We start from the raw sequence: 144,179 nt of genomic DNA, 5'->3' as shown, positions 1-144,179 counted from the left end.
AAGATTTATTAGGGTCAAAGACATCTAGCCAGAATGGCATGGAGGGGGCTCTAAGAGAGAGAGAGAGAGAGAGAGAAACCTGGAGTGGCTGGTGGCACTTTTTTTTTTTTTAAATTGATTTGACAGAGTTAGCCAGTGAGAGAGAGAAGACAGAGAGAGAAAGGTCTTCCTTCCATCGGTTCAACTCCCAAATGGCCACTACAGCTGGAGCTATGCTGATCTGAAGCCAGGAGCCAGGTGCTTCCTCCTGGTCTCCTATGTATATGCAGTGGCCCAAGCATTTGGGCCATCCTCCACTGTCTTTCCAGGCCACAGCGGAGAGCTGGACTTGAAGAGGAGCAACCGGGACTAGAACTCGGCACCCATATGGGATGCTGACGCCGTAGGTGGAGGATTAACCTAGTGAGCCATGGTGCCGGCCAGCACAAGGGTTTTTAAGCACAATTTTGGGAAAGAGAAAAAGTTGACATTCAGCTACAACAGGAGGACAAAACCCATCAAAAGGCCTGATTTGTAATTTTTATCGTGTCTGACTTGCTCAGGATAAAACAAAAAGAGCCATCAAAAGGATGGGATACCTAATTTGCTTTACAGTAAACTGGGAGCTCAAAAGGAATCACCACTCCCTTGCTATTCTCAAGATAAGATTAGAAGCTTCCAAGGAGTGGGCGGACAGGCATTTTTGAACTTACTAAAGATTTTGCATATTTAATTTCCACTGGGACCATTCTGACTGCCTATTAACCCATCTGACTCCTCACATATCTTCCCCCTCTTCTGAGAAGAATGGACCCTAACTTCTGTTAGGGGAACTGGGAGATGACCACTTTGGCTGCTTCAAGCTGAAAGGGGCATCACTGGGAATGGTAGTTATGCCAGGGTTCCAGCAGGAGGTGGCTTCTCGAGGGGGGGGGCATGGTGTTAGCTTTCAGAATCTGCTTCCATTCAAGGTTTCATGTGTGAGGCCATTTACAATTTCACTGTTTCAAGTCTGGAGAAAATGAATCTAACAAGCAGTTTAAACTCATAGGTCTAAAACAAAGGACAGAGTCATTATTAGAGGACCTAAGAAAGGTGCTATCTAAATCACGAGCATGTTTTCCCATTGAGAGGCAAATAGAGACTGACAGAAGGGGCCTAATGATAGTCAGGTGGGCTTTAGGGCCTGGCTAGGTATGAAATCCAAACCTATCTCTTCACATGGGGTACAGAAGAGACATGATAGGGGAGGTGTGAAGAGCTGGCCTGAATATAAATAGGTGGCATCTCTAAAAGGAAATTTACAGTTCTGCTTGCAATGTTACTAACCCTGCTTGGCTGTTACCTCAACAATGATGGTTACTTTGGAAGCTAAGCTGGGTGAAGGGCTTTTCAGCTTAGAGCCAGCAAAGTCAATAGCTCTGACCTGGGAATTCTTCGACTCCAGGGCAGTTCTGTTTCCAGTGACCCAACTCTTGGCTGGCAGAGCTGCCAGGGCTTTCCAAAAGCTGACTTCTGTGTCCATCTGAAGCCTTGGCTTTCCACATTGAAAGCCAAAGTTATTTACAGTGGACTGGCCTGTGGGGACTCCTTTATGGCAGATCACTATGTAAAGCAGCCATTTATTGCCGGCCAACCTATCTTTAGATTGCTACCACTGCCTAGCTTGCTCCTCGTTCCTCCTAGATTCTGGTAAAGGAGACCATGCAGGCAGGCTTTGAGAGGATGCAAGTTAAGATGGTGCTCAGCTCCATCTCTAATTTTTGGTGACCTAAGACAGAAATCTACAGTCACGGGCATATTCTGATAGTGGTTTTTCTGTGAGGTAGGCAATGCCCATGAGTTTGCGTTAACATCAAACATAATGAGCACTTTATCTATAAAATTAGAAGTCATTAGTAAAACTTTCTCTCCCTTCATTTGGTCTGAAAGGGAGGCTTTGCCTGCTTACTGTGCCCATGGCAAAGTAAATCTAGCGGTGTAACCATAATAAAAGCTCTCATTTTGGCTATGCTATTTTTACAGAAAAATGTTAGCCATCTATTTTATAAGGTCTAAAGATCAAACTGTACATCCTGGAAGTCCTTTAGTATAGAGTCAGTTTCCTATGTTGAAGATAATAGAGAAATGAGAAAACAAGTCAGCCCTCCCAGATCACTTACTGTCAATAACTTAATATCAAATGAAAGCTTAGCAAGCAATTTTAACTGTTAAATAACAACTTATGGAACCATTTACCAAAAGGTCCAATGCCTTCTATAAATTTCAAGATAAGAGTACATGTATTTGGAAATATCACTTAAATATCTAATGCAAGTGTAATGACCAGCAAACTCAAGTACAAACATATCAATGACTTAAACATTTTTTCTATCAACAAATTTAAAACATCTGATATGGAGATTTATTTAGGTCACTTTAACCAAAAAAGTATTTTTGATTAATTCAGCAGTTTACATTTATGTGCGATCTTTTATCTATAAGCCAATTAATACAGAGTTCTTAAATAAATTTTCCCATGTAGACATATAATATGTAAACATGTATAACATACAATATAGAACAATAACGCAGTTTCAGTAAATTTCTTAAAATCTAACTTTTTTATTATAATCAATTGATTAGAAATACTTCCTGCTTTTAGTAACCTGAATTAACCATACTCTTTCTCAGTTGGAACCTGTGGCCCAATATTGGATTTATCTGATTACAAAATTGTCCCAAAATATTGAATACAGTAGAGATCAAGAAAAAAGAGGTCCTTTGGAACCTAAAAGAGGACACATTTAAACATAGAACCAACAATGTTTTAACTTCATGAATAGTAAATCTATTTGTAGTGTTTGGAGAATACAAAACTGTGATGACAAAAGGCTTCAAATAGCCATGTTTAAAATTATAAACTCATTAACCAACAAGAAGAGGCACTTGTTTATTCCACACAGTATTTTTGAAAGCACCTATGAAATTTTATAACATTTAACACTGTTAGGCCTCTGGGCCTATCTCATTAAGATAACCATTATGTTTCATAACAACAAAACAAGATCATTAGATTTTTGTAAATTTTGGACATTTGAATGAATAACATTTTACATTATCATAACTTAAAATTTAGCACTTTACATCTTGACAATACCTTTAATATAATCCAAATAGCCTGATATAATATAACCCAAACACCTTTCAAGTTGGTGTCTCTGTAAGATGAGACATATATCATTTGACATTTCCAGGGGTTCAACTGGAAATATCAAAATCCAAAGAATTTAGAACTTTGATTTTTTTTTGGATGCCTGTCAAAGATGCCAAGAAGGCTTAATATCTGATAGAAATTGGATCCATTAACATTATGACATAATATAGACAAGATTTGATCATTGTTACAAAGCAATCACTCAAATGCTGCAGAATAAGTATATATTTATACAAACCATAACTCTTTTAAAACGCAGATGTTTTAAACAATCAGAGACATTAGGAGAACACAACAGATTACTTCAACAGAACACAAAATTTGGGTCTCTTTGGTTGTCCCCAAATTCAGAAATAGAATCTTAAATATAAGAGTTAGTACATGGGATCATCCTATAACTTGGAACAATTTTAACAGAGGCAGAACTAGGGAAGAGAAAATAGCATACTGGAGCTGACTAGAAAAATGACAGAGTCATCAATTAAACAAAAACTATTAAAAGGAAATGCTGCTGTTTTTAAACAGATCTTTTAAGACTATTTCAAAATATTTACTAACATAATTCTATGTAATAACTTCTGTAACCAAAAATTTATTTCTTTTATAACCTTCTGTGACTTCATCATACCTGCAACTTACTTAAACCTTTCTGAGTTTTCCATTCCAGTCTAGAGTAAACTAGCCTTTAGGATACAAACCATGTCCTCTCTTTATTCAAAAAGATCTCTTTCCTTTTTAACCTTCCTTATCAAGAACACATTTAACTTCAGTCTTTTTCCATTTTCTGATTTCCTTGATTTACATTTTGAAATAACCCTTTAGAAATCTCCAAATTAAGACAACATTTTTTAAATAACACATAGAATTTCAACCTTAGTTGTTTTCAAGTGTTGTAGAACTATTTTTGTAGACAGTTTATGAAAAATATTTGTTAACAAAACCAAATAGTTTTTCCACAGAATATAAAGTGCAAAGAGTACCAAAGTTTACATTTAGACACATTTATCTCATATACCTTTACCCAATTTATATTTATCAATTATACCTAGATGACTAAAGATGCTGATATTATATCATAATTCTATCCAAATCAAGGTCAAAATTACATTTATATTGAATTCTACTGGTTTATAAAACTGTAGCTATAAATCAGTGACATTAAACCAGAGATTGCAAAATCCACCATAGGGGGGTCTATAAAAAGTAGATTACCAATTATTATTTCAGAAGCCCATTAAACCAAGTGTCAAAACAGGTTTGGCAAGTTACAAAGCAATATTTTGAAAGGCAGTGATCTTCCAAGATTTAAGAGAGAAATTCTTTTTTTTTTAAACATTTCATTTACTTTTTTTTAACTTTAATAAATATAATTTTCCAAAGTACAACTTTTGAATTATAGCGGCTTTTCCCCCAATAACCTCCCTCCCACCTGCAACCATCCCATTTCCCATACCCTCTCCCATCCCATTCTTCATCACGATTCATATTCAACTATATATATATATATATATACACAGAATATCAACATAGTATATACTACATAAAGATTTCAATAGACTGCACCCACACAGACAAACAAAGTATGGAGTACTATTTGAGTAGTAGTTTTACCATTAATTCACATAGTACAACATATTAAGGACAGAGGTCCCACAAGGGGAGCAGGTGCACAGTGACTCCCTTTGGAGTCATTTAGGTCTTTTTTTTTTTTTTTCCAGAGTGTCTTGGCTTTCCATGCCTAGAAACTCTCATGGGCTTTTTAGCCAGATCCGAATGCCTTAAGGGCTGATTCTGAGCCCAGAGTGCTGTTTAGGACATCTGACATTCTATGGGTCTGCTGTGTATCCTGCTTCCCATGTAGGGTCATTCTCTCCTTTTTAATTCAATCAATTATTATTTGCAGACACTGGTCTTATTTATGTAATCCCTTTGACACTTAACCCTATCATTATGATCAGTTATGAACTGAAACTGATAACTTTGACTAGTGAGATGGCATTGGTACTTGCCACCTTGATATGATTGAATTGGAATCCCCTGGCATGATTCTAGTTCTACCATTAGGAGTAAGTCAGAGTGAGCATGTGCCAAACTACATCTCCTCCCTCTCTTATTCCCACTCTTATATTTAACAGGGATCACTTTTCAGTTAAATTTAAACACCTAGGAACAATTGTGTGTTAATTACAGAGTTCAACCAATGGTATTAAGTAGAACAAGAAAGTACTAAAAGAAATAAAATAGTAAGTTTTTCCTCAACATTCAGGACAAGGGCTGATGGAGTCATTGCTTCTCACTGTGTCAGTTTCATTTCTCCAGGTTTCCTTTTAGGTGCTCAGTTAGTTGTCATCGATCAGGGAAAACATATGATATTTGTCCCTTTGGGATTGGCTTATTTTACTCTGCATGATGTTTTCTAGATTCCTCCATTGTGTTGTAAATGACTGGATTTCATTTTTTTACTGCTGTATAGTATTCTTTTTTAATTATTTTTTAATTTTTTTTTATTTTTTGACAGGCAGAGTGGATAGTGAGAGAGAGAGAGAGAGAGAGACAGAGAGAAAGGTCTTCCTTTTGCCGTTGGTTCACCCTCCAATGGCCGCCGCGGCCGGCGTGCCGCGGCCAGCGCACCGTGGCTGGCACACTGCACTGATCTGATGGCAAGAGCCAGGTACTTATCCTGATCTCCCATGGGGTGCAGGGCCCAAGCACTTGGGCCATCCTCCACTGCACTCCCTGGCCACAGCAGAGAGCTGGCCTGGAAAAGGGGCAACTGGGACAGAATCCGGTGCCCAACTGGGACTAGAACCCAGTGTGCCAGCACCGCAAGGCGGAGGATTAGCCTAGTGAGCCGCGGCGCTGGCCAACTGCTGTATAGTATTCTATAGAAATTCCTTTAAACCAAATGTCCAGTCACAGTTGGACCAAATTCTCATGTATGAGATTGTTACTTACCAAAATGTTACTTACTTTTTTTATATCTTAATTGAATTTGAGTCTAGTTTTCTTTTGACCCCCCACCCCCCCCCCAAAAAAAAAAAAGAAACCTTAGGCCCGTGATATCTATTCAACAATCAGCTACTTGGGACTGCCTCTGAAAAAAAAAAAATCAGGTTATTGGCAGACGGATCCCATGGGTGACTGTGGGCTAACGGCTGATGTGCCATGGACAAGAAGTGTACTGGAAATTGTTCACCATTATGTTAGGCTTAATGGCAGAGGGCATCCATTAGAGCAGATGGATACCGTTCCAGAGAGATTGCTAAGGAGGAGAATCATATAGGTGACAGAATAAGGGGTAACAGCCTACAAGGCGGCTCCTATAAGAACCTGTGAAGAGGCAGGGTAGAGAGAAAAACAGGAGGCTCTACAAAGAGGCAGTAATCTTATATCCCCAAACCAAACACTGAGAGTGTCTAATCATGGGGCTGTCAGACCAGGCTCAGTGAAGAGGAGTCAGGTCAAGAGCTATCTCTAGAAGTTCAAGACTTCATATGAATTAATCCATATATATTCAATAGTATCTGAGATTACTGAGTCTGTATTCTTGCCTAGAAACCTCTGGGCACAATTACAACAATGCAGCCAATAGTCACCTGATAAAAACTCTCTTCCACAGCGTTTTAGAGGCCTCAATAATAGTCAAACATGATAGCAGAAGGACCCTGGTGACTCACTAAATAGACCCAAGGACCTGGTGATACTCTGGATAAGAATTTAATCCATATTGGAGCCCATACAGGGAAAGAGAGGCAAGAGGCCAATTAGAGTTCCAAGACAGAGAGTCAGAGTACAGGGGCTGGAATTTTTCACAACTCACTTTTGCTAACTTCTCCATCCTCTAGCTTGTAACCAGGCCAGGTGGTGGTGTAGAAAAAGATGAGACATTTTTCTTTAAGCTCAGGAGTCAAAGGAGTCCCAAAGTCAAGGACGCATCCTTAGGGAATGCCTACTGTAATGAGAGTATAAAACTGAAGCATCCCCCAGGTCTTATGTCTCCAGAGTTTGAGATGTCTCTCAAAACTCTCTCGCTGCCTGTGGCATCCAGATATGCACTGAAGCCCACAGGGAAGTGAGGAAGGTGAAAGTGGGGTTAGCACATATTACCCACAGTCACTCAGCCTTTCATGCCTGCAACCTCCAGTATATATTTGTCAGAATAGCCTATGCAGGGAGTGATCCATTCCTTTTATTAGTGATGTCCTAGACTTGGCCTCTGCCTGGTCAAATATATGCTGTTGGTTTGTTCCCCTACATAAAGAAAAATAATTGTTTTATGCCTCTTAAACTTGAGTCTTGTTTAAAAAGTCTGATTTTGACAATGAGCCTTCATGGTGTTTTTAAGGTAGGTAGTGCTCTGGTTACTGCATAGGTTGGTGACTAGGCAAATGAAGTCACAAAGAAGCAGAGTGAGGGAATAAAGTTCTCCCCAGTAAACCTCCTCTGAAATATCAGAGAGAAGTGACCCAAAAAAGGAGACTTGAGAAGGAAGATAGGGGATATCGGAGACATGCTGAGATTTATCTACACAAGTTCAGGCTATGTGGTGACTTAATGGGTATCAAGATCAAAACGATGCCTGGCTGTGAGATGAATTAACCCAGAGCTAATGAATGAAATGTTATCAGTTACAGAGACTCGGAGTGCGGTTGCTGCAGCAAGTCTCATGGGTTCTTTTCCTCAGCTTATTATAAAAATAAAAAGCCTAGAAAAAACTTGCAAAGAGGCAGAAACTTTTATTCGATTGTCAAGTGATAGAGAAAGTGTCTGGTCAGAGAGGAGACCAGGCAGAGTGCCCGAATGGGACACTGGTTTTGAGGACGTGTCCTGGGTTTTCAAGGCATTACTATTTTTTTAACTGGGTCATTCTGTGGGAGTGCCCATTGGATGGAGTTTTCACATATGTATGTTGATTGGCTTGGGGCTCAGAGAGATTGTGGAGGTCTCCTGGAGACTGTCTCCTTAGGGGCTCAGCCCCTTCCTCTGCTAGCTCTGGTGAGAAGATTGCAACTAACTTGAAGGCATGGTTTAAAACCACAAGGACACACAAGGTAGCCTGGGTCTCTAGGAGCCAGTCCAACTCTCCCTGGGTGCTCATCCCCTTCCCCTGCCAGCTCTGCTTGAAAGATTGCACCCACCCTGAAGGTGTGAGTTAAAGTGGCAAGGTCACGCCTGCAGCACAAAAGCTATTAGTGGGGGAGATAGAGTTGGTCTGGAGACAGGCTTTGCAGCCACAGCTGGCAGCCTGCTTGTGAAGGACATTCTACCTATGTCTGTAGGGGCCCACAGACTCTCAGCCTCACTGGCAAGCCTCATGAAATATCTAGAAATGCCCACTAATGGGACCAGGAAATCAAGTTTGTAGGAATTGAGGCGATCTGTGAGATATGGAAAGCATTTAGAGGAGCTGAGATGGAAGTCTTGTTGGGATCTAGGGTAAAGGGAAAACTCATTGAGGTATGGAGCCTGGAGCCCACGGTCTCGCTTCTAGCTGCACCCAATCTCTCCAACAAATTAATCCTTGAGGAAGGAAGAACAGAATGCAGCTTTCAGCCAACACCCTAATGGGCAGTTGGGCCGATCCTCACAAAAGGAAGCTGAATTGGACCAGACTAATCTTCCCAGAGCTGAGATGAGAAATATGAAGAGTGCAGCCTCTGGCTTTACATCTTGTGAGGACTCCAAAGGGCAAGAGACTTGCTCCCTGCCGGAAAGTGTATCCCCCACCTCAAAACCAATCCAGCTGTCAGGGTCTGGTGTCCAGTCAAGAGACCTTCTGGAAGCACTTAAGTATTGCCCCAGCCAGGATCTGTCAATTGTCTCAAGACCTTTTCCCAGCCCCACGTGAAAGGCCTATCCACAACAGAGAAGAGAAGGGTTAGAATAGGGTGTTAGTTCTAGGGGATTGCTCTGGCCTAATCAGCATGTCTGACCCCTGAGTCTTGAGACTTGCAGCCATGCTAATTGATTTTAACTGGCTGACAGGGACCTGGTGTTTTTGAGGAAATGAGAGAGTCACTACGAAGGAGAGTAAAACTCTCTGAAAGAAGTTGAGTGTCTGCATGCTGATAGGATGATCCGAAGCTGGCTGGGTTTGAACTCCAGTGGGACCTGCATCACGTTGAGTTACTATCTGAGTCATGGCACCAAAATGTTATGAATAAAATGGAGGCAGAGAAAATATTATTACCTCAGTTCTTTGTCTCATGTGAAGGAATTTCCAAGCTGACAAGCAGAGATTTAAAAGCAAGATTTATTAGAGCCAAAGTCCTCCAACCAGAGTGGCATGGAGATGGGGCCCCAAGAGAGGCAAAACTTGAAGGGCTGGTGGTACTAGGCTTTTTAAGCACAATTTTGGGGAAGGAAAAAAAATGACATTCAGTTACAAGGCAGGGACAAAAACCCATCAAAAGACCTGATCTGCAATCTTTTTGTCTGGCTTGCTCATAAAACAGCCATGAGCAGGGTGGGATACCTAACTTGCTTTATAGTAAACTAGGAACTCAGAAGGAATCATCATTCGCTTGCTATTCTCAGGATAAGATTGGAAGCTTTCAAGGAGTAAGTAGACAGGCACTCTGCACCCTCAATTTCCACTGGGACCACCTTGACTGCCTATTAACCCATCTGACTCCTCACAATATCTTAAACTCAAATTAGGACTTTTTTGAAAAATTATCTAGAGAGACTCTTTGGTTAAATGAACTAGTACATTATTGGTAGCTATAAAGTAATCTGAATGTGGTTATTCTAGCCTACAAATTATGAGAGCTATTTGATGAGAAAAAAAATTTATGTTCGAATCAGACATTTTAAAGGTACAGTTCCATTACTTTTGAGCGACAGAAATATGGCAGGATCTGATATGAATGTAGCCTGCCCTGTGCTTGAACTATTGCCTTTTCTTGTTCAGATGCCCACATCTATGCTTTCTTAACAGTTAGCTGTCAGATGCTAAACTAAGAAATAGGGATATAGTTTGGGCTTGCTGATGCCCTCCACACAAGTAACTGTTAGAATTATACTGAATCATTTATTATTGTTTCACCTATTAACTATGTCACAGAAGGACTAAGTGACCCCCACTGAAAGGAATACACCAAAAACTAAGGTGAAGGCTAGAAGGCAAATTTAGTTCTCCTTGATTACAAATCCCACACTCTCTCTTCTTGATCACATTGTTTTAAATCAGTTCAGCTATGTAATTTATGTTCCTCTATACTGCGTAAAGGAGATTCCTTCTTTTTTGCCTTGGATCTTTAAACACTTTAGAAAGTCATTAGTCTCCATTCTCCCTTTTGTTTGTGATAATGGAAATGCTGTCTTTCTCTCTCTCAAGGTGCTCAATAGAATAGCTGCTCAAAAAATAGCCTTTCCAGTTAGGTGTGGTTAATTCCTGATGGTGTGGAGAGAAGGACCCACAACACACCATCCTGCATTAACCTATCAAAAGGTGTTTGCCTCTTATGAGAAACAAGGAGCCCTGTCTTTATCTGGACCCATCATCTTTGCCCCTATCCGTACGTACACATCCAGCTGATCCAGTGTTTTACTTCATTTGCCTCATTCTACTCTGATTTACATCATCATTTCTGAATTGGTTGCTATCACAGTCTTTGAGTAAATGTGATGTGAATACCCTGAGGATCCCCACTCACAAGGAAAAACTCTTCTATTCTACTGGGAAGAAATATGATTGCTGTGTATTAATAGCCCCCAAGAGATTAGAATTGAAGATTAGAGAAGATGTAGCTAATGTGATTATTATCCAAAGGTGAATGATAGAAAAGGCAGGGACAGAATAAGGGAACAACTGAGAGAGGAAATGATTCTATTTGAATGCATATTGATTATCAAGTAGAGAGCTTTTAGTATATGTGCTGTGGAAGTGAGCATGGTATGAGAGCTTTTGAACTTAAAATTTTTCAATTCATGGGATCTTACTATGCTAACAAAATTGTACTGCAATTAAAAGTGCCCACCATCAATAGGTGGGCATAGTAATAATGTGATGTCATTTTGTTCATTGTGCTTCTTAGTCATCAATAGGACATCTGTTACCCTTGTGTTAGTTTTGAGGTAATTTATGATCATAATTTACCCTCTCATGCCTAAATAAGTATAACATAAATGCCAAAAAGAAAAGTCATTTTGGGATAGAAAGTACAGAACAACTTTTGTAAATTAAAAGTGGTGTGGAAATGGGTGACTATTGCTGAAGTATATGGGATGATTCATTTTTCAAGAAGAATGAATCCAAATGACATATCACAAATCATAAGTACCTGAAGACCCTGTCCTATGTGTGTGCTATTGAAAGTAATGTGTGAAAGAGGAATGAAAATGACTGAAAAAATCAGTTTTTAAGTGCATGATTCTAATAGTCCTTTCTCAAACAACTCCATCTTATTCCATAACAATAAAATCATAGTTTCTTAGAATGAGACACAGAAAGTAATTTAATTTTTTAAAATAATCTTTACTTTCCAGGTGATTCTGAACTGCAAACAATGTGAAAATCTCTGGCTAGGACTTCTGAAGTGAGACTATGCATTTGTAACTAAAAGAGGTTTTAAGCATTAAAAGTGTGCTTGTTTCTGAAATTTGGGATGATTCCCCCAAGCTAGTTGATTTCACATTCTGAAAACACCTTCAAACTTATACATTAAAGCCACTAATGTGGCAGTAAATGCACATACAATGTAATAAGAAATGTCCTTTTACTATAGGAGAGATCACTTAGAAACAGCTGATCATATTCACACATTTTAAAACATTTATTTATTTATTTTACTTTATTTGAGAAAATGCAAGAGAGAGAGAGAAAAACAGAGACATGAGAAAGAGAGAGAGACCGGCCGGCGCTGCCTAGGCTTACTTGGCTAATCCTCCTCCTGCAGCACCGGCACCCCGGGTTCTTGTCCCGGTTGGGGCACCGGATTCTATCCCGCTTGCTCCTCTTCCAGTCCAGCTCTCTGCTGTGGCCCAGGAAGGCAGTGGAGGATGGGCCAAGTGCTTGGGCCCTGAACCCTCTTGGGAGACCGGGAGAAAGCACCTGGCTCCTGGCTTCAGATCGCAACGTGCTGGCGGCAGTGCGGTGGCCGTAGCGGCCATTTAGGGGGTGAACCAACGGAAAAGGAAGACCTTTCTCTCTGTCTCTCTCTCACTGTCTAACTCTGTCAAAATAAATAAATAAATAAAAATTAAAAAAAAAGAAGGAGAGAAAGAGAGAGAGAGATGGAGAAAGACAGAGAGAGAGATCATCTATCCCTTAGTTCAGTCCCCAAATGCCCGCAATAGCCAAGGCTGGGCCAGTCTGAAGGCAGGAACTTCATCTGGGTCTCCCATGTGGATGGCAGGGACCCAAGTACTTAAGCCATTATCTGCAGCCTATCAAGTTGTACATTAGCAGGAAGTTGGATCTGAAGCAGAAACACGACTCAAACACAGGTGCTTAGATACGGGAAGTGAGCGTTCCAAATGGAAACTTAACTTGGTATATACCACAACGCCTGCTGCTCACATATTTTATATATATGAAAAAGTTATGTTTTGAAAAAGATTTCTTATAAAACAGGTATCAGTTAGTGGAGATCATATTTGGTTATGGGAAATTTTAGGGGAACTCCATCTAGGTAACAAATGCTAAAGCTTTCAAATCCCTTTGAAATTTGAAACACATTCATTTAAGATCAACCTTTTGCAAATGGATTTTTTGCAAGTAAAGAAGCTTCTGTGTGGTTCTATTACGTTCTCACACATGATCTTATTTGCCCTAAAAGCATCTCTGTAAGTTTATTATTTTAATTTCTATTGTGATATTTGGGTTAACCAAGCCTGTAAGAAGATGACCAAGTTGACCAATATCACATGGTTAGTAAGGAATTTCAATATGACTTTGTTTTGAATCCAAAGCTGATAATCATTCTATTATACAGTGATGTCTGTCATACACCACAAGTATGAAAGTCCCTTGGAATTTTTATGTTTTATGAAAGAAATTATTTTTAAAAACCCTTGCAGTAGAGCCCATGAGTTTCTAAAATAAAAACCTTTGCAAAAAACATTTACAAACACATTTAGTCTATTCAGATATGTTACTCTGAATCACACTGCAGTTCTGAGTGACAGTGTGCAATCTCATTCACTTTCATGGCTTTTTAACATTGACTATATGAGTCTGTTTATGGTATCTAAATCTACACTCAAGCAAAGGTGAGTTTCTCGTTAGAAATCTTCCTCTCTATAACCCACCAGAAATTCAAACTTAATAGGTTCCAAACTGAGCTCATCTTTGCCTTAAATTTCTTCCATAAACTAATGTTTCCATTTAATTATTCCTACAAGACACCTGAAACTTACCCTAGGCAACCCCTATTCCTCTCCTCCCACTTGCAATTTGAAATTTTCTAAGTAACAACTCATTAATATCTCTTGCATATAATTCTAAGAACCCTTTCTCAAAGGCAAGTTTACCTCATCTTTTGCCTTGACTACTACAATAGATTACTGACTCATCTTCCAGCCATAAATATCACCCTCATAAAGCTATCCTTTACCCTGCTAACCTATTTATATACCAAAACAAGCTATTTTGACCATATCCTGGGCTTGTTATAAGAATTATTGGTAGAGCAAAAACAATTAACTCATATTTCTCTTCATTTTTAGAGTAAAGTCTGTACTTTTTCATATGTCCCTTGTCAGTCAAGGTCCAAAATGATCTGCTTCCTAATAGCTTTTCAAATATGCTATGTACTACATTTTCTTAGTTAACAATTTCTGTCTGTGATATATGGCCTATAAGTACCTATTCTTTAAGACCCAACTGAAATATCATTTCCTTTCTGTTATCTTCCCCCTTAATTCCACCAGGACAGATTTACCAGTCACTTCTTTCTGCCCTAAACTCTCTGCATGTCTGAAGCAACACTTATCAAGGCTCCTTATAATGATTTCTTTGCAAGTTTGCTTCCCTGCGTTCACTGGGTTGAATTTTAAAGATTAGGATCAGGTTTGATTAATCTAAGTATCCCTAGAATTTAGCACATTGCCTGGAATAGTTTCTATTTCAACATTTTTTGTAGTAAAAGTGGGTGAATAGAACTGACTTTTCTCAAAATATAATACTGCTAGAAGTGAGCTAATAGAATGAGAAAAATACTTATTTCTTAATTTCAAGTGCTCTTGTGAAATAAAGCAGTAATTAAAATGTTTTACTAGCTCTAAAGTAGCACATTTGCATTCCCTATTGTTAATTGTTTAAATATATGAAATCGGAATCTCAATGTGCAAAGACAACATTGTTCTTACCCATATACATAACTCCCCTCCTCAATTACTTTATTTTCCTGTTAACATTTTCTCTGTTACAGTCTTTTGCTACCCTTTTTGCTTCTCTCCAATCCACATCTAGGTAATGAATTGGCAACACAACTTCTTTGGGACACCCTTGAACCAGAGCAGAGATTAAGTAGGATACAATTTGATTTTTGTCAGGGCCCTTTCTCTCTTTATTTCCAGACCCAAATGGATGCATTTTCTTGCTCTCTTAGATGTTTCCCTCTGTGCTTGGTGATCTAGACCAAATATCTTCTCCACAATGTCATAATCTGCATATCAAGATCCACCATAACATATTATTCTATGTCAGAAAATAAAAGAGTTGAAAAGATGTTGAAATTTCTATTACAAATTTTTTTAAAAAAAAGAAAGAAGAAACCAAAGTCCCTGTTTAATTATAATCAGAGGTTAGAAGGCTTTGAGAAAACTGTTAAAAGCCTGGACCTGGGCCCAATATTCTGAATGACTGGCAGTTGGGGAGTCATCGAAAGAGCCTCTTTTCCATTTCACAGATCTGTTGAATTTTTAATTTTTCTCAATTATCTCTGCAATGTATAATTAGAAATGAGATCTGCATTACTTGATAAACTTCTGCAGAATAATGGAGTTCCACTTCAGTGTTTTTATAATGCACAACTCATCATTGAAAAACTCCATGATCCTTCCCTACATCTTCACACCTGCTTCATATTCCCTTTCCTGACTTTTTCCACCTTGATAATCACTGGGTTGGCAAAGGATTTGGAAAGATTATCCATATTATGGACTAAGGTCAACCTTTTACAAGAGAACCAGGTGAACACTTAGATAGAGAGATAGGGTAGAGGTAGGGAAATGTTCAACAAACTTAGTGTCAAGGGCTCTGCCATGGGCTCTATAACCTTATGTGATTAATTGAACCTCAGTTGTTCATCAATAACCACTAATGTAGGGATAATTGCTATAATCTTTTTCTTTACTGACTGTTGCAGGATTGTTTGAGATTATATACAGAGAGGAATACATGTACGCTGTATAGAAGATAGACATATAATATATATATATATATATGTGGAACATATATTATAACATGTAAAACCCTCCTGTATTCCTCAGAAGCTCAACATAAAGAAAAGTGCATCCTATAGACAGAAAGTTTCTTAATGTCTTATCATGAACCTTTATTCTAGAATTTTTATTGACAGAAAAAAGCAGCTAAAATAATTAACTGATTGCTCAATAAATGGGTTATTGTGAGCATAGATAAAACAATCACTAAGAAACCAACAAAATAACAGATGTTAGTTCTTATATATCAGTATTGCTCATGATCGTAAAGGGATGAAATCTCCCAATCAAAAGATACAGTTTGAGGCCAGCGCCGTGACTCAATAGGCTAATCCTCCACCTTGCGGCGCCGGCACACCGGGTTCTAGTCCCGGTTGGGGCGCCGGATTCTGTCCCGGTTGCCCCTCTTCCAGGCCAGCTCTCTGCTGTGGCCAGGGAGTGCAGTGGAGGATGGCCCAGGTGCTTGGGCCCTGCACCCCATGGGAGACCAGGAAAAGCACCTGGATCCTGGCTCCTGGCTTTGGATCAGCGCGGTGCGCTGGCTGCAGCGGCAGCCATTGGAGGGTGAACCAACGGCAAAGGAAGACCTTTCTCTCTCTGTCTCTCTCTCTCACTGTCCACTCTGCCTGTCAAAAAAAAAAAAAAAAAGATACAGTTTGGTCAAAATTGATTAAAAAAAAACACCAAGATCTAAATGTATGTCACCTGCAAGAAGTTAACTTCATAGGTAAGTATATGTAGGCTGAAAGTGAAGGGTTGGGAAAGACATACAAATCAAATGGAAATCAAAAATGAGAGGGAGTAGTAATACATGTATCAGATAAAATTGACTTTATATCAGAATGTACAGAGATAAAAGGAAGGATATTATATGTTAATAAGAGGATGAATTCAGCAAGAAGAAATATAAAAAATATAAATAATAAATAAACATGTACTCAAGATAGGGCCAGATAAATGTGTAGAGCAAATATTATTATACCTAAAGAGAGAGATAGACTTCAATACAATCATAGTGAGGGGCAGAATACACATTCTCCTCATTAGCATTTCCAATATTTTCCAGGATAGATTAGGATACAAATCAAGTTTCAGAAAAATTTTTTAAAAGATTTACTAACTTGAAAGGCAGAGTTAGAGAGAGAGAGAGGGTGAGAGAGAGGGAGAGAGAGAGAGAGAAAGAGATTCTTCCATCAGCTGGTTCACTCCCCAAATAGCTGCAATGGCTGGGGCTAAGCCAGGCCAAAGCCAGCAGTAGGACCTTCTTCTAAGTCTTGCAAATGGGTGCAAGTTCTCAAATACTTGGGTCGTGCTATGCTGCCTTCCCAGGCGTGTATGTAGGGAACTGGAAGTGGATCAGCTGGGACTTGAACTGGTGCCCCATATGGGTTGCTGGCACTGCAGGCAACACTTAACCTGTTACACCATAGTGCTGATCCCGTAAAAATTCGAAAAATACAAATCATACTGAAATTTTCTCATACCACAATGGAAAAAAATAAAACTAGAGAAAAACGAGTAGGAACAATAGAAAATTTACAAATTAATCAAAATTAAAAGATATGATCTTGAATGATCAATGGGTCATTGAATAAATTAAAAAAGAAATAATTTTTTAAAAAATCAAATGAAAACAAAAGCACATTTACCAAAATTTGTGGGATACAGCCAAAGCAATAGTAAGAGGATTTTTATAGGAATAAGTACATACATTACAAGTAAAAAGAATTCAAATAAACAATCTAATGGAGCAACTAAAGAAATAGAAAAGCAAAAACAATCCAAACCCAAAATTGGCAGAAGGCAAGAAAAGTAAGAATCAGAGAAGAATTAAATGAAATTGAAATGGAAAAAACAATACAAAAGATCAGCAAAATGAATGGCTTTATTTCCCTAAAAGATAAGCAAAATAGACAAACATTTAGCAAGACTAACAAAGAAGAAATGACAAAAACAGAAGTAAATAAAATTAGAGATGCCAAAGGAAACTACAACTAATAGCACAGCAATACAGAGTGTCATAAGAAACTACTGTGAGCAGCTGTATTCTAAAAAACAAAAACAACTCAAATAAATGAATAAATTCATGGATACATAAAACCTATCAAGGTTAAATCATGAAGATATAGAAAAATCTAAATAGTTCAGCAACAAATAATTAGATTGAAGGAGTGATTAAAAGTCTCCCATCAAATAAAATCTGAGTACTTCATACTTTTACAATTGAATTTTTTCTTTTGTTTTGTTTTCAGATCTTCCTTCTTCTGGTTCACTCCCCAGATAGCTGCAATGGCCAGGGCTGGACCAAGTCAAAGCCAGGAGGTAGAGCTATTTCTGGGTCTTTTATGTGAGTGTAGCACTTGGACTCTGCTGCTTTCTCAGGCTCATTAGCAGGTAACCAGATCAGAAGTGGAAATGCCAGGACTCAGATGGCACCCATATGAGATGCTGACATTGCAGGAGGCCTCGTAACCTGTTATGCCACAATGCCAGCACCTATGCCTAAATTCTACAATACATTTAAAGAGGAGTTAACTCCAATACTTCTCAAATGATTCCAAAATATTGAAAAATATGAAACTCTGCCAAATTCTTATGAGGTTAACATTATTCTGACACAAGCCAAAGACAACAAAAAATATAGACCCATATCCTTGAATAACATAGATGCAAAAATTCTCAACAAAATAATAGCAATCTGAATCCTACATTGTATAAAGAAAATCTTACATCACAATCAAATGGGGTTTATCCCAGAACTGCAAAGATAGTTCAATATTTGCAAATGAATGAATGTAATAAATTAGATCAACAGAATGAAGAACAAAAATCATATGATCAGCTGAATAGATGCAGAAAAAGCACCTAATGAGATGAATCCTGGGGTACTTTAGCAAGAGCTTCAAGATGGCAGAATAGGGAGGGAGCTCACTGATAGTCCAGGAAAAGATACTTAATAAAAATGGAGATACTGTAGTCCCAGGAAAGAGTTAGGGAAAGACAAATCTGAGAGCCTTAAAAACAGAATCAGTGAGGTAGAAGAGAGAATATCAGACTTAGAATACGATACTAATCAAAATGCCAGATATCATTCTCAGATCTTGAAAAAATGATGCTGAAATTCATATGAAGGCACAGGAGACCTCTAACAGCTAAAACAATCTTGTAGAACAAAAACAAAGCCGGAGGCATCACAATATAAGATTTCAGGATATACTACAGGGCAGTTATAATCAAAACAACATCGTACTGGTACAGAAACAGATGGTTAGACCGATGGAACAGAATAGAAACACCAGAAATCAATCCTAACTACTATAGCCAACTTATGTTTGATCAAGGATCTAAAACCAATTCCTGGAGCCAGGACAGTCTATTCAACAAATAATGCTGGGAAAATTGGATTTCCACATGCAGAAGCATGAAGCAAGATGCCTACCATACACCTTACATAAAAATCCACTCAACATGGATTAAAGACTTAAATCTACGACCTGACACCATCAAATTATTAGAGATCCTCGGAGAAAACCTGAAGATATAGGCACAGGCAAAGACTTCTTGGAAAAAACATCGGAGGCACAGGCAGTCAAAGCCAAAATTAACAATTGGGATTACATCAAATTGAGAAGTTTCTGTACTGCAAAACAAACAGTAAGGAAAGTGAAGAGGCAACTGATGGAATGGGAAAAAATATTTGCAAACTATGCAACTGATAAAGGTTTAATTACAAGAATCTACAAAGAGATCAAGAAACTCCACTACAAAAAAAAAACAAACAACCAACCCACTTAAGAGATGGGCCAAAACCTTGATAGACATTTTTCAAAAGAGGAAATCCAAATGGCCAACAGACACATGAAAAAAAGTTCAGGATCATTAGCAATCAGGGAAATGCAAATCAAAACCACAATGAGGTTTTACCTCACCCTGGTTAGATTGGCTCACATTCAGAAATCTACCAACAATAGATGCTGGCGAAGATGTGGGGGAAAAGGGACACTAACCCACTGTTGGTGGGAATGCAAACTGGTCAAGCCACTATGGAAGTCAGTCTGGAGATTCCTCAGAAACCTGAATATAACCCTACCGTTCGACCCAGCCATCCCACTCCTTGGAATTTACCCAAAGGAATTTAAATTGGCAAACAAAAAAGCGGTCAGCACCCTAATGTTTATTGCAGCACAATTCACAATAGCCAAGACCTGGAACCAACCTAAATGCCCATCAACGGTAGACTGGATAAAGAAATTATGGGATATGTACTCTTTAGAATACTATACCACAGTAAGAAACAACGAAATCCAGTCATTTGCAACAAAATGGAGGAATCTGGAACACATCATGCTGAGTGAAATGAGGGACAAATATCATATGTTCTCCCTGATCAGTGACAATTAACTGAGCACCTAAAAGGAAACCTGTTGAAGTGAAATGGACACTATGAGGAACAATGACTTGATCAGCCATGTCCTGCCTGTTGAGGAACAACTTACTACTTTATCCCTTTTAATATTTTTTTTCTACTTAATACTACTGGTTGAACTCTTTAATCAACAGACAATTATTCTTAGGTGTTGAAATTTAACTGAAAAGTGATCCCTGTTAAATACGAGATTGGGTATAAGAGAGGGAGGAGATGTACAATTTAGGACATGCTCAATCGAACTTGCCCCAAATGGTAGAATTAGAAACGAGCCAGGGGATTACAATTCAATCATATCAAGGTGCATGTACTAATGCCATCTCACTAGTCAAAGTTATCAGTTTCAGTTCATAACTGATCATAATGATAGGGTTAAGTGTCAAAGGGATTGCATAAACAAGACTAGTGTCTGCAAATAATAATTGATTGAATTAAAAAGGAGAGAATGATCCTACACGGGAAGCAGGATACACAGCAGACTCATAGAATGGCAGATGTTCTCAACAGCACTCTGGCTTCAGAATCAGCCCTTAAGACATTCGGATCTGGCTGAAGAGCCCATGAGAGTTTCTCAGGCATGGAAAGCCAAGACACTCTGGAAAACAAACAAAAACAAAAACAAAAACAAAAACAAAAAACAAAAACAAAAAACCCTAAATGAAAGATCTCTGTGAGTGAGATCCCAGTGGAAAGAATGGGCCATCAAAGAAAGAGGTACCTTTCTCTGAAGGGAGGAGAAAACTTCCACTTTGACTATGGCCTTGACAAAATAAGATCAGGATTGGTGAACTCAAGAGGCTTCCATAGCCTTGGCAGCTCATGACAAGAGCTTCGGGTGTTTCCTGATGACTTAAATAAGTTTCAATTGTTAAATCAACAGCAGAAGTCACTGTGCACTTACTCCCCATGTAGGATCTTTGTCCTTAATATATTGTACTATTGAATTAGTGGTATAACTGGTACTCAGACAGTACTTTACTCTTTGTGTTTCTGTGTGGGTGCAAACTGTTTAAATCTGTACTTAGTATATACTAAATTTATCTTCTGTATATAAAGATAATTGAAAATGAATCTTGATATGAATGGGATGGGAGGGAGATATAATGGGAAGGTTGTGGGTTGGAGGGAGGTTATGGGTGGAAACAGCCGCTACAATCCAAAAGTTGTACTTCGGAAATTTATATTTATTAAATAAAAGTTAAAAAAAAGAATCCCAGGATTTTCCCTCCTGTGTGTTTTCGTTTTGCTTCTTCATGGTCGATGATGCCAGCTGAGGTTGTCAGTACAATGAAACAAAACTGGTGGGATGGAAGCTGATTATTCTGCCATTTTTCTAGATCTTTCAACTGCACGTCAAATCTGGGGCTGATCACTCCACACTTGTTTAACCTGCCGGTGAGGTTCACAATGATCTTTTCAGCACTGTGAACATCAATGATTTCATATTCGCCAGTGTAACCATGCTTCATCATCATAGTCAGAAACCTGATGATGACTTTGGAGCACGGCCTAATATAAAGAACCTGGTGTTTGCCTCTCTTCTCGACATTGTTGATGCTCTTGAGGGCATCGGCCAGGATGTTCATGTACACCATCGTGGTGGCATGAAAGATGGCGAATAGAGGATGGGAGGAGCGAGAGCATGGAGTTATGGGCGAAAGGGAAACTCTTATATATTGTTGTGGGAAGGTAAATTAGTATTGCCCCTATAGAAAACATTGTGAACATACCTTTAACAACCAGAAACAAAATTAGCATATAATTCATGAGTTATATAGACAGAGACATGAACACATTGTATCAAAGAGATACCTACCCCACTATGTTTGTTTCAGCTATTTGCAATAACCAAGACCTGCAATCAACCAATGCATCAATTATCAAATGAATGGATATTGAAAATACATACATCCATAAAAAAGAATGAAATCTTGTCATTTGCAGAAAAATGGATAGAATGAGAGATTAAGTGAAATAAGACAACATAGAAAGAAAAACACCACACATTCTTGCTCCTATGTAGGCGCTGTAGAAAACCTCAACCAGAACAGAAAATGTTGAATCCTAGAGAGGTAGAGAAGATAAAGTTTGGATAATGAGTACCAAATTTGAGTTAGACAAAAGGATAAATTCCTAGTGTTACAAATCATAGTGAATAGACTATAGTTCACAATAATCTAGTAGTATTGTATGAACAAATAGAATATAGAAGCCCCAAGTTTCCAATTATAACATATTGTCAAAGAAGGTGGAAATATTGATTACCCTGATTTAATCAGCACATATGGTATACAGGTGTTAAAATCCCACAGTGTAGCCCATAAAATGATAGCTATTAATAATATTTTTCAAAATAAAAGTACTACTAAACTAAAATAAAAAAACCAAAAAAGTATAAATATGCACAATGAAATACTCCTAATTTTGAAAAGGCAATAAATCTCATCACTAGCAACAACACAGATTAAACTGGAGACGATTTTGTTAAATGATATAAGCCAGGCTAAGAAAAATATGTGCTGTGTAAACTTATTTATATGTAGAATCTAAACAAGTCTAATTCATAGAAACAGACTGGTAGTTACCTCAGATTGAGGTTGGGGGATTGGGGAGATGTTGCTCAAAGCATGAAAAATTTCAGTTAGGCAAGGTGAATAATCTACTGAGATCCATTGTACATAATGGTAAATATAATCTATAACAAGATGTTGCATAATTGATAATTGCTAAGAGAGTAGCTTTTTAAAGAAAATTTTTATTTAATAAATATAAATTCTGAAAATACAACTTTTGGATTATAGCGATTTCTCCCCCATAACCTCCTTCCCAGCCACAAACCATCCCATCTCCTACTCCCTCTCCCATTCCATTCTTCATCAAGATTCATTTTCAATTATCTTTATATATAGAAGATCAACTTAGTATATACTAAGTAATGATTTCAACAGTTTGTACCCTCACAGATACACAAAGTATAAAGTACTGTTTGAGCAGTAGTTTTACTGTTAATTTTTACCATTAATTTGCATAGTACAACATATTAAGGTCAGAGATCCTACATGAGGAGTAAGTGCACAATGACTCCCGCTGTTGATTTAACAATTGACACTCTTATTTATGACATCAGTAATCACCTGAGGCTCTTGTCATGAGCTGCCAAGGCTATGGAAGTAGATTTTAAGGGTAGTTAGCACAAACAATAAGTATGTTTGGTAATGCACATGTTAGATAGCTTGATATACATATTTCAAAACATCCTGTGGTACACTGTAGATATAAATAATTTTATTTGTCAATTAAAATTAGAGATTAATGAAGGATACTCTGTATTGGAGGAGGATGGTAATAAGTCATTACTTCTGAGAGATTTTGCTAGGGTTGAGGGTGAAAATGGAAGGAGCAGACTCTAGTAAACAAATATTCATGTAGCTGGTGTTGCTGCCAGCTTGTCAAACAATGGTAAAGTTGCTAAGAATATGGGCAGGATGACAGAGTGTCTGGCAAAATCCTACATAGACTGAAGAAAATGGATGAGAGATAGCAGTTGAAGATGTATGGGAACTACAAACTAGGCAAAGGAATGAGATAAATGCTGACAGAATAATAGTCATAGCTGAAAGTATTATCTGGATATAGGGTGAAAACTTATATTCTGGGTCTGGAAGGAAAAGAGGAAAATGTTGCAAATGTATGTTGGTTTATGGGCTTGATGACAGAAACGTGTGGGATTAACATTTGCTCTTGGTTTCCTTGGTAAGCTCTGAGAGAAAGTCATCTGCAGGTGGGAGTAAGTTTGAAAAGCAAGTAGATTTTGAACAAAACCCATCTATTTGCTGCTTACAAGAAACACATCTTTCCAACAAAGATCCATACAGACTGAAAGTGAAAGGCTGGAAAAAGATATACCATGCCAACAGAAATGAAAAAAGAGCAGGCGTAGCCATCTTAATATCGGACAACATAAACTTTACCACAAAAACTGTTAAGAGAGACAAAGAGGGACACTATATAATGATTAAGGGATCAATTCAACAGGAAGATATAACAATTATCAATGTATATGCACCTAACTACAGGGCACCAGTTTATCTAAAAGATTTATTAACGGACTTAGAGGGAGACTTAGACCCCAATACAGTAGTACTGGGGGAATTCAATACTCCACAATCAGAAATAGACAGATCATCCGGTCAGAAGATCAACAAGGATACAGTAGATTTAAACGACACTATAGCCCAAATGGATCTAACAGATATATACAGAACTTTCAATCCTACAGCTAAAGATTTTACATTCTTCTCAGCAGTACATGGAAGCTTCTCTAGGATTGACCACATACTAGGCCATAAAGCAAGTCTCAGCAAATTCAAAAGAATTAGAATCATACCATGCAGCTTCTCAGACCATAAAGGAATGAAGTTGGAAATTAGCAACTCAGGAATCCCTAGAGCATACGCAAACACATGGAGATTGAACAACATGCTCCTGAATGAACAATGGGTCATAGAAGAAATCAAAAGAGAAATCAAAAACTTTCTGGAAGTAAATGAGGATAACAGCACAACATACCAAAACTTATGGGACACAGCAAAAGCAGTGTTAAGAGGAAAGTTTATATCAATAGGTGCCTACATCAAGAAATTGGAGAGACACCAAATAGATGAGCTTTCAATTCACCTCAAGGATCTAGAAAATCTGCAGCAAACCAGACACAAATCTAGTAGGAGAAGAGAAATAACTAAAATCAGAGAAGAAATCAACAGGATTGAATCCAAAAAAAAAAAAATTACAAAAAATCAGCCAAATGAGGAGCTGGTTTTTTGAAAAAATAAACAAAATTGACACCCCATTGGCCCAACTAACTAAAAAAAGAAGAGAAAAGACCCAAATCAATAAAATCAGAGATGAAAAAGGAAATGTAACAACAGACACCACAGAAATAAAAAGAATCATCAGAAATTACTACAAGGACTTGTATGCCAGCAAGCAGGGAAACCTATCAGAAATGGATAGATTCCTGGACACATGCAACCTGCCTAAATTGAACCAGGAAGACATAGAAAACCTAAACAGACACATAACTGAAACAGAAATTGAAACAGTAATAAAGGCCCTCCCAACAAAGAAAAGCCCAGGACCAGATGGATTCACTGCTGAATTCTACCAGACGTTTAAAGAAGAACTAACTCCAATTCTTCTCAAACTATTCAGAACAATCGAAGAAGAGGGAGTCCTCCCAAATTCTTTCTATGAAGCCAGCATCACCTTAATTCCTAAGCCGGAAAAAGATGCAGCACTGAAAGAGAATTACAGACCAATATCCCTGATGAACATAGATGCAAAAATCCTCAATAAAATTCTCGCCAATAGAATGCAACAACACATCAGAAAGATCATCCACCCAGACCAAGTGGGATTTATCCCTGGTATGCAGGGATGGTTTAATGTGCGCAAGACAATCAATGTGATACACCACATTAACAGACTGCAGAAGAAAAACCATATGATTATCTCAATAGATGCCGAGAAAGCATTTGATAAAATACAACACCCGTTCATGATGAAAACTCTAAGCAAACTGGGTTTGGAAGGAACATTCCTCAATACAATCAAAGCAATCTATGAAAAACCCACAGCCAACATCCTATTGAATGGGGAAAAGTTGGAAGCATTTCCACTGAGATCTGGAACCAGACAGGGATGCCCACTCTCACCACTGCTATTCAATATAGTTCTGGAGGTTCTAGCCAGAGCTATTAGGCAAGAAAAAGAAATTAAAGTGATACAAATTGGGAAGGATGGATTTTTAACAGTTGCTAAGAGAAATGGGAAGCAGATTAAAGAAATAGGAGTACAATGTGAAAGCATGGACAAGACAAAAACCTCAAAATTTCTGGTAGCACCAATTCTATGGGCTAGTAGAACATCTCCTACAGTACAGAGTAGATTAGATACAAGGTAAGAGAATACAAATTGCAGGACTCACTCACTTATTGAGTAAATATTTCTTAAGCCTACTACATGTCATGTACTATTCTAGGTCCCAGAGGGGGGAAAAAAAAACAATGAACAGAGAAGTTAAAGTTCTATGATCCTATAGAACTTACATTCTGAGGGGGAAAATGCAATACATAAATAAGGCCTATGAGTAAAATTATAGTATGCTAGTGATAAGTTCAGAGATCAGGGATAGGGAACAGAGATAGGAAGGACTGGTGGAAGAGGGATTGTCATTTTAAATTAAAAATTTATTTGCTCAATTTATTAAAGAGAGAGAGAGAGAGAGAGAAAGAGAGATTGAGTTCCCATCCATTGGTTCACTCTCCAAATGCTTACAATGGCTAGGGCTAAATATCCAGGAGCTCAATCTAGTCCTCCCAAATGGATGATGGGACCCAATTATTTAACAATCCCTTACTGCCTCTCAGGGTGCACATTAGTTAGCAGAAAGCTAGAATCAGGAGTAGAACCAGGACTCAAATCTATGCAATGCAATATTGAATGTGGGAGTCCCAAGCTGTGACTTGATTGCTACACCTATGCTGGCCTTGGAGTTTTCATTTCAGATAGGCATTGTGGAAAGGCCTCTTTGAGGAGGCACCATTGGAAAGATACTCGAAAGAGCTAAGAAAAGGAATTACGTGGATATCTGTTAGAGTATATTCCAGGCATTGGGAAGAACCAATGCTAAGGTCCTAAAACAGGAATATGCCTGGTAAGAAACCCAATGACTGAAACAACACAAACAAGTGGTAAGGCAATATGAACTGGGGTCAGAGAGATAGTAAATCATGTAGCCCATGGCATTTCAATTGATTCTGTGCAGGAAGTTTCAGAGATGAGATATGAGACAAGGAGGTAGGGATAGAGGATGTTGGTGAAAGCTTGCTTCAAATAATCATTGACAAGTGAGAGAAGTGAGTCCAATATTAAGAAGATAAATTAGGAAACATATTAAGAATTGGAAGAGATCCAAAAGTAAGAAACACAGAGAAGGCAAGGAATAAAAGAATTTCAGTTAGAAGGTAGACTTTTCAATGGTAAGTACCATTCATTTAGCACTTGTGCTGAGTAATTTACACTATCATTTAAATTTCTCATCCATCTAATGTTATGATAAATATTAAAATCCAAATTTTGCAGATGAAGAAATTGTAAGCCTAGATTAAACTACTTTTTTAAAGACAGGATATGTATCAGTGGGAGAGCTAGGGTTTGAATTCCAGCAGTCTAACTCTTGTGCTTCTACTCACCTTTCTTTCCCAGTTTTATTGACATGTAATTGACAAAAAAAATTGCATGTATTTAAAATGTACACCTCAATGCTTTCATATACAATAAGTTGTGATTTATTCATCATAATCAAGCTAATGAATGTGTCCATCACCTTACATACTAAACATTTTCTTCTTTCTACTCTTTCTTCTTTTTCTGTGCCTCAGTGATTGTACTTGAAATCTACCCTCTTAGAATGCTACAGAAGATTCATGTATGATAGAGATGGATACAGGTCCATGAAGTTGGTTGTCACAAGGTCACTAAAGAAAGTAGGTGATGATATAGACAGTTCTTTTTAATAGTTTTGAGTGACTCAGTAGGTGGCAAGTAAGTGAGGACAGTAGTAATTAGATTGATGAGAAAAAGGAGATTATTGATAATGTGTTAATTCATTTTGCATTACTATAATGGAATATCTGTATTAATCTTGTTAGCTTAACAAAGAAAAAATGCTTATTTAGTTTTAGAGGTTCAATGGCCTGAATGTGGTGGTGGTTTGTTGCTTGCACAGTCCCTGAAACAGTTTGGGATGTTACATGACAAGAGACAGGGGCTGTGAGTATGTATGTTCTGATCTCTCTTCCTCTCATAAAGTCATCAGTATTCAATGGTGGACTCTCCATCCTGATGAGTTTATATAATCCTAATCATCTCCTAAAAGCCCTACTTCTAAATACTATACTCAGATTAAGTTCCACCTTTAATAAATCACAACAGTGAATAAATTTCAATACATAAACCCTCACAGAACACGTTAACCTATATCCAACCCATAGCAGATAGTAGCCCCAAGATGATGTCAAAGAACTGGAAGAGGCTTACACTAGTTTAAAGCCTGAGAGGAAGATGCCAAAAGAAAACAGTACAAGGAGAATAAAATCTGTTGAATGAAAATTGGAGCAGGTCAGAGGACAAGTTTAAAAGTTTGGAATTGGGAAATAGCCTTGGAAAGGAAGAATTTCATTTTACAGAAAAATAATTAAGGCATGAAAAGTAAATGGGCATCCAAGGTCATAAGAGCCAATTAAACAGTAGCCTGGGGGACCAGAGTCCAGGTTTTCTGATTGCCAAGACAGGGCTTTTCCTCCAGTCCACCCACTCACTCTTGCTGAATCATCGTCTGCTGGTTACTTATCCCCGATCCAAATGCTGTTATTGGAGTTAATGAATAAATACAGAACATCAAAACCCACTGTGAGTGCATAGCTCTACAGAAACACTGAAGACATGCTGACCTTTGAGTTTCCTTTACAATATCCCCCTCTGCCACACACACACACACACACACACACACACACAGAGCAATTAGACAATGGGGTACTGACTTTTCCTGATTAATAACTACCTTACAGATACTACAGGTGCCCACACTGATGCTGAGAATAGGCACAAATGGAGAGACTAAGGTCATCCTCAGGATATTTCTAGCCAAATTGGTCTCCATGGAAGCCTTGGAATCAAAATGGGATACAGATAGGTGATACGTCAGTGTGTAACTGGGTGTGATTTAGAGCAACTGTTACTGACATGACAGATTTTAGCAGGCAAACTCCTGAGAGCCTGCATTTTAGTTGCACTGTAAGTAGGTGAAATGAATAATTGCTCAATTCTCTTGTGAATTTTCTATACCTTTCCAGTGATTATTGCAACCATAATTTGGATTATGCATATTTCAAGAGAGGCCTTGGATTTAAGAATCTATATTCTTGGAGGAATAATAATAGTAAACATATCACCTATGAATGCATAAGATTTGATGTAAATTATTTTTGATGATAATTTATAACTTAAATATTATATAAAAAGCATAGATTTTTAACTCTAGAGGAATGACATTGTTCTAACACTTAATATTATCTTGAGCAAACATTGAAATTCTTGATTAATATTTAACTAGAGAAGTTTACTCAGTTCAAGTAGAGAATTAGTTCAGGGTTCATACTGAAGTGTCATGTTACTAGATTTCAGGCTCCAAGAAGAATCTCCCAAGGCCAAGGATATCAATTATAACAGAAAGTGGGAGCTAGCTGTACCTGAACTTCAGAGAATGTGGACCGGATATAAGTTTTTCATCTTCTTTTATCTTGCCAAAGAAATCTGGACAGAGAAGCAGTTTCAAAAACAAGTGGACCTAGCATCTTATTCCTCTAGGAATCATAGCATTTTAGAAGGTACTCGATTCAAAAGGTCCATTTTCCAAGGGCAATACTGTAGAAGCCTTGGTTGTTGTGAAGGCAGAAATGATAACTGTGTCACTCAATTCTATGAGGCAAATGCATTATGTTACTGTGATAAATTCTGTGAAAGGGAAAATTCTGATTGCTGTCCTGATTACAAGTCCTTTTGCCAAGAAGAGAAAGAATGGCTTCCTCACACACAGTCTTGGTATCCAGAAGGTAGGTTTGGGATGTGTTGGAACATTGTCCTACTTCATAAATACATGCCTGACAAACTCTCTCCTTCCCTTTCTTCTTCTCTCCTTCCCTTCCTCCCATCCTCTTCTCTTCTTCCTTCCTGCATCTTCCTCCTGCTCCTTCCCATCTTCCTCTTCTTCCTCCTTCTCTGTTCGCCTCTTGCTTTCAATGAAATGAAAATTATTATTGTGATTGCTAAGATAAATGTACTTGGATTATTAAAGTGTTTTGCTCAAATGTGAAGGTATCTGCTTGCATGTTAGGAAAGCTCTTATCTAATGACAGGAATGCTTGTCAGAGTCCAGTTTTGAATAATCAGCTTCTATAAGGATTATGTAAAATCCTTAAAATCCTCCCTTCTTCCCCTGTCCCTCCCTCCCACCCTTCTCCCTTCTTCCTAACTTCCTTCCTTCCTTCCTTCCACTCTCCCTCCCTCCCGCCCCCCTCCCTCCCTCCCTCCTTTCCTCCCTTCCTCCCTTCCTCCCTTCCTCCCTTCCTCCCTTCCATTTCTGGAGTGTAACCTCTTGAAATAAAGTCTTGAAAGTCACAAGCCTAATGATCTGCAAATTCATGTAATATTTTACTTGTGTCATGAGGCTAAATGATCAGGGCCTGTGGGGCAGCAATGTCATTCAAACCAGGAAAAAAAGAACACAAAACCAGTCTCCTTCATTGACTAAGTATTACAAAATAGATTCTTTCATATGCATTGTTTTGTTGTGTTTTGTTAGTCTGCGATTTTAAAATTTATTTTTAAGAAAGGATTAATTCACAGAGTAGTTATAAAAATCTTAGGTTGAGTTCATAGATGCAAATGGCTCATAAGTAGAATGATAGCATTTATTCTATTGATCTAATTATAGAATTGGTATTGATTTTTAGCATTTGGTAAACCAAGTTTTGGAACAACAGAATAAAACCCCATGTATGCACTTCAGTGTGCCTCTATCTTTATCCCATTTCATCAAATCACCTCAGCATACATTCAGGGTTAATTACAGCTCTGTCACACAACTGTGAGTTGGTGATGGTGACTAGAAATTATAGTTAGAAAACAGCCTAGGTACATTAGGGACTTAGAATCTTTGTTTCAAAGCCCACATTTTATTTATTAATATTATTTGCTTTTTTATTTTTTAAAACATTGTATTGAAATACATACCAAGAAATAGACATATGTGTACAGAAAAATCAGGATATTTTTGTTCTCTAATCACATAACCAACACCCAAATTAAGAACAAACATTACTAGTTTCAGATCACATTTAAAAATCCAGATAGATGGCTTTGCTGTCACTCCTCAAAATGTCATCTTGTTTGTAAAATTAAGGAAATGTTCTTTTTTTTTTAACCTAGAAACCTTTTATTTAAGGTATACAAATTTCATCCTTTTTATATATAGAAATCTAGGAACATAGTGACTCTTACCACCCTACCCTCCCTCCTGCCCACACGCCCACCCTTCTCCTCCTCTATCTCCTATTCCCATTCTTGTTTTAAAAAAGATCTATTTTCAATTAACTTTTCACTATAAGATTAAATCACATATTTATTATTTAAAATTTGCCACCTAGCTGGTATTTATTGCCTCCGTTTTCATTTCACCAATAAAAAAGCTCAGCAAACTTTTATCACATCCTATAAAGTGACGGATAACTGACTAGGCAAGGGAGATCGAGTCATTCATCAGTAATTATCATTGAGTAATCTCTGCCATGACAAGCATTATCTTCAGTGCCAAGGGAAACCATGGGGAGCAAATGACAAGGTTTTATTCTCGTGGAAATCACAATTGAGTTTGAAAAGCGCTGTCAAATATTTAAGAAGTCGTCTGTACATTGCAATTTGTGATGAGTTCTCTGAAGGAAACATTTAGTGTGTGGTGAGAATAGAACATGAATATGTAACATGTTAGATACCATTAGCTTGGTTGACAGGTTGAGGAGGGAAGACTTGAGGAATGAGGAGAAGAAAGATGAACTGGGGAAGAGTTAACAGAAGAGGCCTGCAGGCCTGCAAAGGAGGAAGCTGACAGGATCCGGGAACTGGAAACAGGTCATATCTAGAGAAAAATGAACAGCATGGGATGACATGTGATGAGATTTTCAAAAAGTAGGGGTTATATTATACTGAACATTACACACCAGGTTGGGGATTCAATAATTTATTTCAGTGTAACTTATTGTAAGAGGTTAAGTAGGAGCAGGGTTGGCTCTTTGGATGCATAACAGATATGTTCACAGTGGACGCCCCTCAGAAAAATTGATGCTTTGTTTAATGCTCTGCTGCTGGTATTCTGAAATTCTTAGTGATTTTCAAACAAAGGTCTCCACATTTTAATTTTCCATTTGCCCTGACAAATTATGCAGCTGGTGCTGAGTAAGGGGTTTAGATTTGCATTTTTTGAAGACCATGCTAAAAGCCAAGCTTAGCAGCAGGAAAAAATGAAAGTAGGGAAATAAAGCAGTCAAAAATTGCAGTAGTCTGGAATGTGTGCCTCAGGTTATTGTGGTGAATAACTAGCTTTTTCTCTTTCCAATCTCTCAGGGGTGAATACTTATTATAAAATGAATATCATGTGCTCAGATGGGAATAGCAAATTGCTATGAAAGTTTCGATATGCTTATTGTCACTTTTCATATTTATTTTTTCATAGACCAGTAGCAAACACTTCTCAAGCCTGCACTGGTATGTAGACCACAATTTGTGTGGAACTAGAGGGTCAGAAAAGCTTGGAGTAGTTTTTCAACAGTGTAAACCTTGATGAGGTGAAAGCACAAACTTCCTAAGACATGCTCCTGCTTTAGAGGAACTTATAAAGGAGAAGGACCCGTAGGAGGTAATATTTGTAAAATGAGATAATAGCCAGGGGAGAAACGTACCCAGTGTAGTGGACCCTAGGACATTAGAACTTACTCCTACCAGAAAAATGAGTGTTAGAGGTCACAATGAGTGAACAGAGGTATGACTATTCCCAGATGGAAAGGCAGCATGCACAGGGTAAGTTTGTAAGAAACTACATGTGGTGCAGAATCAGTAATTAGGTAGGTAGGAAAAAGAAATGAAGAAGGATTAAATCGGGGAAAGTCTTGAATGTCAGCGGAAGAGGCTTATGTGTTAGTGGCCTCATATTGTTATCTGGTCAATCTGAAGATATCATTTGTCTTACCCACATAGAAAGTAGGTTTCAAGAATTAAATCTTTTGGGTATTTTCCCCTTACTATCTCTGTGCAGAGAGGATTGAGTTAATTAAACTCTGTTTAGGGTACACTGTCATCATTGGACTACAAAGTTTTCCGTCTTGTTTCTAGATGAATTTCTTTGTCTCCTCTCCTCCCCCTTTCTCTCCCTTCTTTTCCCAAAACAAAATAAAATTACCTTTTAAATTCTTTTCCCACTAACCTTTCTGAAGAACATGCTATTTGTTGAACTTGATTGAATTGATATCTCAAATACTTTTATTTTTTGAAATTCTATAATTATTAAATTCTATAATAATTTAATCATCTATTATTTTTCACTTTATGTTTCTGTGTGGGAGCAGACTGTTGAAATCTTTACTTAATGTATGCTAAACTGATCTTCTGTATATAAAGAGAATCGAAAATGAATCCTCATGTGAATGGAAGGGGAGAGGGAGTGGGAAAGGGGAGGGTTGCTGGTGGGAGGGACGTTATAGGGGGGAAGCCATTGTAATCCATAAGCCGTACTTTGGAAATTTATATTCATTAAATAAAAGTTAAAAAAAATTCAATAATAATTTTATTTCTGTGTGATGTTAAAAACATTTTCAGAAGCGTGGCTTCTCATAATAGAGTAGTTTTACAAAAGTACTTGTAAAGCATTCAACTATTAATGTTTGCTCATAATTTCAACAGCTACTCTTACATTCTTTTGGAAGTTGACACTTTTATAAGAAGTGATAAGGTTTAAAACTTGTTAACTTATCTGTTACCACCATTTTATTGAGCATTGAGGATGATAGGAAAATAGCATCTTACATTCCTAAGGCCTTGGGAAACTTTTGATCTTTGTGATAAGGAGACTTAGGTATGGAAGTAACTTATAATTCACTATAGATAATATATAATGAAATGGAACATGCACATTCAGTGTAGACAACACTATAACCCTAGAGAGTTGAGTGTATTACAATGGTTAATATTAATTTAATAAATATCATATACAAGATAAGTCTTATGAGATTGAAGTGTTAACATACCTATTTTTATTTATTTATTTATTTATTTATTTATTTGACAGGCAGAGTGGACAGTGAGAGAGAGAGACAGAGAGAAAGGTCTTCCTTTGCCGTTGGTTTACCCTCCAATGGCCGCCACGGCCAGTGCGCTGCAGCCGGCGCACCGCGCTGATCCAAAGGCAGGAGCCAGGTGCTTCTCCTGGTCTCCCATGGGGTGCAGGGCCCAAGCACTTGGGCCATCCTCCACTGCACTCCCTGGCCACAGCAGAGAGCTGGCCTGGAAGAGGGGCAACCGGGACAGAATCCGGCGCCCTGATCGGGACTAGAACCCAGTGTGCCGGCGCCGCAAGGTGGAGGTTTAGCCTATTGAGCCACAGTGCTGGCCAACACACATATTTTTAAACACATAGGGCTATTTTGCCTGGATTCAATTTGTCTTTAGAGAACAAGCTTCATTTCCCTTCCTGCTTCACCATTAATAGAATATAGCCCTTGTATTGATCCAGTTTGGTGCCTCATGTTAAAAAAATCATATTTAATCATATTTAGTGTCAATCAATTAAATTGAGAAATGGAAGTATGGTTCCTACATTTTATGGAGACTATTTAGACTGCAATGAACACCTCTATTCCTATCTGTTTGTCCAGAACATGATCATCTGGCCATGCCAACCAACAAGAGATGATGAGCACCAAAGTTTGTTTTCTTTTGCTTAGCTGTTTGACAATGTGCCTAGCTAAAATGAGTTTATTTTATAAAGAAAAAAAGTAAGGAATGATATTTGGAAAACCCCGAAGACTCAGCCAAATAATAAGAATGCAGAATCATTTAAAAAAACAATGGCTATCCAGCTATCTATATTCTGACTAAAGTTATTATTTTTGTTTGATGTTATCTTGAGTGTCAGTATTATAATATGAGATGAAGTACTTTTTCTGTGCTAAAATTTGTTTGAATATTTCCTATTTCAGACATATATTCTGTTCAGAAAAGTTGCTGCTTTTTCAATATCCATTCTTACTTGAGAGTTATAATTTTGCTAAGACTTTAATTTAGGGTCATATTTTAGTTAGAACTGTTTCCAGGTATAATTTTTAGTCCATTCATTATGTAAGGAAGCAATTAATAATCTCATTTAGCAGCAAAAAGTTCACATTAGACTATAATTGCTTGCATAAGTGTAATTTTTTTCTTTCGTTTTATCAAACATTTTAAAGTAGATGGTTGAAATGATAAGAATACTATGCAATATTGAGAAAGAGTAAAAAATTATCTAAAATAGAAAGAGAATGGTATATTTTTACTACTTTTTTACATGTATAAATCAACTTCTTTCTACTTCTCAATGATTAAGTTGCATGGTATAGTCTAATTATTTTTATTCTGCCAGTTCTAAGTACCCTTTAAATCAATAACAACTCTATGTACATCATCTTTAGAATTTGAATATAAATATGTATCTTTGTATAAACTGGACATAGAATATATCAATAAATACCTTCCTTCTGTGATTCTTCCCTAGGTCTGATGATAACTTCCATTAACTGGAGAATTTCAAATGTTAGATACAGAAAGCTATTGAACAAGTTTGTAATGGATCCAGAGTAGATTTTTCTAGACATACTAATTGATACAGTAGATCTCAAGGGAAGATTCTAGGATACTAACTTTTGTGATTAGAACTAAGGTAATTTGATTATACAAAACTTGTATATTTGCACTGTTCAAAATATATCACAATCATTCACTCTTTCACAGCCTTCTTAACAATTTTATACTGAAGATAAATCTTAGTCCAAGAACTGTCACATATAGTGATGGTTATAAAAATATTTATTGGCAAGGAGACACAAACCAATTCATACAACCTCTGTTTGCATCATAAAGTCTCAGGTCCCTGTGCTTTTAGGTATTTCCTATGTTGACATTGCATGGAAAATTTACTGGAGGCAAATATTATAATATTACAAAGGTAGGATGATATTATCCTTACAGAACATATCTGTAAATGATAAATCCTCCTACCAGTGTCTAGACATGGGACAATGATCAATCCCAGGGCTACAGGTCTAGGACTACAGGTGTATGACTTTAAGATATATATATATATATATATGTCTTTTATATATATATATATATAAGCAGTAGTGTAAAATGGTGGGGCATGATATTGAAATATTTTAGCTAATCTATATAAACCAAATCCTGCTAATTTCCAATGAATACTGTATGTATTCATTATGCTGATTACCAAGCCACTAATTTTTCCAGTAAAAACTCATTTCTGACATTCATTACACTAACTGTAGTGCTGAAAATATGGATAATGGAAACACTTGTAGCAGCTTCCCTGATGCCTGGAATGTAAGAACCAATACTATTGACCACCCCTGGGGTGTGGACTCCTGATTAGATTCAGTAAAAGCTTTTTCCTACAGTGAAATGTAGATCAGCATAGATGTTGAAAACACACTGTGATGAAAGTATTTTCAAATAAATTACAGACATAATATTATCATTTTTTCTCAAATCAATAACAGCAACTATTTTTCCCTCCAAATATTCTATTTGCCTCATTTCCTTTAAAGGATGTTAAAGTTACAAAATTCCCTTTATGTCAACAATGATTAGATTTTTGTTGTTGTTGTTGATCAAGATGCCATATATGAAATAAATTTTGCTAACTTATTCTGGGGTTTTCAAACATATTTTACTGAGAAAATAAAACTGTCCAGCTAGAATTTTCTCATCTGATCAGCATCACTGTTTTTAACTTACTGCTATCTGCATTACTACAGCTACTTCTTTGATTCTCAATCTTTTAACTTCAACTTCTCTTGTCTTCTTAAGATCTTCACCCTTATACCTCTGTCCCTCTTAGTTTTTTTTCTCTTTCCTAGATTAATTTACAGGCATGTTTTGATGTCAAAAAAAAAAAAAAAAACACAACCTTTTAAAACTCTTCCCTTTGACTCCATCTTTAATCAGATCATCCCACTTCTTGTTTCCTTTAATGTTGAAACTTTGAAAAAGAAACTTCTTTTCTTTGCTTCCAAGCTTCTATCAGCCTATTCCAACAGGGTGTTAGGTCTCAGAAACTTTGCTGCAATATCTCTTGGCAGTGTTATTTAGAACTTCCATTTTTACCAAGCACAACATTCTAATGTCTGTTCACTTGTTCTTGACCTCTCATTATTGCTCTAACGTCGGATGACAATTTCACATGCATAAAACAATTTCTTCTGCTTTTTATGACACCAGGCTCTATTCACAGCTTCTTTCCAGGCCATTCTTCCTATTTTCCTCTTCTATTTAAATACAATTTTATTTATTTATTTTCATTGTATTTCAAAGGGGAGAGAGAGAGAGAGAGAGAATCTTCCATATGGTGGTTCACTCTCCAAATGCCCATAACAGACAGGGCTGGGCCAGGCTACAAACAGGATCTTGGCGCTCAATCCAGATCTCCCATCTGGGTGACAAGAACCTAAGTATTTGAGCCATCACCAGCTGTCTCCAGGGTGTACTTTATGAATCAGGAGTAGATCTGGGACTAGAACTAAGCACTGTCTTCATTGCTGTGCCAAATGTGCATGCCCTCAAGGTTTCTCTTCTGAATGTCTGTCATGTGGAATGTTTTAAAATCTGTCCTGAACCACTGTCTTTCCCACATACACCCTCTCCAAAAGGCATTTTATTTAGTCTCAGGTTTTAAAAAATATGTATGTAAATTTTTATCTTCCAAATCTATTCTTCATCCTTGACTTAACTCTGGACTTCCATAAACTACTGTCAACTTGACATCTCCATTAGGATATCTAATTTAGATTTAGTCTAAATATAAAATATACAGAATGGAACTCTTGATTTCTTTTTCCATAAGATTACGCTTCATGATGCCTCTGTTTTTCATGTCAAAATCTTAATGAAACATTCTTAATCCTCTGCTAACTTATTTTCCAAACTCAATTAGTGAACTAATTCCATTCACTTTACCTGCAAATTATATCCACCTCTCTGTCCCCTCCTCATTACAGTCATGTTAATACTTTCTTTTTCTGGGAACTCTTGCTCTTATCAGCACAATAGGAATGAGAAGGGATATATTTTGCGTAAGGTCATTTAGGTCATATTAGAAAGTTTAATATTCTAAATTTGATGGTAAACAGCTTAAAGATTTTAAATAGAAAGCACATGATGTGTACTTTCAAATATTTTTCTCATTACTACTTGTGGAATAAGGATACATGGAGTTGGAAAGCAGAGGAGTAAATGAACGAGTGGGCTCTATTTCTAGACTGTAAGAAACCAATGTTTCATTGTGTTAGTCACCTTGACCAATGTCAAAAGCAACTGAGTAAGGTTTTTGTTCAAAAATCAATTCTAAAGTGGTAGTTCTAAACTGAAAGTAGTTTCTGATAGTTAACTCTGACTTGACACTGAAGAAAGATGACCAAGAAACAGAACTTTTGTTAACATTAGATTTAGTGTTAATGATTAGTGAAAGCGTAGTTATGGTATTCTCTTAACTTTGACATTCTTACTGGGAGTACAAGTTCTTTTGGACTTTTGTGATTTCCTATATGAGTAACATATAAAATATTAGCAATTAAACTAGCTTCCTTAGAATATTTTATCAACATATATTGTAAATGTTGACTATGAGATAGGTTTAAAAATGAGTTTTTTTTTTTCTCTCCAACTCTCTATGAAAATGATCAATGAGGTATTTCCCTTGCCTTTGAGTGGAAAACTGGATTATTCTATGAATATTATATTGCTCCCAAGTAATAACAAATTTGACAAACATGGTGTTATTTAAGTTGTTAAGTGTAAAATCCTGTGTAATAATTAAAACTCTGTAATTCTCTTTCAATGCTGCATCTTTTTCCGGCTTAGGAATTAAGGTGATGCTGGCTTCATAGAAAGAGGATTCCCTCTTTTTCGATTGTTCTGAATAGTTTGAGAATAATTGGAGTTAGTTCTTCTTTAAATGTCTGGTAGAATTCAGCAGTGAATCCATCTGGTCCTGCACTTTTCTTTGTTGGGAAGGCCTTTATTACTGTTTAATTTCTGTCTCAGTTATGTGTCTGTTTAGGTTTTCTATGTCTTCCTGGTTCAATTTAGGTAGGTTGCATGTGTCCAGGAATGTATCCATTTCTGATAGGTTTCCCTGTTTGCTGGCATACAATTCCTTGTAGTAATTTCTGATGATTCTTTTTATTTCTGTGGTGTCAGTTGTAACGTTTCCTTTTTCATCTCTGATTTTATTGGGTATTTTCTCTCTCTTTTTTTTTTTTTTTAGTTAGTTGGGCCAATGGGGTGTCAATTTTGTTTATTTTTTCAAAAAACCAGCTCCTCATTTGGCTGATTTTTTGTAATGTTTTTTTGGATTCAATCCTGTTGATTTCTTCTCTGATTTTAGTTATTTCTCTTCTCCTACTAGATTTGTGTCTGGTTTGCTGCAGATTTTCTAGATCCTTGAGATGCATTGAAAGCTCATCTATTTGGTGCCTTTCCAATTTCTTGATGTAGGCACCTATTGATATAAACTTTCCTCTTAACACTGCTTTTGCTGTATCCCATAAGTTTTGGTATGTTGTGCTGTTATCCTCATTTACTTCCAGAAAATTTTTGATTTCTCTTTTAATTTCCTCTATGACCCATTGTTCATTCAGGAGCATGTTGTTCAATCTCCATGTGTTTGCATATGCTCTAGGGATTCCTAAATTGCTAATTTCCAACTTCATTCCTTTATGGTCTGAGAAGCTGCATGGTATGATTCTAATTCTTTTGAATTTGCTGAGACTTGCTTTATGGCCTAGTATATGGTCAATCCTAGAGAAGGTTCCATGTACTGCTGAGAAGAATGTAAATGCTTTCTGTGTAGGATGAAAAGTTCTGTAAATATCTGTTAGATCCATTTGGGCTATAGTGTTGTTTAAATCTACTGTCTCCTTGTTGATCTTCTGTCCTGTTGATCTGTCTATTTCTGAGAGTGGAGTATTGAAGTCCCCCAGTACTATTGTATTGGGGTCTAAGTCTCCCTTTAAGTCCGTTAATAAATCTTTTAGATAAACCGGTGCCCTGTAATTAGGTGCATATACATTGATAATCGTTATATCTTCCTGTTGAATTGATCCCTTAATCATTATATAGTGCCCCTCTTTGTCTCTCTTAACAGTTTTTGTGTTAAAGTTTATGTTGTCTGATGTTAATATGGCTACGCCTGCTCTTTTTTCATTTCTGTTGGCATGGTATATCTTTTCCAGCCTTTCACTTTCAACCTGTATGCATCTTTGTTGGAAAGATGTGTTTCTTATAAGCAGCAAATAGATGGGTTTTGCTCCTTAACCCAATCAGCCAATTGGTGTCTTTTAACTGGACAGTTCAGGCCATTAACGTTCAATGTGACTATTGATACGTAGTAACTTTGCCCTGCCATTTACCAAAGATATTTTCTAATATATGTTTTGAATTCCCTGTGATCTTTTGGTGTGAGGTTTCCTTCCTTTACCTTCTTTCATATTGATGACCGTGTTTCTGTGTTTCTGTGTGTAACACATCTTTAAGCATCTTTTACAGGGCTAGACAAGTGGTGACAAATTCTTTCAATTTCTGTTTGCTGTGAAAGGTTTTATTTCACCTTCATTCACAAATGAGACCTTTGCAGGATATAATATTCTGGGCTGGCAGTTTTTCTCTCTTAGTACCTGGGCTATGTCTCGCCATTCCCTCCTAGATTGTAGGGTTTCTGATGAGAAGTCAGCTGTGAGTCTAACTGGAGATCCTCAGAGAGTAATCTGACGTTTCTCTCTTGCACATTTTAGGATTTTTTCTTTGTGTTTCACTGCGGTGAGTTTAATTACAACATGTCGTGGTGAGGATCTCTTTTGGTCATGTTTATTAGGGGTTCTATGAGCTTCCTGTACTAGGATTTCTCCGTCCTTCTCCAAACCTGGGAAATTTAGATGCAAAAAATCCACAATAAAATTCTGGCCAATAGAATGCAGCAACACATCAGAAAGGTCATCCACTCAGACCAAGTGGAATTTATCCCTGGTATGCAGGGATGGTTCAATGTGTGCAAGACAACCAATGTGATACACCACATTAACAGACTGCAGAAGAAAAACCATATGATTATCTCAATAGATGCCGAGAAAGCATTTGATAAAATACAACACCCGTTCATGATGAAAACTCTAAGCAAACTAGGTATGGAAGGGACATTCCTCAATACAATCAAAGCAATCTATGAAAAACCCACAGCCAACATCCTATTGAATGGGGAAAAGTTGGAAGCATTTCCACTGAGATCTGGAACCAGACAGGGATGCCCACTCTCACCACTGCTATTCAACATAGTTCTGGAAGTTTTAACCAGAGCTATTAGGCAAGAAAAAGAAATTAAAGGGATACAAATTGGGAAGGAAGATGTCAAACTATCCCTCTTTGCAGATGATATGATTCTTTATTTAGGGGACCCAAAGAACTCTACTAAGAGACTATTGGAACTCATAGAAGAGTTTGGCAAAGTAGCAGGATATAAAATCAATGCACAAAAATCAGCAACCTTTATATACACAAGCAATGCCACGGCTGAGAAAGAACTGCTAAGATCAATCCCATTCACAATAGCTACAAAAACAATCAAATACCTTGGAATAAACTTAACCAAAGAGTTAAAGATCTCTACGATGAAAATTACAAAACCTTAAAGAAAGAAATAGAAGAGGATACCAAAAAATGGAAAAATCTTCTATGCTCATGGATTGGAAGAATCAATATCATCAAAATGTCCATTCTCCCAAAAGCAATTTATAGATTCAATGCAGTACCAATCAAGATACTGCAGACCTTCTTCTCAGATCTAGAAAAAATGGTGCTGAAATTCATATGGAGACACAGGAGACCTCGAATAGCTAAAGCAATCTTGTAGAACAAAAACAAAGCCGGAGGCATCACAATACCAGATTTCAGGACATACTACAGGGCAGTTGTTATCAAAACAGCATGGTACTGGTACAGAAACAGATGAATAGACCAACGGAACAGAATAGAAACACCAGAAATTTATCCAAACATCTACAGCCAACGTTTATTTGATCAAGGATCCAAAACCAATCCCTGGAGTAAGGACAGTCTATTCAATAAATGGTGCTGGGAAAATTGGATTTCCATGTGCAGAATCATGAAGCAAGACCCCTTCCTTTCACCTTACACAAAAATTCATTCAACATGGATTAAAGACTTAAATCTACGACCTGACACCATCAAATTATTAGAGAGCATTGGAAAAACTCTGCAAGATATAGTTACTGGCAAAGACTTCTTGGAAAATAACCCAGAAGCACAGGCAGTCAAAGCCAAAATTAACATTTGTGATTGCATCAAATTGAGAAGTTTCTGTACTGCAAAAGAAACAGTCAGGAAAGTGAAGAGGCAACCAACAGAATGGGAAAAAATAATTGCCAACTATGCAACAGATAAAGGGTTGATAATCAGAATCTACAAAGAAATCAAGAAACAAACAACACACTTAAGAGATGGGCCAAGGACCTCAATAGACATTTTTCAAAAGAGGAAATCCAAATGGCCAACAGACACATGAAAAATGTTCAAGATCACTAGCAATCAGGGAAATGTAAATCAAAACCACAATGAGGTTTCACCTCACCCCAGGTAGAATGGCTCACATTCAGAAATCTACCAACAATAGATGCTGGAGAGCATGTGGGGAAAAAGGGACACTAACCCACTGTTGGTGGGAATGCAAATTGGTTAAGCCACTATGGAAGTCAGTCTGGAGATTCCTCAGAAACCTAAATATAACCCTACCATACAACCCAGCCATCCCACTCCTTGGAATTTACCCAAAGGAAATTAAATTGGCAATCAAAAAAGCTGTCTGCACATTAATGTTTATTGCAGCTCAATTCACAATAGCTAAGACCTGGAACCAACCCAAATGCCTATCAACAGTAGACTGGATAAAGAAATTATGGGACATGTACTCTATAGAATACTATACAGCAGTCAAAAACAATGAAAACTGGTCATTTGCAAGAAGATGGAGGAATCTGGAAAACATCATGCTGAGTGAATTAAGCCAGTCCCAAATGGACAAATATCATATGTTCTCCCTGATCGGTGACAACTAACTGAGCACCAAAGGGGAAACCTGTTGAAGTGAAATGGACACTATGAGAAACAGTGACTTGATCAGCTCTTGTCCTGACTGTTGATGTACAATGTAATAACTTTATCCATTTTAGTATTTTTTTTCTAGTACTATTGGTTGAACTCTGTAATTAACACACAATTATTCTTAGGAGTTTAAATTTTAACTGAAAAGTGATCCCTGTTAGGAATTTGGAAAACATTATGCTGAGTGAAATAAGCCAGTCCCAAAGGGACAAATATATGTTCTCCCTGATCCGTGACAACTAACCGAGCACCAAAAAGGAAACCTCTTAAAGTGAAATGAACACTATGAGAAACGGTGACTTTATCAGCCCTTGCCCTGACTGTCGATGAACAACTTAATGTGTTATCCCTCTTAGTGTTTTTTTATGTTTGTTCTACTTAATAGTTTTGGTTGAATACTGTAATCAATACACGGTTCTTCTTAAGTGTTGAAACTTAACTGAAAAGCGATCACTGTTAAATTTAAGAGTGGGAATAAGAGAGGGAAAAGGTGCAATTTGGGACATGCAAATGAATTTGGGACATGCACATGAATCTTGATGTGAATGGAAGTGGAGAGGGAGTGGGAAAGGAGAGGGTTGCAGGTGGGAGGGACGTTATGGGGGGGTAAACCATTGTAATCCATAAGCTGTACTTTGGAAATTTATATTCATTAAATAAAAGTTAAAAAAAGAATATTTGTCAAAGCAGATTATCCTAATTAAAAATAAAAATCTAGTATCTATAAGAATATTTGTATTTTCCATTTAAACTATTAAAACTGAGACTGTATTTCATTTAAAAAATAATTAAAACTCTGAAATTGAATTGAAGTTAAATCTTCTGCCTCTACTGAGTTTGCTGTATTAAGAACTTTGTGGTCAAGCGAGGGTGGTTTCATTTTCCTCTGTTACTGTAGAGTGCCAAAATTCCCTGGGAAAGGAATGAAAATATGCAAATACCTACAGCTTAAATAAAAAATTTAAATAGGAAATAAAGTATTTAATGAGGATGTGTACTTGTAAAATGCTTTCTATGAAATAATATCTTTTTCAAATCAAAGCATAGCTATTTCATAAATGGCTGTTTTGCCATTGCAGCTAGAAGCTAAAATAGGTACCCTGGAATGCTTTCTCAAGATATATTTTCCACTATGATTTTATGAATCAAATTTATAATTCATTTTATTTAATCAGAGTCATTGATGTCATCCATCAATAGTATGTTTCTTTCAAATAAAATTGAATTATCAAAGTAGAACCCCTTCTGATAATTCAATGTTAATTTAAAACTTTGTGTGGATTGCATTTTCAGAAGAGACTTAAATTGTAATCATGCTGTTATTTTTGTGATATTTTACCAATGTTTTTTTATACAATGATGACTAACTGTTACTCTGTTTTGAGTAGTACATATGATCTAGTAAATCACTTAGAAAGCAGTTTCAGTTAACATTTAAGAAATATTTGAATCTGGAAGACAAATGACTATGCTCTTACTGGTTGTGTGAATTATTCTTTTGATCCAAATTCTTAAGAAAAAAATAGAATTTATCTTTTCTTTGTTTCCCAAAGAAATTTTTATTTAATTAGGACAAATTTCATGAGTACAACTTTAGGAATATAGTGATTCTTCCCATCATACCCACCCTCCTATGCCCACTCCCACCCCACCTCCTGTCCTTCTCCCATTCCCTGTCCCATTTTCCCCACTTCTTGTCCCTCTATCATTCCCTGTCCCATTTTCCCCACTTCCCGTCCCTCTCCCATTCCTAGTCCCTTTTTCCATTAAGATTCATTTTCAATGAACTTCAGATACAGAAGACAAACTCTTTACTAAGTGAAGATTTCAACAATTTGTGCATACATATAAAAAACTGTTTGAGAACAAGTTTTACAGCTAATTCTCATAATACAACTCATTGAGGACAGAATTCCTGCATGGTAAGTAAGTACACAGTAACTTCCGTTTGTTAATTTAATAATTAATACTTTTATTTATGATGTCAGTGATCACCTGAGGCTCTTGACATGAGCTGTAGAGGCTATGGAAGCCTTTTGAATCCATAATCTCCGTCAGTATTTAGACAAGGCCATAAGCAAAGTTAAATTTCTCTCTTCCCTTCAAATAAAGTACCTCCTTCTTTGATGGCCACTTCTTTCCAGATCTCTCACAGAGATCTTTCATGTAGGACATTTTTTTTGCCACAGTGTCTTGGCTTTCCATGCCTGAAATGCACTCATGGGCTTTTCAGCCAGTCAGATGTCTTAAGAGCTGGGTCTGAGGTCAGAGTGCTATTTAAAGTGATTATTATTCTACGAGTCTGCTGTGTGAACTGCTTTCCATATTGGAACATTCTCTCCTTTTTATTCTATCTATTATTATTACCAGACACTTGATTCTATTAATATGATCTTTTTAACAGTTAATCCTCTCTGTATGATCATGTTAAACTTAATATGGTCACTGTAACACTTAAGATGGCATTTTTACCAACCAGTTTAATGTGATTTCAGTGGTAAGTTTTTAACTATACCCTTAGAAGAAAGTATGTAAGAATGTATGCAGAACTATACAGCTTTACAGTTACAAACTTTCTCCTTCTTCCCTTATCCCACATTTATTTTTTTACTGAGATCTATTTTTAATTGACTTTATACACATATGATTAACTCTATGTTAAGTAAAGAGTTCAACCAATGGTATGAAAAAGAAAAAAAAAACTGTTCCTCTACAGTCAAGAAAAGGGCCATTCAAGTCATTGCTTCTCAAAGTGTCAATTTCACTGCCACAGATTCCTTTAGGTGCTCTATTAGTTATCACAGATCAGGGAGAACATACAGTATTAGTCCCTTTGAGACTGGCTTATTTCAGTAAGTATGATGTTTTACAGATTCATCCATTTTGTTGCAAATTACTGGATTTCATTTTTATTGCTGTGTAGTATTCCATAGAGAACGTATACATACTTTTTTTTTTTATCCAGTTTTCAGTTGACAGGCATTTAGGTTGATTCCATGGCTTAGTTATTGTGAATTGAGATGCAATAAAATTGCAGGTGCAGATAAATCTTTTATTTGTTAATTACATTTCCCTTGTGTAAATTCCCAGAAGTGGATGGCTGGGTCATGTGGGAGGTCTATATTTAGATTTCTGAGGTATCTCCACACTGTCTCACACAGTGACTATACCTGTTTACATTCCAATCAACAGTGAATTAGGGCACTCTTTTCCCCACTTCTTTGCCAACAAATGTTGTTGGTAGTTTTCTGTATGTAAGCCATTCTAACTGGGGTGAGGTAAAATTTCATTGTGGTTATGATTTGCATTTTTCTGACAGATAGTGATCCTGAACACTTTTTCATGTGTCTGTTGGCCATTTGGATTTGCTCTTACAAAAAATGTCTGTTTAATTCCTTTGCCCATTTCTTAACCGGGTAGTTTGAATTGTTGTTGTGGAGTTTTTTGATCTCTTTGTATATTCTGGTTATTAATCATTTATCTGTTGCATAGTTTGCAAATAATTTCTCCCATTGTGTCAGTTGCCTCTTCACTTTCCTGACTGTTTCTTTTGCAAGACATAAGCTTCTCAACTTAATGTAATCCCATTTATTAATTTTGGCTTTGATTGTCTGTGCCTCTGAGGTCTTTTTCCAAGAACTCTTTGCCTGTGCCAATGTCTTGTGACATTTTCCCAATGTCCTCTAAAATTTTGATGGTATCAGGTCATAGATGTAGGTCTTTAATCCATTTTGAATGGATTTTTGTATAAGGTGTAAGGTAGGGGTCCTGCTTCATACTTCTGCATGTGGAAATCCAGTTTTCCCACCACCATTTGTTGAATAGACTATCCTTGTTCCAGGGATTGATTTTAGATTCTTTGTCCCATATAAGTTGGTTGTAGATGCTTGGATTAATTTCTGGAATTTCTAGTCTGTTCCATTGCTTTATCCATCTGTTTTTGTACCAGCATCAGGATGTTTGATTATAACTGCCTTGTAGTATGTCTTGAAATATGGTATTGTGATGCCTCTGGCTTTGTTTTTGTTGTATATGAGTGCTTTTAGCTATTTGAGGTCTCCTGTGTTTCCATATGAATTTAAACATCAAAGAGATCATTGACATCCTTGGTTAGATTTATTCCAAGGTCCACTGTGCATGCAGGAGCTTGTTGTTCAGTCTTCATGTGTTTGCATCTGTTCTAGAGATTCCTGAGTTGCTGATTTCCAGCTTAATTTTGTTGATTTGAGAAGATGCATGGTATGATTTAGATTGTTTTAAATTTGCTGAGACTTGTTTTATGGCCTAGTATGTGGTCAAATCAAGAGAAAGTTCTGTGCACTGTTGAGAAGAATGTGTATTCTGCAGCTATAGGATGAAAAGTTCTGTAGATATCCATTAGGTACATTTGGTCTATAATATCAATTAACTCTGCTGTTTCCTTGCTAATTTTCTCTGGTTGATTTGTTTATTGCTGATAGTGGAGTATTGAAATCTCCCATTACTATTGTATTTTAGTCTATGTCTCCCTTTAGATCTCTTAATATTTCTTTTAAATAGCCAAGTGCTCTGTAATTAGGTGCATATACATTTATAATAATTACATCTTGTTGAATTGATCCTTTAATCATTGTATAGCACCCTTCTTTATGTCTTTTAATAGTTATTGTGTTAAAGTCTAGTTTTTTTTTTTTTTTCTGATATTAGGATGGCTATACCAGCTCTTGTTTGGTTTCTGTTAGCATGTTATATCCTTTTCCATCCTTTCACTTTCAGTCTGTGTGCATCTTTGTTGGTGAGATGTATTTCTTGTAGGCAGAAAATAGATGAATTTTTTTTTAATCCATTCAGCCAGTCTGTGTCTTTTAACTGGAGGGTTGAGGACATTTACATTCAAGGTGACTATTGATAAGTAATGACTTTACCCTACCATTTTTCCATAAATATTCCTAATTTTTACTTTAAATTTCCTTTGCACTTTTTTCTGGAATATTTCCTTCCTTTCATCTTCACAATATAGTATTGAAATGTTATGTTTTTTGGGAACATCATATTGTCTTCCTTATTCTTGTTTCTTGAATTGGTGCATTTGTTATTCAGCATTTGTGGAGATACTTGTTGGTTCTTGTTGGTTTCTATGTTTGTTTTTTTTTTTTTTTTTTTTTTTTTTGGCTGTGTCATTATTTATCTTTGGACTATGTCTGTGTGAATTAGTGGAGTGTCTGCTTTCAGGGAATACTTAAAGGTATGTGGTGGGTGTGGTCAAGGAACTCTGTTTAGTGCTCCCTAGTGAAGGGTGTGTCTGAGACTACACACTAAAGTTTGGGGTGGTAAATCTCTCTCTCTCTCTTTTTTAATCAAAAGGGAGGTTTGTTCTCGTCTATTGGCATAGACTTAGCTGAGCTTCTCTCCTCAAAGGAGACCCATTCCTGGGCACTAGCCCCAGTAGGTATATTATTCATCTTCTCTGTGTAGGCTCAGATTTCCAAGCTATGTATCCAGGGAGTCTCCCACAGTGACTGCCCAAACTCCCATCCACACCCTGAGTTCTCCCATGTAGCCTCAGATTTCACAGTCCTTGCACATGAGCTTCTCACAATGATGAGCACCCAGCCCCCATATCATTTCTCCCCACCAAATGGAGTCTCCATTTGACTGATTGCTGTGTGCAGACATGAGCTGACTCAGCTGTTTTACTTATGTCCAAAATGGTGCAAGCTCTCTATACTCTTGTTACAGGACACAGTTGCAGGCTGATTGGAGAGAGAAAATGTTCCCTTTCCTTTGTTTTTTTTTCTCCTCTTGCTTGGCAGGTACACTATCTCCCATGGGGTTCCAAGTGAGATTCCTTCTAGGCTCTTTCTGCAGCTTTTTCACCAGTGGCTTGGGCTGCTGCAGTCTGGTCTCACCTCACTCTCCAACTTGGTGCTGAGTCTATTGCTTGTTGATGTCCTGAGTTGTGCATGTCTTCGCCCTCCACATAGGTCCACTGTGTCCCTCAACTTGGTTAGTTGTCTCCCTAACTCTTCCCTGAGACTACACTGTTTCCACTTTTTTGAACTATCTTTTCCTAGGCTAGAGCAGAAAGCTCTTTCCCTATTCCACCATCTTAATCCCCTGAATTTATGTTTTCTTAAAAACAGAGGTATTAATATCACAAAATAAGGGATGTATGAAAATGGTTATAATGTGTGGGAAAAGAGGTATATTGTCATGAACATTGTGTGATTCAGTGAAGCAATATTTATAAGTGAAGCAATATTTATAACTATGTACTGAATGATATGTCCACAAATTTTTTATATTCAATGTATATATTAATTTCCACAAATAAGAAAAAATGTGATCTTCATCTTTCTGAGTCTGGCTTTTTTGACTAAGTTCCATCTATTTTGTTTTAAAGTCAGGATTTCATCTTTCTAGTGTTGAGCTATAGTCCATTAAGTATGTATACCACATTTTCTTTATCTAATCATCACTTGCTGTATATCTAGGATGATTCCATATTTTTGATATTGCAAATTGAGCTACTATAAACATGGGTATGATTTCACTTTTTGGATATATTCCCAGTAGTAGGATACCTAGGTTGTAGGTTAGATCTAATTATACTTTTCTGAGCTAGGAAGCTTCTGTACAGCAAAAGAATCAACAAAGTGAAGAGGATCCAATAGAATGGGAGAAAATATTTACAAACTATGCATCTGATAAAAGATTAATATCCAGAATATATACAGAGTTCAAGGAACTCAGCAATAACAAAACTAAACAACCCAGTTTATAAATGGGCAAATGATATAAATAGATGTTCTTCCAAGGATAAAATATAAATGACCAACAGACATATGAAACGATACTCAAAATCACTAACCATCATGGAAATGCAAGTAAAAATTGCACTGAGGTATTACCTCACTCCAGTTAGAATGGCTTTCATCTAAAAATGAAAAAATAAATAAATAAAATCTGTAGGATTGTAGAGAAAGGTATCCTAATACACTGTTGGTGGGAATGCAAATTGGTACAACCATTATGGAAAACAGTATGCATATTCCTTAGAATTTATTGTTGTAAGATTAATTCAATGAAATGACTTTGTATTTTAATCTAAAACTATTAAGCTATTTACTTTAGTTATATGCAATAATTATATTCACTTACAAGATTTGATTAGTTCTTTGAAAGAGAAATACTATGATTGGTTTAAATACTGTTATATTACTCACCTATTTAAGCATATTAATTATATTTTAGTATAATAAGTCATTAATTCCTTCAGAATCTAGTTTTCATGTTTTACAAATCATCTATGTTGGAAATAATATGCAGGTAAGGACAAAAACTCATAGAACAAGCCAAGAATAATTTGATATATGAATGTTGACATAGATAGGATATGGATTTATATAAAATATCTTCACATATATGAAAAACTAACCATATTTTTATGCTAAACATTATGCTGATGCAATTTACTAGATGTATAATTTTCATTTGTTTTCCTGTTATGTTGACAGGTTGCATCAGAGATGGTCTACATTATGAAGAAGGATCAGTAATAAAAGAAAACTGCAATTCGTGGTAATGAACTTAAGTGACACAGAACTGAATTCTATTATCTGTGTATTTGTTCCTCAGTAAAAGCAATAATTCTGAAATAAAGCATATATTTGCATGCAAATATATAAGTACAAAATCACATGTCATATAACATCAAATATCTAATTTTTATAAGCATATTTAGTTTTAATGACTATTGAAAAATCTAATCATATCTTTATATTTTAAAAAATATTTCCCATATCATTTTGACTTACTTATTTATTTTTATGTATTTGAAAGGCAAAGAAACAGATATGGACAGAAAGAGGTTTTCCATCCACTGGTTTATTCACCAAATTCTAGCAACAGCAAGTGATGGGCCAGGCTGAAGCCAGGAACTTAGAACTCACTTTGGGTCTCCAGAGTAGATGACAGGGACCCAACTAGTTGAGTCATCACATGCTGTCTTCCAGAGTATGCATTAACAGGAAGCTAGATCAGAAGTAGAGCCAGGACATAAACCAGGCACGCCCCAATATTGGATGTGTATATCCCAGTGGCATCCTAGCTGTTGTACAAAGACACTAATCCATCAATGTATGTTTTCTTGCTTCAATTTGGTGTTTTTGGTAATGGGCTTTCAACAAACAGTAGTCTTGCCTTAAGTATACATTTTTATTATAATTTTTTTGAGCAAAGCAACTTTATACAAAAAATGGGCTGCTTTAAAAGGATTAGTTTGAGAAAATTTTCAGGTAAAAGTTCACTGAATTTACTGTCCAAATTGTATTACATTTTAAAGCTTTAATGAATATGTGGTCATATAATTTATTAATTACCTAGAACAGAGGGTAAGAACATAAGAGGATATTTAAAGTATGTTTTATAATTTATTTTTAACAAGAATCAAATAGCCACATGGCTAATATTAATTAAGAAATTATATTTTATGCCTTAACAACGCATAAACCTTGTTCCTAATTTTGAAATATATACTCCATAAAGGCCAGGCCACTTCTTTTTTTTTTTTTTGTATTTTTGCAGCACATGCTCAGGACAGCACTGGAAATGTTCCCAGCATGTATGCCTTGTTCTTCCAGAATTAATTGAACACATCAATAAAGGAGACTATGGGTGAGAGAAATCTTGCTTTCTAGGCATTTGGGCACCACTATTTACCATCAGGTTTCAAAAAATGTATACCCTGTTATTTATTTCTAAAAATAGTTATTATTTTAAAATAAAAGTGAGAGAGAAATGGGAAAAGAGAAAGGTTTACAACATCATAATGTACAAGAGTAAAGATTAAATAATTAAAATGCACAAAGAAAAAGGAAATATAGTCTTATGTCATCTAAGAAAGGACAGTATACATTGGGTAAGTATTTAGACAATACCAGGGAGTTGATTTACAGGAATTGGTTTATTCATGTTAATCTTTCTCTCTGCTGCTGCCTTGAACAAGCCAAATTTACATATTTGAGTATCCTGAATAGAATATGACCTTAAAAAACTGTAATTCTATCTTGACCCAAATAATAAGTGAAAGTTAAAATTTCGCTTATAGTTGAGTCAAAAAGCAAGTTGAGACACTTTGCTAGTAAGCTAAGGACAGGGATAGTTGGCAATAGACTTTGGAAATAACTCTTTGATGGCGCTCATATATATGATTAAATTAAGTGTTTTCTACACTTTCATTGAAGAACTGACAGTTGTTTTCTTTGCACAACTGAAATAAAGAGGGATAGGCTGGCTGCTCTCTGCCTCAGGTTTTCTTTACCACTATTGATCAAATCTCTATATATCCTTGATAACATTTTGCACCTTGGGAAAATATTTCACGTAAAAAGGTATGTTACAAGCAAATAGAAAAGTGATGTATTCCTGAGATTTTTTTTTTAAGAATAAATGTATTTCCTTCCACAGATAAGATGTTATGTTCCCCACAATGGGGACACTGAATTTCCCAAAGCATATTCTTGGAAGACATAAAATATAGAAAATCATATTAGTTGACACTAATATTTTTAAGCCCTTCTCAGTTCCTGTGTGTGCATGGGTGTGTTTAGTCAATATTTTAAGTGATAATCTGGTGACATCTTAAGTGTTTCTAGGGAAAACAAAATTTTCAGTGGCGAAGTGATATTTAAATCATTCAACAAACACAAACAGATGTGTCATTTTAAGAAACTTAAAAAAAAAATGATTCAAATGCTAAACCTAATTAGAGCACCCTCTTAAGAAACTTAATAGAGAAGTCTAACTTTCCACTGATTCAGAATATAAGAGAAACAAGCCTAACAGAATGTGTAAAGAAAATACACTGAAGATACAGAGGTTGTTGGGAATGCTGCCTTGTTGGAAGGAAGAACTTTCCATCATTTGCTTATTTGGGGCATGATGTAGGCTTACTTAGGAAGCATGGGTTATGCATTTTAATAGCAAACAGAAAAAATATGACTTTAAAAGAGTAAAAAGTGAAGTATAATTGAAGCAGAGGAAGCATTCTAAGACCCTGAAAAATTTAAATGAAAGAAATAAGCTAAAAATAAAAGGCATAAATTTGAAATTATTTGCCAGAGGAAAAATGGGAGAAAATTCCTGAATTTAAAGAAAGTTCTAATTATTTGGTCATTCTGTTCGAATTGTTCTCATGTATGAAAATAATATTTTGACATTAAATATTTAGTAAGCACTTATTGAAATAGTCTACCTATTTATACCTTGTTTACAACCTGCATTTTAAATATTTTTCCTTCTTCTTAGCAGTATTTTTAGATCCAAATTATGTTGACTTTATATTATTTTATGAATTATTTTATAATGCAGTTAATAGTAATAAAACATGTTTTGAACTTGTAATATTGTTCAGCACTCAAATAATTTCTGTGTTAAAGAAACTCACCCCCTTGTAGAAGACTCAACGTTTGTACCTTTACAACAGGCTTTTAAAGATTGGGCAGAATATAAATGTCAAATTAGTCACAGAAGTTCTAATTAGCTAGTTAGTGGAACCTAGGGAGGTTCATAATAGGCTCACATATCTGCTTTTGTGTAATAAATAATTCTAGAATTTAAAACAACTAGATTTTTATTTGCTTTAACAATTTGGAACCGACTCAGTTGAGGCTGTTTTGCTGGTCTCTTCCAGGGTTACTCATATGCCTATAGACTTCTGGAGCCTCACTGAGGTGAAATTATGTGAGATGGCCTTATTCTCATGTTTAGTGATTGGTGCCTCTATTAAATATCACTTAACTGGGCCATGATTCTCTAGCTCCTATAAAAACTGAGAGTATGCTAATAGGGCTCTGCCTTGAGACCTAAGACTGAAAAGTTACTCATCGGTCAATTCTGCTACATTTTACTGGGAACAGTGTTACCAGGCCAGCCCACATTCAAAGGGCAGAGAAAGAGAATCCACCACTCATGGAAGGAGCAACAAATAATTTGTGGTCTTTATTTTTCATTTGTTTAAACGTTTATTTTTGAGATGTTTATTGCTATTATTTGTTTGAAGTGTTTTTTGACAGGTTCTTTTTTACTTTTTATTTTTGATAACATTTTAAATTTGCATTGTAGTCAAAGGTTTAATGCCCCACTAAATAAAAAAAAAATAAACACTTTCATTTTATTTGAAAAGAGAGGTAGAGAGAGAGGGAGAGAGGTAGAGAGACAGAGATAGATAAAAGGTTTCCCTTTGCTGGTTCACTCCCTCAAACACCTGTAAGAGCCAGGGCTGAGCCATGCTGAAGCCAAGAGCCCAAAACTCAATCTAGGTTTCCCTGGTGGATGGTAAGGATCCAAGTTTCTGAGCCATCACTGGCTACTTCACAGGGTGTTCATTAGCAGGAAGCTAGATTGGAAGTGGAGCCAAAACTTTAACCCAGGAATTCCAATACGGAATTTGGGCATTCCAAGTGGTAACACAACCACTATACCACATGCCAGGATGATGTGGCTATTTTTAAGTTTATTTACTTGAAGGTAGTGTATCGTCTATCCCTTGGTTCATTCCCTAAATGCCTGCAACATTAAGGGCTAGTCCAGGCTAAAGTCAATAACCAGGAATTCCATCTAGATCTCCCATGTGGGTGACAGGAACTCAAGTACTAGCACTATCATCTACTGCCTCGGGCACATTAGCAGGAAATGGATCACGCAGCATGGAGGAGTTGAGATTCAAACCAAGTACTTCAATATGATGCAGGTGTCCCAAGTGGAAACTTAATCTGCTGTGGCACAATACCTCTTCCCTTTGTTTGAGGTTTAGAGAGCAAAAGGGGGGGTAGAGAGAAGGAGAGAGAGAGAAACTCCCATCTGCTGGTTATCCCCAAATGCTGAAATTGGGGGCCCAGGATGCAGTCAGAATCTCCTTTGTGGATACAAAGACTAAACTACTTGAACCATCACCTTTTGCCTTCTAGGGTCTGCATTAAAGCAAGAAACTGTAATCAGGAGTCAGGGTCAGGGCTTGAACCCAGGCACTCTGATGTGGGATGTGGGTGCCTTAACTGCTAGGCCATAGGCACACCCTCTAAAATAAAGCTTTGCTACTACACTCATGTTCTTAAAGATATTTAATGGTATCCAATTGCTTGTGGGATATAATTGTTCTCCTTAGCATAAATAATCATCTGGCCCAAATGCTTCTTTACTGTCCCACCTTTACACTCTTTATCTTCTGTATCTCTACCCCCTCATAATTTAGACATCTGACTAATATGCTATTCTCTATGTGTCACCCAATTCCTAACCTGCATGCTCTACTCAGTAGTTGCCCTTATTTTGAATCAATGTATTCTTCTTCCTATTCTAGCCATCAAATTCATTCTCATCCTTCCAGACTAAGCATTAAACTCACTGTTTGCAAAAGATGTGCCAACTCCTTCAGGCAGAGTTATGTTTGACTCCTCTAATCTAATCTAATCATGTTTTGACGTGTTGCTGATAAATGATACAAGCTCAATACATTTTTATCTTTGTAGTCGTGGTTAATGTACAGACTACTTGAGAGTAGAGAACTTTATTCATCTCTATGTTCCAGAGAATATGATACATAAATTAAGAAAGTTCAATAAATGGTAAGTTGTATTAAAAGGGAAGTGATGAGTCCAGCTCAAGGAGGATCGTGTGTAAGGTAATACCACCTTTCACACAATTTTGAGCATAACTCAAAATAAAGCATGCATTTTACTTTCTAATTCATACACATTCCCACACACAGAGCTACATATAATCAGTACTCACTCTCACTATTTGCAAGGAACTCTACTATTTCTGATTATTTCTCCTATTTCTACTTTATTTTTAAAAATACTTTAATACCCCTACTCTCTAATTCATTGACTCACAGATATCTCTGAATTGGTGTTTGAAAATTACTAATTTAGCGTACCAAAAATGCATTGTAGAATATAATTGTGCACAAGTCTGGTCCTGTTAGTTTCTGTAACACTGCAATGTCTAATATAGTCTAAGATTTCCTTACTAAAATTCCCTGGTTGATATAGATTGTATTTGAAAATTATAGCCAAGAGTTGCTGGAGATTTTATGAACAGATCTTATGAAAGAAAAGCATTAACTTGTCAGGCATATTATTGAAAATTGAGTTGTATTTTCAATCTTTCAGAAGAGCCTATCATATTATAAACAACTTTGATGATAAACAGAATAGGATGAAGTTTAGATTTGACTTAAGTACTGAAAATATATTGCTTTCCATTTGCAAAAAAGTCAAGTAAGTAAGATAAACTTACATTTATCTTTTTCACTTTAATCTACTATCAGCTCTTAAATTCATTTCTCAAATTTTAATGTTAAATGTTGAAAACAAGCTATCTTTTCCTTCCTGTGTTAAGAGCATAAAATGTGTCTCTAGGAACAGTTTTTAACCTAATTGGACATCAAGTATGTTCATATTATAATTAATAATTGAGACTACTCTGCATTTAACATAAATTAATATAAAATAAATGTTTGATGTCTAATTATCACTGATATAGAATCTGAAAGTATAACTGTTTTGTACTCAGTTTTTCATGGATACTTCTTTTTAACTGGTTAGCTTCCTTTCGAATCTAAATTATAAAGAAAAAGGATTTCCCTATTTAATCTACAGGTACATTTTTATATATTCAAGCTTCCTGTTTAAAGAAACTATATATGTCAGCCATATTGTCACTTAATGTTTTTCAGAGATATAAATATTCTACATGCTTAGTGTTGATCCACACTGATGTGGTCTTAGGTTTCTTTTGTGAACGGTTAAAATAATTGAAATGGATCTAATTTAGGATGAGTGTCTCATATTCATATTAGAACAGCCAATAATGCATCTATCTATCTATATGTATTATCTAATTTTCAGGAACAGTTGCTTTGTGAGATTTGCTGCTGCATAATTTCAGAAATATAAATAAAGGTATTTATGAAATGATATCTCATAACATATACATATTTTACTTCATTTGCAAGAAAGATGGACAGCACAGAACTACAGCCAATTCTGGGGAATGACTTTAGAAGAAGGTTTCAGATTTCGCCTTGGCACCTTGCCACCCAGCCCTGTGCTTCTGAGCATGAATGAAATGAGAGTAAGTGGTGTTCCTGATTCATGTATGTGAGGTGTTTGCATTGCTATATTCATGTATGTATGTTCAAAGGAATTTCAAAGAGCTAAAATAATGAGGTTTGAGCTTTCAGAGTCATGAAGTTAAAAATTTATTATATAAATGCTAAAATGTTTTCTCAAAGTGTTTGATATATCCCTCAAAATTTTATGTAGATTCAGTTTACCAATTATACATAACCTCACTGAAAGAATGAAAAACATCCATTTCCTTCATGAATGATTTCAAAGAAATATGTATTTGAGATTACTGGTAGTCTAGTGTAGTATTGCTTCAGCAAGTGATGATTTTTTTTAACTTTTATTTAATAAATATAAATTTCCAAAGTACAACTTTTGGATTACAGTGGCTTATCCCACGCATAACATTCCTCCCACCCACAACCATCCCATCTCTCACTCCCTCTCCCATCCCATTCATATCAAGATTCATTTTCAATTATCTATGTAGAAAAAATCAATTTAGTATATACTAAGTAAAGATTTCAGCAGTTTACACCCACACAGAAGACAAAGTGTAAAGTACTGTTTGAGTACTAGTTATAGCATTAATTCAGACAGTACAACATATTAAGGACAGAGATCCTACATGGGGAGTAAGTGCACAGTGACTCCTCTTGTTGATGTAACAATTAACACTCTTGTTTATGGCGTCAGTAGTCACCCGAGGCTCTTGTCATGAGTTTCCAAGGCTTTGGAAGCATTTTGAGTTTGCCGACTTTGATCTTATTTAGACAAGGTCATAGTCAAAGTGGAAGTTCTCTCCTCCCTTCAGAGAAAGGTACCTCCTTTTTTGATGTCCTGTTCTTTCCAATGGGATCTCACTCACAGAGATCTTTCATTTAGGTTTATTTATTTATTATTTATTTTTCATTTTTTTGCCAGAGTGTCTTGGCTTTCCATGCCTAAAATACTCTCATGGGCTCTTCAGCCAGATCCAAATGCCTTAAGGGCTGATTCTGAGGCCAGAGTGCTGCTTAGGACATCTGCCATTCTATGAGTCTGCTGTGTATCCCACTTTCCATGTTGTATCATTTTCTCCTTTTTAATTCTATCAGTTAGTATTAGCAGACACTAGTCTTGTTTAAGTGATCCCTTTGACTCTTAATCCTATCATTATGATCAGTTATGAACTGAAACTGATCACTTTGACTAGTGAGATGGCACTGGTACATGCCACCTTGATGGGATTGAATTGGAATCCCCTGACATGTTTCTTACTCTACCATTAGGGGTAGGTCCAAGTGAACATGTGCCGGCCTGTATGTCTCCTCCCTCTCTTATTCCTACACTTATATTTAACAGGGATCACTTTTCAGTTAAATTTAACACCTAAGAATAATTGTGTGTTAATTAAAGAGTTCATGCAAAAGTATTAAGTATAACAAAAAAAAGTACTAAAAAGGATAAAGTATTAAGTTTTTCCTCAACAGTCAGGACAAGAACTGGTCAAGTCATTGTTTCTCATAGGGTCCATTTCACTTCAACAGGTTTCCTTTTTGGTGCTCGGTTAATTGTCACAATTTGTATTCCTTTAATTTCTTTTTCTTGCCTAATAGCTCTGGTTAAAACTTCCAGAACTATGTTGAATAGCAGTGGTGAGAGTGGGCATCCCTGTCTGGTACCAGATCTCAGTGGAAATGCTTCCAACTTTTCCCCATTCAATAGGATGCTGGCTTTGGGTTTTTCATAAATTGCTTTGATTGTATTGAGGAATGTTCCTTCTATACCCAATTTGATTAGAGTTTTCATCATGAAATGGTGTTGTATTTTATCAAATGCTTTTCTGCATCTTTTGAGATAACCATATCGTTTTCTTCTGCAGTTTGTTAATGTGGTGTATCACATTGATTGATTTGCCAACATTGAACCATCCCTGCCTATCAGGGATAAATCCCACTTGGTCTGCATGGATGGTCTTTCTGATGTGTTGTTGCATTCTATTGGTGAGAATTTTATTGAGGATTTTTGCATCTTTATTCATCAGGGATATTGATCTGTAATTTTCTTTCAAACTGGATCTTTCTCTGGCTTAGGGATTAAGGTGATGGTGGTTTCATAGAAAGAATTTGGGAGGATTCCCTCTTTTTGATTGTTCTGTGTAGTTTGAGAAGAATTGGAGTTAGTTCTTCTTTAAATGTTTGGTAGAATTCAGCAGTGATTCCACCCAATCCTGGGCTTTTCTTTGTTGGGAGGGCCTTTATTACTGTTTAATTTCTGTCTCAGTTATGGGTCTGTTTAGGTTTTCCATGTCTTCCTGGTTCAATTTAGGTAGGTTGCATGTGTCCAGGAATGTATCCATTCCTGATAGATTTCCCTGTTTGCTGGCATACAAGTCCTTGTAGTAATTTCTGATGACTCTTTTTATTTCTGTGGTGTCTGTTGTTACATTCCCTTTTTCATCTCTGATTTTATTGATTTGGGTCTTTTCTTTTTTTAGTTAGTTGGGCCAATGGTGTGTCAATTTTGTTTATTTTTTTTCATCAAACCAGCTCTTCGTTTGGCTGATCTTTCATATTATTTTTTGCATTCAATCCTGTTGATGTCTACTCTGATTTTGATTATTTCTCTTCTCCTACTAGTTTTGGTTCTCATTTGCTGAAGTTTTTCTAGATCTTGAGATGCGTTGATAGCTCATTTTTTGGTGCCTTTTCAATTTCTTGATGTATGCACCTATTGCTATAAACTTTCCTCCTTTTTAAAAGATTTATTTATTTATTTGGTTTTTTTTTTTTTTTTTTTGGACCAACAGAATGGACAGTGAGAGAGAGATAGAGAGAAACACACTTTCCTGTTAACATTGCTTTTACTGTACCCCATAAGTTTTGTTTTTTTTTTTTTCTTTTCTAACTAAACACAGGTATATTGTGAGTTCTCAAAATTATGTTTTGATGGCTCTTGATCCATTTCTACATGAGAATAAAATAAATACTGGTAATTTCAGACTTAGCACCCTGTGTAGGGTTTTTCTCAGGCATAGACACCTGCCAGTTGAGATGTTAGTTTGATTCAGGATAGGGCAGGACTCCAGGCTTTTAGAGTGTAGCCTTTCCAGTCTGCATGGAAGACATCAGGTCCCATCTGCCTGGAAGGTCTCAGTATCTTGAGACAGCAGGATTGTTGTTTGCTACTGAATGAATTGCAGACCCACAGGTCTCTCATTCTACGTTTAACATGAGCATCCCAGTTTTGTTTCTGAGAGATGCAATCAGCTGAATGTTTTTCAATTCTAATTCCAACATCTAGGACTGCTAAATCATAACTGGTATCAGAGAAGTTTATAGTAACTGGCATATATTGAGTAGTTGCGGGTTAAGTAAACATGTTCGTGCTTTATTACATTTAATTCCCGCAGCAGCTTGATGTAGTGTGTACTGTCATTATTCACATTTGAAAAACAAGTAAATTGAGCTTGAGAGGTTAAGTCACACTGAGACTGAGAGAGGTTAAGAACAGCCATAAAATTAATTAAACTGCAGTTCTGGGATATCTAAATAGATCTGTCCCCCAACATGGTCCTCAGAGTTCCAGCAGAGTCAGTCAGCTTCAACCAAATCAGGTTCAGAACAGCAAGAAACCTTTTAATCTCTTAACCAGAATTAATTTTCTGAAATGCTCAGTTTAGATATATTTTTAGATCTTTCCTAAAATCTAAAAGATATAAAATCTTTAAAATTAGGACTCAGAGTTGTGGTTTTTGGTGATCTGTTTGATTGACTGAAAAAATATTTTTTCCTGGTGTCATCTATTTAATTTTTGATCTCATTTGGGAGAGGAGAAGGAGCAATATTGTTGAAAAAGTACCCCTTTATGATGATTGTGTATTTACTTTTATTAAGGGTTAGAGTGAACCAAACACTTTTTTTTTTAATGGAGCTACATACATTTTTGGAATTATTTCTAACACTTCCTTTTTAAACAAATTTTGCAGCTTGGAATATTTTATGTTCTAGAGAAAATGAGGTACATTTCTTTCCCACATCGCCACTCACTGTTGCATAGAAAAGGAAAATCCAATTCTAAATCATCTATTGGCTCCTGGGGATTTGTTTGCATAAAGGTCTCAGTGGTGATATTTAAATGAAAATTCTTAATGATTAGTACTTTAGGAGAATTTAAATTACCTAGTGCTATGAATTAATGTAATACTGTTGCCAAGTAATTCCAGGAAAGCAATAAAGAATATTCAGCTGAGCTGTAAGACTTCCATTACCCACTTTAAGGCAAGGAAACAGCTTCTTTTTTCCAGGGCACAGTAGCTTAAGGACTGAGGTTCTGAGTGTTAGAGTTGACTTGATAATGGACAGGTAGAAGAGAGTAAAAAATATAACAAGTACTTCTAGGATGATTGTGAGATCAATATGAACTGAGTTGTGCTGCCAGAAAAAGAGCTAAGAGATAAGTTAGTTTTTAGCCTGGTGACTACATACTAAATCTGCAATGATATTAAATTGCCCCCGAATATAGGAAAAATCAATTTTCTTTTTTATATATGCTTCTGGAGAGCTGACATTTCCCCCTTTCCTACACAAGATGGATTGTATGTTCTCTTAGGGTAGGCAATTGCCAACAGTGTTGTGCTTTCAGGGAAGTGGAGAAACTTCATTGCACCCCATCCCACTGACTCCCTTTCAGAGACCACACTGCCTGTATAAGAACTGAGACTCACATATAATACGTATGCTCCCTTTACTTGCCACAGAGCTGTGACACATTATCAAAGCTTCACAAAGTCGCTCTATCTTAGGACAACCCCAGACAACTTGTTTCCATCTTATTACTGGGACAAGGATATTCACTGTATCCTGTTTTCACTGACTTCTCTGAATATTGTATTAAATATTAACATTGGTTAAATGTTTTTCCCTTCTCCAAATTTTTTTAACATAATAATATAATGAGTGAATCCCAGATTCATAGCTAATTACGTTACCTTGTCTAGTTAAACCTCAATATTTGGTCCTGTAAAATATAGGTAACAACAAAACTCACATTGTAGGTTGCTTTGAAAATTGCAGAAATCCCTGAAATGTGTTTGATAAAGCTCAAATGCACTTCTAAATGCTAAATATAATTGTTAAAATCATATCTAATAAAAATAACTTCACAATTCAAAAATTAAAAAAAAAAGAATTGAGGCTCAAGAAGTTCCTTTCTGTGGTTGGGAAAGAGGAATATGAATTATCCCCAGTCCCTGGGCAAGCTCTTCTCCTTAGCTGCTTTCCTGGCCTAATCACTATAACCCTAATGTCTAGTGATCATGAATTAGAGAAATATCATAGATGCTATACAAAGATTTCCATAATTATATAAATGTGAACTCTGTTTAACCTTAATACAAACACATTTTGCCAAGTTTGATTAGTAATAATGAGGAATAAAATTAAGTTGATTTACGGAGGATAGGAAAAAGCAAAGTGGAGGATTTAGGAAGCTTTTCCTGACAGCAATCTTGCTCTTATATATATTTTTTTTGACAGGCAGAGTGGACAGTGAGAGAGGGAGACAGAGAGACAGAGAGAAAGGTCTTTCCTTTCTGTTGGTCCACCCCTCAATGGCCGCTGTGGCCGGCACGCTGCAGCCGGCGCACCGCACTGATCCGAAGCCAGGAGCCAGGTGCTTCTCCTGGTTTCCCATGCACTTGCAGGGCCCAAGGACTTGGGCCATCCTCCACTGCACTCCCGGGCCACAGCAGAGAGCTGGCCTGGAAGAGGGGCAACCGGGACAGAATCCGGCGCCCCGACCAGGACTAGAACCCAGTGTACCAGCGCTGCAGGCGGAGGATTAGCCTATTGAGCCATGGTGTGGTGACAGCAATCTTAAGTGAAGACTGACAGAAACACAGCTTGTTGTTCAGGTGAAAGCAGGGTGGGAAAAATAAAAGAACTGAAAAGGAAGTCTGAGAGGGATCCTCCCTAAACCATATGGTTTCTTGATGAGAATTTGAGTAGTGGGATCCCCTTTGGGGAGATACAATCCTGAGGACTCAAGGCTAAGTTAACAAAATTTCCTTTGGGATAATTAGAAAAAAAAAATTGCTTCTCTAGACAGAAGCAGCAATATGCCAAGAGAAAGGGTTTGGGTAGCATAGTACAGACAGGTTTCAGCCTCTACTTGGATTTTGAGCTGGGCTTTCTGATGAAGCTCACAATTTACAGAACTATGAGTTTCATCGATGGTAATAAGTCTGTGAATACCACATTATATCTCCCTTTGGTAGAGTCACACTGTTTTTTAATATATGAAATACATTCTGGGGGGCTGGTGCTATGGTGCAGCAGGTTAACACTCTGGCCTGAAGCGCTGGCATCTCATATGAGTGTTGGTTCGAGACCTGGCTGCTGCACTTCCAATCCAGCTCTCTGCTATGGCCTGGGAAAGCAGTAGAAGATGGCCCAAGTCCTTGGGCCCCTGCACCCACATGGGAGACCTGGAATAACCTCCTGGCTCCTGGCTTCGGATCAGCACAGCTCTGGCCTTTGTAGCCAATTAGGGAGTGAACCATCCGATGGAAGATCCCCTCTCCCTCTCCCTCTCCCTCTCCCTCTCCCTCTCCCTCTCCCTCTCCCTCTCCCTGTCCCTCCCCTTTCCTTTTCCTCTTCCTCTCCATCTCCCTCCTCCTTTTCCTCCCCCTCTCCCTCTCCCTCTCCTTCGACTTTCAAATAAATAAATAAATAAAACTTAAAAACATACATTGGGAACCCTGAAAGCTCTTCCACTGTTCTCTTGAATCAAATAAAAGCTGTACCTGACTGTTTTTCCAGAAATAATGTTCAGGTGCCTTTGAATTTGGAAGATTGCTCTAAGAAGTTTTGCTATGTTATATCCCAATATGAATATTGAAAATATTTTAAATGAAAATACAATTTTTATACTGGAATGTGGAAGTTGAGTTAATTTGAAACTTGGCTCAATGAAAACAAAATTTGTGGTTTTGTTATTGGTGATATCGATTCCCCCAGGGAAAATAACTAGTTCACCAAAGTTATTACCCATAAAATTATATCTTAAGTGAACTAATTTGGAAATTATTAAAATATTAAGAAGGCAGGTATAACACTTAAAACCTGTATTCATGGTATATTGAATGGCATATTACTGATATCAGTAAAAATGCTCAAAATATTCTTGAATCTACAATACAGTCAATAAACTAGCACATCGTTTTTTTTAAGATTTATTTTATTTATTTGAAAGACAGAGTTACATACAGAGAGGGGTAGAGACAGAGAAAAAAGTAATCCATCTGCTGGTTCACTCGCCAGATGGCTGCAACAGCTGGAGCTAAGCTGATCCGAAGCCAGGAGCCAGGAGATTCTTCCAGGTCTCCCACAGGGACGAGCACATCTTTGTTAGTCATTCAATATAAGTGATTTAGTTGACACTAAAACCAAAAATTTTATGAAATAATTATCTATGATTCATTGAGTTACATAAAATATATTATGTGTTATATAACTTTTGAAGCCACCAATCTTTGAGATAATAAATGAAACATTCAATCATCTAGATACTTATCATTAGCATTGACTAGATATATTTCTCTACCAACTAGTTATAATGGAATAGATTTATTAAATGATAGAAATTCCTGAGTCATGAAGAACACCTTTGAAAAAATCAAAAGTGAATATTTCCAAGTTTAATTTTTACTATTACTGAATTTTTTAATTTGAATGCTGTTTGAATAACCAACTAGCCAATTCCAATGACAAGTCACCTGTGAACACAGGAGCCTCTATAGAAATAACACTGACTATAAAAGTAAAAATCAGTTAATTTAGTTATGAATTTTGTTTAGTATTTAAAAATGACCATTTTCCCCCATGAGACTGAATTTTGACTTCCACAGACATGAACATAGGGCATATGATATCAGGCTTCCAAATCTAGTCAGTGGCTGGTGTCATGGTAAAGTCCATGAGGAAGTACACATTTCTCTCATCTCACCTGAGAACTTTCCATCTATGTGTAAAAAAGCCAAGGGTAGACTGGGAATCCAGTTGTTCTTGCTGCAACTGAATTAGGGATTTTAAAATTCAAAGAATATCAAAATATGTATTTATAACTCCTCAAATCTCTTTTCTCTTTCCTTCTCAGGGTGGATTCCAAACCCTTTGGTAAACTTTAGAAAAGTTGTGCAGGTCTCACCTATTATTCACCTGGCTCTTGTGTCAGAATAAATGGTTTATAACTCAAATCAGTTTTGGGGTTTTCAGTTTCATCTCTCTATGCTAGTCAAAGTGTGACGCCTAGCACTGTGATATAATTGAACATGAGTTGACCAGCACAGCAGGACTGAGTTGATCACGACAGGACAAATCTTCAGAAAGAAATGTGAAAATTTATTTTTTTTCTTTTCTATGAACAAATATTTTGTAGTTTTCAAAAATGGGTTCCTGAGGTGATTTACTGTGCACATGATCTCTGGCTTCCCTGCCTCTGTGTCTGTCTTGTTCATACCATGGTTCTTTCTGAAGTGTAGCCCATACAATACTTGTTCTTTGACCTGCTTCACTATAAAATGATATGAAATGAAATGAAATAAGATAAAATATTATGTCTTGGGCAAAATCATGAACGTTCAAAATCACAAAAACAATCTCCACTTTTTAGAGCCTCATGTATGTTGACAGTTTATAAAAAATTTTGAAATGAAAACAGATTCATTTAGTTTTTAAGCAGTGTTTTATCCCTCTTAGTATTTTTTTGTTTGTTCTCTTTGATTAATCAACTCCTCTAGTAATTACCTATTACATTCTTCAGAATTAGTGTTTTAAGGATCTCATTTTCAGAAATATAGTTCATCCATTTCCAGATGCACATTTTCTGTAGTTTTCAGCACCCCTAAAATTGAGATGCTTTTTTACATTTGATGTCTTCCTGGATTGAACAAAATATGTCATTGACCTAGCAGCTTTAATTACAATTATGTGTGCTGTGTTAGTTATGTTAGACTCAGCTGTGAATGATGAAAATCCAAAATGACACTGGCTTAAATATGAGATAAACTGATCTCTCCCCAGCACACCTAAGGGTCAGTGGTCCTACTCTGGAATTGCACCCTGTCCTGTTAGATATCCATGCTTCTTTTTTTAAGATTTATTTATTTATTTGAAAGGCAGAGTTACAGAGTCGCAGAGGCAGGGAGAGAGAAAGAGAGAGAGAGAGAAAGAGAGAGAGAGAGAGAGAGAAAGAAAGAGAGAGGTCTTCCATCCACTGGTTCACTCCCCAGATGGCCCTAACGGCCTGAGCTGCACCAATCTGAAGCCAGGAGCCAGGAGCCACTTCCAGGTCTCCCACGAGGGTACAGGGTGTCGCTCCCCCTCTTCATGGAGGAGCAACACAGGACCCTGCGCTGTTCTCTCGTCTGCTCGGCCCTCCCCGGGTTTGCTGCTGGTTCTTCCCGGGTTGGCTACTATCCCTTCCACCTCCGTGGAAGGGCAGTTCCCCCTGGCCACATTCCCCACTTCCGCAGGGGAGCGGCACACCGCCGGCCGGCTCTCTCGGGGGCTGCACAGGTGTTCCTTCAGATGTTCCTCTTAGATGTTCCCCATAGATGTTCCCCGTGCATGCCGTCTCTCTCCTCCTTTATAGTCCTCCTCCGCCAATCCCAACTCGGCTGCCCACACGCCGAGTACGCTGCTCTCCAATCAGGAGCAAGTCCTACAGTTTATTGGTTGAACTGGAGGCAGCTGTGCGGAAGCTGTTTACTTCTCTCCCAGCGCCATATTGTGGGAGAGCAGATGCATAGAATAAGTTCTAATTCCAGTAACTCAGTCCAGTCCAGGCTGCTCCCCACAGATCCCCCTTTCTTTTTATTTTTTGGCGTTGATACGCGCCTGTCTTCGGTGTCCCGCGGCACACACTCTGCTCTACTTGCTAGAGTTGCCACAGGCTCTTACAAGTCCTATCAATCAGGCAAACCGAATCCGGGTCCTCTCTTCACCATGTTGTGAGGAGGTTTTTAGGCGCTGATGCGTGCCTGTGTTCGGTGCCCTGCAGCGCATGCTCTGCTCTGCCTGCAGGGGCTTACAAGCCCTAACAATCAGGCAAACCGAATCCAAGCCTTCTAATTGTTGTATTGTGGGGAAGCCTTACTGATGTTAATTCGTGCCTGTCTTCGGTGACCTGCGGCGCATAAGCTGCTAGCTGCCCGCAGGTGCTCATCGCCTCACTTAATCAGGCAGACCGAATCCAAGCTTTCTCATTGCCATGTTGAGGGGAGGTCTTTCTATTTCTCTATTTCTCTATCTCCGGGCATTCCTATTTCTCCCATTTTACTTCTATCTTCCAGCATTCCTATTTCTCTCATCTTACTTCTAAACTTCTGTTTCTCTTATCCCTGCGGCTTCCCGGCGGCGCTCGCCCCGAGGCTGCTTCTCGGCACCTCGCCCTGCAGCAGCTTCTCGGCTCTGCGCGGCTTCCCGGCGCCTCGCCCCGCCGGCAGGTTCCCGGCTCTGCGCGCACGCTCCGCGGTCTCCACGCACTTTGCGCCCGCACCACGGCCTCGCACCAGCCCCGTGTTCCCCATCTATTCACGCCCTGTGCTCTCTCTGCACGCAGCGGCTTCCGCGAATGTTTCCGCCACCACCGGCATTCAGTCCAAGTTCCCCGGACTAATCAGACGGATCCCAATCTGGCTTACGTTTCAGCTTCTGGTTTCAACTTTTCGCCCCCTATTCCCGGGCTAACTTGAGAATCCCAAAGTGGCTTTCGTGTCCGCCTTGGCCTGCCCCCCGCGGCTTCAATTTCCCTAACACTTTTCTCTACCCGGTATGTTTCCCCAAGCTTTCCTCCAACAATACTCCTCCCTCATTTCTCCTGGCCTCTCCCCACAGTCCGCATCCGAGTCTGTTTGTTCTAGCTTTCACTTTCGCTTTCGACCTTAGAGATTTCTCCCAGCTTCCCCCCGTAGTCCGTATCTGAGTCTATGCCTAGGCTTTCAACAGCTTCCTCCGGCACCTCTTTTCGTCCGGCTTTTCCCTAGGCTGTTTGCTAGTCTCTCTCTCTGGTATTTTCCTGCTTCTTCCCGTTTCTTCCCTCCTAAGTTTGCTATCCGTCCTAGGTTTCCTATCCGAGCTAGGTTTCCTATCCGAGTCACGGCACCACTATGTCGCTCCCCCTCTTCGTGGAGGAGCAACACAGGACCCTGCGCTGTTCTTTCGTCTGCTCGGCCCTCCCCGGGTTTGCTGCTGGTTCTTCCCGGGTTGGCTACTATCCCTTCCACCTCCGTGGAAGGGCAGTTCCCCCTGGCCACATTCCCCACTTCCGCAGGGGAGCGGCACACCGCCGGCCGGCTCTCTCGGGGGCTGCACAGGTGTTCCTTCAGATGTTCCTCTTAGATGTTCCCCATAGATGTTCCCCGTGCATGCCGTCTCTCTCCTCCTTTATAGTCCTCCTCCGCCAATCCCAACTCGGCTGCCCACACGCCGAGTACGCTGCTCTCCAATCAGGAGCAAGTCCTACAGTTTATTGGTTGAACTGGAGGCAGCTGTGCGGAAGCTGTTTACTTCTCTCCCAGCACCATATTGTGGGAGAGCAGATGCATAGAATAAGTCCTAATTCCAGTAACTCAGTCCAGTCCAGGCTGCTCCCCACACAGGGGCCCAAAGAGTTGGGATATCTTGTACTGCTTTCTCAGGCCATAGCAGAGAGCTGGATCAGAAGTGGCTGAGCAGCCAATATTGAACCGGTGCCCATATGGGATGTCTACACTGCAGGCAGCAGCTATACCCGGTAAGCCATAGCACTGTCCCAGAACCATGCTTCTTGATGTTCCATTGCCAAGGCTTTCCAAAGTTATTTAATGGCTTAAGAAGACTGATATAGGTCCTTCTCTACGGCCCAAATTCCTGACAGCTGGGAAAGATAAAAGGTAAAAGAAAAATGTGTAAAAATCAAGTACCAATTGTTTCTTAAACTTTAAGTTCTCAGAAGTCATCAAAGGACAGGTCTACTTACATCCCATTGGCCATAACTTAGTGGAACAGACTGGGGCAAAGGGCAGGGCAGTAGGAGCAAAATGTAGTCATTCTGAGTCTCCATATGATAAGCTAGACATTGTGTCTTGATGAAGAAATGAGAGGAATGGAGAAGCTAGCACTTCCTTTAAATACTGACACAAGAAGTAGACTGTTTAAAATTATTCCATAATTAGAAATTAGAGAAATATCACTAGATAACTCTTCAAACTTAAAGCAGGAAGGGAAATTGTTAAATACAAGAAATTCATTTGGCCATTAGCAATAAGAAAATTAGCCTTTCTTCTCCAATATTAAATACCTCCTAATAAATGTCACAGTATTCATAGCTACTGACATAGATTGTGAAGGTCAAAAGAGAACTGTATTCTCTAGTGTTGTATTTCTGTAGGCTACTCTGATTTTATCCAAATTTAAATGATGGTAAGTGCAATTAGAGTGGAAGGGATCATTCCAGATTAGATATTATGTAGTTAGAGACTCAATAGTTATAATACATAGAATTTATACTGAGATTCTTGAGCAAATTGATAATTTTGTCTCAGGATGCACTGTTATTGCATTTCCATCACTCTTTCAAAATTTTAATTTGATCAAATGAAGGAGTTATTGTAAAAAAAAAAAAGTCCAATATTTATCACTGGGTTTAATTCTTATATTCATAATATATTTAGCTTTTAATTTCCAAATGGAAATACTGTACCAGGGAGATTATTCATATTTAATTTCAAACTTAACTAAAACTTAGTTAGAAATCTAGTTTAATTATGATTGAAAATTTTTCAACTTCAAAATAATTAAAAATGAACATATGGAATTGTATGAATTTTTCTGAAAAATAACTTCTTATTTTATCTAAGTCACTGTCATTTGGAATTTCTGTTACTGTCATCTGGGCACCTTGATTCTTTTGCTTTATTAAACTATCCTTTGGAAAATAATAGAACAAAAAACAAAATAAATAAAATGCATAATTCATTAAGGCCACATTTCTATTAACAATTCCTAAAAGTTATTATATGATGCCTACCTCTGCTTATAAACTATAAAAAACACTCACAAGAGAATACTGCAATTATGGAATAATGGAATATAAAATATTTTCTGTGTTTATTGCATCAGATCATTTGCTATTGTGAGGCAAATGAAATTGTAGGGTAATAAATATGTGCCTGATGGACTGCCAATACTAGGGACTCATTTTCAAGAATAGCAATACAAACTAAGTGGTAAAATCTTGCAAAATTCATCTAATGAACTTCATGAATTGATCTTGCTGGTAAATATATTTTCAATAGAATGTCATTTTGCTTATTGTTTCTCTGTTCCTTTGTCTTATTGAGGCAATATATTTTTATGTTTAAAGACTATTTCATAAAATCAACAAATGCATGCTAGTATAATGACTTTTTCAAATATTTATTTATTTTATTTGAAATTCAGAGTTACATAGAGAGAGAATGAGAGGCAGAAAGAGAGAGAGAGCTCTTCCATCTGCTGGTTCACTCCCCAATTGGCCACAAGGGCCGGAGCTGTACTGATCCAAAGCCAGGAGCCAGGAGCTTACTCCAGGTCTCCCATGCAGGCACAGGGGCCGATAGGGTTGGGCCTTCTTCTACTGTTTTTCCAGGTCATAGCAGAGAGCTGGATGGGAAATGGAGCAGCTGGGACTCAAAATGACACCCATAGGGGATGCCAGAACTGGAGGAGACGGATTTACTGGTTATGCCGCAGTGCCAGCCCCACTAGAATAATTATTTAATTTAATGTGCCTACAAAGAAAAACTCATTTCTAAGAGATGGAATCTACCTGATAGGTACCTCATTATTCTGAGATTGAGGATCTTCCATGTGCAAAACACTTTTGTAAATTTCTTAAATGTGGAAATAAAATTCTGCATAACTCAATCCTTCTGAGATGTGCTTGAAGTAGTGTTTATATCTTACTGCTTTAACAGAGCAGAAAGGTATGTCTTAGCTAGGTTATTAAGCTGGAATTTTAATGTGATTACTGACACTCCACCTATTTCAGGAACCTTGAGAAAGCTTAGTGTTGTAAATGCTCAAATGCACACCAATAAGCCAATAATTGAATTGGAAGATATGAGTAGTATAAAGATATGTGTACTTCTATCCCAGTTAGAAAGATGTCTTTGGAAAGTGAGTACTTGGAAACTACTCAGAACAATAAATTTATTCTGCTCCAGTGCTGCGGTTCTGCAATGTGGTCCGTCTAATTGCACCAGAACCTGACTTTTATGATACTGTTCTCCAAGTTTTCATGCAGATACTCTACAGTGATATTGATATATCTAAGTAGCAATGTTTTTAGTAATGGAACAAGATGAATAACTTCTTATCAGGTGATAATGATTCTCTAAATAAAAACTGAACTCTCCTATTAATTTCAAATTTATAAATTGTTATGGATGCAAATCTTTCCAAGCAGATACATAATTTTAAAATTTTCCCTTGCTTCATACCTTAAAGCTATTATGAACTTGTCACAAGTCATTTTTTTATTACAAGATAGCAAATCAGTAGCTTGACTTGTTCAATGTACAATCATAAAATTTTTAAATTGGTAAAACTTATCTTTGTACAGACATTTTACTTCTGCTACAAAGTATTGTATCCTTATAGGTCTGATAACATAGGAAAATATTAGAAATAGAGGAAGGCATAAAGAAGTCTAAAACCTGTGACAATCCTAGGACTAAATGTTATTTAACTGAGAGATCTTAGCATGTCTTGTGAACTTTTAGAGCTCAATTGTCACTCAGAAGATAAGAGCCAATAACAGATTCCTTATTTATATCACACAGGTCTGTTATGAAGATAAAAAAAATGAATATTAAAACACTTTAAAAATTTAAAGCACTCTCAAATATGATTTATGTATGTGAACATGTATAAAAAGTGATGAGAAATTAGTAAATACATCCTTACTTGGTTCGAGTCTTGATTATTTTGGGAATTGGAAACCAACTGTCTTTCAAAAAGTTTAGGGGAAAAACAGGTTATTGTGTTGTAGGTTTTCTTAGAGAAATAAACAGAGCTAGTTTCATAACATTTAATTTCTCTTCTTGGAAAGATAGCAGCCAAAACTGACTGTGGAAATTTCACATGGGCTTTTAAGACATCATGGTATTATGCACTTGAGAATACACACTTCTTGAAGTCTTTTAACATTACATGATTTCAATAATATCAACCATTGAATTCTTGTTTCATTTGTTAAATTGTTGTGCTCCTTGTGGCTCCAAGTATGCCAATATATAGTTGCCACAAATGCATTTTTTAAATTAATTTAACTTCAGAATGACATACACTCTCCCTCTTTTTTCTTTTTAAAAAATTTTATTTTATTTATTTGAAAGAGTTAGAGGGAAAGGCAGAGACAGAGAGAGAGAGGTCTTCCATCCGATGGTTCACTCCCCAGACTGCGCCTATCTGAAACCAGGAGCCAGGAGCTTCTTCTGGGTCTCCCTTGTGGATGCAAGGACCCAAGCACTTGAGCCATCTTCTGCTGCTTTCCCAGGCCATAGCAGAGAGCTGTGTCAAAAGCGGAGCAGCCAGGACTAGAACCGGTACATATATGAGATGCCGGCGCTTCAGTCAAGGGCTTTAACCTGCTGTGCCACAGCGCCTGCCCCTACATACACTCTCCAACAAGGAAGGACGCAAAAGTAAATATTCTCTATGAGGACAAATTGAAATAAAACCACATGATCTTTCACATGGATGTGCAAAACTCTGATTGTTGAATGAGAGAAGTGTTGACTGAAACCATTGCACTGTCCCATAACCTAGAGAAAGCTTTCTAGGTGGTGTTCTTTTGATTTTTTAAATGTTATTGTTTCAATATTGAATTGCCACTTAGGACATAGAATTAAATAGGCATTCTAAATAACGGTATAAGGTTCAGAGTTATTAAAAATAATTATAAACACTATTAAAGGGCATGTCTTTTTTAAAAGATGGTTATCAGGACACATTTGAAAACATTTGACACATTTGTCTCTGCTTCCTCTTTAGGCTACTTTACCTGAAACAACTGATCTTCCAGAGTTTTTTATTGCTTCTTACAAATGGCCTGGATGGACTCATGGGCCATTGGATCAAAAAAATTGTGCTGCATCGTGGGCATTTTCCACTGCAAGTAATAAATTCATTTTAATTACTTCCTTATAAATGTTCCTTTTGACTCTAGAGCCTGAGAGTAATTAAAATGTTTTTAGAATTAAGATATTTGAATATTAATATGGTAAACTAAAATCTTATTTTTAGCAGAAAAAGCAACCTGGAGATTATATAAAATTAATTTTTATTCTAGAAATTTGTCTTATTTTTACCATGTAATTTTAAATAGAAGTCAATCAATCAAAAGGGGTACAAACTAAGGCTGCCATGATTTAGTTGTCATTTGAGAGTTAAGGCCAGATAATAAGAATATTAAGATTGCTCTATCCCTGTAATTCTAATAAGCATATACATGCCCCACATAATTCATTCATTCTTTTCTCTTTATAGGTTTTAAAAATGTTTAGTTGTTAAACTAACTTGATGGAAAGTAAGGCTTTATAACTCATTTGATAATGCTTCAAATGGTTTATTTTACTGTAAATAAATATAAGGAAATAGATAGGATTTTACTGTTTAGTGAAATAACTGAACTTTTAATAAGATCAGCTTCCAAATTAATGCCACTATTAATCCAAAGGTATAAAGAATCAATTCTGTTTATAGCTACTTTCATGTAAGTCTACCAGCCCAAAAAACGAATTCATCAGGCTCACCCTGAATTTTGTACTCCAAAATTATCCTCAAAGGAATGTTGGTTATATTTCAACAGTTAACATAATGATGATTGGATACTATCAAGATCTTAGAAAAATTATTCCCCAGGGTTTGTAGGCAATTCCAAAATAGTGCTCAAAAACAGTTTAAAGCCACTATGATCATTGTGAAATAGGTACTCAAGCTCTTTGAGAAGCCAGCTCTGAAGAGCAGCATTCCCGGAGATGGAAAAATGTTGATATCTTTGCCTAATTGTTTGTATATCAGGCCAATCATTCCAGAAATGTCTTTGCAGAACTATAATGTTGGCCCAGCTAACCTATGGGGTAGATACATCTGTTCATTCTACAATTACTGCATCTTATTCCTCCAGTATAAATGCTCTCTTGCTTTCTGGTATTTGTCCTTGCTGCATTAGGGATTAATATGGGGACTTTTCTGAGTCCAGTTTGACTTGAGGAGGAAGATATTTAATCAAATAAGTAATTTTTCATTTTATGCTCATGTGGTTAATGTGTTGTATCTCCTAGCTGATATACAAGAAATCGGCCTTAAATTTAAGTTAGAGTAGTATTTCTGAAGATGTGTAACAAAAGGCATTATTGGTGAAATACTGAGGTCAACCTGCTAAGCTGACTTGGACAGAGTTTGATGTCCCCAGATCACAGTCCCATAGGTATTATCAGCACAGGGCTCAGTCCTCTTCCCTAACTCACCAGAACATCAGCTTTCAATTCTTTCATGATTTCAAAGGACATAGCTTTATATCTCTGTATTCAGTAAATCAGGATAAATTGTGTGTGTGTGCATGCATGTGTGTGTATGCAAGGGCATGTGTGCTCAATTAAGAAAAAAACAAAGTAAGTTGCATTAAAGATATAGAAAATAATGTCAAAGGGTAGTTGGACAAAGAAAAATGGCATTTTAGAGAAATTAAAAGCTATAAAATAAAATAAAATAAAGACTCCAAATATACACATATTAAAAATAGTTATGCAACCAAATAAAATTTAGGATAGTTGTCAGAAGCTGAAGTGAGGGTGTTTGGAATGGTGGGAGTGATATGTGACACTGAGTAAATTTGGAGGCAGGGAAAAATAATCAGGGGAAATAATAAAGTGTGTCTCAGAGGTAATGCCCAATAAAAGTTTTCAAGAAGAGTGAAAAGCAATTGCCTGAACTGAGTCATTCGTAAATCTTCTGACCTTTTCTAAATATTTTGAGCAAATTTGCACCATGCCTTCATTGTGATTCAGAAATGTCTGTAAAAGAACAACACGTTGCATAACCTTAGGATTTAAAACAGTTATCCTTTAGTTGAAATCTACAGACTCATGGAGCTGGGAGAGCTCTCAGAGGTGACCTTTCTGAAGCACTGGGTTTTCTAAAGGTGATCCAAGTAGGTGAAGTAACTTTCCTAAGGCCAAAAAATAGAAGTATCAGAAATGTCCTGGGAATGTGACTTCAATTCCTTGACTACTATTTTCTCTACATCGTAAACATATTTTCTTAACAGAAGAACAATTAACCTAATATTTTTAAAAATTTATGTCCAACAGAAAAAACTTTTACTGAATATCAAACCATAAGAGAATTTTGTATTCTTTTATGAAATAAGAAATTATTTTCTTGAGAATATTAGAGTAAGTAGAAAATAATGCCACTTACCCCTGTGAGATATATCCTAGTACAATAATAGGCAATGAGAAGAAATTAGGAGGTTATAGATGAACACCTATTAAATATCTAAAATGTACCAGAAGTTTAACAATAGAATTGTACATATACTGTAGTCACACAAAAGCGTGAGTAGGGGAAGGTGGTTGGTGTAGCTGTCAAGACATTGCTTAATAGGCCCATATCCCATATCAGATGGCCTGCATTCAGTCCTAACTTCAGTCTGTTTTAGCTTCCTGCTAATGTATACCCTGGGAGGCAGCAGGTGATGGCTCAAGTAGTTGATACTTGCCACCGAAGTGGAAGACTCTGATTTGGTTCAAGGTTTCTGGCTTCAACCTGGTCCAGCTTCAGCTGTTGTGGGCATTCGCAAGTGAAACCAGTGGATAGGAGCTCTGTCTGTCTCTGACAGTCTGCCTTTCAAATAAATTTTAAAGAAAGTCATACAGAAATTCATATATAAATTTATTAGTTTAAAATGAGTCATTTTTTGAAAAATTCTAAATTAGCACCGTGAGGAGTTCCACACACAATTTTGATGAGGAAAAACTGTAACTTCTATAGTAAAAAATGAATGGAAGAAGAAAAGACTTGTTTTTAATTTAAAAGTGAGTAAGATCAAGTAAGGCAGTTAGCATTTTACATTATATACATACACCAAATGACCACATTGTATGTGAAATTATGAACAATGAAACAACAACAACAATAATAATAATAACAATAATATGTAGGAAGTTAAAAGGGGGCTAAAATGTGAAATACTAACTAACTTGATTTGACATTACTTGCTTTCAATTAGTTTCCCTAGTCTATTACTCTTAGTGCAAAACAATTTCTTGTTCTTTTACTTTTTATTTCATTGTAGTTTTACATTTACAAAACAACAGTAGAGAAATACAGAGTTCCCATATACCTTACAGCCTGATTTCCCTATTATTAACATCCCATATTAAATTTGGAAGCATATGATATATTTGTCACAACTACTGAGCCACACCCAATTTCTTGAAATTTTTTTAAATCCAAACTTTCGTGTTTTCTGTTCATCATTATAATTTTTAATAAAATAGTGCCTGTTACCTGGTAAGTGCTCAATAAATGTGTTAAAGGGGTGGAATGAACTAAGAAAAACACTAATGATAGGGAATCTTTTAAATAAAAGAATAGAAAGTTCAATCATATAAGATTGATGTGTATAAGACTTACATTATTTACTAACAGCTATAATAGTAAGTAGTACTTATACTAACTAAATTATAAGTTATGTATGATGTTACATAAAACACATTATATAGTATTTCTATAATTATATTTATTTTTACATTAATATGTATGTAACTATAGTAATAGTTAATACTTATAGTTAGTCATAGCTATAACTAATAGTACATTTTCCTTGCTGTCTGTAAATGTCTTTATAAGGTGAATTTCATGTCTACTAAAACAAAATAAATACAAGGATTTGCAATCGTATTATGAACATAAAAGTGGGCTATGTAGGTTTTTGCTATTGAATAAGATAGATTCATATATAGCTGGATTAGCTTACATAGGGAATCCTATGTAGCTAAATTAGATATCAGTTTAAAAATCAAGGACTAAATTTACTCCAATATATCAGAATACCATGGATGATTTTCCAATTAATATCTCTGATACAATTTCCTGATTTCCCCAGCTTAGTCATATTCACTTAAAAGGACATATGACTATTTGCAAGACACTGCTATGGGTACAGGGAGTAGAAATGTAAGTTAACGTATGGTTCTTGCCCTCAAGGACCTTCCCTGGACAGATTTTATTTCTTAATTTAGAAGGCTAAAGAACACAAGAACATGAAATGAGAAACATCTTCAAAGTCAATAACACTTGTTCAATGGAGCAACATCAAAATAGGACAAAGATTATGTCTGACATTATAACACAGGTGAACTGAGTGGAGTGCATAGATATGCTAATAACATTTGGCCTTAATCTTAAATTATAAACAGTTTTAAGGACTAGTTTAGGGGTCTTACAAAATCAGCTATTATAAATATAATATCATGGATCATTTGAATATAAACCTATATTCTACTTGAAACAGGTGTGGCAGCTGACCGAATAGCAATTCAATCCAATGGTCGATACACAGCCAATCTATCTCCTCAGAATCTGATCTCTTGCTGTGCCAAGAACCGTCATGGATGCAACAGTGGGAGCATTGATAGGGCGTGGTGGTACCTGAGAAAACGTGGGTAAATAGCGCTCAACATGGGTTTCTAGGATTCTTATGAGTGCTACTTAGGGCTAGAATAAGGAAAAAGTTCATTTGAAGATTTAAAAAACTCTGAATCTGTCTGTCTATCTATCTATCAATTATGTATCTATATCTATTTACTACATCTAAAGCTTAAATATATATGTTATATTCAAATATTATATTTGATATCTATCATGAATAAAGTGATTGGAAATAATTATTGAGCAATATAAATTTATAGCTAAATTAATATGAATTTTATTTTTGAACCCCCAAATGAATATTTTCTTCTGTTGATCTAAGCCAAGTGATTCAACTGAGTCCCTAAAGAGGGAATAAAGTAATCAGTGCTGCTTATATCTCCATTGTGCCTTTCATAACTCGGGCTGATGAGTACGTAATGCCAAGTAAAACTTAGATTGAAACTAGGAAGAATAAAATAATGAAGTAATTTATGGTTACCTTATCACCAGTGTCACTAATTTTCCTCATCTGATTTGTAGAGGAATGACAGTTTGTGTTTCTTTACTCTCACGTAGAGTTATGGCACACAAGTTATCTTCTGTCTACTGTAAAAAAATTCTACTTAAGAGCTGAGTTATTCATCTAAGGAAACTGCAGCTGATAATCAGCGGTATAATATGTACTTCTCAGTTGTTCTTTCCTTATCCATTCATAATGTGTATCTACTACAAACAGTTTCTTTGAAAGAGAGTAAGTGTTAGATATTGAATACATTTCTTTCATTTTTACATATATTTTGCCTAATATAATAGGTAGTTTCAATGGCAGTTAAGTGACTTCTGTTTTTTATGAGACTACAATAAAAATAAAATTTTATAGGAGCTTAAAAATAAATTTTCATTGAGACCAAACTAAGTCTTACTGTATGAGTCTACTTGTACATTACGAAATATCACATACTGGTAGCTTATGAGACAGACATTGAAGTTCTGTCATTTTGAAGTCCAGGATTAAGGGGTTGATGCACTTGGTTCCTGCTAAGGATCTTTATCCTGGCTTTCAGATGACCACACACAGTAGAAAGAGAACTCCAGTGTTTCTTCCTCTTCGTTTTTTTCTTTCCTTTTTTTTTTTTTACTTTTATTTAATAAATATAAATTTCCAAAGTACAACTTTTGAATTATAGTGGCTTTTCCCCCAATAAACTCCTTACCACCCACAACCATCATATCCTCCACTCCCTCTTCCATCCCATTCTTCATCACGATTTAATTATCTTTATATACAGAAGATCAGTTTAGTATATACTAAGTAAAGATTTCAACAGTTTGCACCCACACAGACACACAAAGTATAGAGTACTGTTTGAGTAGTAGTTTTACCGTTAACTCACATAGTACTACACATTAAGGGCAGAGGTCCTACATGGGGAGTAGGTGAAAAGTGACTCCTGTTGTTGATTTAACAATTGACACTCTTATTTATGATGTCAGTAATCACCCGAGGCTCTTGTCATGAGCTGCCAAGGCTATGGAAGTCTTTTGAGTTCACCAACGCCGATCTTATTTGGACAAGGCCATAGTCAAAGTGGAAGTTCTCTCCTCTTCTTATAAGGGCACTCATTACATCCATCTAGAGCCCATTTAAACCTAAATATCAGCCGGCGCCATGGCTCACTAGGCTAATCCTCCGCCAGCACACCGGGTTCTAGTCCTGGTTGGGGCGCCGGATTCTGTCCCGGTTGCCCCTCTTCCAGGCCAGCTCTCTGCTGTGGCCAGGGAGTGCAGTGCAGAATGGCCCAAGTGCTTGGGCCCTGCACCCCATGGGAGACCAGGATAAGTACCTGGCTCCTGCCATCGGATCAGTGCGGTGCGCCGGCCGCAGTGCACCGGCTGTGGCGGCCATTCGAGGGTGAACCAATGGCAAAAGGAAGACCTTTCTCTCTGTCTCTCTCTCTCACTCTCCGCTCTGCCTGTGGGGAAAAAAACAAACAAACAAACAAACAAAAAAAAAAAACTAACTAATTATCTCCCAAAGCTCACCTCTAAATGCCATCACACTGGATGTCAGGTCTTCAAAACTATAAATTTTAGAATGACACAATCTGTCATAGCTTGCACCCTTTAATGCAAATACCATTCATTTAATTACCACAAGATGTTTTCTAAAGTTTCCTTACTGTTGATCTCTATATTCAATAAGACTATGTTACACTTGGAGCCAAACAATTTGTCCTTTTCTATGGTTATTTTAAAAATCAGAAATCTAAAATACTTTTATTCTTTGTGTAATGTATTACATATAAGAATATATACCTTACTAACTTTTAGTATTATATGAATATTAATATTAAAGTGCTTTTCCACTGTATCGTAAATTTATATGTGTAATAATTGGTGTATGAGAAGATATGTAATAGCAATTTAAAAAAAACCTGACAAAGCAAAAATAAATCTTATTCTAAACCTTACATGATTTATTAGAATATGCCATCTGGGAATAATAAAATTCATTATCTTTCTCATAGTCAGTTTTGTTCTTCCACATTATAATTATATATAAAAGTTGAAGTAGTCCTTTTGCTATAAATACTACGGAATACTTTATTTGGGGCACTTTTTTAATCTTCAAGATATATACTTTAATGCAATTGTTTATTAAATATGAATTGAAGAAAATATTTTAAAAATATAATGAAATAAGACAAGGGTTGGGAGAAATGTAATGCCATTGAGTTACTGTGATGGGATCAGTTGACATTTTAAAACATGTTTGCAAGTTATCAGAATAATTTATGAATATTTAATTCAGTTAAATTGATTATAACCAAGGTATTATGGCATTTTTCTAAATATCACTGTTCCTTCTTTTCTTATTCTCCATAGACTTGTATCCCATGCATGCTATCCACTTTTCAAGGACCAAAATATCAGCAACAATAGCTGCGCAATGACAAGTAAGGCTGATGGGCGGGGAAAACGTCATGCCACAAGACCATGCCCCAACAACATAGAGAAGTCTAACAGGATCTACCAATGTTCTCCTCCATACAGAGTCTCTTCTAATGTAAGTGTACATGACAAGACTCAGCAATGATTGCTTTCTCAAACATATATAGCCCTGCTGTTATTAAAATGATTAAACATTAAATTCTAAAATGAACATTCAAGTATAATTTTTGATAAATTGTCCATGAAAGACTTCCCGTTAAGGCATTATTTCTTTTATTATGAGGTTTAACTTAAATTCAAAATTTCCCATGAAATAAATGTTAAACTATGTTTTATGATGTATGTATGTATGTGTATAGCTGACAATTAAAAGCTAAGCCAAATCCTTGTTTACTAACTTTTCGGTAGTAGTATCTCATTTTATCAATCCTTTTGCCTTCATCTACAAAATAGGTGAAGTAAACATAGCTACATGGAAAACATGTCTCTTTGGATTTCAGTTTGTCCGGTTAACAGTCTAGGCTAATTTTACTCCATCATATTGGTGATTCCTAGGGCTTCTCATTTTTAAAACATCTGAATCTTCAGTGATACTCAATTACATTTAGAGTACATTCTAGTACTCTTGCCATGACATACAGGCCTTTCCTGAGTTGGTTCTGATCTGTTGCTTTTACAGGCTAAGTTCTTGCTGGCATCTATTCCTTCTTTTTGCTCATTAGTCTTCAGATAAATGACTAGTTTCTCTTTCCCAGATACGGCATGCCTTTCTTAGCAAGGGGATGATTCTCCTGACTTAAATGATTATTCCCTAGTCAGCTTACATCTGGTGAAACAGCACAGGAATGCCAAGGCACAGCTCAAATCTTTAACTTCTCGGTGAAGTTTTCCATGACTTTTGGGAGAAATTGATTTCCCTTTTTGTTTGCATCCATGGCAATCTGTGCTTGTCTCTATAATCAGATTTATTATATAATAATGAAATTTGTTATGCCCTTGTCTACTGCAAGCAAAATTTAACATCTTGAGGATGGGGCAGAGTCAATACTTGTTTCTATCATAGTTTCTGCTTTGTACTTTGTACCACTGTGCTCAAAAAATTAATGAATGATTGAATTTCTTGCCTCCTGACTGAGTGCCTCATTACATATTGGATAGCAACATAAAAATATTTGACTTAAGCTACCAAGAAACCCCATAAAAAGTCTTTTGAGGTAGTTCTTATGATCAAAAGAATGCAGATAATGTCAATCTCACTGATTAAACATGATTTTAACATACCCTTGACTATTTTCTCTTTGTCACCATATAAAGTTATTACCTCTGTACTACAAAAATTATTTAGTGATAAAAGCCAATAAAACTATTGACTTTAGCAACTTCATTATTGTAATATTTCACCTGTAAGTATTTTAAAGCACACTTAAGAGTAAATTTCAGTTGGTCACGGAACTTTGGATTGTGTAACATCTAAATTGATTGTACAACAGCTAACATTGTATGCCAAACAACAGGTTCAATATGTTCTGATAAAAAGAGTGATGTGCATTGATATTTTTTCTCCCAGGAAACCGAGATAATGAAGGAAATCATGCAAAATGGACCAGTTCAAGGTATGGTTTGGTGAAATATGGTTCGGTCTTACCCATTTCTTTAGTAAACAATGTTACATTGAGCTTTAAAAAGCGAAGCATATTAAATTTAATAAACTTAGAGAAAGAAAATTTTTACCTTCAGAGTATTCATAAGAATTCAATGGTTCTAAAATAAGTGCAATCACAGGACATATATTTATCTAATAACATTTTTAGCTGCCATTTTATTAAAAAGATAGATTCATTTATAAATTGAACTCTTAAATATTAATGACAAATTTAATTAAAGTCTGCTAAATCTGTCCAAAGTGATCAGGTTCCAACATGATCAAGTAGTCAAACATGAAATCGTAAATGATTAATTTGCAATAGAGTTCATTTTATTACTTCAACTATATTTAAGAATCATACATAATGTTACATATTTTTTACCTTCAGTTTAAAGGAATTGAAACAAACCTAGGATTAATAGTAGAAACAAAGGAGATATTTTCCTTTTTCCATCAGCTCAAAACAAATACAAAAAGCTGGTATGATTTTTATGTTTTACAAATGCTTTGAATTTGAAAAATTTTCTAAATGTGTTAATGGGAGCAGACCGACGGCAAATAATAAGATGATACAGTGAGTTGTCATACATTGACTTTTAGTTTTAAGATATCATCCTAGGGTACATGTAGTGTTTGATGTGTTTAGGCTACTGGTTGGAATGCGGCGTCCTATAATCGGAATGCCTAGGTTCAAGTCCTGACTCTGCTCCCAGTTCCAGCTTTCTGCTAATGCATTACCTGGAGGCAGCAGATTTGGCTCAGAATTGAGTTTCTTCTTGCTGGCTTTCGCCTGGCCTAGGCCTGGTTATTGTGGGCATTTGGGGAGTGAATCCATGGAAGGATGATTCTCTCTCTCTCTCTCATGATCGATGATTTTCAAATATGTTTTTTAATTTTAAAAAGATACAACTTTTCATTGTAGGTCTTTCTTTGATGCATTTGGAAGCCAGACATACATATCTACCCAATCCCCCTTCACACACACACACACACACCTGCAGTGAGAGAGATTGATCCAGAGATCTCTCACCCACTCTCAAAGCCTGCAACAGCCAGAACTGGAACAGCGGCAACAGCTGACAATGGTAACTGAATCTAGGTTTTCCACGTTGATGACCGGAGCCCAACTGCTCATGCTGTCTCCTAGGGTTTATGTCAGGAAGTTACACACACTTGAATCCAGGCACTACAATTTGAGAAGAGGGGGAGTCTAAAGCAGTTCTTAACTGCCAGGTCAAAGACCTGCTCCTGATTCTAGTTTTTCTTGTGGAAAAATTGAACTTTATTTTTCACCATTGACAAAATAAGGATAAATTCACAAAGCATAGTCCCTACATGAACACTGCATTTCAATGCATGGAAACTATTCAGTGAGGGCTAAAATGTGAATTCAAGTTGTGAATACTTAAGAGTCCAGAATATTATTATCAATGCTTTTCCAAATGCTGACATAATTAATATTGGTTTAATATAGAGAAGAACCCATAACTCATTATTATGTTGAATGAATGATCATCATCACCTTCTTGCATTTATTGAGAAGCTAGAGATTGCACTAAACATTTCTGGATTTAATTCAAAAAATCCTGAGACCTTACAGAAAATCTGACACAAATGAAGATAAACTGTTTCTCCTTAGAGTTGTGTGATTTATTGGCTATTATAAGTAGGATAATTTATATTTAATTTATATTTAACTTCAATGTGGGCTTCATTAAGTGCTGCTTGTATGAAAAATTTGAACTCCAGAGTAAATTCAAAACTGCAACTTCGGCAACTGAGACTTAAATGACTTTGGGTGATTTAGTCTGCCCTTTCAAATCTTCAGATCATCGTACTACTGTCTCAAGTGTGTTTTTTTCTCTGTCTCCTTTTTTATTATTATTATTCTATCAATAGAAATTTGGACCTTGGTGTTTAAAGTTGAGATACTTTAGGTTTACTTTATGATCCTTAAATGTTCATAATTTCACATAAGGCATTAAAATAAATTTTGAATTAATTGTGATTGCTTTTTACCATGTTTTGTTAGTTAGCAGTATTTTTTTTAAAGATTTACTTATTTATTTGAGTGTCAAAGTCACGCAAAGAGAGAAGGAGGCAGAGAGAGAGAGAGAGAGAGAGAGAGAGAAAGTCTTTCATCTGCTGGTTCACTCCCCAGTTGGCAGCAACAGCTGGGGCTGTCCCAATCTGAAACCAGTAGCCAGGAGCCAGGAGCCAGGAGCTTCTTCTGTGTTTCCCATATGGGTGCAGGGGCCCAAGGAGTTGGGCCATCTTCCACTGCTTTCCCAGGTCATAGCAAAGAGCTGGATCTGAAGTGAAGCATCCAGGAGTCGAACGGGCATCCATATGGGATGCTGCTACTGCAGGTGGCAGCTTTACCATCTACGCCACAGCGCTGGGCCCCAGTTAGCAGTATTTTTAAACAATGAAAAATATATTTAATTTATGGTGCTTAGGGAAAAGTTGAATCTCAAGAACTGAGGAAATAAATAATTCCAGAGAAGAGAAAAACCACTAGAAATATCTTCACATTTAAGTGAATGAATGGAACACTGTCTGACTCTTCTTGCTATAGATGCAAACTGATTGTCTGTCTATTGTTGCTTGGCCTTACATACAGCATTTCTCCACTCATCACAAAAGAACATGTAAAAGGCAATAGAATGCTGAATAAATAACCCTGGATTCTTCTAAAATTTGCAGAATTAAACTTAGGTGATGCAAAGGGAAAGAAAGCAGAGATCTGCATAGGATATAGTAACATAAATTCTTATAATCCTTTGGGAATGTGTTGTAGAGCAGATAAAGAAGGTTTAACCTCTTTTGATAGTATTTGAACAGCATCAGAAAAGGCTTGGAACGTTAAAAATGAAATAAAACATGTGGAATCAAAAAGGGAGAGAACGATCTATCATGGGAAGCAGGATACACAGCAGACTCATAGAATGGCAGATGTCCTAAATAGCACTCTGGCCTCAGAATCAGCCCTTAAGGCATTCGGATCTGGCTGAAGAGCCCATAAGAGTATTGTAGGCATGGAAAGCCAAGACACTCTGGAAGAAAAAGACCTAAATGAAAGATCTCTGTGAGTGAGATCCCATTGGAAAGAACAGGCCATCAAAGAAGGAGGTACCTTTCTCTGAAGGGAGGAGAGAACTTCTACTTTGACTATGACCTTGTCTAAATAAGATCAAAGTCGGCAAACCCAAAAGGCTTCCATAGCCTTGGCAACTCATGACTAGAGCCTAGGGAGATTTCTGACGCCATAAACAAGAATGTCAAATTGTTAAGTCAACAACAGGAATCACTGTGTACTTACTTCTCATGTGGGATCTGTCCTTAATATGTTGTCCAATGTGAATTAATGATATAACTAGTACTGAAACAGTATTTTACAATTTGTGTTTCAGGGTGGGTGTGACCTGATGAAATCTTTACTTAATATATACTAAATTGATCTTCTGTATATAAAGATAATTGAAAATGAATCTTGATGTGAATGGGAGAGGGAGTGGCAGATGGGAGGGGTGCGAGTGGGAGGGAAATTATGAAGGGGGGAAAGCCATTGTAATCCATAAACTGCCATAAACTGTACTTTGGAAATTTATATTTACTACATAAAAAATAAAAATTTTTAAAAAAGTTATATTTAACTTTGAAGTATAAACTTCATTTTAGGGTCTATCAAATAATAGTGACATTAGTTCTTATTTTATTTAACAGGTATGGCAAGCTAAGATGGATGGGTATTTTATACAGTATCAAGTAATAGATTTCTGCTTCCTGTTAAATTTTTAATTCATGTCTTCTAATAGAGTAGTTTGAATGTTTCACCCTAAGTTCCCCAAGCCCTTCTGCAGAGAAGCACATAATAGTGCAAAGAAGTAATCTAAGTAAAGGAATGAAGAAGGGCTTTATAAAACATAAGGCCTTATTTGTAAAGAATACAGCTTTGACTTAGCTCTCCAGAGCTGAAAAGATGATATCTTCTCAGCGTATTTTTTGCCAAGGGTTTGCTTTTTATTCAAGCTCACCAATGAAAAGTTTATATTTACCTGTAAAGATTAATGGTAATTGCTTTAAGCCTGGCTTTTTAGGTTCACTCTTCTCTACTGGTTTAGTTGGGGTTCTCAGAGGCTGTGGTGAAGCATAAGGTTAATGGAGAAATATTAATCACTGCCCCAGTGTAGTGGGCTTTTGTCTAAAGAAGCTCAGTAACTGGTGCTAATACCTCTGTTGATTAATAAGACTATCTGATGTTTTAAAGGTGTAATGTGTACTTAAGTAATATTGTAAATAGCTAAAATATGTTTTTATAAGGGAATGAGATAATATTGCAATGAATTAATTTAAATAGAAAAGAAAATGAGGTTGAATTGCACAATCCCTTCTTAGATTCAGCTCTTTCCAGTTCACTCATTATTTTTCTATGAGAGATTATGGATGTTCTATGGATAATTTTTAAAACCTGTTTTTTTCTGTTCAATTTTATTTTAGCCATAATGCAAGTCCATGAGGATTTCTTCCATTATAAGACAGGAATATATAGACATGTTATCAGCACAAATGAAGAATCAGAAAAATATCGAAAACTTCAGACACATGCAGTCAAACTCACTGGGTAAGGCCATTTCTTAAAATCTTCACTTGATGCTTTTGGAAAATGAAACAGAATGTAAGAATTTGTAGTGCATGTAGATACTGAAAATTTCCTTTGCATGAGACATTCTAATACAAATTAAAAAATAACCTAAACTTTATACTACTTAGTCAATTTTTTAAAATCCATTAAAGACTAGTTCAATATTTTGGCAAGGATGATCATTTTCTTTTTTTTCCCTTACTTGTTAATATGTCCTTAAGAATCTATTCTAATCACAAGAGAAGCTCTTATTAAAATAAGTCAACATATGTCATAAGCAAGGGAATGGTACAAATCCAAATTATATAATGCTAGTAGGAGAATGTTTTGGAGGAATTGCAAATGGCAGAGATTAAACAGGAAGAGAGGATAAGGTCAACTTTAGTTCATTGTAAGATTATTTTATATTAATATGAAAATTATGAAAATTAATTGATAAAATTTGTAAGTGAAATGCATTCATTTATGTAAGAAGACATGAAACAAGTTCAACATTTGTTTAGTGGTTGCATTCCAAGAGTAAGAAATCCTGATCCAAATGCTACCAGATAAAAAAAAAATAAAAATAAAAATAAAAACAAACAAAAACAAAAAAATAGGAAGGCTGAAGGCATCACAAACCTCATTTTAAAGCATAGTACAGAGAAACCAAAACATACATCAAGGTAACAGAATAGAGAATCCAGAAATTAATACATATATATACAAAGGTATGAAGAACATACAATGGAGAAAGGATAGTCTTTTCAATACCTGGCGCTGGCAAAACTGTAGATACATATATACAAGAATGGAATTAGATCCCTACCTCTCACCATATATAAAAATCAGCTCAAGATGAATCAAAGACCTAAATATAATACTGGAAGACAGAGCGGAAACATTTCAAAACATGGTCATAGGCAATGGCTTCTTGAACAAGACAATAAAAGTGCACACAAAAAAAGAAAAGCTAGACAAATCAAACCCAGAAACTTCTTCACAGCAAAGTAAACAATAGAGTGAAGAGACATCCAAGAGAATGGGAGAAAATATTTGCAAGCTACTTATCAAAGGATTAGTATCTATAATATATTAGGCACTCAAAAAAAGTCAGCAGCAACAACAGCAAAAAACAACCTATCCAGTTAAAAAATGGACAAAGGACCTGAATAGACAAAAGTTCTCAAGAGAAGAAATACAAATGGCCAATAAATACATGAAAAATACTCAGTATCACTCACCATCAGGGAAATACAAATCAAAACCACAATGACTTATCTCCTCACCCATTAGAATGGCTATTACTAAGAAGATTGAAAATAATAAATGTTGGAGATGCTGTGAAAAAAGGGGAACTCTCATACACTGTTGTTGGGAATATAAATGAGTGCAGCTACTATAGAAAACAGTATGATGATGCTTTAAAAACTAGAAATAGAATAGCCATATGATGTAGCAATTCCATTATTGAGTATATATCCAAAAGATATACAATCACTGTATCAAAATAATACCTACCCTAGTATGTTTATTGCAACAGTATTCACAATAGGGAAGATAAAGAGTTAACCAAGGGTTCCATCATCATGAATAAAGAAAATGTAATATATATTATATATACTATCTATATATTATATATATTGTAATATATACACAGTAGAATATCATTCAACCAAAAAAAGGAATTATATCCTGTCATTTGCAAAATTGGTGGAACTGGAGGACACTGAGTCAGGTGAAATAAGCCAGACACCAGACGATACATACAACATGTTGTCTTTCATTTGTGGAAGCTAAGAAAGCCTCTATCTGAACACAAACTTCTGATTGCCAGAATCTGGGAAGTGTGGGGGCGATAGAATTTGAATAACTGTATCAGAGGATTAAGTTCCAAGTGTTACACAGTATGGCTATAGTGTTACAAAATAATTTGGCATATATTTTATGAACAAATACAAGAAAAGAGCTTCAAGCCTCCAATCCTAAAGAATTATTAAAGAAGAAGTGTTGGTTACCCTGATTTGATTAGTATACATTGCGTACATGTATTGAAATATCACAATGTAACACATAAAAAAAAAAAGTGAAAAAGCTACAAAAGTCCTAACAAAAATAAAATGTGATGCATACTCACTGGACTACTATTCAACTTTAGAAAGTAAATAAATCCACAAACTCTCCGCCATGAAGGACAGTGTGGACAGAAGGTCAGTTTTCCCAGGGCCGCTTCAATCTCACTCTGAATGTAGCCAGTATGCAAGGTCTTTCTCACAATATGTCACTGCAAGTGCCACAGAAAGCATTTTGTTATACTTTATCCATATCAAATCCTTACTCTCTCATCCAGCTTATCATGGTAAAAAAATAAAAAACACATTATTTGAATTGTGCCTCATTGTCCTTGCACCTACAGCAAAGTGCTGCCTTGTCCTTAGTAATCTTTGAAACCTTTTTTAGTGAATTCTCAAGTATGCAGACAAGATATCGCATATGATGTCTTTAATCATCACTCCTCCTTTATTTTACATATTTTATTGTAAAGTTATTTCTTTGAATTTAAGATACAATTGACTTTATTATTTGTTTTGGATTTCAGGAGTAGAAAAATATATGTATATTAGAATTGAAAAATATATTTCTTGTTAAGTAAGATGGTGAGAAACTACAGATTAAAAAATGTGTGTGTGTGTGTGTGTGTGTGTGCATTTCACCATTCAGAGATAACTTCTATTGAAATTTTGGAGAAAATATGGTCCCCAATTTCATGATGATTCAATTAGATTTATTGATGGTACAACAGTGTGAACATAATAAGCATTCAGTAGAAACCATCCTTTGGATTTTGAGCTTTGATCTTTTCCTGAGCTTGTGATATGAAGCATAATACTCTCTTGGCTGCTGGCAGTGGCAATGGGTGACAGCTCTTACTCAGCCATCACAGAAAACAACCCATATTCTACATTTGTTTATATTGCTAAACTATAGTATTTCGTCGGTCAGGTGTAATGAATGCATTTTTGACTCACAGCATTTTCAGTTTATAATGACTTGATCTGGACATGACCCCACTGTAAGTTACAGAGCACCTTATTTTTATTTATCTCCTACTTATGTAACTATAGAGAGAGAAAATGAGAGAGAGAGAGAGAGAGAGAGAGAGAGAAAAGAAGGAGTTAAGGAGAGAAGAAAGGAGAGAGGGAGAGAAGAAGGGGGAGAAAGCAAAGGAAGGAAAAGGAGTTTGAAAGAAAATGAGATGCTGCTTTGTAAGTACTTAAAATTTTATTTAAAGGAAAATTTTGCTCACATGTTCATTAGCAGTTCATAAGAATGCCAGTTATTCAACATTCTTCAAGCACTAACTGTTTTCCTTTTCTATTATGACGGGTTTATTCTTCATATTTTAATTCTTCATCATCACTTTTCTTTAGAAGTGATAAGCGAGCTTCCTATCACCCTTTTCATGTTACATGAAAGAAGGTGATTGATTTACTTTTAATAAATAGAATGTATCATAAATGCATATATGTTCACTACTAAAATGAATAATCAAAAAAGACAGTGAAAAGAAACCTCAAATTATATTGACCCCCAAACCATTATTAACAGATTTGTTCACAAAAATGTCAAAAGCATGTCATGTGATTTTCTCTTTCTGTGTGTGTGTGTGTAAGTGTGTGTGTTCTCTCTGTTGAAGCAACATTAGAGACAAAAAGTAGGACAATATAGGATGACATTTAAAATAATAGTTTTTAGATATTTTTACTTAAATTTAAAGAAATTAGTTTACCTCTTAAACACAAGAAATGCTAGTTTTAAACAGAAAACTTTAAAGTTAAGCAAACTATGTAAATGGTAAATATATGTATATTTATACGTATGGATATCTGTACATCTCTATACCCATATATGTTCAAAACAATTAGAAGTTAAAGTAATAATCCATTTTAACTACATATTTTGATATTTGTTGATTTTTGTTGATAGATAAGATGAGCAAACCTATCACTAATACTTCTTCCATCTTTCCCATACTCTCATATAAGTAACATGCTTTATTTCAATACAAATACTCATATTAATCAATTTTAATCCTTGAATTTATATATTCACTTTTAAATGTCCATATATAGCTTATCATTATTTATTTATTTATTTATTTGAAAGTCAGAGTTACACAGAGAGAGTTGTAGAGGCAGCAAGAGAGGTCTTCCATTCGCTGGTTCACTCCCCAGTTAGCAACAACAGTCCAAGCTGTGCCGATCCAAAGCCAAGAGCCAGGAGTTTTTTTTTTCTGGGACTCCCATACAGGTGCAGCAGCCCAAGTCCTTGGGGCATCTTCTACTGTTTTCCCAGGCTACAGCAGAGAACTGGATTGGAAATGGGGCAGCTGGGAATTGAACCAGCGCCCATATGGGATACAGGCACTGCAGACAGGAGCTTTACCACAGCATCGACCCAGCTTAACATTTATAATACTATCACTAATTTGTTCACCATTATATTTTGTGTGTTTTTCTCTGCTCTATCCAACCTATTCCTGAGCCTTTACTGTATTTGATATTGTTCTCTAATGTTTTGAGATGTTTTCAATTTTTTCTGTTTCTTTGTTTTCATTGCCTTTTAAAGTCATACCTACAATTTTTGTCTATGTCTGACTTTTTCAGTTTCCTCCAACAATTCATTTTGAGCTATACATTATTCATGTTTTTGTTTTCTGCATTCATTTTAGAAATTTAATCTCAAGTGTATGCATTTAACTCTTTAACTACCACTCCCTATCCAGTTCACAACCTCTACTTTTCAGACTCTTATGGTCCTTCACCCACTACATACTTTCAGTGAATTATTCTGTATCATTTAACTGTCCCCCTAATCTGAGATGCTCTTCCTAATTTGGTTAAATTTTCATGATGAGTCATAGTAACACTTTCCCATATACCCTGGACTCTCATGTCCCTGGCTAGATTTATCATAACAGCTTAATAAAATCTTAACTCTGATTAAATTCAAAGTATCCTGTTTTGTACCTGTAGCAGAGAAATTATGATGATTTCAGTTTAATTTATAATGACAAATTTCCAGCAGTTATATAATAATATTGAACAATCATATTTTGGATTTACATTGTGTTTATTCTCTCATTGTCCAGGTAATTATACACCAATTTTTCCATTTTCCTTGAAAACCTACCTCCTCCTTCTTGTCCATAGCTGATAGCCTTGTGTTCTGTTTCCTCAAAAAAGATTGAAATAATCAGAGAGCTTTTCCAAGTATTAACTGCACTACCTATCATCAAGTACATTCTCATAATCTTTCTACTTTTTACATAATTGAACTACTAATGCTCCTATCTAAATCTCTCTTGTATTGTACACACTAACTCTTTGTATTCAAAAATCATGCAAAAGCAGTTTTACTTTCTCTTCTCTGCAATCAATTTTATTTTTACCACTCTACAAAAATGATATATCTCATCTTTTAAGGAAAAACAAACGTTCTTTTGTCTTGCTGACACTCACTTTATCCAACTCTTCCATTTTTTATTAAATCTCACCATTTTCTCATTACCCCTTTCTTCTTCACAAATACATTTATTTCAAGGTTGTCGATGCCCTTCACATTGCTGAATCCATTGGTCAGATCACAAACTTATCCATTCACTCCACCTATAACTTTTTATTATCTGATATTTTTTCTTCTTTTTCTGTACCTACAGTTCTACATGTCTGTACCTCTAGCAGTATCATATCTGGGTCTTCTCTCACTTCTATTGTCACTCCTTCTGTGATGAGCTCATTTAGTTCCTAAGCTCATTCTGGCTTTAGGTGACATCTAAAATATGACATCAGCTGAATTTCTATCTCCTGCTGAGACCTCTCTCTTGAACTCCAGACTTATACATTCAGTGACCTTTTTGATCTCCTTATTAGTGGTGCAGATGCATCAAATTTTGAACTTGCAAAACTGAGGTCCTAAAATTCTGCTTTATCTTTACTGAACAGTATCAATTTATTTAACTTAGTTGATGACAACTCCATCATCTATCCTCTGGCTGGAAGTATTGGAATCACTCTTTATTCTTTTTCTCACAACTCATTTTTCCTTTTTCTTGATTTTTACTTATTCATTTTATTTATCCAAGAAGGAGAGAAATAAAGAGCCCTACCTACCAACTGATTCTCCAAATGATGGAAATTGGTCAGGAGTAGGCCGGGAAGAACCTGGGGGCCAGAAGCTCAATTTTTATTTCCTTTTTGAGGGGGCAGGAACCCAAGGATTTGAGCCATCACAGCTTCTTCCCATGATGCACAATTGCTGGAAGCCAGAATCAGGAGCAGAGCCGGGACTGGAATTCAAGAACATCATCTGATATGCAGCTGTCCCAACTATAATCTTAACAACCAGGCCAAATGACTGCTCCACAGCTCACTTTTACTTTCAAAACTCTGTTGACCTTCTTCAATTTATATTTAGAATCCAGCCGCTTTTTACCACTTGAACTGCCACTACAACTATTTGAGCCCCCATTATGCATTATTTTGTACCTGAATTATTGAAGTCATCTCCAATAAATCTGGTATCTCCTTTACACTTTGGCAATCTATTCTTGATGTGGAAACTAAGGTTTTCCTTTGAAAGCTTTAGCCAGATTTTATTACACTTTGCTTGGAACTCTCAGTGTTTCCTATTTCCTTCAAAGTAAAACCAGGGTTCTTGCAGTAGCTTAAGGGGCCTGCATGATTGGAAGACTATCCAGTTTGCCTGTTTCCTCTTTTATCAACTTTCTTATCTCAACTTCTTTTCTGTGCCTTGTACTCCCTTCTCAGGAGATTAATTAATGTTTCAGGAAAACTTGCCTTATGTATCTTCTCTCTCCCTGAAATACTCTTCTCTAAGATGTCCAATTCCTTAGTTTCTAAGCCTGGGTAATCAGTATTCAGCTCTCCACTTTCAAGTATGGCCTCTTTGGCTGCCCTGTTTAATCTGTCACTTACTCTCTTCTCAGGCAGTTCTGATTCTCCTTTACCTGCTCTATTTATAAACATTTTTCATACACTTATTTTTAAAATATTTATTTATTTATTTTTCTTGTTTTGTTTTTACCTGGAAACCCTTTTTTAAGGTATAAAAACTTCATACATTTCATATATACAAATATAGGAACATAGTGCTTCTTCCCATCCTACCATCCCTCATACCCACACTCCCACTCTTCTTCCTCCTCCCTATCCTAATCCCATTCTTATTTTTTATTAAGATCTATTTTCAATTAACTTTATACACATATGATTAACGTTATGCTATGTAAAGAGTTCAACAATAGTATGATAAAAAGCTGTCCCTCAGCAGTCAAGACAAGGGCTGTTCAAAGTAATCACATCTCAAAATGTTAATTTAACTGCTAGAGATATGTTTAGTTATCACAGATCAAGGAGATCATATGGTATTTGTCATTTTGGGACTGACTGATTTCACTCATTGACTATAAGGTTTTCTAGTTGTATCCATTTTGTTGCAAACATCAAGATACTAATTTTTTTAGCACTGTGTACTATTCCATTGTGTACAGATCCCATAATTTCTTTATCCAGTCTTCAGTTGACAGATATCTGGGTTGATTCCATACCTTGGTTATTGTGAATTGAGCTACTATAAACATGGGTATAGAGATAACTCTTCAAATGATGATTTCATTTCCTTTGGGTTAATTCTCAGGAGTTGGATGGCTGGGTCATATGGTAGGTCTATATTCAGATTTCTGAGGTATCTCCATATCGTCTTCCACAGTGGCTGCACCAGTTTACATTCTCAAAAACAGTGGGCTGGAGTAACATTTTCCCCACATCCTTGCCAGCATTTGTTGTTTGTTAATTTCTATATGAAAGCCATTCTAACGAGGCTGAGATACTTTGCCCATCTCTTATCTGGATTGTTTGTTTTGTTCTTATGAGTTTCTTAAACTGTTTATATATTCTGGATGGGAATCCTTTATCAGTTGCATAGTTTGTAAATATTTTCTTCCCTTATGTCAGTTGCTGCTTCACTTTGCTCAATCTTTCTTTTGCACTGCAGAAGCTTTTCAATTTGATGTAATCCCATTTGTCAATTTTGGCTTTGATTGCTTGTGTTTCTGTGGTTTTCCCATGAAGACTTTGCCTATGCTAATGCCTTGCAAGGTTTCCCCAGTGTTCTATAATAATTTGATAGTGTCAGGTCATAGATTTAGGTCTTTGATCCATTTCAAATGGATTTCTGTGTGAGGTGTAAGGGGGAGGGGGCTTGCTTGATACTTCTGCATGTGGAGATCCGATTTTCCTGCACCATTTCATGAAGGGCCTGTCCTTGCTCCAAGGATTGATTTTACTTCTTTTATCAAATATACATTGGTTATAGATGTGTAGGTTGATTTCTGGCTTTTCTATCCTGTTACACTGGTCTATAAGTCTGATTTTGTGCCAGTACCAGGTTGTTTTGATTATAACTTCCCTGTAGTATGTCTTACAATCTGGTATTGTGATGCCTCCAGCTTTGTTTTTGTTGTTTAAGATTGCTTTCTCTATTTGAGGTGTCCTTTGTTGCCATATGAATTTCAGCATTGTTTTTCCAGATCTGAGAAGAATGTTATTGGTGTTTTGATTAAGATACCATTGAGAATGTAAGTGACTTCTAATAATATGGACATTTTGATGATGTTGATTCTTCCAATCTGTGATTCTGGAAGATTTTTCCATATTTTTTGTGTCTTCTTCTATTCCTTTCTTGAATGTTTTATAATTTTCATTATAGAAATATTTTATCTCCTTGTTTAAATTTATTCAAGGTGTTTAATTTTTTGTAGCTATTTGAATGGGATCAATCTTAGAATTTCTTTCTCAGCTGGAACATTGTCTGTGTATTAATTTTTCTCCTGCCTCATTAGCAAACTCTTTTATGAGTTCCAATAGTCTCTTAGTAGAGTCTTTTTGATCCCTTACATATAGAATCATGTCATCTGCAAATAGGGATCGTTTGACTTCCTTCTTCCCAGTTTGTATCCCTTTGATTTCTTTTTCTTATCTTCCGAGATCAGATGAGATTGGACATGTTCAGGGTGTATGGCCATAGACTTCTTTTTCTTACCTAATGGTTCTGGCAAAAACTCCCAGGATTATATTGAATAGTAATGGTGAGAGCAGGCATCCTTTTCTATTTCAGGATCTTAGTGAAAATGCTTCTAACTTTTCCCCATTCAATAAGATACTGACCATGGATTTGTCATAAATTGCCTTGATTATATTGAAGAATGTTCCCTCTATACTTGATTTACTTAAGATTTTCCTTATTAAAGGATGTTATATTTTATCAAATATTTTCTCTGCATATATTGAGATAATCATATGTTTTTATTATTTAGTATGTTAATTGATATATCACATTTATTGATTTGCAAATGTTGAACCATTCCTGCATACCATGGATAAATCCCACTTTGTCTGGGTAAATAATCTTTCTCATGTGTTGTCAGATTTGATTGGCTAGTATTTTGTTGAGGAGTATTACATCTATGTACATCAGAGAAATTTATCTATGTTTATTCATTTGTGTCAGAGTTACTGAGAGGAAGGAAAGACAGAGAGAGAGGTGTTACATCTGCTGTTTCATTCCCCCAAATGACTGCAAAAGCCAGATTTCGGCCAATCTGAAGCCAGGAGCCAGGGGCTTCCTCTGGGTCTCCCACCTGGTTGCAGGGGCCTAAACTCCTAAGCCATATTCTACTGCTTTCCAAGACAATAGCCAAAAGCTAGTTTGAAAGAGCAGCAGGGACCCAAACTTGCACCCATATAGGATGCTGACATTGTAGGCAGAGGCTGTACCTACCATATCACAGTGCCGACCCTGAGAGTTATCCCTTTCTAGTACAGTGTATGAGTTAATTAACTCTTTATATTGATTGCCTCTCTAGCCAACTAAAATGTCTCTTCATAACTACAAGTATCTATGTATTATTCAATGATATAGACAAGCCACCTACTGCAGTACTGATCTATCCTAATATTAATGCCTTTACTATCTAATGAATGATTTTTAGCTTATATTTTGGAATAGTTCTTCTTAGTTATTATTAGTCTTATCTTTAAATTAACAGTTATATGCTTAAAAAAACTGCAAAAGGAAAGGAAAGGCCTGCAAGACAACTCAGTTTTGATTCAAATTTGTAAATGTTCAATTCATGCCCACAAAATCAACCCTTTCTTTTATCCTGGGAGTTTTCCTTAGTTCATGACAGAGACTTTGATTTCTAAATCTTTTATAGGTATTTTTGCTGTCAAATTCTACTCTTCATTTTTTTCATCATTCATATTCAGCAATTCATATTCATATTCAGCCATTGCCCCTCGATTGCTTGTTTGGACTTCACCAACACGACTGCCTGTCAGGATGATTTCTTAGGCAGACTTTGACTGGGAAGTGCAGGAATGGACTGACATCTCATTGACATACCCTGCAATTAACCCTCATTATTAACATTTTAGAGAATATTCTAGATCATTCTTATATACTTTATTAAAAAATTCATTCAACAGTGTTTTATAGCTTCTTTTTTCTTTTTATTAACAATTTTTATTTATTTAAGTGAACAAATGTCATATATATCATATATACAGATATATAAAAGTAATATAGAACAATGGCCCCTGAGAAATGCAAAATAATGAGGGAAGGCCCAGAACTGCACCAGATCACTGCCGGGAGAGAAGTTACAGGCTCCAGGTCTGCAAAGGAATCCCACACAGATACTCGCTGTGTTGAGGACACAAAAAGGAGCTCAGAGAAACCAAGTAGGCTGGAATTTATAGAAAGAGTTGGGGGGCAGTGGGGACCGAGAGAGAATTAGGATAACCTTAGAGAAACCCCTTCAGTTTTTGGTTTGAGAACTGTTTTATGTGTCCACAGAAAGAAAAATTCAAACACCTAAGTCAGCGAAAGAACACTGGCAAGGAGAAAAATGAGCAACCACTGGAGCTTGCAGAAAGCTGGATAGTTCATATTTTCATCAACTAGAGTGAAGTCCTGGTAGGAGCTGGATAGAAGGTTGAGCACACAGAAGGGTGTTGTGTCAGTAATGAGCAAAATCAGTTTAGGCTGAAGGCTACTCTGAATCCATCCCAACAAACCTTAGATCCAAGCTCCAAAGGATCCAACTCATTGAGACTAAATATATGCCATCAGAAAAGTAACACCATGTATGAAATATAAAAGCATCCCTGCTAATTGGTGTTCAATTCACCAATTCACCATTGCCAGCATACAATGTACAATTACCACCACTCATGCAAAGCCAGCACCCATGACCCATAGTCAGGAGGAAAATCAGTCACTAGAAACAAACCAGGAGATGCCAGTTATGATGAAACTGGAGGAGAAGTGTGTGCAAAAGAAATAGTTATCTTGGAGTCGGTGTTTGGCTTTTTGGGCTAAAGTTGCCACTTACAACCCTGGCATCCCATATTAACAAAAGGAAGAAGCTTAGTGATACTCCTCACCCTACTCTCCTTATCCATGTTCCCACTCTTGCTTCTCCTTCCTTTCTTTTATTTTCTTTCAGTTTCCACAATCACATAATTTCAGTTTATTTTATAATCATGATTAACCCTCCACTAAGTCAATAATTCAATAAAAAAGGGAAACAGAAAAAAAAAAACCTACTGTTGCAGAACAGTAGAGACAAAGGCTATAAAATTAATCATACTCAAAATGTCAATTCCATTCATATACATTACATTATTTTGTACTATACTAGTTACCACAGATCAGTTATATTTTTTGGAAAGGCTTATTTTACTAAGTATAATGGTTTCCAGTAGCATGCATATTGTAGCAAATACAGGAATTCATACTTTTTATGGTTTAGTGGTAGTCCATAGTTTATATATGCCACAATTTCTTTATCCAGTCTTCAGTTGATGGATGCCTGGATTGATTCTATATCTTAGCTATTGTGAGTAGAGCTGCAATAAACATGATGGTACAGATAACTCTTTTATATACTGATTTTATTTCATTTGGGTAAATTTCCAGGAGTGGAATGCTGAGTCATATGGTAGACCTACTTTCAGCTTTCTGAGGTATCTTCACATTGTCTTACACAATGGCTGTACTAGTTTACATTCCCACCAATAGTGGATTAGGGTACCTTTTTCCCCATATCCTCACCAGCATTTGTTGAATTCTGTATGAAAGCCATTCTGTTGGGGCTGAGGTGAAAATTAATTGTGGTTTTGATTTGCATTTCCCTGATGGCTAGTGATCCTGAACATTTTTTATGTGTCTGTTGGCCATCTGGATTTTGTCTTTTGAAAAATGTCTGTTCAAATCCTTTGCCCATTTCTTGCCTGGGTTGTATGTTTTGTTGTGGAGTTTCTTAATATCTTTCTATTTTCTGGGTATTAATCCATTATCAGTTGCATAGTTTGTAAATATTTTCTCCCCTTTTGTCTGTTGCTGCTTCACTTTGCTCAGTCTTTCTTTTGTACTGCAGAAGCTTCTCAATGTAATCCCATTTGTCAATTTGGGCTTCAATTGCTTGTGCTTCTGGGGTCTTTCCCAAGAAGTCTTTGCCTATGCCAATGACTTGCAGCGTTTCCCCAGTGTTCTCTAACAATTTGATGATGTTGTCCTTTTTCTAAAGATTGATTTTAGCTCCTTCATCAAAGATACATCAGTTGTATAATTCATGGGTTGATTTCTGGCATTTCTATTCTGTTCCAATGGTCTATAAGTCTGTTTTTGTGCTAGTACCAGCCTATTTTGATTATAACTTCCCTATAGTATGTCTTGAAATCTGGTATTGTGAAGTGTCTGGCTTTGTTTTTGAATCAATAATAAAGACTCTCTCAACAAATAATAAGCCTGGGACACAATAGCTTCACTGCTTAATTCTATCAGACTTTCAAAGGAAAACTACTTTCAATTCTTCTCAAACAATTTAAAACAATTGGAAGGGAGGGAATCCTCCAATACTTCTTTTATGAAGCCAGCTTCACCTTAATTACAAAACTAGAAAAAGTTATAAAAAAAGAGAACTACAGACAAATAGCACTGATGAACATAACCCCAAAAATCCTCAACAAAATGCTAGCTAGCTGAATCCAACACATGAGAAAATCATTCATCCAGAACAACTAGGGTTTATCTCTGTTATGTGGGGATGGTTCAAAATACAGAAATCAATAAATGTGATATGTCACATTAACAAATTGAAGAATAAAAACCATATGGTTATCTTAATATATACACAGAGAAAACATTTGTTAAAATGCATTGTCCCATGATAAAAACCTTAAGCAAATTGAGTATTGAAGGAAAGTTTCTCAACACAATCAAGGCCCTATACGACAAACCCACAGCAAACATCGTGTTGAATGGGGAAAAATTGGAAGCATTTTCACTAAGATTCTGAACTAGACAAGGATATCCACTTTCACCTTGCTATTCAAGATGGTCCCGGAACTTTGACTAGAGCCATTAGGCAAGAAATAGAAATCAAAGGGATACAAATTGGAAAGGAGAAAGTTAAATTATCTCTGTTTGCAGATGACATGATTCTATAACAGGGGAAACAAAAGACTCCCCTAAGAGACTGTTGGAACACATAAGAGTTTGGTAAAGTTACAGGATATAAAATTAATACACAAAATCAATAGCCTTTATGTACACAGACAAAGCTATGGCTGAAAAAAGCTTGTAAGTTTTCCCATGCACAATAGCTACAAAAATCTAAATACCTTGGAATAAATTTAATCAAGAAGATGAAAGATTTATATAATGAAATTTACAAAACACTAAAGAAAGAAATAGAAGACACAAAAAATGAAAAAAAAACTTTCATGTTTGTGGTTTGTAAGAATGAATATCATTAAAATGTATATATTGCCCAAAGCAATGTATAGATTCAATGTGACCCCAGTTGTAATACCAAATAGAATTCTTCTCTCAGATCCTGAAAAAACAATGCTAAAATTCATATGAAAACATGAGAGACCCCACAGATCTAAAGCAATCTCTTAGTTTTAAGGGGGATTTTCTCATATATAGTTCCTAAATTGGATGGGAAGGTTGTGGCGAGTGCTGTTTCTCTGCATTCACTCTTACTTTGATGCAGAATGAAAGAAGTTTTTCCATTATTGCTCAAAGTTGTGTTCTATAATTATAGATGTTTGCTTGATTCCTCAGAGGTAGAAAAATGGAATTGCAATTTCAGAATCAATTTTATTTTATTTTGTTTTATCATTCTTAATCGTGATTTTCTCAGGACAATAAATGGAATAAAAAATGCCTTTATGTTGTCGCTGCAACTGAATATCCAGCACTGCTAATTACATTTCCCATAAGTTCAAAAGTCCTGCTTTTTCCAAATGTCTTCCTATACAAATTGAAACATTTAATTATCACTTTTATCTTCTCCAGTGACATCTTTGATTTGGAAAAATTTTTCTATCAAATACTAGGTGATTAGGACAGTTTTTCTGTAACCCTAGAAACTTGGAAAATGCAAACACTGTCAGGGAGTCTCCTTCTTTTATTTAAACTGATAATATATCATCTTTGTTACCCACATAGTAATGCCAGTTATGCTTTATTCAACTCTCCTCCTATATTCATTCATGCTGAGTTTGAGTAAGATGTAATGTGCTCACATTCAATTACTCTGCAATTGTGCTTACTTTCTCCATAATCAGTGTATAAATTGTAGTAGTATGTGCACTTTTATAAACTCTCAGAAAATTTGGATCTTTATCAATGTATCTCACATATGTGACAATTAACAAGGGTAATACTGTTGATAGGCAAATTACTTTTAAAGAATATGTTGATTTTTCACAAATATGATAGGTCACCTGGGCACTGTTAGGTGCAATGAAGCAGGGGATTTTAATGCATTTCTCCATTAGTAGTTCCTGATTTGGTAATTACTGCTTTTAGTAGTAATTGATGCATCAGCGAATAAGCAAATAATCAGTTAGCTCAAGTAAGTTAATGTTGCTTGCCACAGAACTTAATATACTCCTACGAAACACCTCACAATATTGTGAGAACAATTACTACTTGCTACTCTTTCCATAGAAGGCAAGGCTATTAGACTTAACATACTCCAACAAACTTGAGCTTCTATAAAGTGTTTGGCATTGAGGAATACAAGGAAAATTAACACATAGAACTACTCTTAAAGGAGTTAGGAACTGAGGCAGACACATTCACAACTAACTAGTATAAAATGATAAAGACTATATATTTCCATAAAGCATAGGATCATAGTTGTTCATATGAGCCTCCCACATGGATGGCCAGATTCCAATCACTTGGGCCATCTTCTGCTGCCTTCTGAGGTGCATTAGTAGGGAGCTGAATCAGAAACAGAGCAGCCAGAACTGGACCCAGCAGTCTTAAATGGGATGCCAGCATTGCAGTTGGTGACTTAACATCCTATGACACAGCACTGTCCTCTGATTCTTTTTTATTTCTAAAGCATATGTCCAACTTTTGTATGGATACTATAGATATAACAATATTTAACTGAGTGAGAGATGGCATATATTTTTGAGATATGACATTATTCAGATGTTCTCACTAGCAATAAAATATTAAACTGATTAAACTACAAAACTCCGTTGATTGTAAGATGAATTTGAATTTACAAAATGTGAAAATGTGAGTGTCCTATACTCAACAATATTTTCATCCTAGCCAGGGTTCTGTGGAATATTGGTCTGTTCCACATTTCCATGGCTATCACAGTTCATCCTATTTTCCTGCCCACTGAAGGTTCTGAGTTTTCTTTAATGCTCAAGTCTGAAGTCACTAGTGCAGTGCATTCATTTATTTTTACCACTCATTCTCAGAAATCACTGGTGGAATGCAAGTGAATAATTTAGCAATATAGATTTTTAAAAATTTAAAAGAAATAATGTGGTAATCATTGACTCTTCTGCATATTCTTTTTTAAAACTTTTATCTAGTAAATATATTTTTCCAAAGTACAGTTTATGGATTACAACGGCTTCCCCCCACATAACTTCCCCACCTACCCATACCCCTCCCATCTCCCAATCCCTCTCCCCTTCCATTCACATCAAGATTCGTTTTCAATTATCTTTATATACAGAAGATCAATTTATTATACATTAAGTAAAGATTTCATCAGTTTGCACCCACACAGAACATAAAGTGAAAAATACTGAAACAGTACTAGTTATACCATTAATTCACATTGGACAACATATTAAGGACAGAGATCCCACATGAGGAGTAAGTACACAGTGATTCCTGTTGTTGAATTAACAATTTGACACTCTTGTTTATGGCGTCAGAAATCTCCCTAGGCTCTAGTCATGAGTTGCCAAGGCTATGGAAGCCTATTGAGTTCGCTGACTTTGATCTTATTTAGACAAGATCATAGTCAAAGTGGAAGTTCTCTCCTCCCTTCAGAGAAAGGTACCTCCTCCTTTGATGGCCCATTCTTTCTACTGGGATCTCACTTGCAGAGATCGTTCATTTAGGTGTGTGGTGTTTTTTTTTTTTTTTTTTTTTTTTTTTTTTGCCAGAGTGTTTTGGCTTTCCATGCCTAAAATACTCAAATGGGCTCTTCAGCCAGATCCGGATGCCTTAAGGGCTGATTCTGAGGCCAGAGTGCTGTTTAGGACATCTGCCATTCTATGAGTCTGCTGTGAATCCCACTTCCCATGTTGGATCGTTCTCTCCCTTTTTTATTGTATCAGTTAGTATTCGCAGACACTAGTCTTGTTTGTGTGATCGCTTTTACTCTTAGACCTATCAGTGTGATCAATTGTGAACGTAAATTGATCACTTAGACTAGTGAGATGGCATTGGTATATGTCACCTTGATGGGATTGTATTGGAATCCCCTGGCAGATTTCTAACTCCACCATTTGGGGCAAGTCCGATTGAGCATGTCCCAAATTGTACATCTTCTCCCTCTCTTATTCCCACTCTTATATTTAACAGGGATCACTTTTCAGTTAAATTTCAACACCTAAGAATAAATGTGTGTTAATTATAGAGTTCAACCAATAGTATTAACTAGAACAAAACAATACTAAAAGGGATAAAGTATTAAATTGTACATCAACAGTCAGGACAAGGGCTGATCAAGTCACTGTTTCTCATAGTGTCCATTTCACTTCAACAAGTTTCCTTTTTTGTGGTTGGTTAGTTCTGCATATTCTAATCCCAATTTGTGCATAAGAATTTTTTGAAGATCTAGTCATTGTATCAGCATAACAAATATATTTGTATCATAATAACAAAAATAATTTAAAGACTTTTTGTTACATTCAATAATGTTTTATGTGGAAGACCATTTTTGAGTACCTATATGTATCAGATGCTTTATGTGCTAGATATGCACCTATGAATAAAGTAGACACTGATCCTGATTCTCATAGCACTTAGATTCTGCTCACTGATAAATAAATTCTAGGTAAAAAATATTTTATAAAGATCCGATGTTGTAATACAAGACTTTTCTGTGTGTGTCTGTGGGTAAAAATGTATGAGCCTCTCTCTCTTAAAAATTGAATAATGATACAGAGAGTAAGTAGATAAGATTTTCAGAAATGAAGGCTGAAAGGAAAGTAATAATGAAAATAGTCAAAGAAAGATTAAAGTTAAACAAACTTTGATTTGTTCATAACATTATACACATCACTTAAACTATCACACTGTACCTGATATATACATATTAATTTTTAAACAGATTTATTTATTTGAGAGTCTGATATATATATATATATATATAGAGAGAGAGAGAGAGAGAGAGAGAAAGAGAGAGAGAGAGAGAGAGAGGAGAAATCAAGAGAGATATCTTCCATCTGCTGGTTCACTCTTCAAGTAGCTGCAATATCCAGGGCTTGGTGAGGTAGAACCAGGAGCCAAGAGCATCTTCCAGGTTTTGCACATGGGTACAGAAGCCTAAAGATTTGGACTATCTCCTGCTGCTTTCCCAGATCAATAGCAGGGGGCTGGATCAGAAGTGGAGCATCCAGGACTCAAATCGGTGCCCTAATAAAATGCTGCAGCTGCAGACTGCGGCCCAACAAACTTTGCACAGCACTGGCGCAGATATACATATAATTTTTACATGTTAATTTATGTATCAAATAATCAATTATAATAATCCATTTACCTATCTAGAGTGAAACATTCTTGTACCTTAAGAGCTTAAGAAACGTGTTTCAAAGTTAAATTTCTCATTTGTTTCCCATATTTTGTGTACATACACATTTTAATGATTCTAGGAATATTAGCAATTATTTAAGGCAATTACAAATGGTTTGACATAGTTTTAATGGGGCCAACATTTGCTTTTCCCTATTCATCCTTGTCCCCAAGAGTTTGGGAAGAACAACTGAATGCTAAGCCTGAATTTTCATGCTCTGTAATGTTTAACCTCTGGCAAATTGATAAATTATGAACAGCTGTTTTAATTAGAAGTTTTTAATGCACAGGGAAGTCTAAGACAATTGAATGAACACTTCTGTTTGCTTATCTAACAAATGCAAATAAATGTGAGATAATTAGTGTAGACAATGCAACAGCATTAAAGTGTCACAATGTATTTCAACAGCAAAATATATAGTTCCTGTTTTCAATTTTCTTTTTGGGAGGCATACTGTTTTCTAATTTTTTAAGACTTATTTTAATTATTTGAAAGGTAGAGTTACAGATGGAGAGAAAGAGACAGAGAGAGAGAATCTTCCATTCACTGGTTGACTTCTAAATGGCTGTAATAGCCGGGCTGGACGAGGCTGAAGCCAGGAGACTGGGTCTCCCACACAGGTCTTGGGGACAATGGAGTTAGGCCATCCTCCACTGCATTCTCAGGAACATTAGCAGGGAGCTCAATTGGAAGTGGTGCAGCTGAGACTCGAACTGGTGTCCATATGGGATGGGAAGTATCACAGAGGCTTTATTCATTATGCTGCAATACCATCCCTGGGAGCACCTGGGAGCACACTGTTTTGAATAACAGTATTTGCTGTAGCAAATAAATTTAAAGTTTTTAATAGTTCAAATATACCTGAATGAACAGAAAATAGTTTCTTTTTTTTTAAACTTCTATTTAATGAATATAAATTTCCAAAGTACAACTTTTGGATTATAGTGGCTTCCCCCCATAACGTCCCTCCCAACCGCAACCCTCCCCTTTCCCACTCCCTCTCCCCTTCCATTCACATCAAGATTCATTTTCAATTCTCTTTATATACAGAAGATCAATTTAGTGTATATTAAGTAAAGCTTTCAACAGTTTGCACCCACATAGAAACACAAAGTGAAAAATACTGTTTGAGTACTAGTTATAGCATTAAATCACAATGTACAGCACATTAAGGACAGAGATCCTACATGAGGAGTAAGTGCACAGTGACTCCTGTTGTTGACTTAACAAATTGACACTCTTGTTTATGGTGTCAGAAATCTCCCTAGGCTCTAGTCATGAGTTCCCAAGGCTATGAAAGCCTTTTGAGTTCACCAATCTGATCATATTTAGAGAAGTCATAGTCAAAGTGGAAGTTCTCTCCTCCCTTCAGAGAAAGGTACCTCCTCCTTTGATGGCCCATACTTTCCACTGGGATCTCACTCACAGAGATCTTTCATTTAGGTCATTTTTAAAATATTTTTGCCACAGTGTCTTGGCATTCCATGCCTGAGAAACTCTTACGGGCTTTTTAGCCAGATCTGAAATCTTTAAGGGCTGATTCTGAGGCCAGAATGGTGTTTAGGGCATCTGCCATTCTATGAGTCTGCTGTGTATCCTGCTTCCCATGTTGGATCGTTCTCTCCTTTTTAATTATATCAGTTATTATTAGCAGACACTAATCTTGTTTATGTGATCCCTTTCACTCTTAATCTTATCATTATAATCAATTATGAACTGAAACTGATCACTTGGACTACTGAGATGGCACTGGTACATGCCACCTTGATGGGATTGAATTAGAATCCCCTGGCATGTTTCTAACTCTACCATTTGGGGCAAGTTCTATTGAGAATGTTCCAAACTCTACGTCTCCTCCCTCTCTTATTCCCACTCTTAATTTAACAGGGATCACTTTTCAGTTAAGTTTCAACACTTAAGAATATAGACAACAGTTTCTTATTCACAGAACAGTTTAAAATGAGTGATCTTAAGTTATGTCCCTTCTCAAATTAGTTACAGGGTCTCAAAGCTATGTGTACTGGGTTGCTCTATCTTTATTTTGGATCACATGGTATGATGGACAATGAAGAAAAGCTTGTTGGGTATTTTACTGAATGGCCCATAACTCTATGCACATTCCTCTTTGGCTCCAACACATTCATTGGTTGCACTCAACCACAACAATGGCAGAAAATGTAAAATATCTGACAGAAACAGTTTGATATCAGACTCAATAAAGACATATTTTGGAGTAGAATTCCAAATTTGTTTAAGTTTTACAGGAGAAAGAAGGAATAACAGATACTCAAATTTTGAGTTTATAGAGCAGCCTTGCTCAATGTCTCTCCTAACATGTATTCATCATGTATTCTGTTTTTAGAAAATATATAATGAAATTTTTGAAGGTCATTCCTCTGCAAAATTGAATAGAAAAATAAACGTACTTGTTACTAACTATATCCATGACCAATGTAGCAGTACTGTTATACAACACAATCCTCATAATTACAAAATTATGATTACAAAATTATAATTACAAAATTACCTTGATGGGATTGACCAATTCACTTAACATCAAAATTGATATTCTATTTTATTATATACATTATATATTATATATAGTAAATTCTAGCATCAATATTCCTCAGTGTCTGGTCACTTCCTAGCTACTTTCATGTAATTGGTATACTTTCTATTTCAAAGAAAATTTCTTTAGTATAAAAATAAATGCATCTTTTTCCTGTTTAAAATTCTATTATCCCTTAACCACATATTTAACATAAACAAAAATTTTGCTTAATCTTTCAGTAAGAACTTTAAAAAAAAAACACATGTTATATGTCAAGTACTGTGCAGGCTTTAAGAATACCAACACCAATAAAATACTGCTTGGGTTCTCAAAATTGACAGAGAAAGAAATAGGAAGGAAAGACTGAAGCAGATGCTAACATTATGTCTTAAGAGTGAAGGTGAACAAAGGATAGAAATTTCTGTTGAAGCCAGCACCGTGGCTCACAGGGCTAATCCTCCGCCTGTGGCACCAGCACCCCGGGTTCTAGTCCCAGTTGGGGAGCCGGTTCTGTCCCAGTTGCTCCTCTTCCAGTCCAGCTCTCTGCTGTGGTCCGGAAAGGCAGTGGAGGATGGCCCAAGTGCTTGTGCCCTGCACCTGCATGGGAGACCAGCAGGAAGCACCTGGCTCCTGGCTTCAGACTGGCGTAGCGCGCTAGCCACAGTGGCCATTTGTGGGGTGAACCAACGGAAGGAAGACCTTTCTCTCTGTCTCTCTCTCTCACTGTCAAACTCTGCCTGTCAAAAAAAAAATAAACTTCTGTTGAATAGTTAAGATATATATTATTTGGGAATACACATGACCCCAGTTCTGGGGTCAGAGAAGGCTCAAAAGGAGGAGGTGGCACCTGCCGTGAAATCTAGTAGGGCAAGTAGATTGTACGAAAGGTATATGTAAAGGAAACATGTTCCTGGAAAAATGAGCAGCAAATGTGTAATCTCACAGTAAAATAGAATGTGACATTTTTAAATAATTTGAAGGAACTTATTTTGAGTAAAGAACAAGGAGAAATTGAGTAAAAAATGAGACCAAGATGTAGGAAAGCCAGAAGTGCATGCTTCTTTTTAATGAAGATAACTTACTTATTCTGGACCCTAGCCTGGCTCTGAATCCTATTTCTGTACTAATTTCCATGACTTTACAGAGGCATTGGATTACAATATAATTCCCCAAATCTCCATATGACATCTTCTACTCCATATCCTGTGAAATGATTGCCTTCTCAAAGAACTAATATAAGTTTTTCACATTTGCCAGCAATTCGGTTCACTATCCTAGTTTCTAGTTGTTTTGAGATGAGATTAATTTGAGATCAGAAACTGTCACCAAAGGAAAAAAAATGGAATTTTGGAAAAGCACAACACAAATGGCAGAAATGAATTAGTATTTGAGGAGGAAGAGGAATCTTTCTTTCTGTGACATATCCTGGTAGAAGTCAAGCTCTGGGAAATACATTTTGCTGACCTTTAAATGCTTGCATTCCATTAGTGCGAAGAGCCAACTAATGATATAATTTTGTAAGTGCTTTAATTTTGAAAAAGATGCTATGAAAGTTTACAAAAGCAAAGAAGAGGTGAACCTCTCTTGAAAGTGTGCAACTGCATTAGAGATAATATAATAAACAGTAGAGTGGGAAATGATCCTAGAATTTTGGGTGTGTACATTAATCATTCAATTACATATCCTTTACTACAAACTCTGTTTTCTTTCTCTTTGTTCATTGTTAAATTTTAGTTTTAATAATTTTGTTGTATTTGAGTCATAATGCTTTGTACATTGTCTTAGTCTGTTCTGGCTTCTGTAACAAAATACCCTCGATTGGATATCCTGAACAACAATTATTTCTCACAGTGTTGTAAGTTGAGGCTGGGGAGTCCAGAATGAAGGGAGTAGCATATTTGGTGCGTGATGAGGATCTGCTTCCTCGTTCATACATGTTTACCTTTTGGCCACACATCCTTACATGGATGGACAGTGCAGGAGAACTCCTTGGGCATTAATCTCATTTACCAGGCTGCAGCTTCATGACTTCAATCACCTCCCCAAAATGTTACATTGGGAATTAACATTTCAACATATATTTTGTGTGTGGGGGGGTGTTAAGCATTCCCTACTAAGTAAATTATCCCTTTATAGTACTGACTAAATTATTATTTGAACCATTTTTGTTGCCTCTCAGCATCTGTATCAGCACAAAAGTGGACAGAAGCCAGAGCCAGATACCAAGCTCAGGTAGGCTGATATGAGAACTAACATGTCTTAACCACGAAATAGTAGTTTCTGCAAGTCCTCTCTGCAACTCCTTTTAAATTACTTAACACTGTTCTAAATCCTCTCCAACCATGAACTCAACACTATTCTCCTAGTTTTAATACAAATAAAATATTCTTTAAAAAAGTATACAATTCAAAAAACATTTAAATTTTAAACTTTTTGATGATGTATTTATTTATTTGAAAGAGTTACAGAGACAGAAGGATAGACAGAGATCTTCCACCCATTGGTTCACTCTTCAGTTGGCCGCAACAGCCAAGGTGAGCCAGGATCCAGGAGTTTCATTTGTAATTCCCATGTGAGTGGCAGGGGCTCAAGCATATGGGCCATCTTCTGCTAGTTTTCCCAGGCCATTAGTAGAGGACTAGATCAAAAATAGAGCAGCTAAGACACTGGTCCACGCTTGGGATGCAGGCTTCAGAGGTAGAGACTTTACATGCTTGCCACATGCCAGTCCCACAAAATGCATTTTAAGAACAAGATTCTGATGTTCTGCCTGACAATTCTGCATTATATTTTTGTTTGCATCTTTTTTCATATGTATTTGTATGCTGTGTGTATAGAGATTTCTGTATGTATGTAGTGCTTGTGTAATTATTTTAGAATGTTGTTTTGTGGGATTGCAAAGGAGAATAAAGATATATATTGGAAGATACTAATATTTTTCTCTCTCCTCATCTTTGGTATGTTAAATATTTAGAATGTTTACTATTATGATGACAGAGGTATTGGCTTTCTGTTGCATAAAGGTTCTCTGCTTTTTAAGTATTCTCTTAAAAAGATAAAGAATCTGAAAATAAAATAAATTATAAGTGATATCCAAAAGCATTCAAATGCTAAATTAAAGAGAAGGATCAAAAGAAATTGGTATATTAAGTTGTGGCACCCATGTGTGAAGAAAAAAATAAGTAGTAATTGCAATATCAAAAGCAAGAAATCAAAACTGAAAATTTAAAAAAACAGAATAACAAAATATTTATTTCACCATAAATGTAGTCCTCAAAATGAACTCTTACATAAAATAAATAGTAAAACAAATATCAGGAAAGTTGTCATAAACTATTTGTTGAGGAAATAGTGTAACTACCCAAGCCTCTGATGTCTTGTTTTGAGGTACTCTGGAGTGTTTTCTGCGTATCATCAAATCACATTTCTATGTCTTTGTTTTAGTTTTCTGAACACTCTATTGTATTTCGCACTAATCATAGGCTCAGGCAAAATATTTTCTATTGAAATTTTATCCTTTTTAAACCTTGTCTGGTTTCTTCTCTATTCGTTTGTATTACTTGCATTTTATTTGCCTTGCTACTCATATTTCTCCACCTGTTCTCTGCTCAAGTCTTCAGTCTATAAAAGCCAAATTTTTTTTTTCAATTCAAATGCAGTCTTTCATTGTGATGATATTGTCACATGCTTACCCCTCTATGAACAAGAAGTCTGTTCTGACTCTGTTGCCAACAGGCAGGGTTTTAGCTTGTTCTTAGCCTCACCCAGTACTTCTATGGCCTGGTACAACATCCAAGCTATCTTCTAATTTGAAGTTCAAGTTGATGTACACAGCTCCTAGCTCCGTTACCACGGTGTATTGATACTTCAACTAGAATTCTACTGCACTAACTTAGCTTATGATGCTCACTACAAGAAATCTTCAGGATCACATCCAACCATTACACTTTCTGTATGAGAATTATGTCACTCTAAATGTGATGCTTTACTGATTGTATTCTTATCATTACTATCTTGATGTTTTCTGGGAGTTACTAGAAGGCACTTAGGAGAAACATAAGTTTGGATAATGTTTTAGGCATACGATAAAATTTGTAGGCGGACAGGAAACTAATCATTCAGTTTAGCTACATTGAGTTAGGGATTTCTCGAAACATTCTAATGGAAATATCAAGTAGGAAATTATATATGTTTCTAAAATAAGATAACGAACATTTAAGGGTTCAAATGGAAGCCTTTAGCAATTACTAGAACTTAGGGGCAGACATTTGGTGCAGTAGTTAATATGCCGTTTGGGACATTATAATCCATATCTGAGTGTCTTGGTTCAAATTTGGATGATACTCACAATTACAGCTTCCAATGAACACCCTGGTAAGCAGTGGCTGATGCCAAATGGTTGGGTCCCTACAACCCATGTGAGAGGCACAGATTGATTTTCTCACTCCTGGCTTTAGCCTGGCCCCACTCCTGCTCTTGTAGGCATTTGGGAAGTCAACCAGAAGATGGCAGATATTTCTCTCTCTCTCTCTTTCTCTCCAAATAAGATTAAATAAATTTAAAAATCAGCATTCTGTTAATGCTACAGCCATAGGAGCAGATGATATCCAATGTGGAAAATACATAAATAAGAAAGGACAGCTGACCATTTGTGATGAACGATTTTTTAGCCGAGATCCCTGACTCATTAATTTGTAACCTCACAGAGATGTCCCTGGCACTAAGAAATTCTGCTGTGTTTTACTGAAATGCTCAATTGCCAAAACTGAAATGATTCCTCCAACATCTGTTGAGATTCCTATAGCTATTCAGGACGTGAAAACAATAATCAGTAGTGCTCAAATTGACAGCTTCATACAGTTCACAGTTAGGGTATCCCTTTGGAATGATTTGGTGTCTACTGTGGTATGGGTGATTGCTGTCGTTTTATAACAGATAGTAGACAAGCATGACACAATGGCTATAATGTTTAAACATCAATCTTTACTAGCTGACTATATTTATTTTAGTATTTGAGTATGCTTGAACCCTGTGTGACCACAGTAGCATCTGAATAAAATAAAATGCATCAAAGAATAAATATGAAAAGAGAGCTCAGGATCAAAACATGAAGATCCCAACAATTAAAGATCAAATAGAGAATGAGGGAGAGTGTTTCAAGAAGCCAGAAATGGTTAGTAGCATGGAATGTTGCTAAGAGGTGCAATAAAACATCTACCAAAGTATCCTTTAGACATGGTGATATAGAAATCTGCATAAATGGGCCGCCGCTGTGGCATAGTGGGCTAAGCTTCCATATGTGGCTCAGCATGTCATATGGCATGTGAGTTTACTTGGCATTCATATACTTCCATATGTGTGCATAAGAAATTTGATTAAAACAAAAACAATAATTTAGTTCAGATTACATAAATCTTGGAGAATTCTTATGACTTCTGAAAATATTTGAATATTATTGAAAAGTAAAAAAATGCAATAATTTAATAAATTTATAGGCTCTTCATGGTGATTCTCAATTGGACATTCAACAAATGTTACTAGACAATAATTGTATACCAGACACCCTGCTAAGTATTGGAGACACTAGTCGAATAATATGGAGCACTTCCAAAAATAAAATAAAATAAAATAAATAAAATAAAACTGTGATTCCCTGATCTGTTACAGCTGTCAATCACTTCAGGAAGCCAGTGAGAAGTCCTTTAAGACTGTTGGGATCTCTTGAATTGATCTGACTGACAGAATGCTAGAAATGGAGAGGTCCTGGGAATGCTGAACCCAATAAATAGTTCTTAATTTTCTTCTGACTTTCAGTGCTGATTATCAGTCCTGCCTGTCTATCAGTACTGAGTTCAATGCCAGGATAGTTTGTGTATCACTTGCTTTTTTTTTTCCCATGTTTGGCACTGACCTTCACTGATTATGAATCTTAAGAACTGACCAGCTCTGTCTTAATCTGTGACTGTTAGTAGTAGGAACTGGCTTATTTCAAAACAAAACAAAAGCAGAAAAACCAAAAACTTGATTTTTTTACTTAGGCAAAGACATCATAACTGTTTTATTTAGGTTTTTGAAAACTATTTGAAAGGTTCCAAGTTGGCAGAATAGGGAGGGAACTTACTGATAGTCCAGGAAAAGATAGTTTAATAAAAGTGGAGATAGTGTAGTCTCACGGAATTGTTAGGCAAAAAATGGTAGAGGAAACTCTTCCGTAATTAGAGGGACATGGTGGACTTACGTGGAGGGCACGGGGGCCCACAGCTCGGGAATCCAGAGCCTCCACACCAGTGTTGGAAAGTGAGGTGAGACAAAACTGCAGTAGAGCTGGCACCGTGGCTCAATAGGCTAATCCTCCACCTAGCGGCGCCAGCACACCGGGTTCTAGTCCTGGTTGGGGTGCCGGATTCTGTCCCAGTTGCCCCTCTTCCAGGCCAGCTCTCTGATGTGGCCAGGGAGTGCAGTGGAGGATGGCCCAAGTCCTTGGGCCCTGCACCCCATGGGAGACCAGGATAAGTACCTGGCTCCTGCCATTGGATCAGCGTGGTGCACTGGCCGCAGCGCGCTGGCCGCTGCAGCCATTGGAGGGTGAACCAAGGGCAAAGGAAGACCTTTTTCTCTGTCTCTCTCTCTCTCACTATCCACTCTGCCTATCAAAAACAAAACAAAACAAAACAAAACAAAACAAAACAAAACAAAAAAACTGCAGTAGCCCAAGACACTGAAGGAAAAGCCGCAGGAAGAGCCTAGAGGGAATGAGGCTTGAAGCCTTGTGGGGGAAAGTACACCAGCCTAACTAGAGGAGAGAAAAAATAAAAGTGACTGTACATATATAATTCTCTCTCTCCACTCACTTTACAAAGGCATATGAGACAATAGAGCAGGTGCCATTTTGGACATATGTAATAGCTGCACCAGCTCAGGGATGAGCAAGCAATCAGCTGAGCAGAAATACCTGACCCGTGGGGAGTAATAACCTAATGAGTGTGTGGAGCTTATGAACTGGGATTGTGGAAAAAAAATACTGAGGGAGTGTGGGAGAACTCACAGTGTGGCTGAGACATGAGTAGTCTCCTTGGGAGATTCCACAGCTTGGGTGGCACTGGCTACTCGGTGAGAGATACTGCAGGAGAATCTGAGCTTACACTGAGGACTGCACAGATCCTTTGTGTGGTCCTTTCAACAGAGCAGACGAATATTATACCCACTGGGGCTAGTGCTCAGGTACTGATCACCATTGAGGAGAAGAGCACAGCCTAGCAGAGTCACTTCCTTTCTGAGAGAGAGAGAGAGAGAGAGTGAGAGAGAGAGAGATTTACCAAACCAAACCTGGGTGTGTCACCTTAGGCATACCCTTAACCTTGAAAAAATGAACAGAGCTCTCTGGCCACACCCACCACATGCCTCTAGAGATTCACTGGAAACAGACAGTCCACTTATCAAGGGTCATAGTATAACAAGAAAAGCCACCACGGTGAGGGAAAAAAAAAGAAGAAACAAAGAACATCTCCACAATACTGAACAACAAACACAGAAACCGAGGAAACAAGAATAAGGAAGACATTATGATGCTCCCAAAAGAACATGACACTCCAATACAAGATTATTAAGAGGATGAGATAGGAGAAATGCAAAAAATGGACCTCAAAAAGTTTATGATAAGAATATTTAGAAGTATCAAAAACAAATGCATGAACTACAGAAATCCATGCAGGACGTGAAACAAAATCATTCTTGCGACAATAAAATCTTAAGGAGGAATCAAAATGAAATGAACAATTTAATAGAACATGAAATTGAGATATTAGAGAAAAATCAAAATGAAATGAAGAATTCAATGGGACAAATGACAAATGTATTTTATAGCCTCAAAAACAAAATCAGTGAGATAGAAGAGAGAATATTGGACTTAGAAGACAGATCATAGGAAAGTATACAGTGAAATCAAAGACAAGAAAAGGAAATTAGAAATCTAAAAATTGTTGGGGATCAACAGGATACTATTAAAAAAAAAACAACATTTTGGTTCTGGGAATTCCTGAAAGCATGGAGAGAGAGAAAGAATCAGAAGGCAATTTTAGTGAGATGCTAGCAGAAAACTTCCTGGATTTGGAGAAAGAAAGAGACATCCAAGTACAGGAAGCTCATAGAACTCCCAATAAAAGTGACCAGAAAAGATTCTCACCACGAACATTGTAATCAAACTCACCACAGTGAAACATGAAGAAAAGATTCTAAAATGTGCAAGAGAGAAATACCAGATTACTCTCAGAGGATCTCCAATTAGACTCACAGCAGACTTCTCATCAGAAACCCTACAGGCTAGAAGGGAATGGCGAGATATAGCCCAGGTACTAAGAGAGAAAAACTGCCAACCCAGAATATTATATCCTGCAAAGCTCTCATTTGTGAATGAAGGTGAAATAAAGACCTTTAATAGCAACCAGAAGTTGATTTGATTTGTCACCACTCGTCCAGCCCTGCAAAAGATGCTTAAAGGTGTTACACACAGAAACAAAGAAACACAGTCATCAATAAAAAAGAAGGTAAATGAAGAAAATCTCTCAGTAAAAGATCACAGGAATTTCAAATATATATTAGAAATATCTTTAGAAAAATGTCAGGGCAAAGTCACTATTTGTCAATGGTCACATTGAATGTAAATGGCCTCTACTCACCAAAGAAAAGACACAGACTGTCGGAATGGATTAAAAAACAAAACCCATCTATTTGCTGCTTGCAAGAAACACATCTTTCCAACAAAGGTGCATACAGGCTGAAAGAGAAAGGTTGGAAAAAGATATTCCATGCCAACAGAAACCAGAAAAGAGCTGGCATAGCCATCTTAATATCAGACAAAATAAACATTAACACAAAAACTGTTTTTTTTTTTTAAAAAAAAGATTTATTTATTTATTTGAAAGTCAGAGTTACACAGAGAAAGGAGAGGCAGAGAGAAAGAGAGGTCTTCCATCCGATGGTTCACTCCCCAGATGGCCACAACGGCCAGAGCTGTGCCAATCTGAAGCCAGGAGCCAGGAGCTTCTTCCAGGTCTCCTACACGGGTGCAGGGGACAAGGATTTGGGCCATTTTCTACTGCTACCCCAGGCCATAGCAGAGAGCTGGATCAGAAGTGGAGCGGCTGAGTCTTGAACCGGCATCCATATGGGATGCTGGCACTTCAGGACAGGCCATTAACCCACTACAGCACAGTGCCAGCCCCCAACACAAAAACTGTCAAGAGAGACAAAGAGGGGCACTATGTAATGATTAAGGGATCAATACAACAAGAAGATGTAACTATTATAAACGTATATGCACTTAATTACAGGGCACAGGGTTATTTAATATATATGTTAAGAAATTTAAAGGAGATTTAGACTCCAATACAATAGTATTGGGGGACTTCAATAGTCCATTTTCAGCAATGGACAGATCAACAAGAAAGAAAAGCAACAAGGAAACAGCAGATTCAATAGATACTATAGATGAAATGGATGTAACAGATATCTACAGAACTTGTCACCCTACACTTAAAGAAGAAGCATTCTTCTCAGTAGTGCATGGAACTTACTCTAGGGTTGACCATATATTAGGCCGTAAAGCAAGTCTCAGCAAATTTAAAAGAATCATACGCATACCATGCATATTCTCAGACCACAGTGGAATGAAGCTAGAAATTAGCAACTCTGGAATCTCTAGAGCATATACAAACACATGCAGTTAAACAATATTCTCCTGAATGAAAAGTGGGTCATAGAAGAAATCAAAAGAGAAATCAAATACTTTCTGGAAGCAAATGAAGATAACAACACACCATATCAAAACTTATGGGATACAGCAAAAGCAATGTTAAGAGGAAATTCATAGCAATAGGTGTCTACATCAAGAAATTGGAAAGGGACCAAATAAATGAACTTTCAACACATCTCAAGGATCCAGAAAAAAACCAAACCTAGTAGGAGAAGAGAAATAATTCAAATCAGAAAAGAAATAAACAGAATTGAATAAAAAATTACAAAACATCTACCAGACATTTAAAGAAGAACTAACTGAAATTCTGCTCAATCTATTCAAAAGAATTGAAAGAGAGGGAATCCTTGCAAATTCTGCCTATGAAGCCAGCATCACCTTAATTCCTAAAACTGAAAACAATGCAGCAGAGAAAGAGAATTAAGGACCAATTTCCTGTTTTTTTTATTTATTTTTTTGAAAGGCAGAGTGGACAGTGAGAGAGAGAGAGAGAGAGAGAGAGAGAGAAAGGTCTTCCTTTGCCATTGGTTCACCCTCCAATGGCCGCTGCGGCCAGTGCACTGCAGCTGGTGCACCGTGCTGATCCGAAGCCAGGAGCCAGGTGCTTCTCCTGGTATCCCATGTGGGTGCAGGGCCCAAGGACTTGGGCCATCCTCCACTGCATTCCCAGGCCACAGCAGAGAGCTGGCCTGGAAGAGGGGCAACCAGGACAGAATCCGGTGCCCCAACCGGAACTAGAACCCGGTGTGCCGGTGCCGCAAGGCGGAGGATTAGCCTATTGAGCCGTGGCGCCGGCCATACAGACCAATTTCTCTGATGAACATAGATGCAAATATCTCAATAAAATTCTGCCCAATAGAATGCAACAACACATCAGAAAGATCATCCACCCAGAACAAGTGGGAATTATCCCTGGTATGCAGGGATGGTTTAATGTGCGCAAAACAATCAATGTGATACACCACATTAACAGACTGCAGAAGAAAAACCATATGATTATCTCAATAGACACCGAGAAAGCATTTGATAAAATACAACACCCGTTCATGATGAAAACTCTAAGCAAATTGTATATGGAATAAACATTCCTCAATACAATCAAGGCAATTTATGAAAAACCCACAGCCAGCATCCTATTGAATGGGGAAAAGTTGGAAGCATTTTCACTGAAGTCTGGTACCAGACAGGGATGCCCACTCCCACCATTACTATTCAATATAGTTCTGAACGTTTTAGCCAGAGCCATTAGGCACGAAAAAGAAATTAAAAGGATACAAATTGGGAAGTAAGAAGTCAAACTATCCCTCTTTGCAGATGATATGATTCTTTATTTAGGGGATTCAAAGAACTCTACTAACAAACTATTGGAACTCATAGAAGATTTTGGCAAAGTAGCAGGATATAAAATCAATGCACAAAAATCATCAGCCTCTGTATACACAGACAATGCCATGGCTGAGAAAGAACTACTAAAATCAACCCTATTAACAATAGCTACAAAAATAATCAAATACCTTGGGAATAAAAGAGGGAGGAGATGTACAGTTTGGCACATGTTCAATCTGACTGAACTCTAATGGTAGAGTTAGAAACATGCTAGGGATTCCAAATCAACCCCTTCAAGGTGGCATGTAACAATGATATCTTACTAGTCAATGTGATCAGTTTAAGTTTGTAATTGATCATAATGATAGGATTAAGTGTCAAAGGGATCACATAAACAAGACTAGTGTCTGCTAATAACAACTGATATAATTAAAAAGGAGAGAACGATCCAACATGGGAAGCAGGATACACAGCAGACTCATAGAATGGCAGATGCCCTAAACACCATTCTGGCCTCAGAATCAGCCGTTAAAGATTTCAGATCTGGCTAAAAATCCCATAAGAGTTTCTCAGGCATGGAATGCCAAGACACTGTGGCAAAAATATTTTAAAAATGACCCAAATGAAAGATCTCTGTGAGTGAGATCCCAGCAGAAAGAATGGGCCATCAAAGAAGGAGGTACCTTTCTCTGAAGGAAGGAGAGAACTTCCATTTTGACTATGGCCATGTCTAAATATGATCAGACTTGGTGAACTCAAAAGGCTTCCATAGCTTTGGCAGCTCATGACAAGAGCCTCGGGTGATTACTGATGCCACAAATAAGAGTGTCAATTTTTAAATCAACAACGGGAGTCACTGTGCACCTATTCCCCATGTAGGATCTCTGCCCTTAATGTGTTGTGCTATGCGAATTAACAGTAAAGCTAGAACACAAACAGTACTTTATACTTTGTGTATCTGTTTGGGTGCAAACTGTTGAAATTTTTACTTAGTATATACCAAGTTGATCTACTGTATATAAAGATAATAGAAAATGAAACTTGATGAAGAATTGAATGGGAGAGGGAGTAGGAAATGGGATGTTTGAGGGTGGGAGGGACGTTATGTGGGGAAACGCTGCTATAATGCAAAAGTTGTACTTTTGAAATTTATATTTATGAAATAAAAGTTAAAAAAATTTGAGAGGCAGAGTGATACAGAGATAAAGAAAGTAAAAGCTTCTATCTGTTGTTTCATTCCCAAATGCATGTTATGGCCAGGGTTGGGGTGGGACTGGATCCAGGAGCCAAGAAGCCAATCCAAGCCTTTCACCTCTGTGGCACTAACCCAATTGCCTGAACCATCACTGCTGTTTCCCAAGGTCTGCATTGGTGAGAAGTGGGAGTCTTAACCACTAGGCTAACCAACTACTTCAGGAGAGGAGTTTTAAAAATAATTCTTAGCAATCTTCCTTGATATTCATAAATGGTCACAGGGGTTTACATTTTGCTTTGCTGTTAAGATGATTATTATTACTGCATCCATAGTGGAGTGTCTGGTTTCAAGCCAGAGCTCGGCTCCCTATTTCAGCTTTCTTTTTTTTTTTTAACTTTTATTTAATGAATATAAATTTCCAAAGTACGGCTTACGGATTACAATGGCTTCCCCCCCATAACATCCCTCCCACCCGCAACCCTCCCCTTTCCCACTCCCTCTTCCCTTCCATTCACATGAGGATTCATTTTCGATTCTCTTTATATACAGAAGATCAGTTTAGCATACATTAAGTAAAGATTTCAACAGTTTGCTCCCACACAGAAACATAAAGCGAAAAATAATAAATGATTTTTTAAATGATGATGAAATCAGATCAGACTTATTGTCATGTTTAATCCCAGTGAGAGTCAAGTTGGGAATTGATAACTTCTTTTTTTTTTTTTTTTTTTTTTTTACAGAAGATCAGTTTAGTATACATTAAGTAAAGATTTCAACAGCTTGCACCCACATAGAAACACAAAGTGAAATATACTGTTTGAGTACTCGTTATAGCATTAAGTCTCAATGTACAGCACATTAAGGACAGAGATCCTACATGAGGAGTAAGTGCACAGTGACTCCTGTTGTTGACTTTACAAATCGACACTCCTGTTTATGGCATCAGTAATCTCCCTATGCACCAGTCATGAGTTTCCAAGGCTATGGAAGCCCATTGACTTCTCTGGCTCTTATCTTGTTTAGACAAGGTCATAGTCAAAGTGGAGGTTCTCTCCTCCCTTCAGAGAAAGGTACCTCCTTCTTTGAAGACCTGTTCTTTCCACTGGGATCTCACTCACAGAGATCTTTCATTTAGGTTTTTTTTTTTTTTTTTTTTTTTTTTTTGCCAGAGTGTCTTGGCTTTCCATGCCTAAAATACTCTCATGGGCTTTTCAGCCAGATCGGAATGCCTTTAGGGCTGATTCTGAGGCCAGAGTGCTGTTTAGGACATCCGCCATTCTATGAGTCTGCTGAGTATCTCGCTTACCATGTTGGATCACTCTCCCCTTTATTTATTCTATCGGTTAGTATTAGCAGGTACTAGACTTGTTTATGTGCTCCCTTTGACTCTTAGTCCTTTCATTATGATCAATTGTGAACTGAAATTGATCACTTGGACTGGTGAGATGGCATTGGTACATGCCACCTTGATGGGATTAAATTGGAGTCCCCTGGTATGTTTCTAACTCTACCATTTGGGGCAAGTCAGCTTGAGCATGTCCCAAATTGTACATCTCTTCCCTCTCTTATTCCCACTCTTACGTTTAACAGGGATCACATTTCAGTTAAATGTCAACACTTAAGAATAACCGTGTATTAATTACAGAATTAAACCAGTCGTATTAAGTAGAACAGACAAAAAAAACTACTAAGAGGGATAATGTATTAAGTTGTTCATTAACAGTCAGGGTTATGCTGATCAAGTCACCATTTCTCATAGTGTCGATTTCACTTCAACAGGTTTCCTTTTTGGTGTTCAGTCAGTTGTCACCGATCAGGGAAAACATATGGTATTTGTCCCTTTGGGACTGGCCTATTTCACTCAGCATGATGTGTTCCAGATTCCTCCATTTTGTTGCAAATGACTGGATTTCGTTGTTTCTTACTGCGGTATAGTATTCTAAAGAGTACATATCCCATAATTTCTTTATCCAGTCTACCGTTGATGGGCATTTAGGTTGGTTCCAGGTCTTGGCTATTGTGAATTGTGCTGCAATAAACATTAGGGTGCTGACCGGTTTTTTGTTTGCCAATTTAAATTCCTTTGGGTAAATTCCAAGGAGTGGGATGGCTGGGTCGAACGGTAGGGTTATCTTCAGGTTTCTGAGGAATCTCCACACTGACTTCCATAGTGGCTTGACCAGTTTGCATTCCCACCAACAGTGGGTTAGTGCCCCTTTTTCCCCACATCCTCGCCAGCATCTGTTGTTGGTAGATTTCTGTATGTGAGCCATTCTAACCGGGGTGAGGTGAAACCTCATTGTGATTTTGATTTGCATTTCCCTGATTGCTAGTGATCTTGAACATTTTTTCATGTGTCTGTTGGCCATTTGGATTTCCTCTTTTGTAAAATGTCTATTGAGGTCCTTGGCCCATCTCTTAATTGGGTTGTTTGTTTTGTTTTTGTGGAGTTTCTTGATCTCTTTATAGATTCTGGTTATTAACCCTTTATCTGTTGCATAGTTTCAAATATTTTTTCCCATTCTGTCGGTTGTCTCTTCACTCTTCTGACTGTTTCTTTTGCAGTACAGAAACTTCTCAATTTGATGCAATCCCAATAGTTGATTTTGGCTTTGACTGCCTGTGCCTCTCAGGTCTTTTCCAGAAATTCTTTGCCTGTGCCAATGTCTTGAAGGGTTTCGCCAATGTTCTCTAATAACTTGATGGTGTCAGGTCGTAGATTTAGGTCTAGGTGGATTTTTGTGTAAGGTGTAAGGTAGGGGTCTTGCTTCATGATTCTGCACGTGGAAATCCAGTTTTCCCAGCACCATTTATTGAATAGACTGTCCTTGCTCCAGGAATTGGTTTTAGATACTTGATCAAATATAAGTTGGCTGTAGATATTTGGGTTGATTTCTGGTGTTTCAATTCTGCTCCATTGGTCTATCCATCTGTTTCTGTACCAGTACCATGCTGTTTTGATTACAACTGCCCTGTAGTATGTCCTGAAATCTGGTATTGTGATGCCTCCGGCTTTGTTTTTGTTGTACAAGATTGCTTTAGCTATTCGAGGTCTCTTGTTTTCTAATAATGCATACACTGGCAGACAGCAGGTGATGGCTCAAATAGGGAACCCTGCCACTCAAGTGGGAGACACTAGCTCCTGGCTTCAGCCTTGGCCATTGTGGGCATTTGAGGAGTGAACATACAGATGGGAAATCTCTGTGTGTCTCTCTGCCCATCTCAAAAAAAAAAAAAAAAAAAAAAGGTGTTGCTTACAAAACTGTTGTGTGTGTATGTACTTATCGATGAGTGTGTGTGTGTGTGTGTGTATGTGATGCTTTTTTGGCTTTAAATCAACTGCAGTACTAATATTGAGTGTGAAGCAGTATTGTACAATATAAAGAACAAAGGCACTGGAATCAAGGTTAGTTTCTGTTCTTGCTGGGTGATCTGAAGACTGGTTATTTAAGACCTCTACATCTCAAATTTATTAGCTATTTCTTTGAGATTGTAACAATTTTCTCAGTGTTTTGTTGAAAGGATTAAAGGACAGTATGTCTACCACTTAGTTGACTGCTAACTTTATGATTTCTTTCATTTTTTTAAGTTAATGATTTCTTCAAATTTTTCTTTACTAATCTATTTTTCTAATTTAAAAACTATATATAATTTGGAGATGATTCTAATTATAGTATTAATGAATACTTATCTGTGATAAGATGTACATTTACATTTATTTATTCAATGCATTATTTTTATACAGCTTACTTTAAGAATGTAAGTAGCTGAGTAAAGATTATAAAGAAATGAGAAATGTGACTATACGATGGAACAACTAATTTCTTTGGTAAACATGATAAATTTTTCATGATTTTAGATAGCATGATTTTGTTTGTACTAAGAAAGCCATACAAGTGGTCGATGTTGGCCACCCACACTTTAACATTTTTGTAATTGAATTATTTGAGATCCCTGTGATTAGACATAATAAAATCCTAATTTGAAAACATCAAGAAAGTATGTAATTACATGAACAGATGGGTGGGTGGAAGAATCTTGAAATGTTAGGCAATCAGTTTTATAGTGAACTGAGGGCAATTGGTTATACAAATTTTGAGGTATTGCTTTAAAATTTTAATGAAATGGTTTTCAAGTGGTTCTAATGCCTGTGCATAGTTCAGATTTTATTGATTATAAAGGAATTTTTAAAGACTCTACTATTATGCTATCTTCCAGTGTTATACTAATTTTTGAGGAGTGATTTTATTTTTTTTAAGATTTTTTTTATTCGAAAGGCAGAGTTACAGATAGGCAGAGGGAGAGAGATAGAGAGAGAGAAAGAGAGAGAGAGAGAGGTCTTCCATCTGCTGGTTCACTCCCCAGATGGCTGCAATGGCTGTGCCGATCCAAAGCCAGAAGCCAGAATTTTCTTCTGGGTCTTCCACACGGGTGCAGGGGCCCAAGGACTTGGACCATCTTCCACTGCTTTCCCAGGCAATAACAGAGAGCTAAATCAGAAGCTGAGCAGCCAGGACTTGAACCAGCACACATATGGGATGCCAGCACTGTAGGTGGTGGTTTTATAGCGCCAGCCCCAATGATTTTGTCTATAATCTAATACACCTATGGCATATGTTTTCTTCAAAATTCTACATATTATAGAATTCAATTGAATATTCGGGAAACTCTATGTAAATGAATTTCCTGAGATTTGGAGGTAATGGAAGATGACATGAAGGATAAGAGGTAAAGTGGCTTGTACAAGACTTCAGTTTGTCAACCAGACTAAGTATTGATTGGCTGTCACTTGAACGAGACAGCACTGCAGAGTGATTACAACATATTCATATGCAGCACATGATACAAGGTTACCATTACAGAATCTAGGATCAAGATTTTATCCTATGCTCCAGAAATATGTTATCTATCAAAATTCTGATGAATGAATGAACTAAGAGGTTTTTTTAAAAAGGCATTAGTTTCTATGGCAATGTGTAATGTCTACTCTGCACAGAAGCATCTAGGATGTTAGTATTTCAATAAGCAAAAGAGGTCAGCCAAATCTATGCTACACTAAAAAGGAAATGGTCACAGAAAAACAAATTTTGCAAATGATGAATGCATATTACCTTTGATATTAAGTGACAACGTTGAATTATTTTGATCCTCAAAATAAATGCATTACATATTTTTCTTCTCCAGCCTCATCAGTGTAATAATTATGTTCATTATATTTCTGGATACAAATGAGACTGTTGGATGTGATGAATGCAAGTCTGATTAGCATATTCCTATAATGATCTAACTGTTCTGTCTGCCTCCAACATCATACTTTCCTATTTATCCTATTTATTAATCCATCTTCTTAACTCTCAAAACTTTTATGATTCCTCTATGAATGTATAAAGGCCCAATTCCTAAATTATGGTATGCTGTTCTCTCTCAGATATGCCCTATTTACCATTGAAAATTTCTATAAATTATTTAAGACCCATCATTATATTTCCTCCTCAACACAGTTAGCCATAATTCCAATCTCTCCTTCTAACTGTAGGTTTTTTTTTTTTTTTGAGAGACAAATCCATAGTCTTTAAAAAATGTATTTTATATTATTATTTAAGAAGGGGGAAGGTGGAGGGAGAGAGAAAGAAAAAGGGAGAGAGAAGCTGTTTCACTCCCCAAAATTCCACACTGGCCAGACCAGGCTTGCACCAAATCTAGGAGTCAGAATGCAAACCTCCCACAAAGATAGCAGGAACACAATTGTTTGAGTCATCACTGCTGCCTATCTTGGTTTTCATTAGTAGGAAGCTGGAATCATGAGGCAGAACTGGAATTCAAACCTAGTCATTCTGATGTGGGCTTCTGGTATCTTAAATGCTAGGTTAAATTTCCAACCCTAGTCCTAGTTGTTAACACTTCTGCTATTAATTGCTTCTTAGACAATTTGGTCAAAATTTAACCATATAATCTTTTTTCAGAATTTTTTATTTTATTTATTGAAAGGCAGAGTTACAGAGAGGCAGAGGCAGAGAGAGAGAGAGAGAGAGAGAGAGAGACAGAGACAGAGACAGAGAGAGACAGAGAGGTCTTCCATCTGCTGGTTCACTCCCCAGATGGTTGTTATGGCCAGAGCTGAACTGATCCAATGCCAGGAGCCAGGAGCTTCTTCTGGCTCTCCCAAATCAGTGCAGGGGCCCAAGGATTTGGGCCATCTTCTGCTGCTTTTCCTAGAAGATCCAACAGAGAGCTGGGTTGGAAATGGAGCAGCCGGGACTTGAACAGGAACTGCAGGCGGTGGCTTTACCCATTAAGCACAGTGCTGTCCCCCATATAATCTTTAAATCTCTTTGAGCCTTATTTTCTTAACTATGAAATAAAGACAGTGGGTTAGAGTCAGATGAGTTTTGTGTGCCATATCATCGTGGTTACTCAACCAGGTCATTAGCAGATATAGACAACATGCATGGATGAACACAGGTATTCATTAAAATTTTACTTATAAAAATAGGCATTAGATCAAATTTAGCCTGTGAGCCACAGTTGAACAAGACTTAGAGTACACTATTATTTCTGAGTCTTTTGCCAGTACTAAGCTTCTATGAGAAGTTAGAAAAGCGTTTTTGTCCCTGTCATCAATGAGCTAAAGTTTTCATTTAAAGTATCATTTCTTAAGTTACCACCTTTCTTAATTTTCATTAATAGTAATGGGTGGTTTTAGTCTTTGTTGTCTCTTTTATCACTACATTTCACATGGTTTTAAACATCTTAATACATATTCTATCCATACAGTAAACACAAAAGAGATGGTTCTTTCTGTTCTACAGCACAGCACTTTTACAAGGGCATAAACTGGACACAACCTTTCTTCTTTTTGTAGGTTAAATTACATGTCATAATTATACTTGCAGTATTTTTGATTTCTGATATTAAGATAGGACAGGATAAAGGACATACTAAGTGCTCTGTAGTATTGCTTAGACGTTTGGTTAACTTTAGGTACACATGCATGTATGATTTTTAATGCAAAAATAATCTTTCAGAAATATCCATCAGCTTCTAACTGATCTATGAAAAAATTTGTTGCTTCTTGGCAGAAATATCATTAAGAGTATCTGAGTCCAGATTTAGTGAATCCTGAGCCGATTGACATTTTAAGTAGATAATGAAAGGAGGGACAGGGAATATTCTCACTTTATTTTGCTTTTCCATGAGCCTGTTTCATTCATCTCTGATATAGCATGAATTGGCAATTTTGATAGCTCCCGTATCGTAGTCTACACTGCCACACTCGCCAGCATACTCACATTTTAAAAATGAAGTTTCTAAGCATCTCTGAAAGAATATTCCTAAGGAATAAAAGCATGGATTTCTTTACTTAATATTTACTGCAGTTATCTTTAAAGTCTTAGTGTGAAGGAAACAGAGACTATCTGCAATGTTACTCTAACAGCAAAATCTTCTATCCAGTGTAATCATCTCATTTTTATTGACTTGAACCTCATTTGGTATCTTTATTCTTATATCTTATCTAACTTTCATTTCCTTAATAAAATGTATTTGCTTCTTGTTTGCTCCAAAATTCCTTGTTTGAATGGAGTGTACTGCATAAAATTTCTTTACAAGGCCACTACTTAGAGACTTCTTTTTTTTAATCTGTCTGGCTCTATATTCATTATTACAGGATTGGGCATCCCAGAAAAAATGAATTTGGAATTATTATTAGTCGACGGAGTACATGCTAACATCCTAGAAATAACACATTTTTAGGAGTATAAAGACATTTCTTTTTGGGTGATTCTTCTACAATGTGCTGTATATATCATTAACATAAAATAAATCATTTTTTCTTATTTTTGTAAATTCAGTTTCAGATGGATGTGAGATTTGTTTTAAGGATTTTGACATGTTAGTCAGGAAACAATCTCATCAAATAAAATAAAACCTTTACTATGCAAAGTCTTTTAGGATTTCTTTTAACACTCAACTTTCCTTGGTTCTTGGGTGTATTGCCTATCAGAAATCCTGAAAGCCATGAATTTAATGATTAAATTAATTGCTGTCAGTAGAAGTGCCCAAAAGAAAATGAAACAATTTTATAATTACAGACTTAGGCAATGATAAATCAACCTGATCATCAGGAAGATAGCTCTGTGTAACGCCAAATGCACCTACTTATTTAACATTGAAATTCTGGGGTTGACTGTTGACCTTTCCTTTTTTCTCCTCTTCTGTCCATATAGATCACCAACAAACTCCCTCACTTGTACTCCTAAGTAACTCTCAAAAAAAAAGAACTCTCAACTTGCATTCTCCTGTTCATTCCCCCACTGGTGCTCTTCAATTCTTTGGCTCAACAGACACCCATTTAGTGTCAACTGTTACAACCCCTATTTCAGGTGTTGGGGATACAATTGCAAAAGAATAAATAATGTTTGCTTTGCAAGTATTAACATTCCTACTCAGAATTCCATTACTTGTTTGTTTAAAATACATTCATGTTTGACTTCCCATCTTTCCTATACAAATATTGGAATTTTCCTTCTGAAAGACAATCTAAATTGTATCACATTTTATGTGAGTTTTAATACCTGACTCTGTAGAAATCTTACGGTCTTTCCATAAAGTCATTTCATGTTATGCAGAAGTATTATTTCTAGAATTATTTAAAAGTGAGCATATAAAAGGAATACTGAAGGATATTTGAATGACTTTCTAATTATCCACTTTGTAAACATCAAGCTTGGTAGCAAGGATTGCTCATTATAACCTGATCTCTTTGGCTTTGATCTCTTTATTTCCTGCCACTCCCATTGCTGTTTACTGGACCACATGCAGATCTTAGAATAGGCTGAGATGAGATTTTCCTCTCTGTTAACTTTGCCTTTAACTTCAACCTGAAATCCCGCATTACCATTTTAGTCTGAAAAATTCCTACTCACCTTTGTAAAGGAAGCTGTCTTTGGCTTGCTCAGTTAATTTCTTTCCCTGTAACCCATAGAAATTGATGACGTATTTTTTAAATGACATTCAGAATTCAAATTATTTGCATTTTTGTTTAACATTCCTCAGTATCACTCACATTATTATTGTCTTTTTGAAGGCAAAAGATGTATCCCTGGGCTAACCAATAGTTATTGAAGAAATGGAGACACTAATGGATAAAATAATGAGATTCCGTGCTTCTCCTTAAATGAATATTTGTGGAAATATATATATATATATATATATATATAAAGTTATGTCTTCAACTTTATTATTTTCCATGTGTAATATAACCACCCTTGAATGCATGGACCCCAATGGCAAAATCTACCAAAACCTAGGGAGAAAAGAAAAAAGGTCATTATTAAAAATCTTATCCAAATTATTTATGTAGTCCATTAATTTTGTAACATAGACACAACCTCAAAAATAAGGTTTTAGGAAGTTTAGTGTTATTTATCACAGCTATCTGAAAATATATCTCTTTTAAAGTGAGCAGGCATAAATACATGCATAATCTTAGAAAACAAAATCTTATCTCATTCTTTTGTGTATTTTAATATCTTACTCTGCAGAAATTCATGGAAAGACTTCATATTATATAAAAGGCTAGTATTTCTAGAATCAGCTAAAAGTAAGCATATAAGATACTTCCTGAAGGAAGAGCTTAAGTGATTATGTGCACTGAGTGAAAAACCTAACCAGAGACTGAGTAGGATGACATGAAAACTCAGGTGGTACCCAAGCATCACTGGAGAATGTGATACACAGGCTGAGAGCTGCTTCCCAAGTTTATTTCAAAACCGTTTTCCTAGGTGTCAGTACATTTTAAGAGGAAAGAAAAATAATAGTGTGTTTAAAACAAATAATTGAAACAATTTAACTTTATGAAGTAGAAAAAACTCAAAACAACAGTACAAAATGCAAATTAAGTGGAATTCCTTAAGGTAAGAAAAACCTGCATTAAGATCTCCCAAGCTTGGCCGGCACCGCGGCTCACTAGGCTAATCCTCCGCCTAGCGGCGCCGGCACACCGGGTTCTAGTCCCGGTCGGGGCGCCGGATTCTGTCCCGGTTGCCCCTCTTCCAGGCCAGCCCTCTGCTGTGGCCAGGGAGTGCAGTGGAGGATGGCCCAGGTGCTTGGGCCCTGCACCCCATGGGAGACCAGGAAAAGCACCTGGCTCCTGGCTCCTGCCATCGGATCAGCGCGGTGTGCCGGCCGCAGCGCGCCGACCGCGGCGGCCATTGGAGGGTGAACCAACGGCAAAGGAAGACCTTCCTCTCTGTTTCTCTCTCTCACTGTCCACTCTGCCTGTCAAAAAAAAAAAAAAAAATCTCCCAAGCTTGTGAGCTTACGGTACAACTTGTAACTTATCAAGGTTATAGAAGAATCTCAGCAGAAGGTACTAGTCTGTGTATCAGAGATTTTTGAATAACCACTATGTTCCTAGAGTTGTATTTATGAAATGCGTGTAGTTTGTATACCTTAAATAAAAGGTTTCTGGGGAAAAAATAAGAGGTAAATGTGAAGAGAATAAGAATGCAAAAAGTTAAGTTTGGAGAATTTATGAATGCGATGTCCTCCATGATGTCAATGGATACACAAGAGAATATCTGTTAAAGCATATGCGTATTTCTCGAATTTTCAGCTTAGTAGTATAATGTTAACAAAAGTAAGGTACCACAATTCACATATCGTGGACGTACATATATTAGGAAAAATGCCTTTTATGATTAAAAAGAGAGGAACTCTCTCCTGTAGGGGAATGACTTGAATCATATTGCTTTGTACTAGTTGATTTTCACATATTGCTGTTCACATAAAGGTTTTAACCACACAAATTCGCTATGATACCACAGTCATTCACTATGACTGATTTTTTTCCAGTCTCTCTAAGCTAGCATATTTAGAAATAACTCATGGGTCTTTTTCTTTACAATACCCCATTGCAATGCTACGGGATATTTGATTTTGATCTTAGATGCTGTTGAGAGGAAAAGGAGGAGAAAAAAGATAGCTGAAGGTCACAGTGCAAGTATTAGATCCTTTAACAGATGGACCTGGTTTGTCATTTGACACAGGACAACCAAATAATAACTTCTATGGTGTTGATTTTCAATGTGTGATATTTTCTTTCCACTCGACTTTAGCATAAAAGTTAATAACTTTTGTTGAAAATTTTCTTCAGTAGCATCCTCCTCTCTGAAACTATTTGGCTCAGCTGTCTTCCTTTTCTTTTCCTGTCTTACCTCTAATTGATGACCTGATTATTATGTTTTGCTGTCCCTTTGAGACAAAATAACAACCAGAATGCTGGTCTTCTCATTGAGCTTAAAATGACTGATGTTTTAAATAAGCACCTTAAAATATTAATGTAACTGCTGATTTGAATGCTAGGAACTTGCTCCATTGACAATGAAGTACATGGCAAGTAAATGAGCAGTTGAGAAGGCAATTAGCAATGATTTTTATTGGAAAAAGTGAAGAGACAGAAAGCTCTACCCGTGATAGACCAGGCAGATGTCTTTGTTCAATCTCCAAATAGCAGCAACAGCCAGAGCTGGGCCAAATCAAAGACAGTAGCCAAGTCTCCCATGTGGATGGCAGGCTTGTAAAGTAATAAAGCCATCTTCGTTGCCTCTCAGAGTGCAATTTACCAAAAAACTTGGATTAAAAACAGAGGTGGCAATCATTTCCAGCATTCCCATATGGGATGCAGGCATCCCAAGTGGTAGCTTAATCCACTGCTCCACTATTGTCTATATCAAGGCTTTGTTATTGGGTCAGCTCATCATGCCAAGATACCTCTTTCTTAATTGAGAGCTTTCTTGGGAGACTCTTTAGTGGTTTAAGCAGGACCTTCCCCAACTTCTCATTATACCTGACCAGATCTTGGATAGAGATTGCTTCCCTGCTGCCTCTGTCTTCTCAAGAGTCAAACGGTTTCCTAGATTCTTCCTATTCAATCTTGGATTTTGTATTTTTTAAAAATATATTTTATTTATTTAAACATATTTTATCTATGTGAAAGGCACCATTACAGAGAGAGGGGGAGGAGGAGAGAGAGAGAGAGTGAGAGAACGAGAGAGTGAGCAAGAGAGAGAATCTTCCACCTGCAAGTTCACTTTAACCTAATTGGTAGTGGACCACCTGCAAAGAGATTTGATTGAGAGGTAAAAGCTCTCTGAATTGTTATAACAGCTTTTGTAGAGGAATAGAAAATGAGTAGTGATTGCAGATGTGACCTATCGCTTGAAGGTAATACCAATTGCATATTTGGGGGCACTTCTTGGGATTGCTGATTTTTTTTTCAATGGTGATAGCTTTTTAAATAAAAGTTACAAGGATGTAAATCCAGTTAAAAAACAACAAAATGACCTTAGAAGTTGAGCCCATCTCAACTGACATATTAATCTACTCAGAACATTTGGGACAGTATACCCTGTGTGCTGAAGAGAACACAGAGAGATGACAAGTGGTACAATCACCATTCTGAGCCTCTATTAGCATCAGGAGAAGGCAAAATTGTTCTTTAGAGATTTCCCACCATCCTGAATCACTTTTTCTTCCCTCACCCTCATGCCAAATGATCTAAATGCATTCGATATTTTCAATGCCCCAAGAACCCTATCAAACAATGGTCCTCTTTAGACAATATCTCCATGCTGTAGGCCTTTACTGCATTCTGTAGCCTATGAAAATCAGCCTCTGCGACTGATGTACTAGGAATTATATATATTTTTTTTGACAGGCAGAGTGGACAGTGAGAGAGAGAGACAGAGAGAAAGGTCTTCCTTTGCCGTTGGTTCACCCTCCAATGGCCGCCGCGGCCGGCGCGCTGCGGCCGGCACACCGCGCTGATCCGATGGCAGGAGCCAGGAGCCAGGTGCTTTTCCTGGTCTCCCATGGGGTGCAGGGCCCAAGCACCTGGGCCATCCTCCACTGCACTCCCTGGCCACAGCAGAGGGCTGGCCTGGAAGAGGGGCAACCGGGACAGAATCCGGCGCCCCGACCGGGACTAGAACCCGGTGTGCCGGCGCCGCTAGGCGGAGGATTAGCCTAGTGAGCTGCGGCGCCGGCCTAGGAATTATTTTGATAACAAATTTGTACTTGTCCTAGGAATCTCTGTGCTGTAAAGGCAGACCACATTCAGCTCTATTAAGGGATTTTGAATATTAGTTATAAATTAATGGAGCAATATGTGGGCTAAATTGATGTTTTCACAGCCCATCAAATTACGTGTAGAGGGTACTCAATGTGTTTTCTATTTAAAGCAAATACTGTTGAGGATACACTGCAGTTGGGGGTTGTATAATTGTAAGGGGAAAGTCATATAATATGTTAAGAACAAGAGCCGTGGATTTCCTGGCTCATCATTTCCTACTGTATGAACTTGGACAGAACTCCATTACCTCAGTAGGTAGAATATGCTCATAAAACCCCACCTCAATAGATTTAGTAAAGAGGAAAAGGGAAATGTAAGTTCAAGTTCCTTAGGGACTATTATGTACTACAATGAAAATGAACTTGTACTGGGACTATGGGATTTGGCTTCCATATGCGTTCAGATATGTGTATATAGCAATTCTATGTATTAGGCACCTTGGCACTTTATGAAATGTGTGCATGGACACTTTTATACAAATCACTTCATCTGCAACAATAATCTGTATTTTCATTGTGGTTTTTATTAGCAGCCTTGTAAAGGTTATGTATTTGTCATTTGAGGTGGGTATAAAAGTGGGAATTATCATTAAGTATCTTAAAATTATCATTAAATTTTTATTTATTTTCATTTCATTTGATAAACAGAGAAACAGAGATAGAGAGATCTTCCATACACTAAGTTACTCCCTGAAAACTTACAACAGAAGTCAGGAGTCTGGAACTCTATGCAGGTCTCCTAAAGGGTGGCTAAGACCTAAGTACAGGAACCATCACCTGCTGCCTTCCAGCGTGTACATTAGCAAGAAGCTGGAATTGGGAGCAGAGCTGAGACTCAAACCCAGGCACTCTAACATGGGAAATGGTGTCCCAAGTGGGGTCTTAACAGCTATACAAAATGCCTAACCCCTCTTTAACTGCTCTAAGACCTCTGTACTTCAGTTGTCCTAGGATCTTTCTTGTTTGGTCAATGAGTTTGATTTTGAGCCATCTAGATATAGATGAGTCTATTCTGTACACATAAAAAATGCAATGCAAAGAAAAAAAGTATAAGCACATTACTTTAAGGTGATGACATTTCTATTGTAAAATAGGGTGAGATGACTAAAAATTCAAAAAATATAGGGATGAAAATTTGCATGTTTTCAAGTGCAAATATTTTGATGCTAATATTTATTAATTATAGGTGGGGCACGCTGAAAGGAGCACGAGGGCAGAAGGAAAAATTTTGGGTATGTAACTCCTTCCAGTTCTATCCTTACTGTGAACACTTTAGAGTCTTCTGTTTCTCTGCTCTCAGCTTTCTGTTATTTAGTCACATCCTAAGTCACCATAACATTAGCTATATTATTGTTTTCCTTCTCCAAGACTCATTATAGCCATTTCTAATATACTAATAGCTGTTTTCAATACCTATTATTTTAAATTATTTCAAATGTTCAAGAAGAATCAGTGTTTTCTTTTTTTCAAATTGATAATCAACAGAACAACTTTTTGTTCTATTATCATCTGGATGAAACTTAAGTAATGCTTCAACCTCCTTTGTATATGCAGACATGTCAATCAACTTGATATCTTTGTTGTATTCATATCATATTCATAGGTTTCCTAGGATTAAGGCCCTTTTTCATGCCAACTATAACATACTTATGTTATAAGAAGGAACCAATGTCTAATTTCAAAAATAATAGAAAATTATAGATAAGAAAGATTTTGAAGAATGGAACATATTATTTCAAATAATCAGTTAATTAAAATGAACTTAATCAGTTGTTCCAAGTCCTTTTATTTTAAACTTTTATTTTTTATAGAAATAGTGTAAAGTCTGAATGATCTTACTTCTGAAATTTAAATTTGAATGTATACAGTAGAGGGCATGATATAGCTAACAAACTAGATTTTAGGACTTGTTACCTTCAGAGGGACTTGGAAAAATTTCCCCATAGGGCACTCAGAAAAAACAGTCAGTGATGTATGTAGTCACAATTTACATTTGTCTTGTTGACATATAATGATATTATGCTTTTAAATATGATTCTTCTTTTTATTTAAACCAAGCATTTTCTTCATTAAAAAAATTGATGCAGCCAACAATTGATATTAATAGCAACCAATGATTTGAATAACTATGATTAAGTATCTGTGTTAGATACCTATTAAATGAATTTGAATGTTATTTCATCTTCCAACAAATTTATTTAGAGATGATAAGAAGTTATTTGACTAATGTATTTAACTTACATTGCTTTTTTAACCCACAGTACTAGATAGCTATTTGTTGAGCATGTGTGAATGAATGCGCAGAGGAAAGTGTTTTGTTATCCTGTCATCCTGAACTTGATCATTTCTATCATACAGCTCCATAGTGAGGGTACATGTAAACATATACAAACCCACATTCTCATATGCCCATACATGTCTGTTTATATACACTCTTTTATTATTTTAATTTCAACACATAGTACACATTTTATACTACTTTTATTAGAGTTATATTAATTCTTAGCATACTACTTATCAAAAATTTTCAAAAACATATTTCATGGGCCCAGGAGCCATATTTCTTTGAGCTGTGACTCTTTAAGATAAATTATTAAGCTTAAGTGGTGGTAATGTAAAAATAATGCTGAATTTTTTAGATTTTGTGTGAATTTACTTTTCACAATCTTTCGATTGCACATGCTTTTTCAGAACTATTATTAACATATCCAGTCTGGTATTCCAAATAAGTAGACAACAGCAAGTAACTATTTCCACTAGAGGTTGCCATTATAAAAGACAATTTTTAGAAGAATTTTGGCAATGCATATCAAAGTCACAAAAATGAAAGTAGAAGTAGAACCTAGAAATTACTTTTTTTAGTTTTTTTTTCCATTTTTATTTGTTTTATATTTTATCTCTCACATATAAGGGAGAACATTCAATACTGGTCTTGCTGTGTCTGGCGTATTTCATTCAACATGGTATCCTCCAGTTCCATTTATTTTGCTCCAAATTACATGATTTCATTCTTTTTATAGCTTGGTAATATTCCATTGTGTGAAATTTATGACATTATATTAAATTGTACATTTTGATTGACTTTTTGTCTCCACTACATGTACACAAACATATATTCACATATACACATATGCATGCATATTCACCTTGTGCTAAAACCATATTTACCTTATCTATCAATGTATTCCAAGGACAAAATACAGTGACAGGTACACAGTCAAAACATAAATAATATCCATTGCATGAGTGAGTGAATAATTTTATGAATAAAAATATTCAAGTCACTAAAAAAAAACTCATTCTGTATAAAACTTAATAACAATTTGATTTAAAAATGAAATCTTTAAGTAAGTCAAACTGTTTTGTAAAGAATTATGAACGGTCAGATCAGGGTCAGAAGTAAAGAGTTTTTAATTGATACAGTCAGATCAACAGATTAACACACCAGTGTCACAACATGGATGATATTATAATAGCTAATGGAGGCCTGCACCACGGCTCACTAGGCCAATCCTCTGCCTGTGGCGCCGGTACCCTGGACTCTAGTCCTGGTTGGGGCGCAGGATTCTGTCCCGGTTGCTCCTCCTCCAGTCCAGCTCTCTGCTGTTGCCCTGGAAGGCAGTGGAGGATGGCCCAAGACCTTGGGCTGTGCACCCACATGGGAGACCAGGAGGAAGCACCTAGCTCCCGGCTTCGGTTCGGCGCAGTGTGCAGGCTGTAGCGGCCATTGGGGGGTGAACCAACAGAAGGAAGACCTTTCTCTCTCTCTCTCTCTCTCTCTCTCTCTCTCAGTCTCACTGTCTAACTCTGCCTGTCCAAAAAAAAAAAAAAAAAAAAAAAAACTAAATGTTCTACATAGGTAGTGGTTTATATCTAATAAATGAGGGACAAAGAAGAGAACAATGGATTTTCTCCAACTATACACAGGAGAAAGACAGGCAGATTCCTTTTTTCTTGAAATAAAAGAAAAAAACTATTCTATTTCATTAATGTGAGATGGAAAGGGTTCTGTGTTCTGAGCCTAACTTTTAGGAATATAAAAATTTCTTTTCAGGGCCAAATAAACACCATATAATGTCTCTAAATGTTGGATTTCATGTCTTTTTGCACATGAATTCCAAGGGAGAAAATGTTCCTGTACTCTGGCACTTTGGAGCTTAATATTGGATCCTGTATTTGCTGTAGCTCTTTGGCCCTCTTAGGGAGATGGGAGAAGTTCTACTATCTATTCAGATCAGATCAGTTAAGCAGGCCAGTGCTTAAGATCCAATTCTTTTGATGTGCGAATGCTGAAATACTTAAGAGAGAGGTGAATGTAATAATTTCTTATCTTTGTATTATTTCCTTTTGTGTGTATGTGTTTCAGAAGGCCAGGACATTTTGCATACACACTGAGAAATCCAGGGAAATGTTATTTCCCTATAATTATAATGGACGTTCCTAAATATACAGCACAGGTGTATTTTATAATAAATATAATAGAATGGCTTCAACTACTAAGTAAAATATAATAGATAGCAGCAAACCATAAATTTCACTGAGTATGTGGAAAAGAACAGAATTCCCCAAACTTGTGTTTTCGAATTGAATCCAAAGATGAGTTTCAAACCTGGGAACATTTGGTAGGTCTGAGGCCAGCTGAGGATTGGGTTTGTAATAGGTAGAGAAAAACTCAAGGAGAAAAAGAAATCCAGCTAGATTGGAATTTTAGAGGAACTTAAAACATATAGTCCTTTTTTCTCATGAGATATTTGGTGAGTGCTGGAATAGAGTGAGGAGCTAAGGGGGAGAGCTGGAAAGGCAGAGTAAATTCTTCTGTAGCAATGCAGGGCCTAGAACAAAATTCCAGATAAACAGACACAGACACAATAGATACAGTAGATACAACTCTGGACATATTGAAAGCAGGTGCAGACTTAAATAAATTCTTGACTACATTGAAGTGACAAATTCCTCATCATACCTCTCTGGAAAAATAGGGCTAGCTTTCTTTTCTGAAAAACAATGACAATCTCTATAATTATTACAAAAAATATCCAGCATATATTTTAAAAGTAAAAGACAAAAATGGTAAAAATGTGAGTAGTAATCTAGGGGAAACTTTTAGTAGAAGCAATAACAATAGATTATACTTTAGATGTGTGCCTTAAAATAATCGTCACAAAATTATAAAGGAAGATATGGACAAAAAAAGAATTTCAGTAGAGAATTTCAATGTACTTGCAACAATAATAGAACTTCTTGACAAAAACATAAGCAAATATGTTAATGATATCAATGAGACAAAGTTATCTTAAACTGGACACAAAATGAGCTTTATAAGAAAAAAATCAGACTAGGTTAAAATTAAAACAAATATTCAAAATATAACATTACGGGGCCGGCGCCATGGCGAACTAGGTTAATCCTCCGCCTGTGGCACCAGCATCCCATATGGGCACTGGGTTCTAGTCTCGGTTGCTCCTCTTCCAGACCAGCTCTCTGCTGTGGCATGGGAGGGCAGTGGAGGATGGCCCAAGTGCTTGGGCCCCTGCACCGGCATGGGAGACCAGGAAGAGGCACCTGGCGTCTGGCTTCACATCGGTGTAGCTCCGGCCATTGCGGCCATTTGGGGGGTGAACCATCGCATGGAACACCTTTCTCTCTGTCTCTCTCACTGTCTATAACTCTGTCAAATACATAAAAATAAAAATAAATCTTCAAAATATAACATTATAAGTTTTAAAAAGGCAAGCCACAGACTGTGAAAATAGCTGTTATCTATCTATCAATCTAGAAAAATACCTGGCAAGGAATCATATGTAAAATACATAAAAATTCTTAGAGATATATAAGAAGATAAAAAATTCAATAAAATATTGAACAAAATTATTGAAAAGGCACCTCAGAAAGAGAAACTCAACAGACATATTAAAATTGACCATGTTACTAGGAAATGCAAATTAAATTCACAATTAGATACCATTACATACAGACTGTATTGACTAAAGCTAAAAGGATTTATTAACAAAATGCAAGTGATGATATTAAGTAAGTGCAACTCTTATAGTACTCATAAATGTGTAGATGGAACAAATGTTCATACTTATCATATTTATTAAGAAGAAAATGGTAAAAATAAACTGTGAGATTCATATTCAATGAAAATACACAGTAATAAAATGAATGCATTGCTAATACATGCCACAACATGATTAATCACAGGGACAATATTTTGAGTGAAAGAAGTCAGACACAAAAGAGTACTGCATTTTTCCTATATCTACTATTATAAAGATCAATTACAGGAAAAAAAATGATGAGAGAGAAGATGGTGGATGTTGGTGGGAAAGGAATGTTGTAAACCTTCTGGAGATACTATAGGTGATTTTTAAGATTATATTTATATATGATATAGATTTAATAATTTTTATATTTTGTCATATTCACCTCATATGTAGATATTCTACAGATATACATACATACTATTTTCTTGAAAACAGGGATGTTACTATCACATAACTTGGAGTTAATAACAATGCTCTTTAATTGAGGACAGAAGGGTTTATTATTAGGTAGGTTATATATTTAGTGAAGACAAAATTTACATCAATCTATATGCCAAATAATATGACATCCACACATTTTAATACCCTGTATATATAATAAAGGAAGAAAAAAGAAAAGAATATTTCATCCAAATATGAGAGAAAATGTGATATTTGTCATTGGCTTATTTCACTTAGCTTAATGAAAATCTTGATCTAAGTGACATTACACAGGCATAAATTTCATAAACACATATGTAAATTCAATAAAGTGTACACACAATATTAATACACTTTTCCCATGTAACTAAATCATATATCTTCAGGGAAAAGATAAAATGTAACACTTCAGAAATTTCCTTCTCTATATTGCCACCTTGATAATTAAATACAGGCGAATCCAGGCATTTGGAGGAAGTAAACAAAATAGGTAAGGAAATGGAAGAAATAAGATTAAGAAGTATAAGACTGATACTCAAAATTCATATCCTGAAGTGCCATTATTAGTTTTAAGTTGCAAAGTCCATTCTTGATTATTTTGTTGTGTTTCTTGCTAACCTGTGGTTAACTCTTATTAGCACATATATTATGGGTTTGCTTATAAAAATCTTTACATGTCTTTCCTATATTTACCAAATATCTAAGAATGAAATTATGGGTTATAATCATTGTCATACATCCAAATGAATGTAGGTACAATGCTGTAAATCACGGCTTCAGGAACTTAAAATGTCAAGACCTTAAAGTTTCTAGAGCATAAAGCACTAATTTTCCTAAAAATGCATATTATTTGACTTCTTAGGCCTTGTTGGGGTGTTGGGGAGGAGGGAGAAAAGAGGGAGAGAGAGAAGGCAGAGAGAGTAGGAAATATGGAAATTGTAATTTAGTTTAATTGTTGCTAAAACTCTCATACACTTTTTGCTACCTTATGTTCAGTTCTTTGAAGTAGTGCATTGAAGTCATAATTTTAGACAAAGCTTTGAGAGTGCTCCTTTAAGGTATTAGGGCTGATTAAGGAGGCAAAGATCCAAATCTGAAAAAGAAATGTTGCTGATAATCAGCTATTGCTTAAAGCTAATGTTGTCATGACAATTTCTGATGTTGAGGGAATCTGCTCATCTCTTGTGTGACAGAAAACACTGAAAGCTCAATAGCATGTCACATGCCTGGGGATTATCAGTCTAGATCATGCCAGAGGAAACTTTTCGTTTTACAGCTCAGTGTAGGCTGAATGTGAGGCAAGAGTGGGAGCTGTGTGAAGTCTTCAATTAGCTGGACTTTTCTGCTGCAAGTTTCCTTGGTCTATTAACTTCCTTCTGTTGACCCTTTTGACCTTCCTGATACTCTGTGTGCACCACATTAAGGTTTTGGTTTCAGAATGCACTTACTCAAGCTTTAAATCCAGAACCCATTCTATACTTGCCCCAGGTTCCTAACAATCTCATATTTTGAAAAGCAAAAGAAACGATTACCTTCTGAATCCTGTTGATTTTATTTTCTGAAGATTTCTTGCTTTTTTTTACCTCTGTTCCCTGCCTTAGTTAAATTATCTAACTGAATTATTTTCTAGTCTCCCTGCCTCTTGTCTCTAGTCTCTTAAATCCACCTATCTCAGATTTTATGGAGTAACGTAATCAAAATACATTTGCCCTCATTGCTTTCCTGTTAGATGCAACTTAGTGACTTGCTGTCATCTTTATTATTTTCTCTGTTTGGATGTTCTTCCCTTCCCTTCCAGCCTCAGAATTTATCCACTTGCTTCTGTCTTAAGATCTACTTATAATAATTTCATTGATTCATTTCACTACTTCATACTGCTTCTTGCTTTGATGTTTCTGCTTTCATCGTTTTCTTTTCCCTGAGTCTCTTTTCTTTAATTTATCTGAGGAATTCATGCTCAGGCTTTATATGACTGTCACGTGGCACCTCTTCCATAACATCTTTCCTGAAATATCTAAACAAGTGTGATGCCCCCATCTGCCTTCAATACACCTTGTGCAGGTCTCTACAATGGCACTGGGCTTGTGTTGGCCATTCTTTGTTAGACTGTAAATTCTCAGAACACAGAATAATATATTATTTATCCCTGGACTTCTAGTGCCCAGCACAGTCTGTTCCCATTGTAGACACTCTGAATCGATGGTTTGTGTGTCACCTTACCTTTGTACAATAGGGAATGTAGAAGAGTCACACCAATTCTGGCTGTTGACAATATGCACATATATTGCAGATTAATGTAGCTGAATCTTAACACATAATAATTTAGCTTATAAACAATATGGCTGTTACTTAGAAAATATTTAGGTTCTTAATAAGGAAGAGGGTCCTTCAAAAAGCTCACAGAAGAAGGAATTAAAAGAAAAAAATTGGTGCAAAAATTTTGGAAGTTCATGTAAACAATAATAAGTCCAAAGCATTTAAAGCTTGTGTTTTAATAGATAAGATTAAAAATGCTTAAGTAGGATTCTCAACTTTTTCACTTTTTGTTTTTCTGCAGATCGCTGCCAATTCCTGGGGAAAGTCATGGGGAGAAAATGGCTATTTTAGGATTCTTCGTGGAGTAAATGAGTCTGACATTGAAAAGTTGATTATTGCAGCTTGGGGCCAGCTGACAAGTTCAGATGAACCATAACATATTAAATTTCCATAAGGTCATGCATTTAAGCAACCCCTTAAGTTGAAGTTTAGCAACGAGAGTTTCTCTTGACAGTGTAGGAATTGTCTATTCACCCTGTTAATACAGTGTGCCTATTCTCATTTTACCCAGACTTTGTGCTTCTGCCTCCTTTCTAGTACTGAGGGTATGAAAACACTATTCAAGGACAGCAGCATGATTAAATGTCTTTAAAGTTCCCATGTTGTCTTTATTTTACGCTCATAATAATGCTTTCTTTGCTTGGAATTGTTCATAAATGGTGTAATGGCATCTTTCCTAAAATTCATAGCACTCTGTGGAAATGATATAATTTCTCTCTTTGACCAATGAGGACTTTAGGCAAAGTGTACTCATTGGTTTACCATCTTTATGATTTTCTTTTCAATCAGATAATACTTTCTTAATTCAAACCTTGCTTGAGTTTTGTTGAAAGTAGTGGAAATAGATTATTAATTATTTCTCTCATTAAGCTATTATTTTGTTTCTTTCATTTGCCTAAACCTAACATGTAGTCTGGTCACAAATGAAAAGTTAACTCTTACAGGAATTAAATACTCTTTATTGTGCCATGTAATGCCCTGTGGTATGGAAAAGATGTTAAGTAATGAAGAAGCTGAGAAGCTAACAATAGAAGCATGATCTTGATATACACAAATTCTTAATTTTGGAATCCAGTATATCTTGTGCAAAGTCTATTAAAATCAACTGCAAAACTGTATATGGAAAGATAACATATTTTCCACTGAAAACAGCAAAATCATGCCATGACTCAAAAAGAATAAATATACTTTTATCAAGCCATTTCACAGTTCCCTGCATGAGATTCTAAAAAGTTTGCTAAATTGGCTCTAATTTGCATCTAATTTTGATGTTAGTTCTCTATAGTCAGAGGAGCAAAAATAGCATCATAATAATGGCTGGGAAAGGATATAATCTTTTAATAATTCACTAGTATCTTAAATGGCAAGCTAGTAAATGAAGAAGTAAACCTGGTCAGTATGAGAGCACAGATAATTATAATTACAACATGAAGATAATGATGGCCTGAATTTCAAGGCACTCTGTCATCTTACTTTTCAGTATTGGGTCTTTTATGTTATGTCTAAAGATGTCCTGATTAGATAAGCCAGACAGACTGGAAATGTGGGGAAGCTGAGCACAGAGAGGTAAGGGTTGCTGTAATTGTTTTCTTCATTAATCATTGTGGCTTTATCAGGGAAGCAGCTATGCACTTGGTCTTCCCTAGAAAATATTCATGAGGGTGATTCAGTTTATGTGGATTGGCAGACATTCCCCTAGAGAGCTGATAATTAATTTGATTTTTCTCAGTTGGGGTTCCTCTAACACAGCCCTAAGACACGGTTTTTTGTATAAATACAGATAATCATTTGACTGTAAAGCACACACTGAGAAGTGAGTAAGGAATGAGATAGTGTAGCGAAGACAGACAGTAAAGGGTACATTTTCCTGCAAAACACACCTTGCACTGCTACTTCTCATCCCAGTGGAGACTGTTAATACATTTCTTATACTTAGGCCACCCAGGAAAGAAGTGTTCTTTGGTTGAGGGCTGCTCTTGGGGTCTGAGAATTCCCTGGTCTTTCAGAGTTGGCACAAGAATAGGAAAATACCTTCTAGTGTTCAGGGAAAAACCCATAAACAAAGAAAAGCACATTCTTGTA

General features: G+C 36.5%; 2 protein-coding genes across 2 annotated transcripts; one reads left to right on the top strand and one right to left on the bottom strand.

Annotated features, from left to right (window-relative positions):
• Positions 1-21,178: 21,178 nt before the first annotated feature.
• On the bottom strand, positions 21,179-21,586 carry LOC100356977 (small ribosomal subunit protein uS8-like). The gene has a single exon (XM_070074516.1). The coding sequence runs from the start codon at positions 21,584-21,586 to the stop codon at positions 21,179-21,181; it is 408 nt and encodes a 135-aa protein (XP_069930617.1).
• Positions 21,587-29,221: 7,635 nt separating this feature from the next.
• TINAG (tubulointerstitial nephritis antigen) lies at positions 29,222-142,694 on the top strand (the record flags this gene model as incomplete). Its single annotated transcript, NM_001082786.1, is given in 13 exon segments — positions 29,222-29,665; positions 50,594-50,657; positions 51,663-51,752; positions 57,101-57,215; positions 73,273-73,316; positions 73,319-73,363; positions 73,365-73,396; positions 77,801-77,951; positions 80,806-80,986; positions 82,439-82,484; positions 87,017-87,140; positions 134,501-134,546; positions 142,339-142,694. Coding segments are annotated over 13 exon segments (1,422 nt in total). The 3' UTR covers positions 142,474-142,694.
• Positions 142,695-144,179: the final 1,485 nt, after the last annotated feature.

The sequence above is a fragment of the Oryctolagus cuniculus genome, chromosome 5 (assembly GCF_964237555.1).
Source record: "Oryctolagus cuniculus chromosome 5, mOryCun1.1, whole genome shotgun sequence".
Taxonomy (NCBI): domain Eukaryota; kingdom Metazoa; phylum Chordata; class Mammalia; order Lagomorpha; family Leporidae; genus Oryctolagus; species Oryctolagus cuniculus.
This window is presented reverse-complemented; position numbering and strand designations above follow the sequence as displayed.

What these genes read in the sequence shown, in the direction of transcription:
- LOC100356977 (XM_070074516.1), bottom strand. Translation starts at nt 21,586, where the DNA reads ATGGTGTACATGAACATCCTGGCCGATGCCCTCAAGAGCATCAACAAT.